At 40.2% G+C, this 144179-nt stretch overlaps 1 protein-coding gene across 1 annotated transcript; it reads right to left on the bottom strand.

Moving 5' to 3' along the window:
- Positions 1–27741: 27741 nt before the first annotated feature.
- Positions 27742–121082, bottom strand: Dkk2 (dickkopf Wnt signaling pathway inhibitor 2). Its single transcript, XM_004866231.4, has 4 exons — positions 120312–121082; positions 33859–34009; positions 32241–32396; positions 27742–30082 (listed from the first exon to the last, which is right to left on the bottom strand). The coding sequence occupies exons 1-4, from the start codon at positions 120531–120533 to the stop codon at positions 29832–29834; spliced, it is 780 nt and encodes a 259-aa protein (XP_004866288.1). The 5' UTR covers positions 120534–121082; the 3' UTR covers positions 27742–29831.
- Positions 121083–144179: the final 23097 nt, after the last annotated feature.

Here is a 144179-nt window from a genome sequence, read left to right as displayed (position 1 = left end):
TGAGCCTGATGCGGGGATAGGCACATAAAATAGTATCAGCCGCACTTCATGTAGCCTTTTACATAGAGTTCGGATGCAAGATTGTAACTAGATTATTAATGTATTTTAGAACAGAAAATGCAATGATGTTCAAGCTGTTAAACCTAATTTCTGTTTCAGATGCTTATGCCAGATTGGCTTTGTTTTGTGACTGCTTGGGATAGTGACACTTTTTTCGAATATAAAGGCTTGTGATTTCTCCTTTCATCCCAACTTTTAAAGTCTGACTTTATGGTTCCCATTTTATACACATTAATATGTTTAAAGTATTGTGGTCTTTATCTTTCCACCTCTTGTTATCAGTTTATGGTATTGAGCTTTGTCCCAAGGCGGCATTTGACTTCCTGGGAAAAGGTGCTTTCAGGAACATTGACCTTCATCACTCTTTCCAGCTACTTCAATCTTAAATTTCCTTTTGATTGGTATCAGTTGTTCTCTTCCCACAGGCAAATTCTTTCCATCGCACTGAGCATCAAACACCAGTTAATAAACAATTTGAAAGATAAGGAATTATGACTTTTAAGATTTATCATCAAGTTTAAAATTTTTAAAGTATTTTGACCCTGAATATTTAAAAAATTTTTCCCAACATCCAAGGAAATTGAGAGCCTAAAAGTGACTGTTAGGGTTTTACCTCCCTCTGACCGGCTGACTTGAGTTATGCATCCTCTTTCCCGAACTTCTCACACTGTGAGAGCCAGAAGCAAAGCTCCTGGACAGTAAGGAACAAGCAGGAAGGGAAAGGAGGGGATAAAATGAGAGGATGCGGCTCAGGAAGAAGAGCCTCCGCTAGGTGAGATGCTGGGGGAGCTGGATGAGAATTTGGCCTCCCACACTTCCTTGGGAACCAGCGACAAAGGAGCTCTTTGGAGCATCAGTCAGTATCTTCCTAGGACAGTGTATTGTATGGAGTGACAATTCTAGAAAATCTGTATTTCACCCAGCACTTACCTATTACAGATTTCTCAGATGCAACCTCAGTGTAACCGAAGCTCTACTTGCTGACTTCCAGGACAGAGATGAATATTTTAAAGCTTCCAGAGACTGGCTCTGTACAACTTTGAAGAGGGAATGGTAGAAAGTATGTCGATGTGATTATTTTTGCCCTTGTTTTGCTAAGCCCCTTCGCCATCTCGGCTAGATTTCCTTGTGGTTTGGAAGCTGAGGATATTGAGAGTTGTTGGAAACCACTTGCAAATGAGGTGTTCTATTTTCTAATCTAAAAGATTACAACACTGAGAAGGTATCGTGTTTGCAGAGAGAGAGTTAGAGAACATCAAAGATTTCCCCAGTGACCTATAGCAAGAGGCTAGGGGAAAGGTTTGAGGGAGAGCAAATAGTGAGCTCATTTAGAAGTTGGGAAAAGGCTCCACTAGGAAGGTGGTCATGTAAGATTCTATGCTTCTGCGTTTCCTCATCATTGGCGACACAGGTACCTGAGCAATTGACTCACTCTTGTGATATCTTCCACTAGACAGTTAATTTAGGTCAAAGTCTACAGAAAATAAAAAACTCCTAACTCACTTATTTACACTTTCTAACCAAATATGAAATTTGAAGTCCAGTCTAAACATTTTTTACTTTATTTCTTAGCAGCAAGCTCTATTTCTACAACCATTATAATTAGGACTAGATGGTACTCCTCTCTACACTATGAAGTTATTTGATCTTCCATTCATGCTTATTTCACCCATTCTTATAGGGTGCAAAGTACCACATCAGGATCACCTTGCTCTACTGGGCAACTGAGTGTCAAAACTTTTCACATTTTTCCAGATTCACAGGGGCAGATTAAGCTACACAAGTCTCTGGTACCTAAAGAAAGCCTTCAGTGCTCAGTGGCTGGTGCGGGTCAAATCTGTTAGGCTGGAAATGTGTTTGCCAGGATCTCTTTTCCATAGCATCCAGGTTAGAACCGCCTGAAAGAGAAATGTGAGTAAGATCTAGAAAGCAGAAATAAAGCAGTTCTCTTTGTATTTGGGTGGTCAAGGTCAGTCTCAGGGAGGGACTTCTGGTTCACTCTATCTTCACTGCTGTCCACTGTGTTTAGATCGCCTCCACTTGGGGTCTTGCTGCCGGCAGTGGTTTCAGGCGGCCATCAGGTGCTTGCTTGTGAACCTGAGTTTGTCAACGTAGAGAGAAGAGCGGTCCACAGCCCCTACTGTGTGGACTCACTTTAGCTGCGGGTATACTTGGCTTTCACCTCTACACCTTCATTTCTCAGTTCCTCTCACAATCAACTAAAATACTATACTACAATAATTTTTCCATAACATCCATTGCCTCCCTACTTCCCCAACTGAACTTTAACTAATAAAATGGGAATTTTTCCATAGTGATTTTTTTTAAACTGACCCGAACTATCATAATGCATTTTTTATTCTCTCTTCCCCTTCTTCAGTTTCAGATAAGTCTTTGGGAGAATCCCTACACATTTTCCAACAGTTAAATCCACAAGACTAAAACAAACAGACCAAACATATAGACTTTCCTGAAGTCCATAGCTAGTATGATTAAAGTTTTTATGCACAAAGGTTTAAAGAGCTTTTTCATTCTTTGAGCCATATAATGGATTAGTTGACTAGTAGAAGTCAATTATTGAGGGAAAGAATAGTGAACAACACAGATCATTAGTCTCATTAAACAAAACATAAGGATAGCTGGGCATAAAATGCAGTATCGGTAGTGTTATGCTGGGGAGGTAGAGGCAGAACACTATTTCAGATCAGCAGAGAGGATGATAAAAGCGTTTCGCAAAGAAAGAGGGAACTACCCCGACATTTGAAAGATTAGTCAATATTAGCAAGATAAAGTAAAAAAACCGAAGAAATACACATTTTGCAGGGAGGGAAAGTAGAATTTGAAATAACCCAAGAGGAAAGGGAAATGGCCAGCTCCTTGGAGGAACTGAATGTGTTTTATGTGCTGAGAACACAGTGTGAGGGTGAGCAGTAACAAAACAGGAAACTCGAGGGGCAAGCAGGCACTTCCAGAGGGGATCTGAAGAGTTCTTCGTTCTTGAAAGTTAGTCAAAGAAACTATGTGATCATATTTTGTTGTAGAAATATCACTGTCTGCAATAAGAAAAATGACTTAGAATAAAGGACAGATAACCTGGGGAGAGAATAAAGACCAAGTAGTCAACAGCAAGAGATCAAGAATGATCTTGGGGCCATGGCCTTGGCTGACAGACTCAGGATGTCAGGATTTTATGACCCAGTGAGTGGAGAGGAAGGTAGAAATGAAGGATGCCTTCCAGAACCTTTGTTCGCACACACAGACAGGTGCTGGTGTAATAAGAAACCGAGGACAGCGACAGCTAGTGTCACTAAGAGAAGAAAGGAGATGAGCACTGCTTTTGAGGTTAGGTTGGAAGTGTTTGTGAGATGTCCAAGTGACGCTGTCTTCAGACACACAGTACAGTACACAAACGGGGATCCTAATAAGGAGATACGGACTTTGATTTACAGTGAATTCATGCTCTTTTGGTGCTCATATCATCCATTTTTCCGATTTCTGTTAATATAGTATATGTTTATTTCTCTTTGAAAACTCCATCTGTGTTGTGCAAATTAATATCTAATTCACAGGCTCTGAAGGTGAACAAGTGGTCCACATCTGCAAATCAGAGCCATAAAAACTGGTTCTGGAATACCTGAAGGACTCAACTGACCCTGTGAAAGTCAGCCCAGAGCTTGTAGGAGGAGAAGCTTTTCATTTTCCACTCAGCTGCCAAGGCAGGGGGTTACACGTGCCTGAAGCTGCAGGTAACCATCTTGCTAGATAAGCAACAAGGCTATCTACAGAGAAAGGGGCAGGGTGGAGACAGAATTCTGAGAGACAGAGAGAGAGAGGGAGAGGGAGAAGGAGATGGAGAGAGAGAAAGAGAGAGTTATTAAGTGGCCTCTCCTCCTCTGCCTTCTCCTTCCAGGTTAATAGCCACTCTTTCATTCCCATTGCTGGAGGCAGAATCACTAAGGCCCATTTCATCTCATTCCCTCACATGGCACCTTTGATACTCCAGTAAATTCTCTTGGTTCAGCCTTCAAAATATAGCAATTTAATCATGCAAAGAAAATACTCTCCTAATCCTTGGCCTCCCTGCATACCTTTTGCAAGCGCATTTGCTACTTTTCCCCTAAACTAATAGAATTACACCTTACCCTTCGATGGCTCTGTGACTTATTTTAACCACCACCATAAGGCAGTGATGACTGTCCCAGTTCTGTGACTTCAAAATGCATATTTGCCTGTTGTGAATTACACGGTGCGAGAGATTATTGGCTAATTAGTTCACTTTTCTATCTCCAGTCTTTAGAATAGCTCTTGGCTCAGAGTAAGTGCTCAGTTAAAATATTGTTGCATGAATGAGTAATACACTCGGCCCCTTGACATACTTATGCTTTGATTATTCAGTTGGATGAGCCAGTAAATACACTTTTCTTAAAAAAAATCACTTGTTTTAATTTGAATTTCTCCTACTAGCCTCCAACAGGTTCTTGATGAAGCAAAAAGTTATCATCAAGTGGATGGACTCTAAAGCCAGATGATAGGCTACAGTGTCTCTGGGGAAAGTCTGCAGAACGGGAGGGGAGTGGACACGGGTCTTTGAAACACATCCTATTTCCAGGTGGAAAGGTCTCATGGCAGGAGCCTGGGTTGGAGGTATCCCGGAAGTCATGGAGAAAGGATAACCCAAGACAGAGGGCCTGAAGAGACATGTTAGATTTTTCCAAAAGGTCAAATAAGATACCAGTTGGAGGGACTGATTAAGTTACCATCTTGCCTCTGCTTTCCTGACCTGTGATGTTTTCTTCTGTGGAAATTGCCTGGGGACTCTTACCCTTCTTTATATGTTAGAATTAACTTTGTAATTTGTTTTCTAATTGCTTTTCTGTATGAGAATTGAACCCCTCTAAGGAACCCCTGCACTTTGCACCAGTCTATTTTAAATATTCTGTTTGGACTGGAACACTAGTGAAATGATACAATTATAGAGACTGGAATCACTTCACCATAACCTAGCTTGTATTTCTTTTCAAATATCTTTGTAGCTTAATCCACGAACAAGAATCATTCACCCTAGCCACTTACAGTGACTTTGGGGAACAATTTCTTCCTTAAGTAATTTTAGAAACCATGGGGACCACATAAGGACTCAATAGATGAATAGTATGAATTAAAAGAAAGAGGAAAACCAGTGGGGGAAAATCACTTTATAATGGAAAGTGTGAGCTTTTTAAAGATGAGCAGCTGGGATTCCCATATCAGGCAATCAGAGCTAAGCCCCAGTGTATTAATGCACTAATGCATTCTAAAGATTTTTGAGAAGTGTGTTAGTGTGGGGTGTGCTTGCTTGCTCTCTCTTTCTGTCTGGGAGCCTTCGGGTGCATAATTTCTAATAAAGACAACCGAGACTCGCTCTTCCCCACACCCAGGGGAGAAATTCTGCTGAATAGAACTTTTCAGCTTATTCCTCACATCTCCTGGAGAACTGTGACATGAAGGCTGCACATGAAATCATTTTATCTTTCTGAGTGATAAATGTTATGTTACTCTACGACCCCCCATGATGATGTTAGGCCTCGAGAAGGACTCCTTCAAAACTTGCATCCGCCACAGCTCAAGGTCAGAATGAGAAGGCATCCCAGCCACCACTTCTCCAGAGGTGACCAGCAGAGTCCCTTCCACTCATTCAGAGATGAAGCCTGTCAGTAGGAAGGAAAAACTGCATCCCCATGGTCCATTTCCACCCTCAGTCTTTTTGACAGAACAAAGACTGCCATTTGGGCCAGAGTTGAGGTTCTTTAGCTATGTGCTGGGAACTTGAGTTCTCTGGGAATCCCGCCAAGACCACCAGACACATTGAACTCACAGCTTCTTACCATCACTTCATCAGAATGAGTTCCTGTCCCTGTGGTCAGCACTGGACTCTGACCAATGGGAGTCAAGTGAAAGGTTACTCACTTAAAATCACTGTGCTTTGCTGCTTTCCCTCCAGCCCCTTCTCATTGTCTTGGTAATTAAATTGTGTTTATCACTCTTTAATACAACTTTATATATCACTGCATACTGGATGCTAAGTTACTGGTTGACAAATGTCTGCTTATCTCTGACAGCGGTAATAGTTAATTGGAAGGTCTCAGAACCTTCTCTAAGAGAGTGTAATTTGTATGAAACTTTGCAAATGAGAATTAAAGCATTACTTTAAAATCTAGTTCTCATGTTGCATATATGTAAAGAAAGATTTCTGACTCTTCCTTTGAGTTTTGCTTTTCTAAAAAATAAAAATTAAATGGCAATGGTGGCCTTATTAGAGCAGAGCCAAAAGGAAATAATTACACAGGATAGGAAAGTAGAATCAAGTTCAGTGACACTTTGAATTCAATGGAGACCCCCATATCTGCATGAGTAATGAAATCTCAAAATATTTTTGCAGCAGATGTTATCAAATAATTCTTTGGTATCCCATGAACTACTCCCCTTCATTGTAATACTACAATCTTTCCCACACAAGGAGCATGGGAAATGGTCATCTTTCATAGGCATGGGTTTTGACAGCAATCTTTATTAGTATAGTCAGCAAATATTTATTGAGAATCTGTTTTAAGCAGCAAATAAGTATGAGAAACAAATTATGTTTTTCTCTGTTCACTGAATATTTTTCCCCCATAGTGTTATTGAGCTCCCCCTGTAATGCATCCTGCTAATGAAAGACTGAAGGGCATAGTAGGGCATGTCAGAAGGCTTACAGATTCCCTGGGCTGAAAAAGTTCAAATACTCAGGTGTTAACAGTTCCAACTATAGCAGTTGCCCAAAATACTTAATCTAATGCATAGCAACAAAAATTGATTAAACTTTCAAAATAAGACATGCATATATTTTTGCTTAGCAGATATAATTTGCTTTTGTTGGTGTGTTTGATTTATTTTATAGGTCAAGAAGTATGTTTGGAATTTCCAGACACAACAGCCCTTCTCCTCTAAACCTTGACATTCTTTTTTTGAAGTACAAATATTACCTCCACATTATCATTAAATGCAGAGGGAATTGTCTTTGCCCTAACGGAAATAGTTCCTCAACAGAGGCCACACCCACCTAAGAACCTCTGCGAAGGTATTGGAGAGTGCTTAGTCAGGGCTGCACAAGCCTGCCCGTGCTCCCCTGGCCAAGACCTGGTTGTCCTCCCGAGTGCTTCTTGGCCTGGGGACAGGGTCCTGGTGTCTTCTAGCTGGGGCATCCGCTTCTGTTCCGAGTTGCACCTTCAGCTCACAGATTGACCCAGAAGTCAGTTTCTCTGCAGTGTCATGGACCTGCTTAGCCGTGTCCAGGGAAGAGGTTAGTACATGTTTGAGGTTTCCTGCAAGCTCTCGCCTGGAAGGTGTTGTATGTTCTTTGACAGAGGAAGGTCCCCACATGATGTCCTTGCTTCCAGCATATGCTCAAAGGTCAAAAAACAGGGAGGACGACTCGAGCAATACTACTTTGGTGGAGGGTGTTGTCAGGGCTTGAAGAAATGGTGCACGGATAAGTAAGTGGCAGGGTGTTTTCCTAGCATAAAGCACAGGGTTTGCATCGTGTCATTCTGACAAGTGGAATTTAAAGACTATTTCCAGCAAGGTGTGACATACACTGGAAATGTTTGATGTGAGAACATGGGGAAGAGATTGGGGACCTGGAAATATGGACTTGATTTGAACCTTTGGATGGAAATCCTCTTTTCTGGGTTGTTTCCATGACTTGTAATATTACAGTGATGACATTTGCATTCTCCGGCCCAGGATTAGCTGGAGGGGAGAGGAGGGCTCGGTTCAGTTGCTTTAGTGAACACATAAACTATGACGTCTCCTGAAAGATAACTCTAATTAAAGGATAACAAGCCTGGAGTCCATTTGCCTCTCAGCATGGGCAGCACAATCACACCCCATTGTGACATTTGCCTGACTGTGAAGAGGAAATTTGTCTTTGTCTTCATCTGCACCCTGATTTGGGGTTGAAAGAAGTCGTAACTTTTAGATGGTGATGTCAGATCCATTCCCACAACAGAGATTAGACAATACCACAGACACAGGTTTAGGGCTTCATGGTAGAAATCTCCTGTTTTCAGACATTTATCTCTAACAGTGGGCTACTGGCAGGGAGAGAAAGCCACCAGTTGCACATGAAAGATAAGATAATGAATAGTACACAGACACAGAAACCGGTTATTTCTGTTGAACTTACTTTCAATGTCTCTGACCTGCCAATTTATGTAATATTGGTCATTATACATTGAGCTCATATACAATAAATGGCATCACAGCTCATTCGTGTAAGAGGATTATCAAAATGTTCATCACAGTTAAAATAAAAGTATGATTAAGTATCTTATCTTTCCAGCAGGGTAATTTCTGTATCGAGGAGTAAAGAAACTGTTTTTAAATCCATATTTAATAGCTAAAGAAATGGAAGCAAACATATTGTTACTTTACCTTCTTTATCTATTAAAAAAATTTTTAACTAAAACTCCAAACCGTTAGATTTAGAATTATTGCATTACAACACAATTTTTCAGCTTGCTAAAATTTACAGATTTTCCTACAGCATCATGACAATGCTCTTAGCAATTTCAGACTAAATTGCTTTAAGAAATCATTGTCTCTATCTCAGCATTTATGGTACTTTAGTGCTTTATTGTTATTTGTTTAAATCCTAAATTGCATCTTTCTTCAAAAAGGGATTTAAGGGATTCCTAGGTAAGCACACAATGTAGTAAGATGAAACAAACGTATAAAAATGCAGCAAAGAGGAAGCGAAGGTGGGCTCAGGCTGAGTGTGCTGTGGCTGGCTGCCACTCTTGGAAAGTTGACTCCACTTTTGAGAGATGAATCTTGTTTGGATCTCATCTTTCCAAATCCAAAACAAAGGGGAAAGTAGTGCCACTTATAAGACTGCAATTTCTCTACTGCACTGGGCTTCAAATGTGGCCTGAGAATACATGCAGGCCCGTAGGTCCTCTAGAGGGTGGTAAAGTGGACATCATTTCCATGATAAACTGAAACCATTCTCGCCTTTTATCCTCAGGCCCTCCTGGTGGCATGGTGCCACTTCCAAGGGGAGGCCCAGCATGCAGCAGTGCTGTCGCGTTTTCTGTTTTGATCCCTCAGATGATCAGCGCTGATAGATGCAGCACACACAAGCAACAGCATGGAGAAGGTCATCAACTCTTTCTGAAAATATGAAGGAGACTGAGCACTGGTTTTCAAAAGTATGAACAATTTTTTTACTTTCTCAAGATTAAAACCTGAAGCATTTCTTCCACGTAAGTTTCATATTAGTTATTCTACTTGATCGTGCAAAAAATGAATGATTTCTGGGATATTTATGACAAAATATAATCATCTGGAGAGAAGTAGATTTTATTGGTCTCTGATTTTGAGGTTTCTGGTCAAAGACCCTTTGGGGTTAATGAAAACTATGGAGCTTTGCTTCAACATAATGAGCACACACCATCTTGCAAAGAATTTCATAATGTTTTTGAACAGTATAGAGTTTGTTTGTTGCCACCACAGTTCTAGGAATTCTTGCATCAGCACAAAGAAAGTAACAAAGACATCCTAGTTTCTCTTTATGGACTTGTTTAAACAGCTTTAAAACACAATATTAAAAGTTTAAAGCACCAGGTAATGTCAGGCAATAAGACAGCAAGAGTCAGTAGTGGGGCCTTCTCCTCTCTCTCCTCGTGTCCCTATTTCTCTCCACCACAGCATTAGTTAAGGTGAAGTATTGGTCATTTCACAGTGATTCATTCAACAGCAAAAAGAAATGAGTATTTCTGGTAAGGTTGGTATATAGAAGGCTTCACAGGTTCAGTTTTCTTTACTGGATCCTGAAAAGAATCATCACAATTGCATAGCATAAATTCCTTTCCTTGGAATAGTTGAGTGATCTTAAAATAAAAATGCAAAAGTTCCATAGATTTTAAAAATTCAGCTCCATTCAGTTTAGGTGAGCTTGTGTAAGACAGCGAGACTCTCATGAGGACTGTTAGGTTCCAGCTACAGCTTCTGAATTCATGAGATGTGTTTACTGAATGTCTGCTGGAATGCAGACCTGGGCGCTGCAGGTGCTACTTTAAATAGTGTGGCATTTGGCTGAGACCCAACTCATTTTTAAAATATAATCAATAAGTGAAAATAGTCAGTACATGCACAGATGCCCCTTGACTTACAATGGGATTATGTACAGATAAAACCATCATAAGTTGAAATTATATAGTCACAAAAGCATTTAAGACACCTAACCACTGACCACTTAGCTCGGCAACATGCTACTCTGTAGGAAGTGTAGGATTTTACCCTTGTGAAGGTGCCATTGAGCGGAAGCTGTGGCTGTCCACCATTCCCCAGCATAAAGAGGGTATCATACAAATAGCACTAGCTTGAGAAAGGATCAAAATTTAAAGTGTGATTTCTGCCGATTGCACATTGCCCTCACACCTTGGTGAACGACAAATATTTTAAGTTGAACCATGATTAAGTGGAGGGCCACCTGTGTATGAGAGACTGTAATGTGATCCAGCAAAGTGATTAAGATAAAGGACTGCAAATTCAGAAACTTAGATGAGTGCAAGCAGTTACTGGCTGTATGACTTCTGCAAGTTTTTAAATTGGGTTCATTGAAAGAGCCTAAAGACAGTAAGGACCTAATGGGTAGAACGACCGTGAGAATTATACTGAGTAAAAGTAATTCCTATAGAATGCCGGGGGGAAAGTGTCACAGAACAAACACTCAGTAAACGTTACTACAGCAAAAGGCCGTGGAGTTTGATGCAGTGAAAACTGCAATATGAATTTGGAGAAGGCAAAGCTCAGGGGTCAGGAGGGTCTGAGGGAGAGTTTGTCGGGGAGGCAGGTCTTCCCCTATGGGGCTACTAAGTGGAGTTGGGAGTTACAAAGTTCTTGGTGCACCATAAATTTAAAATCTAATGGAAGAGAAAGGATCAGCCACAATATGTATAAGCACAAGTGTCAGAAACATGGAAAGAATGCTTGAGTCTCCAGAGATGTACATAGAAGTGCTAAAACACAGGCAAGTGAGAAGGATAAAGAGTAGGTGTGAGTTATTAAAATGACTGGAGTGAAGCTAAGAATATTGCACTACTTATGGGGCCAGATTGTTCCATTCATCCTGCACAAATTAAATTTCACTTTCCTCATAGGAATCTTTTGAGGATAATGGTTCCAAAAGGAGGATTTGCCTTTTTTTTTTTCCTGCAGAAAACACACCTTATGCATGTAGAAAATACACACCAAAAATGAAGTACCAAAACTTTATGTTCATGTGCTTTTAAAGACAGCTCTTTGTTTCTCCACTGGATGAACTAAAAAATATAAGATTATGGAAGGAATGAAGGAAAAGGCTTGCAAGTACACGCTAATGGAAACATTTCTACAGAAATTTTCAAGGATATTCTAAAGCAATGGCTTTGCAATTCTTTGCTGATTTTTTAATGGTTATGATGATATATCCTGGCTTTGTTAGTGCACTTTTTCTGATTAACAGCCCCCATTACTCTAATTAAAATAACACCATCTGGTTTTCATGCTGAACGATCACTCATATAACCCTTAACTCTGGGGCTGAAGCAGCATTCACAATCTGGACCTTACCGAGGTCACATGCTATTAGTTCACTTGCTGCTACAATTAATAGGTTTGCTGTTGGATAAGACTGGGAGATACTGGTGCTAGGCAGAAAAATACTCAGAAACAAATAGGTGGATAATTCAGCAAAAAGAAACACCAGGACAAGATACCAGAGTTGTATGTATAAGTACTAGATTCTCCTCTCAAAATGGGGAGGCATCCAGGCTATCGGAGATCTTCTGAAGAGGTAGGACTGGGTGATCTTCTATGAAGTAAGGGAGAAAGCTGAAAAATTCAGGTGGGAATCTGTATATGGAAATTATATCAAGGGATGTATCAGGCCTAAAGACTGAAGCAGGGATGTGTCCCATGGAACGAACTTGATGAGAAAAGAACAAAGCTGGCCAGAGTGGAGCAAGAGAAAGCAAAAGAAACAATAAAAGGCAGTCAAGATGATGAATCAGATCATGCTGGACTTAGAGGCTATCTTAAGAGTAATAAGAAACTTGGGAGTATTTGCATTCTAAGGAGTGGTACAACAAGTTTTTTAGTGTTCAAAAAGAAAAATGCTCTCTCAGTTTTTTAAAAGAAGGCAATGAATACTCAGAAAGAGCATAAATTTGGGCCCAGAATTTTCATACAGCTTAAGGTATTTTGTTTTGTATTGTACTGTTTTGGTTTACTTTGTTTTTCAGAAGAATCTAGAAACTTATATTTTATGTAATAAATATTCTATTTTCTAAATGTTGGTAAACAATTCACATTTTTCTAAAATTGGTGTACAAGCTAGCACTCTGTAGGCAAAATTAAACATGTTTGGAAGGCAGGAGGCCTGGTTTTGGTGATTTCACATCCTTATGATATTACATTTTGACTTTCATAGATTTCAAAGATAAGGAAAAGCAGAACAAGAAGCCAGGTCTTGCTACAGAAGGAGGGTCTCAGAACAGTTGTTTCCAGGTTCTTATTACCCTGAAGAATTGAGCAAAACACTCAGAAGGAGGAGCAAGAGCAAGATTTATTAAAAGCAAAAGTACACACTACAGGGCCGGAACAACCCAGTGAGAAAGGCTCACAGCCCCTGTAGGGGCTGTCACTGGGTTTCGTAAGGTCCTGAGATTGTGGGGGGCCTATAGTTGGGGACCCACAGGAGTTATGGTCCAACAGGCACCAGACTCAGGCCACTTGGGTGGGGGGGTGCTTTCGACCATACAAGGATTTTAGAGAAAGTGTCATGGCATCCAAAGCCCACAGTGGAAGGGAAACAAAACTACAGTGGAAATGAGGTTGGATGCAGGCCGGGGCTGTTGGAAGAGAGGAATACCTTTATCTTTGGAGGACAGGATGACCGTCTTGACACAGTTGTCCTTGCTGTTTGTCTCCTCAATCCTTGCCCAGTGGCTTCCTATTGTTCACTTGTTTTTGCTGTACCTCTTACCTCAATGTCTTGGGCCCTGGCAGCAAACAGGTGCCAGAGGGACAGGGTAACTGGAGAGAGTCTAGTGAAGGGTCTGTTATTTTTATAATGATGTCAGCAGGGTGAGGAAAGCCCTGGAAGGATGTTGAATTACCCCAGGCCAGGACTGGCAGCAGTTGCCATTGCTGCATCTGACAGAACCATTGCTGAAACCAAGAGAGCCCCAGGAAAAGCTGCTCATCCCACTCTGCAGCCTGGAGCAAAGCCTCTTCAAACCCCAGAGTTTTAAGAAAACAACATCTGACCTGACAGCCCCACCTCCCTGCAAGGGGCCCAACATAATGAAGGGTCGGCAGCAGCAAAGCTCTGCTTGTGGTACATCACTGTCCCCCAGAGGCTGATAAACTCTGGATCATGGGTCCCCAGTCCTCGAGCCAAGGCCTGGGACCAGAGTGGGGCCTGTTAAGAACTGGGTCACACAGCAGAAGGTGAGAAAAATACCTCATTAGTGATGGCAAAGAGAGGTTTGCCAGTCACCCGGGGCAGGATGGTGTGGCTCTGTGACTGCCTCAAGTGCTTTGCTTTCCTGGCCTTCCTGGCCGACTGCTCGGTGCCTGCTCTGTGATGGCTGCGCTGAGCTCCCCTGTTTCCTCAGGGACAATCTCGTGGTCTCAGACGAGTCCTTGTGGTGTCGCCCGTGGGCCATGCTTTTCTCGAGTGCGGCACTGAGGGGTCCATTTGTGCCCTGACCCATAGTGTCCCCTGAGCCCAGGACACCTTGACTTCCGCTGCTCACTGAGCTGCCCCACCAGGACCCTGCTCTGGAGAGGAGTTTGTTGCAGGTCAGCAGCTTGTGGGTCTCAGGGCAGTGCATTTTCCAAGTGGGAATAACACGAGAAATGAGCCTTCTCCCATGGGAGGAGGGGCAGGAGCTGCTGGTTTAGCTGTCAGCGGGGGATGAGAACAGCGAGGAAGTAGAGTCTTGGGGATGAGTCAGTGCTCACATTGGGGGACTCCCCTGTGTCTAAATGGTCTGGTTAACAGTTGACATTAGGTTGATGCGGTCACAGCAGACTGCAGCAGAAACAGGAGTGTTTGATACAAAACTATTTCTTTCAAATGCATCTCCTGCAGCTTGGTTCCTACAGCAGGTTCTGAAAGAGCATGAGATTTGGAGAACAGAGTGTCCTGAACACACAGGTCTTCTGAAGATGAAAAGAAGCCTGGAAGGGGAATCGGTGAGGCTTCTCACTGACAGGAACAGAGGCCTCCACAGGCCTTGGTCAACCGCGTGCATTTTTCTTTGTGAGCTGTTCACTCAGGTTTGCCTTGGGTGTTCTGCGGGCCAGAGAAAGTGCGTTCTATGAAGGAAATGCCCTTTTCAGGAATGCCGCATAGGCCCAGTGGCTTTCCTGCTCCTAACGCCAGCACGTGCATGTTTTAGCATCCACGTGCCACGGGTGAAGTCTTCTGTTCCGTTTCTCACCTCAGGCGGGGCACTGGGAGAGATGCAGATGGGACGTCTGGCCAGGGAAGAAGCTTGCAGGGAGGCAAAGGCGGCTGCCTTCCATCTGTGGGAGGAGGTTCCAGCCGAGCCCTGGGCCTCAGCATCCCAGGCTGCTGCAGCTGCCCCGCTGGGTCTCCCGACACTTCCGGGGCAACACTCTTTACCAGCGCTGGGCGCCCTGCCTCGCCCTGAACGTCTGTGCCCGTTCTTCCTAGAGGAGCTTCTTGCAGGCTTCCTTCCACCCTCGAGGACCCTGTTCTCAGTCTGCAGCCTTCTCCTCCTACTCCGACTCACTGCCCTGCTGCTTTCTTGTGCTTGAGCACTTGCCAATTGTTTGGAAAGACTTGGAGTTTAAATCAGGGACCTAAAATTCTAGACTGCATAAGCACTGGTAGTTTTCTTTTTCTTAGCTTCCTTTTTTCCTAAATTTCTGCACAGAAGAAACTTTGCAGAAGATACAGCCTTTTCCATTTATTTATTTATTTATTTATTTATATCAGAAGAGAGAATTTTTTTTTTTCTTAGTACCGGGTATTGAACTCAGGACTTTGTGCTTTTGAGGCAGGCGCCAGAACCACTGAGTGAAACCCTGGCCCTCCATTTATTTTTTTTAAGTCAAATTGTTGGATGCAGGTATAAGGAAGGACTTCCTTGCACAGTTTGTTTTAATAACGCAGTGGGTTATCTCTGTCTGGTACATTTGCAGAAAAAAAGGCAGTTGGCTGCATGGCAATCACACTGATTCTACATCTCCTACATTTCCCTCTGAGAAGCACGGCACTGTGTAACTAAGTGTAGCAGTCACACTATTTTCCTCATTAAAGTTGAGCTGCAACTTCATGAAGCCCAACCAATTGATGCCACTTTTCTGTGACGAAGACTTTTCAGGCTTGATGCCCAGTTTGGTTCCTGTGTTCCTCTGGTCATGGAACACCTTCATGACACCTTCATGAATACTCCTTCTGTGTCCCCTGTGCATGCTTCTTCAGGACACTGTGGCACTGGGCACACATGCAGTCGTGCTGTGGCTTGACCATCTTGGAGACAACCTCAGTATCATTTTAAATTGGCGCATGGCTCGGTAAGGTCAGTTTTCCAATTCATGAGTCATGGTGAGGATGGTGTGAAGTGCAGGAGGTGGCACACCTGCAAAAAAAAAAGTGGCTATCTTCATGCTGCTAATTTAAAAAGATTTGAATCCTCGATAGACTGCACTTTATTGCAGGGTAAGTCTGAGTACTGGAGGGACAGCAGGCTCTCAAATGAGTATGTAATTCAGTCGGGCAATTTTCACTAAAATTTACTTTCTCATCCCACTGGTAAGTTGTCCAAATATTCTCAACAGGACAAGAAAGAAATGATGTTTCCTTCAAAACTGAAGATGGTGAAGGTGCCAGGCTGCAACATAGGCACCCTGTGGAGCGTCCTCTGCATCAAGGTGAGACCAATACACAACAAAGTCTCATTTGGCAGGAACAGAGCTCATATGTGTCAATGTTCATTGTGGCTTTCTGTTCCTTTTGCATAATTAAAGCCTTCTCTGGCTTTGCAGAATTCTTAGTTCCCATAAGGTTGAGTGGTAACTTCAGTCAGGTTTGGATGCTGAGCCTTGACCTGATCTGGATGTGGAAGCATCGCTGTAGGGTGCTTTGGAAGAGGAGTTTCGGCCTTCTTCAGAGCTTCAGAATGTTCAGCCTTTGCTGTGGTCATTCCAGTTGTGGTGAGTCCAGGTTTAAAGGTCAGCTTGTGACCTTGGGTGATGCTGGATGCTGAGCAGACTCCTGACCTGGAGTTGGAACTCTCATCTCATGGGGCACTGGAGTTTGAGTGACAGCCTCCTTGCATGGTTCTGGAGGCTGGGATAAAGTCTCTTGGTTCTGGAAGCTGGGATAGTCTCCTACACAGCTGGAGAAGGTCTAACTTCTGCAGCAGATTGTGGAGTTTTGGTAAGCTCTGGGTTCATAGGTCGAACTGTGACCGAATCAGGTTTGGATGCTGAGCCTGAACCTGGTCTAGATGTGCAAGTGTCACCTCAGGGTGTTTTGCAGGGGCAGCTGCAGACTTCTTCAGGGTTGTAGAAAGTTCACCCTCTGCAGTGGGTTCTGCAGTGATGGTGACTTTAAGTCCAAAGGATGAAACGTGATGCTGGGAAATGCTGATTGCTGAGCTTGACCATGACCTGCTGTCATCTTGTAATGGGCTGTAGGAAGACTGGCAGTCTCACTGGGTGGCTCATGTGGGAGCCGAGATGGGGCTTTGGCCTGGGCTGGATAAAGGAGGCTCTGGAGAAGAAGCATCTGGCAGCAGCACTGGAGATGGTTTCCTCACCTCAGGAAGTTCTGTAGGCTGAGGCGGGGTGGCCTGCTGAGCTGGAGAAGGTTCCATCTTATCAGGTGGCTCTGAAGGTGGGCTGTAGCCTCCTAGAAACTGCACATGGTTTTGTATCCTCAGATGGCTCTGAAAGCTCAGCTGAAAATGTCATGCTTTTTTGTCAACTTAACAGAAACAGCATTCGTGGAGAATCCTGAAACCCGAGTTGAGAGCTGTTACTGGGCTGTGAAAAGGGAGTCTGGCAGAGGAGTCTGGGGACAGAGCTGAGCTCTCCTGCTGGCTTCGAGGAGGTTCCTCCAGAAGCTCTGCAGCCTGACTTGGGACCCTGCTATCAAATGGAGAAGGACGGGGTTTGGTTGCTGCTGAGTTGGAACCTCTTGCTTGCCTGTGAAAGGTTCAAACTGCTCAGGAAACTCTGAGGACCAAGCTAGGGCCTCCTGTTTGGTTGAAATTTCTTTTTCAACGTTGTCAGTCAGCTCTGGAGACAACAGTGTCACTGTCCAAAGCTGGGGGCTGAACTTGATCATTGCCTAGAGAAAAAACTGTTACCTCTTGAAGTTGTGGAGACAGAGCAGGCTGCTCTAGCTGGGTTGGAGAAGGTTCTATCTCCTCGGCATACTCTGCACGTTGAACTGGGGCTTCCAGCTGGCTTCCAGAAAGTTCATGCTCCCCAAAAGACACAAGTCTACTCACTGGGAGGAGCTTCATTCTCCACAGGAAGTCCTGGAGGCTGGGATGGGGCCTCCTACAGGGTGGGAGAAGTTTCCAGAGATAGATGAGATGCCTGCTCCCGCTGGCTGAGAGAAGCTTCAGCCTCTACAAGAGGAGCTAGAGTTTGAGCTGGGCTTCTTGTTGCCTTGAGGAAGTTTCCACCTCTTCACAGAGCTCTGGAATCTGAGCTGGCACTTCTTGTTGAGAAGACTCAACAAGGACTCTCTGAGGTGCTCCACTGGGACCTGCTGCTGGCTTGGAGTAAGTGGATCCTCCTTGCCTGCCCCTGCAGTTATGGCAACATCCCTATCCATGGGTTTTACTGTGATACATGGCAAGGGCAAATGACATGCAAGAACTTCACTCCTGCTTGGAGATGGAGCCTTTACCTCCTGATGCACCAGCAGTTGATCTACACTCTCTTCAGTAGCAAGTTCCTGCTGACCTTGGCCTCCTGCTGGGTAGAAGAACGTTCCACTTCCTCAGGGCACTGTAAGAGTTGACCTGTGGCTTTTTGCTGAGGTGAAGAGGACAGGACCTCGGGAGTCTCTGGATTTTAAGTTTCGGCCTCCAGCTGGAATTGAGAAGTATTAATATATATGCACCAAGCCCTAGTGCACCCAAATATATAAAACAAATACTGATGGACATGAAACATCATATAAGCACTAATACAATGGCAGTGGAGGGCCTTAATACCCCACTCTCACAAATAGATAGATCAACTGGGCAAAAAATAAACAACAAAATACTAGAACTCAATCAAACTCTTGAACAAATGAACTTAACAGATGTTTACAGAGTATTCCACCCCACAAAATCAGAATACACATTCTTTTCAGCTGTACATGGGTTGTTCTCTAAAATAGACCACATACTCACTCATAGAACATGTTTAAGTCAGTGCAAAAGAATTGAAGTTATCCCCTGTATATTGTCAGACCATAGTGCAATGAAATTGAAGATCAATAGCAAAAAAAACTGCAAGAATTTCATAAACACATGGAAATTGAACAACACACTTCTGAATAACCAATGGGTCACAGAGGAAATTAAAGAAGAAATCAGACACTTCCTACAACTAAATGACAATGCCAACACAACATATCAGAATCTATGGGACACAATGAAAGCAACTTTACAAAGGAAATTCATAGCAGTGAATATTCACATTAGGAAAACAGAGCAAGCTCAATTGCACAACCTGATGCTGAAGCACAAGCTTCTAGAAAAAGAAGAGCAGAACTAACCCAAATCCCACAGAAAGGAGGAAATTATAAAGATCAGGGCAGAAATAAATGTAGTGGAGACTAAGAGAATGATAAAAAAAATAAATGAAGCCAATACTTGGTTCTTTGAAAGAATAAACAAAATTAACAAACCCTTAGCCAAGCTTATTTAAAAAAAAGGAAAGAAAAGGCCCAAATCCATGCAATCAGGAATGAAAAGAGTGAAATTACAATGGACCCCACAGAAATCCAGAGGATCATCAATACTGACTTCGAGAACCTATATGCCAATAAGATGGAAAACTCAAAAGAAATGGACAGAATCCTAGATATGTGTGAATTACTAAAGTTGAACCAAGTGGACAAAAATTCTAAACAACTCAACAATCAATGGAATTGAAAATGTAATTAAAAACTTATCAACTAAGAAAAGCCTGGGTCCTGATGGCTTCACTGCTGAATTCTACAAGACATTTAGAGAGGAACTACTGCCACTACTGTTTAACTCTTCAGTGAAATTGAAAGGGAAGCAATGCTTCCAAATTCATTGCTGGAAGCAAACATCACCTTGATCCCCAAAGCAGAGAAAGACCCAACCAAAAAGGAGAATTATAGGCCAATCTCACTAATAAACATAGATGCAAAAATCCTTAATAAGATACTGGCAAATAGAATGCAGAAGATCATCAAGAAGATCATACACCCTGATCAAGTGGGATTCATCCCAAGGATTCAGGGATGGTTCAATATTCACAAATCAATAAATGTAATACACTATATCAATAGAGTCAAGGACAAAAACCATATGATTATCTCAATAGATGCAGAAAAAGTATTTGACAAAATGCAATACACATTTATCATAAAAAACCCTAAAAAAAGTTGGAATAGATGGTCTCTACCTCAAACTGATAAAAGCTATCTATGAAAAACCAATAGCCAATATCATACTAAATGGTCAAAAACTGAAATCCTTCATGCTAAAATCAGGAACAATACAAGGATGTCCACTATCATGACTCCTGTTCCATATAGTTTTGGAAACATTAGCCACAGCAATTATAAAAGAGAAATAAATAAAAGGAATAAAGATAGGAAATGAAGAAGCAAAATTGTCATTATCTGCAGATGACATGATACTCTGTATAGAAGACCCCAAGAACTCCACCAAAAGTCTTCTAGACTTAATAACCAAATTCAGTAAAGTAGCTGGATACAAGGTCAACACACAAAGATCAATAGCTTTTCTGTGTATGAACAACAGACTCACTGAGAGAGAAATAGGGCAAATAATTCCTTTCACAATAGCATCCAAAAAACTGAAATACCTAGGAATCAACCTAACAAAAGAAATCAAAGACCTCTTCTCTGAAAACTATAGCACTCTGAAAAGAGAGATTGAAGAGGATATCAGAAAATGGAAAGACATCCCCTCCTCCTGGATAGGAAAGATCAACATAGTGAAAATGGCCATACTTCCAAAACTGCTATATACATTCAATGCAATCCCAATTGAAATTCTAGCAGCATACTTAACGGACCTAGAGAAAACAATCCAACGATTCATTTGGAACAAGAAGAGACCTAGAATAACAAAAGCAATTCTAGGCAACAGAGACCTGGCAGGAGTTATCACAACCCCCAACTTGAAACTATACTACAAAGCTACTGTGATAAAAACAGCATGGTACTGGCAAAGAAACAGACCTGAGGACCAGTGAAGCAGATTAGAAGATGGAGAAACAACTCCAGACACACTCAGCCACCTCATCTTTGGCAAAGGAGCCAAACACCCTCACTGGAAGAAAGATAACCTCTTTAATAAATGGTGTTGGAACAGTTTGTAATAACCAAAACTTGGAAGCAGCCCAAACACCCATCAACTGGAGACTGGATAAAGAAAACATGTTTTTTTAAAAATAAAATGGAGTACTACTCAGTCATAATAAACGAGAAATTAGAGACATTCATAGCTAAATGGATGCACATTGAGGTGATACTATCAAGTGAAAAAAACAAGGCACACGTGTAAATACTGAATAGTTTCTCTAGTGTGAGAAACTGAAAGTTTACATAAGGACTAAAAGCTATAATAGATAATGTGAAATAGGAAGAAAAGGGGCAAAAGGGAAAGGGAAGTGGGAGGGTAGGGGAAAGGAAAGAAAAGAATGGAATTAATATGAGAAAATGAAAAAATGGAAACGAAATCTTTGTAAATAGGGAGGGATGGAAAGAGGGCAGGGGAAAGGGAGGGCAGGGGAAAGAAGAAAAAACAAGAACCAAGAGAGATTATGTAAAGGAGCAAATTTTCAATAGTGAATATCATTATATCATATACCTAAAATGTACCAATAAAAAATACAGATGAAAAAAATGGTGCTGGAAAAATTGGGTTTCAACTTGCCAAAGATTAAAACTAGACATATTTCTCACCATGCACTAAACTAGAATGGCTGCTATCATGAAATCAACCAATAACAAATGCTGGCGGGGCTGTGGGGAAAGAGGAACCCTGCTCCACTGCTGGTGGGAGCATAGACTGATGCAACCACTGTGGAAACCAGTATGGAGGTATCTCAAAGAACTAGGACTGGAAGTCCCATTTGAGCCTGTTATTCCACTGCTGGGGATCTTCCCCAAAGAATTAAAAGAATCATACCACAGTGATATATGTGCACCCATGTTCATAGCAGCACAACTTGCGATAGCTAAAACTAGGAAACAATCCAATTTCCCATCATCTGGAGACTGGATAAAGAAAATGTGGGGTTTTTTTAAATAAAATGGAGTATTATGTAGCCATAAAGAATGAGAAACTAGAGCCATTTATAGCTAAATGGATGCACATTGAGGCCATCCTCTTAAGTGAAATAAATAGGACACACATGTGTAAATACTGAATAGTTTCTCTAGTGTGAGAAACTGAAAGTGTAAATAAGGACTAAATGTATAATAGGTAATGTGAAATAGGAAGAAAAGGGGCAAAGGGGAAGGGGAAGTGGGAGGGGTAGGGGAAAGGAAAGAAGGGAATGGAAATAATATGAGAAAAAGAAAAAATGGAAACAAAGTCTTTGTTGATAGGCAGGGGTGGAGGGGTTGAAGGGAGGGTAGGGGAAGGGGGAAAAATAAGAACCAAGATGGAGTATGTAATGGTGCAAATTTCCAATGATGAATATCATTATATTGTATACCCTAAATGTACCAATATAATTAATAAAAAGCACAAAGAAGGGGCCAGGGATGTAGCTCAGTGGTTCTGCCCTCTGCCTCACAAGCACAAGGTCCCAAGTTCAATCCCTAGTACAAAAAAAAAAAAAGAAAGGAATTATTGACACTCACTTGGTGGCACTCGGAGGTAATGTAAAATGTACCAATGGAAGACCACAGTGCTGCTCTTGTGTCTGCGGCCCATGGGAGAATGCTCAGCGACAGCTCCTTTATCTGACTGGTGATGAGATGAGGATGAAGGTGGCCGTAAGAGGAGCTGCAGCATCACAGAACGCTAGACCAGCACACGAGGTTGCCTGGACAGTCCTTGGGCCGCTGGGTTTTCCGTGGAGCCCTATTCCAGTAGCCAGTGTTCACCCAATGCCCTTTCTAAGCGTTCCCTTTATTTGTCTTACTTCAAGGCTGCTAAACATGGTTTGTTTGTTTCTTTGTTTTTGTTTTTGTTTCTGCAGAACTGGGAGTTGAAAACAGGGTCTTCACACTGAGCTCTAACCATGGCCCTTTTTAAATTTTATTTTGAGACAAAGTCTCAATAAAATGCTAAGTTGTCCAGACTGGGCTGGAACTTGGGATCCTCCTGGTTCAGCCTCCCAGAGTGCTTGAGTTATAGCTGTGTGCCACCACACCCAGCTCCAAAATATGTTTTTCTAAGAGGAAAGTACCCATTTCCTGCATCACAAACATTTTCTTGAGTAGCCTTTGCTTGTCCCTTTCTCCCATGCTATCCAGTTCAGCCTATCCTACTTCCCTTTCATAACCTTAAAACAGTGTTCTGAGCAATGCCATATTTGTTAAAGAAATAAATCCTAACTGCTGTAACCCATCTTACCCTCTTTAAGAAACATTTTGCACAGCATCCTCATAGTTCTCCCCAGGTAACACTGACTTCTCTTCCTCCAGTCCACAGTGCATTGGGGAGCTTGCTCCCAGGAGAGAGTTAAGTGTCCCTTGAAACATGTGAAAAGGAGTTTCTCTGTGTTTTCCTCTTGGATGTTGTAAAAGGCAGCATCACTATATTTGGCTCTTAGAAAGCTGTAAGATGTGGATGTATGATAAACAGCTCACTGTGTACTACGAGATTCCCATAGACATTCCATGGTCTTGCTGTTTTCTAAAGCAGCACTAAGTGAGGCATACAACTGGGCATGGAATCAGTGACCATTGGAACAGAGGAGAAAGCACAGCTAGAAGGAATGACAGACAAGGTAGAAAAAGGAATGGAAGACAAAAATGATTTCGGTTTCAAGGTCTGTCTGTAAAGCTCAAGTAGGACTTGGAATACCCTCCCCGTGTGAGCTGACCTGATGTTCTCCATCTGTTCCAAGGCCCTGGAGGCTGGCTGGCCGTTAAACATGGAATGATGACTGGTGGAGCAGGTGCAGTGAGGTGGGAAGGTGTGGAGCAAATAAAACACGTTTGTGGCATCTATGAGCAACGTTGACCCCCAGAAAATTTTAAAAGGTTGTGCGCTGTGGTATCCATGACATATGCGTGAGAGGCGTGAGAGTAAGTGTATTTCTCGAGAAAGTACTTCAATTACTTGCATATTGTTATGCCTTTAGAATTCCCAGGCCCTACACTGCACAATTACTTAATACTCAAAGAGAACTATGACTTGTTTTGACAAATTGGCCTTTAATGCAATCCATTGGCCCAGTGTCAATGGGCGTATTGCCTGAGCTACAGCCTTTGCTAAAGTAGTTCTCTCAGCCTACTGCTGTGAGTCAGCGTTTCTCTTCCGGTAACTTTTCCTTGACACCACTTGACATCTGTATCAAATTGGAGCTTCTTATTAGCACCTTTGAGGATTTCCAGCATTCCGCTCGATGCATCCCTTACTTTTTCTCTCACTTGCGGCTCTGCTCGGGCTCTGTGTGATGCTTGTTCTCTGTGCAAATCATCCTTTCCCCTTCTCATCCCTTTGTTTCCCTGCAATTACTTCCCTTAGTGCGTCCAACAAACTCCTTCCAGCTCTGCAATCCCTCCTTCATAGGATGCATTTTAAGATTGCTACATAGCTGGTGAAAGACTTACAAAGGGAGATTTTCTAAAGAATTATCAATACTCTGCTGAGAATAATTCCTTCTTTATATGCTGAACACAAAGGCACTGTACAGAAGAATGGTATTTTTTAGCTTTTCTTATCAGCAATTCATCTTTCTGTGCTTCTCTTCATCATGCCAGGCTGAGACTCCTTACTCGTTTCACAGCCTTGATCCACTCCAACAACACCCTCAGTGGGTTCTTCCTCGGAGCGCTCTAAACCCAGCCACTGGGCCTGACCCTGACCACCCCCAGTCCCTTCCTGGGCGTCCTGCTGCCTGTGCGCTGTGGCAGCCCCAGCCCGGATGACCCTTAGGAAACACGTTGGCTGTGCCACTCTTTGCTCGGCAGCTCTCCCAGCTCCACACCTCTTTCCAAGTCAAACTTGGGGAAGAACAGTAGTGCTCTCTCTGCGCAGCATGACCCACTCTCCCCAGCCCATACCAGTCCTGTCCCATCTCCCAGCTTCTTATCATGTTTGCCTTTGATCAGAATATAACCATGGAAGCCCCCCCCAAATGTGACACTGGGGAAGGGCATGATGTATATGCTCATGAAGGTGCTCAAAGCATGTGATGCGCCGGTAGGAGGCTGCCAAAGTGAACCCCATTGATCGATATGACCAATACGTGGAAATTTAAAAAGATGTTTACATCTTCTCCTGCCTGTCACTCTGTCAAGATCTCTTCACTACAAACTTGTCAGTGGACTCAGATTTTCCCTTCTCTAAGTGGCCTTCCCTGTCCACTGAATGTAAAGTAGCATAAGTCCTCACCCTGCTTCACTTCTCTTCATAATTCATTCCTGTTCCTATGCTATTGACATATGTACTGCTTACATTCAGATTTCATCTCAGCTATGGTTTTTTGGCAAAACTAAGCTTTTCCTGTGTGCCTAGCACTTTGCCTAAGATACCTGCTCCAAGATTTAGAGGTTGACTTGTTTTCTAAGTGTGGTAGCTCCTTTGGCTTAATCTTTGTTGTCCTATAAACTCATTTGACCTTGTTCAAAGGGAGCTTTATCAGAGGTCTTTGTCAAACTAATAAATCCTCTGGGGTCCTGCTGGACCTTTACTTGTTGTGCTGAGAGCCACAGCTGCTGACAGAGTTCTAGCTGGACCAGGGATCATGCATCCCCCTGGCGACTACCATAAAGGAGGGACATGCTAGCCACTAATTTGAAAACTTTGAACTTCGATGTTTTAAATTTTATTCTAAAGATGAAGATAATAGTTGCAGACTTTAATTCCTTTGGACTTCAACTTATTTTGATTTTAGCATGAAAAAAGTGTTAATTTGTACAGCTCAGTTCTCTCCCTAGGGAAATTTGAGTGGGAAGGAAATATGTTCAAATGTGGGAAGTCTCTGAATTTTGGGATTTTATATTTGAAATATACATTATATTTTTCGGATATTTAACATGTCATTTAATTTCACCACACAATTTGGTAGACCAGGTTAGATAATATGACAGACCTAATTAAGATGGCAAAAGGGATGAGGATCCACAGGCCTGGGTATTGATGGTGTTGCAGTTGATTTCATTCATGTGCTTTGTTTATCCATTTTGCAAGCTCTAGGGAATAATCTAAATTTTGCTCCACTGGTACCAGAACACCCATAAAGAAGGAGTGATTGGCATTATGGGAATGACCTTTAGCAGGATCACCTATGTTAGCTTTCCCTTTCTGTAATGAAACACCTGACACAAGCTACTCAAGAAGAGAGGGTTTTCTTGGCTAGCAGTTCTGGAGGCTGAGAGACAAGATGGTGTAAGTAGACTCTGCAGTAAGGGCCCCTCTGCATGCATCACTCATAGCATGGATGACAATGATGGGAGTGTGAGCAGGAGCAAGCAAGGGATCACACCTCAAGCCAGGGGCAGAGAGAGAAGCTGGGGTCCCCCATCCCTTCCGGAAAATGCTCTTAAGGTTCCATGGGCTTCCAATGAGGCCCAGCTCATAAGGATCCACCCCTTTTTCAAGTACTGTCACCCAGGGGACCATGTTCCCTACACGTGAACCTTTGATGTGACATGAGCCATATTTAAACCTCTGTGCTGCTCCAACAGACAGGAGATCAGATCTTGGTTCAAACTTGTATCTTCCCCATAAACATGAGGCTGTACACAATGAATGAAAATGCAAAGATCTAGAAAATGATGTGTGGGGGTATCCTTTTAAATCCTCAATGTGCAGTGGGATAATAGTCTGGTCTCACTGTATCCCTCCCTCACTCCTTTTATGTGATATGAATTGTCCAGTTCTGGAGAATTTTGAGTGAGAAATGTATAGTTCAGTCTACTCCCCCATTTATTTGGTGCTAACTTCCAGAAGGCAGCTTGCTGTTCTGTTCTGCCCATCCATCCTGAAAATTTTATGGGGCTACTTGCATAGAGTGGAGCTGGCATGGGTCTGGCATCCTGCATAAAGGGGTACAGAATCTATTTCTGGTGTTTAGTGTCTGGTTTTGCCCTTTTCCACAGATACAGTGGCACCTCTGTTCACGAACTTAATTCATTCCACCATTCTGGGGAAGATGTTTGCATTCACACTGGGAAGATGGCCATGGTCAGTAGTATCCATCACCTCATGTGGAATTTGAGAATGGAAGCAAAATTTTGCCAAATGCTTCTGTTTTCAAATCAAATTGTTCATGAACAGAAGCATTCATGAACTGAGGTATTAGTGTACATGGCATATTCTCCAATACTAACTTTATTTGTGATAGGTTCATCCGTCATCTTTTTTTTTCCTAAGAAAACTTAACTGGCCTGAATTTGAATGAAAAAAAAAAGAAATATAATTGAAAGTTTCTTCTGAAGTGCTAAGGTCATGAGGTATTTTGTTTTTTGGCTAACAAGGGAAGTCAGGACTATTTGTCCTTCTCAAAATATGTTCCTGAGTGCAATATAAAAGAAAAATATTACCCATATAACTGTGATAGTCTAAAAATACACTAAATCCATTCATGGTATCACAGAATATTTATTTTCTATATTTCCAGCCTTAACAAGTCTGACACAATGTCGGCTTTCCCAGCTATCCTGGGTGTCACAATTGGTCAGCACTATCGTCAAACACTAAGATCTCTAGGGTCAGAAGGCAGGAAGAAGAGCTGTTTCCTAGGAAGTAGTTTTGAGTTCCTCAGATCCTTAACTCAGCCAATCACCACCCACAGATAAAGACACTTTGTTGCTTCTTGGTGCCACTTGGGAATGAACCAGTACCCTAACCATCTCCACTCTGCAAAAATTCAACCTCAGGGGAAGATCCTGGAATGTGCTGCCTGTTTTCAAGTGTTTTGAAGAAGTTTAAGTAGCGCTCTTATTCCAAGAAGCTCCAGTAAGCAAAGGAAGAATAAATAAGTGGAAATCACAAGGTGGAATATTTTTATTTCATTAAAAGATAGCTTTCCAATGATTACCACTGTCTTTCCATGAAATGAGCTGCCTCAGTAATAGCAAACCACTTTGGATCACCTCACAGTAAGAGGTCATTTGAAGGATTCATATTCAGGCTGCAAAATCAGCCCAAATCCTGTTGATCTTGGAGAATTTATGACTCGATGAGCATTTTTCCCCATAAGCAAAACACAAGGAAATTTGAATTCAATTTTTGGAAGAAGAAAAATTTAATATATTTTATCTTATTATACATTTCCCCTAAATTACAAAGTCAACAGCTGCAAATATATTCTGCTACAAAGCTTTCTGTAAGAAATATCTCTATAAGAAAATACATCTCATTAACATTTCCTCTAAATAAATTACTTCAAATAATAATTTTTGAAAGCATAAAGTAAACATAAGGGAAATGATACAGGAACCAGAGTGTAAATGTAGCGGCTATATAAGAAATGACTGGCGAAAATGTTCCCGTTTCCTTTCACCAAGCTTATACAGCCCAATGGCATCAACTTGGGCTCTTGGGTCAAGTAGCATATAATTTTTGTTTTTGCAGACATGTGTGGAAATCTTCATCATCCTAGGAAATATGTTCAGGAAGCTGAAATTCTCCATACAGGCTCTGATTCAATTTCTATCTGGAGAACTTGAATTTGAGGCTGCAGATGGAGTATAACTGTAATAAGATTCAGGAGTGACTTTCTGTTCATAAAAGTTTAAAGTAACGACCATAAAATAAACTTTTTGTTCTCATATGCTCTAGACGTAGGATTTAGAAGCGAGTTAAATAAAAAGGCAATAAAATGTTTTCAAAAGAATTTAGAGCCTGTGTTTTCTATGGATTACTGACATATAGATTTTACAAGTTATTATACTTTTTAACCTCAGTGCCTGCAGAAAGCAAAAACTATGTATTTGGCAATGAAATAGCTATAGCAGAGAGAGCTCGGTGCAGACACCTCGCATGGTACCGGGGTCAGTTAGAAGCTTCAGGACCATGACTCTCACTGTGCTACCTACCCCGGGGGTCTGCTTCATGAGACCACCTCATATTAAGATTACTTTAGGACTTAAAAATATAAAATAAATATTTTGAGTATTGAAAAGGTAAGAGACCTTAAACTGAACTCATCTGGATGTAAATATTGAAACAGAAAATCCCACGGAGGACTGCCTTCAGGTTGTGCTGTCTCTGGTTTCAAAGGTGTGTCACACATAGACCCGTGTGTCACACATGTGACCCATGTGTGGCCAAACTCTGGACAACTGACAAAGTTCCCCCATGTCCTTGGCTGTACTTAGGGACAGGACCATTACCAGCTTCACCCCATCCTACCGTAGAGTGTGTAAAAAATAAACATATTTACATCCAATCCTATTAAAATGTAGTGTATGTCAAAGCTTTAAAAAACAATGGTATCTCCATTAACTTTGTTTCCCCCATATTGTAGACATCTTTACAATTTTTTTGCAGTCTGCCAAGATTCTGCTCTGTGCATATATTGCACTGGTCACAATTAATGGGTACAGTTTGGGAAACAAATGTATTCAGGGTAGGAATCTCAGTATATCCAAGAGAAATGGATGTCATTCCTTCAGAATATGGAATCCATTTTTATCTTATATTGGTTTTATTAATTATAGGTGAAATTAATTTTTCAAAAAAAGGTAAATAAACAGTTTGAGGGGAAATCAGTTTGTTATTTTTCTAAAGTTCTTGACTCTGTTTTTTTCTTATCTATTAAGGCCTTTAATTGAGCAGATAAAGTTGAGTTCTAAATTAAGAAGTGATTGTATGTTGCAAATTAACTCTGCTCTGTTTTCATTTCCTGTTTATCTGCTCTGTTCATGCTTTAGAGCTTATTGTGGGTCAGGGAGTAATTTGTTAAACTGTTAACTGAATAGATCCATGGCTTTTAGGTTAATTTTATAGGCAATCACCAACCTGAAGGAAACCTCTCCTCCAGCACAACCTAAACTCTTGGAAAGCCACATGGCACTCATCAGTAATTTCCATGGTGTGCTTTTTTTTTTTTTAATAATAGCGTTTTCACAAATGTGTACATTATTTACATAAACCAGTTGCATAATGGAAACACTGGTTGCTCTGCATTTGCCATCCACCCTAATCCATTCAGTCCTCCTCCATGTTCCCTTCCTTCTCTGCTCTATATGCTCAGCACATTCACATTTTAGCCATTCTTCTGCATTCCAAACCTTGTTTTCCACCATGCCACAATGCATTAAATACACAAATTCACAGTCTGCTGGTGATGCTTTCCCTCGACAGTGGTCAGACCTTCTGACACACATGCAGTCTGGCTTTGGAAGAGTAGGTGGCATCTTTCCACACCTTGCAAGACAGGCCCTTGGCACAGTCACACCGCTGGAAAATTTCTAGCCCATGAGAGCCCTTCTTGCGCTGTTTTGTGCAGACCTCTCCCTGGTGCAGCACTGGTTTGCAGATTTTCGTCCAGAAGTGACGAGCACAACAAAACCCTTCAATGCAGTCTGAGGATCTCAGGCAGGGATCTCCTTCGTGCCCTGGGGAACCACAGGATCAAAAGAGGCCACCATAAATTTCTACTTAGCGATGGAAGGCACATATAACACCTTTGCCTATACCATCTTCCATAGAGTTACCATTTGTAATGAAATGTCTTGGATTCCTACCGATTGGCTGTCCCTTTTAGTCAGGTAAATCCACCATCTGTTTACATTATTTGCAATCTGAATATCGAGCTGAATGAAGAGCCAGGCCTGTGCTCTTTCCTTTACTTCCTCATGACCTACTTTTAGATGGTGCCCTGATCATTCATTTTTACATAGTGAGTAAAAAAGTATAAATGTTGATTTGAAACCAGTTAACTTTATGCCTCCTTTGTGGATCTAAACAAATCTCTGATTCAAGAACAAGGCTGAAATCTCCAGGATTTCTAAGACCATATATCAGGGGGAGTCCAGTCAAGAAAACAGAACCTAGGTATTCAACACAGGTTATTTCATGCAAAGAACTGACCACACTGGTAGTGAGTGGTGAAAAGCTATGATAAGTCAGTTTCATATTTAGCTTGTGTCAGCATCCCGGGGTTGGATACAGCGGCAAGAAGGGACTCTTACCAGGTCCACTCGACAGGAGCTGAAGCTTCAAGGAAACCCAGTCCTGCCCAAACACTACCTAGAATATGTTGGCTAAGCCCAGCCAGGGGCATCTGACAAAGAGCTCAGGAAATTCAGTCTAACAGAAGCCGTGAGACAGAGCACAGTAAAGGAAGGGCAGTCAACCCATCCGGGGGTGAACAGGCTCAGGGGCAACAGGCGGAAAAAGAAATCTGGGTACTTTATCCAGAAAGAATACTAAGTCAGCAAACAGCCCCCACATATCGTGGCTGAACTGATGAGTAAGTAACCTGACAGCACAGGGCTTGGCGAACTTTTCTATTGATTGTCACTTTGTTAGCGTTTTGAGCCACAGACAAACACCTAACTGAATGCGTGATTCTGGGCTCCCAAAGAAACTCACATCAAAAACAGGCCGAGGCCTAAGTGTGTTTACCCCTGATCCAAGGGTTACCCATCATCCCAGATGTGGTCCTACTGTGTGACCTGGACATGCTCACATCCAACGGAAGATGTCTATTTCCCAATAGAAAATGGTACACGTAATTAGCAATGATCAATAAAGTTTGAAAATCACTACAAAAATAAGGTCTGTTGGAATAAAGATATTCACATAATAATAAATCAATTTGGTAGAACATAAACAGGAAGTATGGAAATGAACTCTGGAACTCATGGACTGTAAAAAATAAGATCACTTATGGAGAATTATTTATTGAAATCTTCAGTATTGAAATAATGTTTAAAAAATAAACCAGATTTTCTCGTTGCTGAACTTCTCAGAGCCTTCTGTTTATTCCCATTTATTGTCAAATTCCAAGAATAGAGAGATGCATTATTACAAAACTCTTTGAACACGAGGTGCTTTTATTCATAGGACATCTTCAAAGAGAAGAATTCTACAAAATACACTTGGGAAAAAGCCTCCTTAAAAATTAAGGTGTTTCATATTTTTGAATTTTTACTAAGTTTCAAAAATTTTATGCTTTGCAAGTTTACTATTAATGATTAGGTTTCTGAAATACTTCAGCATAGGGAAAGGGGTTGTATGGCCATACATAATCCCATGATAAATCAATTATCTTGGTAGATTAGTTTTTGAATAACACATCATCTAGTTGTTGAGTATAATAAAATTTCTGAATCTGTAAAGGTGAGGAAAGGAATCAAAAGCTTAGTGATTTGATCATGTGCCAGCAAAGATTTTCTCCTTTACTTTTCAGAGTACTATATTCTTTGATAGGTACAAATTATAGTACAAATAGTACTATATTCTTTGATAGGTACATTCAGATATGTTTGTGTAGCTATGTTCTCCTACATTTCACAGCAAAAGAAATGCCTGTTGAGAAGAGGACATGGTTCATTAACATGCTATAATCCTCAGAGTATGTATTTTATAACAATGTAAAATCTAGCATCCTCAATATTAAGAATCAATAAACTCATTTAAATCTTGTCATTAGAGAACTTTCCTTATAATTTTTTCTACACCAATGGAATTAATTAGTAGTATCTGCATTTTTCTTTTCCATTTTTATAAAATGAGAAAAATTAAACACAGAAAGACAGGCAGCCCTACCTTTTATATGGGACATCTTGGTGTGTGGTCTTCCTAGAGTCTGCCATCCCAAGTCATGGTTTGAGTAATGACCGTGGTTTCGATCTCTATGCCGAGTGCCATCCAGAGCTGGGATGTGTGGGGTTAGGATGCTTTCAGTGACTGGGATGCAGATGCCTGGAGACAGTGATGTAAACTGTTAGACTAGTTAGATCAATTCCATAAGCTGTGGTCCTTATTCTGATATGATCTGACAACCCAATTATCTGTGTATTATCTGCCTACTGTCTCTCTACTCCTTCATTTATTGATTTGGGGAGACAGAGTACTGCATACTTTAGGTTTGAGGCCAAGCTTCCTTAATCTGAATTTTTTCTCTTTTATGACCAAGTGACCTTGGTCAAAAATATGAATAAAAACAAAATTAATTTCTAAGAGTCATTGTGAGTATATATGTGACAATTCAGCTGCCTTGTCAACTTGATTGATTTTAGAGCCACCTAGGGGATTAGTGAGCCACACTCCTGGGCATGTCTGGCTGGGCCATCGAGGTGTGACCTTGGTTACCATACCTGGTCCCTGGCCCCTTCCTCTCTGGCACTGCTCCCCTGCTCTGCTTCCCAGCCCCATAAACTAAGCATATTTACTCCACATTTACTTCTGCTTTAGAGTCAGCTGATCATGGACTGAATCCCCTGAAACCATGAACCAAATTAAACCTCTCCTCTTCTAATTGTGGTTGCCAGGTATTTGGTCCCAGCAATGAGAAAGCTGACTAAATTAATATGTGACATTCTTAGAATAGTGACATAGTAAAGAAATTAATATTCATCATTGTGTTTTAAGATCTGACAGGACATTTATCATAAGGATTAGGGATTTTGCCTTTTAACAATACAACCTTGGTCTCCACTGCAGTCTTTCAACATGATGTGAGCGCTTCTTCCTCCACTTCCTGCTGAAGGTGCTCACAGTAGGTCTATGGCCCAAGACTGGAGCAGGAGTGCCTATATGAGCCTGGTAATGTGAGTGGGCAGCCTGAGCAGAGTTTCTAATAATTCTGCAGTTCATGATTTCCTCATGGTTTGTCTGTGATTCTTCATATTATTACTAATGCTGAATTGTGTGCCTGTAGATCCACTGAGGTAAAGCCGGGATGGGAACAGAATCCTGTATCTTTATTTGGAAGAACCAATCACTGCATCACTGTGTGAAGGTGCCACAGGGCATCCTGAAAACAGGAACTGAAGTATAAACTGGTATAAAACTGGAAGAAGAACTCAAAAATGCACCACTAAATCACAGCAGGTTCCTTTCTTTGGTTCTCTTTCATGTATTTGCTTATGTGTCCAGCAGAGTAGAACACCTAGCTATTTTATGCAATATTTGAATTTTGCAATATCCTAGATCAGTGTACAGCATTTAATACCTAAAGTGGAAAGAGCCCAGCAAGACTAAGATTTGCAAGTTAACCCAGGTAATCTTATATGACCTAAATCATAACCCACCCCTCCCCATCCTGAAAGATGCTTTCTAGCTTGGGAGCCTAGGTAAGGATCAATCAGACCAACCCACAAGACACCTGTCACTCCAACATGAAAAAGAAAGAGGCCTGGGAACATGTCAGGAGGCCTTGTACCATTATTGCAGCGGGTTCCCGGGCAACACATGCCATCTCTATGGCAACGCTTCTTTTTCCTTCGACACACCATGCAGGCTGACGGTCCCTGGTGGGGACTGTGGCAGTATCTCCCAACCTCACATTCCTTATCGCTGCTGCAAGGGTAGGCCTGGCATGGGGGGAATAACACAAAAAGCAGAGGTGAGATCCTGGTACAGTTACGACACATGGTGGTACCAAATCATGAGAGAAACTGAGCCCCAGCATGCCATTCCTGGAAGGCCATATGCCACTGTAATAATGTTCTGAATACAGACCCTCCATAGTGACACTTCATTCACAGAGGAATTCGTAAGTACTGATTGTTCATGGTGACAAAGATGAAGGTGATGCTATTCATATAATTTCATTGACCCAACTTTGGAATTAAGATTCAACTTTGTCTTAATGAGTAGAACCCTTGAGAGTGACTTTGGGCTCAGTGACAGTTATAATTGTTGTACTGCCACTTGTAAGGGTACAGATGAAATAAGTCATCCCAGCTGCTCCATTTCTCATGTGCTAATGGAGGATGGGGGGATGGCTAGGTGAAAAACCAAAGAGCTTCTTACGTGCTGCTCCATTATGGAGCGGGTATTGTAAGAGCAGCTGTACACAGTTCCTGGTGGTCAAAAGCAAGGAGGCAAACACTTCCAGAATATTTTCAGACAATGTACTGTTTGGCATGAATAAAAGAAGGCAGGGCATCTCCATTCCTGGTGCTTCCAGTGAGTAGCCAGAGATGCGGGACTGCTGTTGCCCCAGCACATAGGGAGCAGAAACACTTTCTTCACACACACAAGAGCCCCCTCGTCCACACCTTAGTTCACACAGAAAAGCTTGTTCGTGCTTAGAAGGCTACTTCAGCAGTGTCAGATGTTATCTCAGAAACAAAAATGTATGCTCTGGTCATGTTCTGCTTGCTTCTTGGAAGTCTTTGGAATATTTAAAAGGTCCCTGTTTTCAGATGATTTAGATGTCTCATTCCTCATCAAAGGTACTCAGACTTTGATGCAGGGAGACTCTTTTGTAAGCCTTTGTTGTTGTTGATTGTTTTTCTGATCTTTAGAGCAATGCATTATTTTAATTTGAAAAACACAAAATATATTTTTGAAAGCTATGTATTTGTTTTCAACAAGCATAAATGATATGACTATGAAACTATGAATGAAATTACTGTGACTCTCAAATAACTGGTGTAACTTGGTGGCTTCACTTGAAATTAGGTTTGCTGTTCTCACTCTGCTGGCTTCGTTTATTCCTTTCCCCTCTCATTCTCTTCCTCTCACTCTGGCTATTTCTTCCAACATCTTTTCTCCCCCTGCCATCACATCCGTCTGTGTGCACATTCTGAGCCCCACCTGTTTTCCATTTATGTCTGATCATCTTCAGTTAGAAAGAAGAAATAAAGATGAAGCTGATGTGTGAGACCGAGGGAAACAATACATTTCAGCATCATTACCATGTCTTCTTTACCCTTAAGGGAATCACGTGGGAAAACCACTAACTTCAAATTCAAAGTGATCTTAAAGGCTTGCACAGTGGCAATGTTTAATGCATACAGTATAATTATTATAATTGGAGCCAGATAAAGCTATAAAATGAATGTATATATTATTGTGTCACTCTGCAGTTCTATCAGGAGGCTTCAGATGATCTGGATGAAGTTGAATTCAGAGCAGTAGGCCATTTTTCAAGAGCCCACAACTGATGAAAGCAAAACAAATGTCACTTCCCGCCTTACCACATTCTTTTCCCCAAGCTCTTTACCCCACTTCTATTTAAGCCCATTAATTTTAACTGAAATGCAATTCACATGTTTCTGATTCATTTACATTTATTTCATCTAACTGTGTTGCAAGACATTTGATGTCTTACAAGTTTCTTTCCTTCCTCAGAAATAGGACATGTTCCTTCAACGGAAATAAACACATGCCACCTAAAACATCATGTGCTTATTTACAACTCGAGCAACAAATCTTCAGATGACTCTGAATATAGAATAATTACTTGATTCCCTTCCTTAAAAGCTGTCTTAATGGTAGAGTGCAAACTGCTTTCTAAAACTAACAACTTATTTATGAAGAAAATGGTCAAAGGGCCATCATCTTTTTTCCCATTTTCAGCTGATGGGAAATGGAAAATATTGAAATGGCAAATAATCGATGCACGGGATATTAAAAATGAGGCACAGTCATCCTATATTTGAATGAGATCACAAAAACTTCTTTCAATTTTTAAGAGGCCAACTCATTTTGTCTAAGACAAAAACTATATAGAAGGTATGCAGTTGTATTATGCTTCAATGTATTTTGTGATTAGTTTGAGGTAGAAATAACACAGGCAAAGAAAATATTTAGGATTTTTCTTTAATAGAAAAGGTTATGAGTATTGCGAACTTGTACTCAGAATGGAATCTGAGAATATAAATCCTAGGAGAAATTCTGTGGAAATTTTAAAAATAAAGTTCAATAATTTAAATGCAAAGTGTATTACACAGCTTCTAGTATGTTATGAAATCTCTAGCCCCAACAACTTTTGTATGTCAATAATATGAAGAAGGAATGAATAAATTGGTTGAAACAAGTTTTGGAGAAGTAAGTGATATTTGGAGCATGCCTTGCTTAATGAGATCAGTATCCCCAGAACAAATCTACTCAGCCATAAGGTTTCTCTTGAAATAAGCATTAGCAAGAAAATAGAGTGTGCGCAAAACACAGATCTAACCCATTCTTCACAGTTCCCATGTTTCCAGCACTAACGAATTATTTTTCAGTGAAGAGTTTCCAACAAGGCATTTTCAGCTCAAATGTGATGGCTCTGCAGCTTGCCACCTTTTCCCCTTACATTAACTGCTTTAAAGTATCTGGGAATGGGAAGAGAGAGGGAGCGGGGAGGGAGGGGGGAGAGGGAAAGTGCACCAGGGAGGCAAGTACTTAGCTGACAGCAATGATGGGCGTCCTGGGAAGGAAGACTGTAGCAATGAATGGATTGCCAGTGGGAACTATGTACGTTCGTAAAATTTCCATTCAGAGATTTTTCACATGGAAAATATTTATGTCCCATTTACTTTGGCTTCCAAAGGCTGTTACTTGGTCCCATTTGATGATGGTTTTGTGGCAAACAAAAAAGTGAGTTCAAGTACATTAGCCTGTTTCCACTTAAAATCAGTACTTCTCTTACCTGGATTTCGAGGTGAGTAAACAGGCTGTGTTTTTTGTCTTGGTATGGGAATTATTAGTAGTGACTTTTAATGACTGTTCATTTACTTAGACTTTATGTGAGCAGAATAGATAACTTCTCCACCCCTTTATTTTTTTGTCTGATGACCAGTAAGAGTTTGTGTCAAAGACTTAAAAGAAAGTGAAAGAATTAAGGTGAGACATTGGTACGCTTGTCTCCACAACTGGATCCCAAATTCAGTTTTATGAACATGCAGGGAAACTTAGCTTCTTCCTGAATCACTCACTGTCCAGCCTCAGTCTTAATTAGAAGAAAAATTAATTTGAGGCCCCTAATAATGGCAGATGATTGGCCGCAAATTGAGAATGTATGAAAGCTATCCACAGTCACACCAATAAACAAAAATGTTTGTCCAACCCCACTTCAATACTAAAAACAGAGTGGTTTCCACAAATCATAATGCTAGTTACTGTTACACCCAGGACCTAAAAAAAGCCTATCAGAAATTAGCACTTCTTTGTAGTATGAAGGATTTCTTTTAATCCATTTCCTCTGTGTTAGTTTGGAATCATCATTAAGTACCTCGTGGAATTAAGTACCATGTGCTCAGTGGCAGAGAACTTGGGGATTCTGAACCCAGCCCCGGCTTTGGGGCCTCACTGAGAAGGGTGAAGACCAAAAGCACAAAGGCAAAAGGACAGAGGGGTGACCTGTGGGCTGCATTTAGAGATATAAAAAATAAAGTTGGCCACATCTCTTTCTAATACCAACAGCATGTCCCACTGCAGCTGCTGGGAAGACAGAATACTGGCGGGATACACCAAAGCTGTAAACATCTTCTCATACCATTTCTTCACTTCAATATTTCACTGATTTGATGCAGTCCAAATCAGAGATATAAGCACAAGCCCATATTGTGCAAATAAAAACAATTAAACAATCTTTCAATGAGCAAGGTAAAAGGAAATGTACTTGCTCCATTTTTTTAAAACTAAATGAGCCTTTCTTTCCCTAATTATTCTCAAAACTGCAGGGAGAAAGGGCCTGTTTATTCAAGGCTTACATTCTGGATTGAGCTTTTTCTTATTTTTCAGTAACTACTCGTCTTTTAGAATTTGCAGACACAACGATGAAGTAATCAGATCCCTAAGAAGAATGAAGTGGGGAAAAGCAGTTCAGGTATCTCAGCAGCACTGATCATTGAGCCTCAACTGAAGCCTTCGTTTATTTAGCTCCCAAGATTTCAAAATAGTGGTATTGTTCCTGTTTAGCACTGAGGAGGAAGAGAGCAGCATTGCAGGGTTCATGTGGGACGGCCACCCATCTGGATGCTTGCAAGACTGTCCTAGTTTTGGTGTTGTTGCTGTTGTTAGTCAGGATCATCCCTTGTCCCCGCAAGCACTGTTTGTAACCATCTCGGAAGTTTGCTGGAGCCAGGAAACCGTCATCAGCTGGGCAGGCAGAAGAAAGCCTGCAGGGGACGACACAGCTGTGGGAGTGAAAAACATTTGAGTGGAGAGAGGGAGGTGACAAGGAAGGGATGGATGGGAACATATCTGGGGGCTTCGTGAGACAACAGAAGGCGGGCACGCGCATGTAAGAAGCCAGGTCAGAATGGCTTGCCCTGAATCCTTAGGGAAGAGATTAATTTTTGCGATGACAATATCCGACACGATAGATTTGTACTTCCATGAATGCACAAGGGACACGCCCTTTGAGGATGTCACATTAAAATCAAACCCTAAAAATGACAGCTGCAGCAGAGGCAGGGACCTAGAATGCAGGCTGGCTTGCGTTCACAAAGGGCACATCCGCATCTTTTTCTTTGTCTACAGCTGGCCCTGTGCGTTCACAGGTGATTAAGGCAACTGCGTGATATTTGTTTACCAGTCAAGAAACACTGACTCGGCTTGTAATTGAGCACCAACTATGAACAAGAAGTTCAGCGATCTTCAAATCTTTTGCTCATTACCCTGAAGATACTTTTGAAAAACACATTTATCCTCCCACACACTTGACATCTAACATTTTCCAGCATATGCTTAAACTCTTTTATTAATATGATACATAATGTTTAATATTTTAGAAGAGCAAGTTTGTAGTAATTCAATAGGAATCACTAAAATAGCTGTACCTACTTTATTGATCAAAACATACTGATCCTAAAATTAATTCCAACACATTTATCCATAAGCATTTGCCTTCAAAAATTAGTGTGGAAAATACTCAGCCACATTTTAAAATATAAATATCCACTGTTTTAGGTGTTTTGTATCCAGAATTTCCAAGCTTCTCTTAAGGATAAGAGAAGAAAGAAAGTTTAAGATAAATTATTAAGAATAACTTTGTGAAAATAAAATTTCTAGATTATTTTTGCTTGTCATCCAAAAACGTTTTTATTCCAGTGATTAATGCAGAATATTAAAACTTGGGATGTGCCCTTTTCTCTACCCATAACATGGCAAAAGAATTATTATACACCCAGGCATACTCTGGGACAATTTTAAGCTGAGAGTCTGGACATCGATTCCGTTACATAGCTCACACTGTGCACCCTGTGGAAAGCTGAGAGTACATTTTACACATACTCATTTTAGAAATAAGATTGTTAGAAAACTGATTTTTGATACAAAGTTTCAAAGCCAGGAGAATATCTACTAACACTCCCAGGATTATTGATTAGGAATGACGGATTTTTTCTGGGGATCCATTAGCTTTCCTAATGTATTCAGAACACCTCACTGAAATCCTGAGAAGCAATAATTCCATGAAATAAAGGCATGGTCTTTCCTAACTTCAGTTGTCCACCCTGTCCTCTGTATGTCATTAGACAGAAAGGAGATTCCAGGGAATTCTCTGCTTTGAATACAGACCACATTCACAACTGTGACGCACACATTACTGCTATTGATCATGGAGTGAATGGGGAAAGCTAAACTTTTCCATATGATCGCAGAACCTAGAGAAATCCACAGGATGTGGTTTACCTGGCCCTTGACTTTTTTTCTTTACCCATTGTCCTGTAATTAAAAATATTGATGGAAAAAAAATATTGATGACACACTTCTGCCCCATGGTGAAAAAAAGCAGCTTTTCAGGATTTACAGCAATGGCCAGAGACCCTAGTCATCCACATATAATTAAGAAATCTTTCACATTGCTGTTACTGACTGAGTGTAATGGTTCTAACCTAAAGAAATGAAGAAAAAGCACAATTTTAAGTGCTTTTCCAAATTTGGACTCAATTGTCTATAATATAAACAATTTTAATTGTAGTCTTACAAATTTAGCTGACCTCATGAGCTTCAGAAATTTAACATGGTAAGACAAATTTTAGAGTTGTCCTGCACTTTGTATTATGCCTCCAAAATCAGTTTTCTTTGTGACCCTTAGCTCATGTAGTGAGTCTCTTGTTCCTCCTTGATAAAATAGACATGTAACTGCTAACTTCAAGAACCTCCTTTCTTACCTTATCATAAAAATATTCATGGAATCTCGGTGAAAACTACTTACAGACTCCGAGAGATTCTATTTCCCTAAGACTGAATGGGGTCGAGGAATCTGTGTTCTGATACGTTCTGTGCTGGTGATCATAAGATAAAGTGAGACAGGGAAAGAATTGTTGCAAAGCTCGGTGATGCCCTGTGTGCGTCATAGCAATGATGCTGGTCCATGGAGGATGTGGACTCCGTGCCTTCTCCACATAGTCAAGGGTTGCTCCCTGACAGCATCAGTCTAAGAGAGAGACTCAGTAGCAACAACGACTTCCGGGAAGTCTCACTGCACTCCTAGTACTTAGCCACCATTTCCATAGCTGTGTGATAAAGTAAAACAGCACATAACAAACACACCAGTGCACTTGGGAAGAACACACCATGGACTCCGAGCTGTCATCACACCCATTACAGCTGGACTGTTTCCTATCCTCATGTGGTATACACCTGTGTCTTATTGGCAAGCCATATCTTTGTAGCTTTCTTTGTATTTTATATTCTGCAGGATTTTACAAAACCAGTACTTTTTGTCCCCATATCAAATATGATAAATAGATGGTGTATGTTTTCATTATTTTCTATTTTTGTATAGCATCAATTTTCCTTTGTCCAATGAAAATTACATTTAAAATTCAAAAGGTGATATCTGGGTAGCTATGAAAACTTATACTGTGAAATGACTGCTTCAAAAAGACCTTTATAATTACAGAATAGGTCAAAGTGAGTTAAGTATTTCTTGTCCAAAAGCTAAACACACGTGAGCTTCAAATGGTATAGGAATTTAAGTGAGCAATACTTTGCTTATATCATTGATTTTAAAATGAGGATATTAAATCCCTATGTGTATATGTGTGCAAATAAAGTTATCTCAAATTATTTCAGGAAATGCACCAAAGAAATATCTAAGTTTACTCATAGGAGGGTGGACAAGTTTATTTAGAACAGAAAAAGAGAAAGATTTAGTTTACATGTAAATCTCTTTAAATATGTTATAATGTACACTAGATGTATGATTACCAACTAAAATTAGTATCATTTTCCAAAGAACCAATGTAAGATTCAAAATGAAATTTCTTACTTCTTGTCAGTTTAAGGTTATATATTAAGAAAACTTGGAATTAAGGTGTGTTAAGTACATGTACCAATGCCCCCATGATGAATCTAATTTTTATGGACTGCAAACATGAGCTGTACTAATAAAAAATAGGAAGGAAAAGAAAATTCAGAATAAGTGAGGTTTTCTGGAGCCAGGACTTCATACAAAGAGGTATCAAGTTTCCTGGTCAAAAATTTTCATAAATGTCACCTTATTAAGCAGAATAATACTATGAAACATTAAATTATGCACACACACATATATACACACACACAATGCATCTTTCTGACAATTACTTAACTGAGCTAATTTTATTTTATCTTGGCCAATTTCACTTAATATAGAACATTCAAACTGTCACACTTCTCTAATCTCATTTAATTCTCTTTCATTTCCTCTAGGAATTAGGCCAGACTAATAATTGAGTGGCCTCTGGGCACCTTCTATTCTGATTTTGAGGAAACAGCTGATGAGAGCAGATAAAATTTGAAAATTGCTCTTGTACGGTCAAAAAGGTAGGGAAAATACAACAGCAAAATATAATTCTCTATATTCATCCTGCAGTAAAAGGACTTTAAATTTTTTGTTTAGGAGATACATTGAGCCATAAGTAAATATTGTTTGAAAACCATGACATGCCCATTTGAGTGTAGAGGCTGTAAACCAATAGGCTGGCCACAGCAGGGATTTGTAGCTCAGATGTGCTGGTATGGAGATGCAATGACTAGAAAAAATGTTGGCCCCAAAAGATTACTGAGAGGGCTGGAGAAAGAGGTTTACTTCATAGGAACCATCATCCAGACTGAATGCTCTTGGATTCCAAAGGTAGGGCAATAAGGTGGTCCACAGTTCTGTCAGAGAGCTCTGCCTAGGTAACCTGTCAATCCCAGCCTCTGCCATTTAGATGAAGATAAACAGTCATGCTGTGAAGAGCATTGGACTAGAGTCATTAGATCTCCATTTGAACCTTGGAAGGGTTTAGAGCAAGTTACATCTACAACTTGACTGCCAGGTGTGGAAGAAGCCACTTGTTTGTAGTAACAGAAAGGGAAGGAAGTTGGCTCATAGGAACAACAATTTTACCATCTTTGTTCTTTTCTATTTTTGAGCCTTTTTGAGTTGAGAAGGCAGATCTCACATGGCAGTCGGTGCTGGGAGCAGTCCAATACCTTCATATTGTCAGTCCAGTCATTTCTGGGTTCCAAACTATGAGAGAGTTGGACCCAATCTCAGTCTTCAAAATAATAATACGGTTAAACCACTCAGTAGAAGTTTCTTGGCTTCCTGACAGATCAAGTTTTACAATAGCCGATGCTGCTCATTTATTTCAAACATTTTGAAAATGATTGAGTTGAAAAGCCTTGGCTTGGAGAATAATTTTATTTTCAATTTCTCACAATAACAGTAATACAACCACATGTTGATTATTACAATAAAACACTTTTCCAAAAATAATCAATATCTCAATAACACACACAAGCTTGGTTCTCAGCCTCCTAACCTCATGGAACAATTTACATTTTTATTGTGTAGGAAAAAGGCGGAAAGGTCAGTACATAGGGGCAACAAAACCTTGCCGTCTAGAGAACAACATGGTATAAAGCTATCACTCACTGAATTGTAATCAATTTCTACAAAAATATGCTATGTGAATGTTTTGCTAGAGGACTGGAAATTATGAACCAGATGATAGATGCTTTGGTTTGTGTGACCCCAGTGTTTAAATATCAGCCTCAGCAATGTGGTACATCTTGTGATGACATACTCAATGTGTTACTAATCCTGAGGAGAACATACTGAAGATGTTGGTCCCCCACACACCCGCATCCCAGAGCATCTGCTTTGGTGTGGTGACCAGCATATTCTCAATAGTGCAAGAGAGCCCAGAAGATTCATTACCAGAGTTAAAAATGAAATCATAGCTCTGGATTTAAGTTACTTTCTCTCCATCCTGTTGGTTCTTCCTGCCTGAGCAAAGAGTACAGTAGTCTCCTCTGTATTTCTGCTGCTTCTATTGTAGGTCCCTGTTCACTTCTAAGTGTGGCCACAGTGTACTGGCACTGGATTCTTTAATATCTTCCCTATGTTTGCCCTTTGAAGCCCATGTGGGGTTTTAAACCACAGATGAGACAGGGAGAGTGGGGAAGAGCAGCGGGCTGCAGGGAAGAAGTAAGGATTCTCCCAGGGACTGGACAACAGTGTCCTGCCTCCAGATAACCCAAGTGCTCTTGTGGTTCATAGGAACCGCACTCATTAGCTGAATGACTCATCTAGTTCTTAGACCACTTTCCTGGGGTCATCTGAAATCCTGTTCTTGTTTCAAAGCAATTCATCCCTCCATCAAACACTGAAGTGTCTGTCCCTCTGTTTAGAATGCTACTATAAATCTGTCCAGTTTTTGTCTGTTTGTTTTAGCCAAAGCAAGAATCTGCATTACAAATCAGATTAACAGAAAACATCTTTGTTCTTGGCATACTATTCTCCTTCTGTTTCCTACCTTCCTCTCCAGGTTTTGGGCTTTTGGGGTTTTTATTTTGTACCGGGGATTGAACTCAGGATCTTGTGCTTGTGAGGCAGGTGGCGGCATCACTGAGCTACATCCCCAGCCCCTTTCCAGCTTTTGTAGCGAACACTCCAGCTGTAGGAGGCTACTCCAATACCCCTTCCTCTACAGTCTCCTTCCTGATGCTGCAATGTCAAGCCTTTTCACTCTGCCAGGAATACCTGTACTCTGCCTGCTTTACCATCTGAGCATCCCCAGCCCACTGCACAAAGATCACGTTAGCTGACTTTTCTTTTGGGAAACATTCCAGTTGGCTCCCGACCCCACACAAGTGGGGCATCCATTCAGCACGAACCCTGCTGATGCTCCGAGCCTGCCTCTTCCAGGGCACTCAATAATGGGCCATAGATCATACCCTGCTGCATTCCTCATCTCCCTCTCTAACCTCTTTGCAGTAGGAAATCATTTTTCACCTCTGTATCTCCAGTGGCTACATAATACCTGGAATAATTTAGCATTTCACAGTCTGCTCACTCATGAAATAATGAGATTTTGCTACAAGAGTGGTTAAAAAATTTTAGCACTGAATTGCCAAAAATACTCATACAATAACCATCCGGGAAATGGTAAAAAAGAAAAACCTTAAAAATTAATCTCATTTGCATGTCAATTTTAATCAAAAGCTGCAGTAGTGCTTCCAGGTTTTGAAATTCATTTCAAATACTGTCTACACATATTCAGCTTTCATAATTATGTCCATATTGGGCTGGAGATTTAGCTCAGTGGTTCCACTGCCTGCCTCACAAGCACAAGTTCCCGAGTTCGATTCCCTGTACCAAAAAACTTCACATAATTATATCCATATTTGTTGGAATTTTCTCAGGCTCCGCTGCCACATTTAAGAGGTCACAGAAATTTGCCAAAGACATTTTTCAGCCTGAGCTTGGTCCCTATCAGCTAGTACTAGGAATATGATATGAGGCTATTAGCTGGGAAGAGGCAAACAATAAGAATTCTGCTTCCTTGGTTACATTTCCAAAGTTCCGTCTTTGGAATTGAGGCGGGGTTGTCACCATGCCTTGGATCAGGTTGAGTTCTTGTAAGGACCCTGTGTGATGCTCTGCCCAGAATAGAGCTGCCCTTGTTCTACAGGAAGAAAAAAAGACACAGCCACACCTGGGCCCAGCAGGTGTCAGACGGGATGGATTACTGTCCTCTTAGAACATCTCCTGGGTGTAAATGAGACCACTAGAACTTTCTTCACACCGACAAGTGAAGTCACTTCCACATTAACGTCAGGTGACGTGGTCTTCATCACAGAAACCACCACTAGCCAGCCTCCTGTCTGGGGGCAGATCAAAAGCACAGCAAGATGCTCATGGCCGGCTCCCCATCTGCCTCTGGAAGCACAGTGCGGCTCACCCATGCTGTTACCCAGCTCTGCCTGGGAGTTGAAGTAGGACAGCTGGGAAAATCCGGGAGCAGGCCCCGGAGATGAGGCGGCTCATCCCACGGCAGTGAGGAGTGGGCCTGTGCTTTGCACAATGGCACACTGAAAATCGCTCACAACCTGCAAATGATGCTTCCAAAACATCTTAGAATATCTTTCTATACAGAAACATTAATACATTTTGGCAGATTAGCTAGAGTCTACTCCTGCTTTCTGGGGCAAATTCCAATAAGAAATTAGAGGTTTTCAAAACACGGTTTCACAGAATGAATCAGTTAGTGGCGTAATCTGCCAGTTACTGATTATATAATAATAATTAATATTTAACAGCAACTGTACCTAGGCCTTTGTGTCTGCAAAGTAGTGAGCGGCTTGACTGTTATCAGATTAACTCTCTGCCACAGACTGCCTGCACATGTTTGGAGAGATCCGGAGCACTAACAGGTGTCTGTCCCACTCATGTCTGTGGTGAGATCCTCCCAAGGTTGGGCAGCCATGCTTGGCTGCACGGAGATGGGGAAAAAATCCATGCCCACATCCCACAGTCTGGCTGATTTACTGCTGACTCCTCAACCAATACCCAATCAAAGGCAAAAATGTGTCCCCAGTGATAGAGCAGTATGGTTTTCATTGAGGACAAGTTTAGCAGAAAAGAATACAGAAATTGTCTGGGAATTTGGGTGCATAACCTGGGTGTGGTGAGGATGAGCTTTTTACATTTCTCACTAGAGCTCAGTAACTTTACACAGAACCTTAGCCCAGCCAAGGAGCAGTAGATTCATCCGCTCACCAGCCAAGAGGACTCCTCCTGCGAACAGATGCCACAATGGCTGGAGCCGTTCTGTACACTGCACATGTTTCCCTGGGAGCCTGGAAATAACAGGCTGTTGGAAGCTACAGATATTCTGCAGATGTGCCTTTTACAGAATGATTGCACAATTTGCCTAGGCATTTTATGTGTCACTTTACAGATGAATGCACACCCATTGCTGGCCTTTATTACAAATTACAGATTTTAATTATAATCACTTTCCCTTGGGGATTTCCAAACTTAGGAAAATTCAAAATTCCCCTTTATTGGATGTCTAATGACATGAAGAAAGCATTGTAAATTTGTAGCTTTGATGGTAGTATTGCAGCTATCTTTTTAAGTTCTTTTTCTTCAAAGAGACAACTGAAATATTTAGTTGGGGATGAAACAATATGATGTCTGGGATTTATTTTAAAATGCTCCCTGGGAAGCAAGAAGGAGTTGAAGAATATGATGAATTAGATGATCCAGGAGTAAAAAGTTGTTGCTGCAGGATGTATGTGCAGGGGTTCACCCATACTATTTACTCTTGTATCTGCTTCTTAAAAATTCTTGGGCTGGGGATTTAGCTCAGTGGTTTCACTGCCTGCTGCATAAGCGCAAGGACCAGAGTTTGATCCCCGGAACCAAAAAAAAAATTCTTAAGTTTAAAAAAATTTCCACTAGAAACAAGCTGAAGAATTTCAGAAATATAGAAGGAACTTCAAAATTAATTTTCAAGGAGCAGCCAACTCCATGCAGAATTTTAAATTGCTTGGTTCCTGTGCATAGATCACAGGCAACATCCGAAGTGTGGAATCAGAATGTACTCTTCATTTCGTCTGCTGGGAGAGTCTGAAAGGAAACCTCTAACAAAATTGAATCAAGCTGAAAAGACCTCTGAGAGTCCAAGAAACTTCTGAGCTTCCACAAGCCCCTTGTCCACGACCCCTGTACAAAGGTAGCTGTGGTTAAGTGGGCTTAGAAATCAGTGCCTGTGTTGCTCCAGTCCCTAAAAATAAAATTATCCTAGAAGCCGAGGAAAACATATCTACTTCTAGCCACAGCAACCGATGGACTATCAGCCACAGCTTAATGTGGGCATCTCACTTACTTCAGACATGGTCGCTGTCCTCAAGAATCTGATACAATTGGGCAGAACCAAGACACTGCTCTCGTGGGTAGTGAATACCCAAGTGATTAGGACACATCCCAAACCATCTTTTCATGGAACTCCATTGTCTGGCTTGCACAAACGGAGCAGAAGAGAACTGCTATGATGGGCTGAATGAAAATCTTCTAGGTACCTGGAGTGTCTTGACTTTTCAAATGTATGCTTTGGTCCTGGAATAGTGGGTGTGTATGTGGTCAGGATACACAGGATTGCCCCCCTCCACACTAAGTACACTACCCACATCCCCCCGGCAGCTAGAGTGCCCCTTGGCCCACCCCAACTTCACCCTGTGACAGCTGCCTGAAAGTGCTAGAAAGTGTTTTTGTCAAATGCCACATTATTTGAAACACTTGCTAAATGTCTGCCTACATGAAAGGAGCTCTCTGTTCTTCAAGAAAAATAAAAGTAGCTAAGTATAGTTGCTCTCAGAGCTGCCTTCCCATAAACTCACATCTGCCAAGCGCCATCTGACTGGCAAAGAGCCTTCGCATTTTCCTCTGATCCAATTAGGAAAGTTGAGTTTGAGTAGGCTTTTTAAGAATTTATTGATACAAAATTCACTTCACATAAAATTAACTATTTCAGAGTGAACGGTTCAGTGGCATTTTACACACTCACACATTTACAGTTGTGCTGCCTCTGTTCAGTTCCGAAACATTTTTATCACTCCAGAATAAAAGCTTGTGCCCATGAGGCAGAAGTGGTTGATGTCAGATTCACAGATGAGAACCCACTCGGGGAGCAAAATGACACAAGATGAGGAAGTGCAGGAGCTGATCAGAACCCAGGCTTCCAGACTCCGAATTCATTAATGGACCAGAGGTTTTCAAACTTCCGCCTCCACTACAACTCCCCGGTGGCTTCGTCAGACTGCTGGAGGGCTCTGCCTCGAAAATCTCTAATTCAGTGAGTCTTCATCAGGGCCCGAGACCCTGCATTTTAACAACTTCCCACTTGGTGCTGGTGTTGCCGATCCAATGCTGCCCTTTGAGAACCACTGTGCTCACTCATTAGCCCATGCTGCATTCCCCAATTCCAGACTCTGTTAACCTGGCTTAGGGTGGTTACATATGTAAGCAAAGTCAGCTCACGGGGGCTCCTTTCTCTGCTGCATAGGTTCTGTGGCTAATTCCCATCAAAATGAAAACCCATCAGTGAGAGCAGGTTCTTCATTGACAAACCACCATGCAGATCCCCATCTCATTCCGTGCTGCAGGTCAGTGCTTCTCCTTGAGAAGCTGAGCTTCTTACTGTTCCCTGAAAGGCGTGCCTGGGGAAAGTGGTCAGTTGTGCACATCAGGAATCCCCCAAACTGGAGGCTGCCTCCTACCGTGGGATGCCTAGCATGGGGAGACACTAACTGCTGGTTGGTTGAATAAATCAGTATGGAGATCCCTCAAAACAACTACAACTGGGAATGCGAGCATTAGACACACAGACATGTACAAATAAAGACAATGATCTGGAAAATAGAAGAGAAAGAACTATGAAAGGCAAGAGGCCCTCCTTTGGTGTGAATAATTCCAAATACAGGGCTGTAACACAGGCTCTGTGGCTGGCGACACAGGCTCATCTTCTCTCAGGTCAGGCTCCAGGCCAGTGTCCTGGTCTAACTGCACCCCAAGGTCTTCCATGCATGCACCGCACTGCCCGAGGATCCCGTCCTCCCTTCCATCTCTGTAGACCTTGATGTCCACATTCCGCCTCAGAAATGCAGAACCATTTCTCCTGATAGCCCACAGAGTACACGGGACTGGATGAACCTGTAAGATCGCCAACATGCATTGCAACATCTGCCCACCAGACCTGTGCCTGTGGGCCCCTCCCGGTCACTGTGCTTGAGGTCAGGTGAGGTAGGGCTTCGTAGGGGATCAAGAGTAGAGCTGACAATGTCTTGTTTCTGAAGTGCTGGCTTCCTTTAATCTTCTTTCTTCTTTTGATGTCTGAGATTGCCTTCTTTATGCCTTGACACTGGGACTAAATGCAACACCAGGAAACCATTTACCAGTAAAGGGTGTGTGTTACAAACACCTGCAGAGCCCCTCAGCCAGGTGATTTGAATTACTTACACATTTCTAGGTTTCTGCTCTGTGGGTGGCAGTGGTGATTTTGCCTTTTTTTATACCTTGGGTAAAAAGATGATAGCTCTGGTCAAACATCAAATAAAGGCACAATCACCAAGCGGGGAAAAACCCTTTGTGTACAAAAGCAGTTGCGTGTAAATACATAAAATCTTTGTCCAAATGGTTTGTGGGTTCAGTGGTTTGAAAGAGCATTTGCAGTCAAATTTGCTGTGTCCTGGGAGATCAAATTTGGGGTCCAAGTTCCGACTGCCTGCACACGGTGCTGAACACTTGGGAAGTTCTGGTTTGTCATCTGCAGAATGAAGATCAGCTTTAAAATGTTAGGTTTTGTTTTGTTTTCTGTTTTTAACAAGCTATCACTTCCAATTGAGAAAAAATTACTGTATTTTTAAAGGCTATTTTGTATTGACCTGCTTTCTTTTGCCTTACAAAAATAGTATGGAATGGCCCCCTCTTATTGTTGCCATCTAGCAGAACATACCGGACCTCTAAGTAGAACACTGGGTAACGATGAAGTAGCATGGACACTGCTAGCCAGCATTACAAAATATTCTAATAATTACTGATTTTTATTGCGTGCTCCCTGCTTGCCATGCCCTGTGTGGAGTGGTTTACCAGCTATGATTCCTGCAGAAAAGTTCACGTAAGCCTTGTGCAAAACGTGTCTGGCATTGCACAACCTTCAAAATCCAATTGCATCCATGGAATGTCCCAAAGCTACCAGTAGATATTTATGGTTCCAAAAGATCTGTAACAGTAGGGACGGTATTATCAATGCTATTTTGTTTCTTTTTCACAGCAGCCTTCTTCCTCTCAATAAATGGGAAGTCTGCAATAGCACTTGCTCAAGCTGAAAACCTCAGAGACATTTGAATTCCACTTTTCCTCCTTGTTTCAAACCCATCTGCAGATCCAGGGAGCTCTGCCTTCAAGGTGTTCTAGAACCTGACCCATCTGCATGGCTTTCACACTACTCACTCCAAGATTTCCATCGCACCCTTCCATTCCTGCGCCTCTCTGCACCATTTGAGTCTCCACACTGGGGAGCCGCAGTGGGCCTGTTGAAATGGGCCATCTACTGGCTTGTCACCTCACTCAGTGTGAACCCCTGAGCCCTTCTATCTGCTGGGAGATGACCCTTTGCTGCATTTCTGCTGTGCCCCTGGTCTCATCTGACTCCAGGCCCACAAATCTCACTACTGTTCCTGAATACCAAGCCTCTTGGGACTGTGGGGTGAGCACCAGCTCTCTTCTGCCTGGAAGGTTCACACCCAGAGACCCCTCTTCTCCTTAGAACTCATGCTCAGAACTTTTTCTGAGGCCTCGGTGCTGTTCTGCTGTACGGTCTCTGGCATCTTTCCCCATTTTATTTTTCTCACCATGTGACTTGCCATGTGTTTTGTTTACTGTCTCCTTAAGGACCGTTAATATAAGGATTCTGAAGTTTCTTTCTGTGTATGACTGTACCTCCAACCCCTAGAACTGTGTCTGGCATCTAGCAGATGCTTCCTAAGTGAATAAATGAGCAGATAGTTTCTACAAACTGAGCAGTGCACATGGAGCATTTAAAAACCCCGTTTCTTCTCCTCCGCTCTTTCAGACCCCATACATTCTTGCTAATTTAATTATTTTCCTGTTTTCTTATACAAGCGTGAATTAGTTGTTTCTTTTTTTTTTGTATTAAATTCTTGTATTGGTACATTGTAGGTACACAACACAATTACATTTCTCATTGGGAATTGTACCTTTACATAATCCATCTTGGTTCTTATTTTTTCCCCATTCCTAGCCCTCCCTTCACACCCTCCACCCTTCCCTATTTACAAAGACTTTATTTCCATTTTTTCCATTTCTCATCATTTTTTCCTTTCCCTTCTTTCCTTTCCCCTGTGCCTCCCGCTACCCCTACCCCTTTGGACCTTTTATTGCTATTTTACATTATCGATTATTCATTCTAATCATTGGTACATTGTAGGTATACAATATAATGACATTCATCACTGGAAATTTGCACCTTTACATAGTCTCTCGTGGTTCTTGTTTTTCACCCTTGCCCAGCCCTCCCTTCAAATTAGTTGTTTCACTGAGTCCAAATAGTGAGAGTTTAGGTAGAGTTAGCATATTTCTAGTTTCTCCTATCTACTAGCAAACTTCCTCTCCCCTGCAAAGCTTCCTTATTAAAAAAAATAAATAAGCCCTAATTATGCTCATTCTCTCTTTCATTGGTAAATTTGAAATATGAGTTTGCATGTATAAATCATCCCTTTCTGGCCACTAATTTATCATAAAATTTGCCTATTGACCTGAAATCTGAGGCTACCAAGATAGAGAAGAAAGTCACCATTCAGTCCATCTTATGTTTAACCATCTCATGGCTAAACTCATGGGTTATCCTGGACTCATTCTCTATTTGCCCTACAGGAATGACCTCAATAAGTGGTCAATTCCACTCAGCTGCCAGCAGCCTTCATCCGGATCCTCACCTTTGCTCAGGTGAGTGACCAACATACATGCTCACCTTTCTAAGACAGGAATTCTCAACAGCTCTGGCCTCAGATTTTTAATTTTCTTGTGAAACCTTTACTCCTGAATTCCTTCTGCTTCTGTAGCTTTGATATCTTGTGTAAATGGCCTTCTAACCAGTAATGACTGAGATTTGTCCCTTAAGAGTCCAGACCCTTCCCGTTCTATTAATGCAAATCCCGTTCAATTGATCCAAGACCTCCTGGGCCTGAATCTGCTTCACACCCCAAGGGCCACAGGATAACCACCGCTCTCAGTGAGAGTCAGGACAACTACTCTCCTCATGACTTTCCGATGTCTTTTTAAACATTCTCCAAGAAAAGTGGAAATTTGGGAGGATTTGAGTGGCTTTAAAAGACGCCTACTAAGCTTGTAGCTAACAAAATAAAGGTGCAATTATGGAAAGAAGGAAGAGAAGCAGTGGATTATCGATGATAAAGTTAAACATACTAAGCTCTAACACTTCTTTTTCAAGCAAATATGAAAAAACATTAGGAGTTCTTAGTTCTGTTTGGTGGGAATTGGGGACTTATTATTTTAAGTATTTAGCATGAACCTTAAGAAAAAATAATTGATGTGTCTACCATTTAGCAAAACATTTGTATTAGAAAATGGTACAATTTACTTATTTTTAAAATACCATAAACATAACACACTGGATAACACGGCATAGTGAGTGTGGCATTGAGCAAAGGCTATTCAATTTAGAAGCCAGCTCCGCAATACTGGACTCAATGCACACCTTGTATTCAGTGTCTTTCATAGTGGTCATCCAGCCTGGCTCCAGGAAACAAGCCATGCCCTTGTTCTGCCCATTCCATCTTGAAAATGAATTGCTACACTGTTCTTCCCCTATAAAGTAAAAATCTAATTTCCTTCCAAATCCTATCCAGTTTGTCTGGATCTTCCTAGTACATTTATTCAGAGTAAGTCTTACATTCTTCTTAGTCCAAAGGTTTCATTTCATTTAACTCTATGATTAAATCTTATAAGTCTGCCTTTAGCTACAGGAGCTTCCTCTTAGCTTTGGTCAATTTCCTTATAGAAAAAGACTTCCTCCTACTTCAACCATTCTGATCTCAATGGCTATGAAAATAAGAATAATAAGACTTTTTAACTCTAAATGTTGGCAACTTCATTGAACTTTCCAACTTACGAGATGAAGCCTAGGAACTTTCACTACACCTGTCACTATTTATAAATTTTCATAAGTAATAACATTCTGTTCTTTTTAAAATGGCAAGTAATATTAAATCCAAAATTCTTTATTTGAATTAAAGTTATAATTTAAAAGGCATCCTGCTTCCATGTCAATATGAATTCACTGAGACTATGAAGTAAAAGTAGCCTTCTCAAAAATAAAAATAGGCTCAAATCCTTAATGTATAATGAAAGCATGTTTAATTTCATGAATAAAAACAGAAATAAGAAATTAAAAGTTATTATTGGTCAATCCCTTCTAGGAAAAGAAGTGAGTATTTTCTAGACTTCAAACACTTTACCATGAATGGCCAAGAGCTATAACTGAATGGAAAAACACAGTTGCCAATCTGCCAGGATTTAAAAACTCTAAGTCTATTTTGGGTAGTCTAAATTCCTCAAAATTTAATACTTCTTCTTCCTACCATGTGGTAGTCAATCTACTTATAAAAAAATGATCCAAAACTTAAGCACAGAGTCTTCATTTTATATTTTAGGGACAACATTCTCTTCTATCTATTTTTTTTTAATCCCTGATATATTTCTTTCTGTCTTTTGCAAGTTGCATCCAATTTCCTGCTTTAGCTTAGTTATTTCTTGGTATTCCTCCTAGGTAACCACTTTTATTTTGTGGTATTCCCATTTGTGTTTCAACTCCTTGTTCAAATTTTTTGTAGACAGCCAGCTGTTAAGCTTAAGAACACCAGATGTTACTGGAAGATTTGAGATGCTGTTACCAGAGCAACCAGCATGGAGTTTTACCCTCCCCATCACTGTGTCTGCCACTCCAACAGCAGGATTGGACCTCGCCTCACTGTGGAAATACAACAGACAGAAACACACAGCACAAATTTAAAGAAGCTAGAACACCCTTCTAGTGAAAACGCCATTCCTACCCTCTTCGTGTTCTGCTCTACACAAAAAAGAACAAAGTAACAAGTGTTCAGTAGAAAGGGGGAAGAGCCAGAGAAGCCTTTAATCATTGCCACTTGCAGGATCCATTGCACTTTGATGATTTCCAAGGTTAGGGATGAAAAGGGAAAGCTTTGAGACTTTCTAACCTTCCCGCAGGAGCTTGAAGGCTTTGAGAGACACTTTTCCTCGTCCATGTGAGGAAGTCTGTGAGCCCCAGGGTGTTTCCCACAGAAAAGGGGGGCACTTCCCAATCTCTCTAACATTTTAGAAACAATCTTGGATAAATCCTAGGAAGCATCTCTTGCAAGTTGCTAGGGAAGCCCCATTTCCACAAATACACAATGAGTATAATCATAACTACTGGCCTGTTTACTACACTGTCAAGTTATCAAAGGGGACAATACGCTTCTTAAAGCACATTGTAAAATGTTATGAGGATTCTTATTCTCACTGATTATGTAAAAAACCCTAGAATAGAAAGTAGCCTACATGACGGAAAGTTGTCTCCTCTTGCAGAGGTGGCTGATATCGCTGCTGGGGGAATTAAAATTTCACAGACCAAAGACACAGAAGCCAAGCTGTTATCCACGGGTCCCAGGACTGTGTGTCAAAGTTGGCAGTGTCATCTTATTTACTGGTTCCTTTGGCCTGACCTGATATTATCACCATTTGCTTATATTTTCCAATTAGTCTACCTCAAAATTTATTTTATTGTGGAAAATGAGAGGAAAAACTGGTGTGATTGATTCTTAATTAACAGCCAGTATGTTCTTTCATACACCACTCTACTATTTCAAATGGCTGCCTAAATTACAGTTGAAAAATGTTCATTATTAAGTGACAGAGAAAAGTAGATATTTGGCAGGTCATGGTGTACTGAAAGCATTATCAACATTAAATAGAAAGCTATGTCTGTAGGGAGCAGAATAGAAACATTTCTGGACAATGCGGATGGTTTCCCCACAGTGGACTATGATCTCACAAGTCCGTAATTAATAACACTGAGCCCTTCAATGAGGAGCCTTGGGAAATTGTTCAGCGGGGCCACTTCACAGATCTTCTCAATGGAAATGTGTTTTATTCATAAATCAACTCATAAGAACAAGACATAGTGTGCTAGATTTTAACATTAATTATCTTAAAAAATAACGACTTACTGGAAATGTAATGAACTGTTATTTCTCTTTTAATGTTAAACTTATGTCCTCCTCAAAATGTTTTATCCCTCTTCTGACCCATCTCTTCCTACCTACCCTTCTGAAGTTAAAAAGGAAAAGGTATCTTGCAGTTAAAACTTTCTGGAAACACTTTCTTCAGACAGACTCATTTGCTGGCCCCATTTGCTAGGTTAAAGCATGATCTGGAGGTGGGGAAATATAGGACCTGCAAGGTACCCCCATATCAGTGTGTCTGCGGAGTAATTTTTACTTCCTGTGAACCTATATCCAACACACAGCAACATATCACCCATGAATTCACTACAGTTGGTCTTTTCATATCTAACAATAAAAAGGAAGAATGAAATTGTGACTGATTTCCAACAATAGCCAACAAATACGGGATATGCCGTGGAAGCCTTTGGCAAAATGGCAGCTAAATGCAAATATGCCAAATGGTTTTATTTGTCATAATCAGAAATACGAAGATAGTAATGAAAGACATTTCTCAATAATAAGCTATATTAATAATAATAATATTAATAAATGATCAGGAAGATGATAACAGCATAAACTTTATATTTAAGTTACAACTTGTAAATGTCCCCAGAAAGCTCATGTGTTGAAAGCTCAGTCCCCAACTGATAACGAGACTTGGAAAGGTGTGTTTTGTCTCCGGCCCCTTTTCTCTTCTCTCTGCTTTCCAGATGCCCTCGGATGAACATCTTCATGGCACCACCCCTGAAACCTGGGAACTGGTTGACCATGGGCGGAAACCGTGAGCCAAAACAAATCTTTCCTTCTACACGTGGCTTTTCTCAGGTATTTGGAAACAGTGATAGAAAGGAGACGAGCACACCTAGGGAAGATGTAAGTGAGTGTTATTCTTCCGTGCAACCCTCTCTTCCTGCCCTCCTGTTAACACTGCTCCACTACGAACTCCTTTCTGGCTCCTCTGAAACTGCTTTCTCTTTCCTGCAGCACGTAACACACTGCACTGCAGCTGTTCTGAGTCTCCGAGGGAAACTCAGGAGTCTAACCCATCTCAGTGTGCAGCACATGGTACTGTCCCTGGTGCACAGACAGGATTGGTGAATAATTATTGATTGCATATAGGAAATCTGAATTCTAAAGACAGTTCAACCTAAGGCTTGAAAGAATAGAGCCCATATTTGTTAAGATGGTGCTGTACTGGGACTTTACAAGAGAACAAGTGTTCTTCAGAAAACGTAGCTGACCACATCAATTGAAGTAAAACAGCTGAGAATGTGTACAGAACTGTCTTCATTTCAAAACTATCTTTTGCAATTTCTATGCCCAACAATAGAAATGACTAGTGGTATGATAATTCCTATTTAAAGGCATATCAGATATGCATACTGAATGTAGATTATGTGAGAGGATCTTTGAATTGATTCTTTTACTGTCTTATCTTTGTTGAGACCTTTATTAGTAAGATACTAACTATCCCCAGCCCAACTATAAGTAGGCTAGTCACGGGCTTTTCTAGAAGGACCAATTAAAAATGCATGCAAATTTGAGACCCAGGAGGATAGAGTTCATTACACATTACTTTCAATCAGCAAGATTTGCACCTGTATTAAAAAAAGAGGTGATTTTGTCACAATGAATCTCCATGATAGTAATAATCCTGCAGAACTAAATATATGGCAAGCACTGTGAAGTAAATCCAAATTCAAGGATGTGTGCTTACCAACATTTTCAAAAGATATACTTGAGAAAATCTTAGCTAACCAAAGAGAACAAAAATTATGTATTTGAACACAGCTGCTTCTAAGTTTTGGTATCCAGTTCAACCAATTGCTCATATTCCTAATATGTTCAGTTTTCTGAGTGTTCTCTCCATCCCTTAAGTAAAACAGAACAATAAGAAACATTGTCATTATTAATAATTTAAGAGATGAAAAGGTATCAAATGCAGACATCTTTAGATCTTTTTCTTAATAGCTGATTATATCAAGAAGACAATTATTTTGGAAAACCGAAAACCTAAGTTCAGTAACTGTATTTGACTTCCAGAAATCACAATTGTCTGAAAAAGATTTTATCTGCCCATATGAGAAAATATTCCAAACATATAAAACAGTTTTCCTGGTGGATTAGGAATAAAATAACCTACATCTCCACATTGCTAAACTGCATTATATTAAGCTGTTTTTATGAGCGCCTGACAGCATCACTTGTTTATTGATTTCATTCTTCCTTTCCATTGACTCTAGAAAATTGATTTTCTATGTCATTAAGAAATAGTTGGCTTCTTGTAGTCAATGCAGGAAAATTACTTCTTTTTCTTTCATGTAAATCTTTGCATTTTCCTGGGAAGGTCCCTGGATTCTTTATGCCTGTTTTTCCTAATATTTCCTAAGAGGACACAGAGATTAAGTGAGACCTAGACTCTAAATTTGTAAGATTCTCGTAAGTAACTCCATGTCTGGAAAAGAATGATCAAGACCTTAATGGGAATTTCAAAAGCTTTTTCTTAACTTTTAATATAGGATATGTTTGGTATGGAAATGGTAAAAATCCAAAATATGAGCAAATCCATAAAAATAGCAGTGTGCAAAGTGAAGGATATTTTTTAAAGTTATGAGTGATAAAAATTCCCTTTTCTTCTCTTGGCTCCTCATTCATTTTTGTATTCATTCACCACATACATTCTATCCCTTAGGAACCCTATAATACTATTTGCTGTTCTGTCTCTGAGGTATATAGATCCAATTAAGTTTGTATACAATAAAAATCAAGTAATTTTTAAAATATGATTTCTGTATTTGCTCAACATGTCATTACCTTATAAAACAATGTACTCACTGGTGCAAAAACTGAACTGAGAGACACAAACTCAAACAAGGATAAAAGTAGTTATGCAAAGAAAGAAAATCTTGGATGCCCAGATGTACTAGTCAGCTTTCCTCTTGCTAAGACCCAAGACCTGACACAATTTAAAGGAAGAGAGATGTATTTGGCTCATGGTTTCAGAGGATTCAGTCCATGTTTAGCTGACTCTAAGGCAAAAATGTAAAGGGCATGGCAGGGAAAAAACTGCTCAGGTCATGGCAAGGGAGCCAGGTACAAGAATACACCCTACCAGATCATGCGCTGTGACCTGCCACTAACCAGGCCCCACCTCCTAACGGCACATCAGTTATGAAATCAGCAATGGATGGATGCACCCCTGTGATCCAATCACCTTCCACACACGTGAGATTTGAGGGGACATTTTTTACCTAAACCTTAACACTAGATATCCATCATAAACTTATGGTACGGACAATAGTTAATGATAATCATTCCTTCTAATTATGCAATTAGAAAATATGATTTTAATTAATTAAACTCTTTTTTCTACTGTCAGTCTAACAACAGTAGTTAAATTCTGAAAAAACAATGAAATAGGCCAAGTTACAGTTTCCCAATTTTCTTTTTTCCTACTGGTTTGTTTATTCTGTTGTGACAGTCCTACCCTAGTTGAGCAGAGTAGTTTAATTACATGGTCACTGTATATTTATTACTAATTCTAGATATTTGAATTTTTCTCTTTTCACAAGTTAATACGTGAAGAGTTTAGTTTCATATAAATACTCAATTTCTTTGAAGTCTGACATATTTTGATGAAAGAGAGCGTTTTTTATATCAGTATTAAATATACATTTTGTCTTGACACTCTTGACTTGCGTCCTTACACTTTGTCTTGCCTCCTCTTTCTCTGGAAAATGGAGAACTGGCTAAATTTCTGTGTGTTCTAAAAGAGTAATCCTAAATGCATTAAATCTCCCTGAACAAAAAAACTATTTTGACCCTGTTGAAAAGTGGGTTGTTTTGCAAAGTGTTCAGAGTTGAAGAATATTTAATTATAGTAGCCATGTAACACCATGTAAATTTTCCAAAATTGTTAATCTCATTCAAACTTCTGAAATGTTGACATTTTCACAACAAAGTGGTTCTATAATTCCACCAGGGTCAACCAACCATACAAGAAGAAATGTTGAAATGTTTTAACCATATAAAGAATTTCAAACCCTTGAGTTTGTAGCCACTGAGAGCCTGTCACCCCACTCCATTCCCCAAAATTTAAGTCATAGACTTTCTTTGTACACATAGGTTGATGGGCTTTCTCTTTCTTGTACTTCTGACATTAACAACTTAATTGCAGTCATTTGGAAGGTAGACTGTGATAATAAGCACTTATGCAATCTTATGTATTCAAAATGTTTCATAGTTTTTATCATAAAATGTTCTCACAATATCCTGCTCATCTATCATTTATTGAACAGTTGAAGCAAAGGCAAAGAAGCCGGCAATTACAGATTTAAAAGATCATGTCCTCCTTGATGGCTGCATCAACCACTTACAAAGCTATGTGATTTTGAGCAAGTTATTTCACCTATCTGTGCACCTGCAAACTCTTACCACACAGAGTTTTTCTGATAATGATGTTATGTCACATATGTAAAGCACTTAAAACAATATCTAGCACTTAAGGGCCCTAAATTTAGCTACCATTATTATTATGCTTTTCATTTGAGCAAAGCTTAAGAAAATAAATCCACAAATAACTCTCAAACCTCACCTGGTCAAAACATTAATTTTACTCTCATTGGACACCAGACTGACCCTTAAGAAGAGGTCTCTGAATTTGATTAAACATGACATCTTTATTGTAGATAACCTCTCGATACACGATACACATCCTTTGATTGTCAATGTTCACAAAGGATCACTGTGATATTAGCAGTATCTATGATGCTGTCAACATAGAAATCACAGATATATCATATCACATTACAGTTATTTCTGGACCTCAAAATATTGTTTTCATTCATTGGTCTTTCAAATCTATAGTACTTATAAACCTACAGCAAGATCTTGTCACTTAGTATGTATATAAGTACCTATCTTGCTATATCACAGATTTGGTTAATCATAATTCAAAGTTAACAGTGTTCCTTTAAGTCTGTTGTTATATGCAAACATTGTTATGAGAACCAGGTCTCCAAGAAATCGTGTATACTCGATGTGCTGAGCTTTACTAACTCTGTTCTGTCTCCCTCTCAAAGGAAAGTACATATTGGGCCGGGGATTTAGCTCAGTGGTCTGCCCTCTGCCTCACAAGTGCAAGGTCCTGAGTTCGATCGTCGGTACCAAAGAAGAAAGAAAGAAAGTATGTACCAATACACAACAAAATCACTAAAGGATGAACAACTAAAGAAGAAAAGATAAAATCAAGACAAATATCAAGAGTTTTCTAAACTTCTGTATCTTGAAATTTAAATTAAAGTTATGAGTTCAATGGCCAGCGAGGGACAGATGACTTAGAAATTTGACACTAATGAGCAATTTGATGTTTGTGATGCTGAGTTTTATGTGTCAACTTTTGTAGGGCTACCATACCCAGCTGCTTAATCAAACCCTAATCTAGTTGTGGCTGTAAGGGTAATTTTTTTTACACATAATGAACATCTCTAATCAACTGACTTTAAGTGTTGGGATTACCCTCCATAGAAGAGGTGAGCTTTATCCAACCATTTGAAAATGCTTACAGACAAATAAAAGTTTCCCAGAGAAGAAATTCGGCCTCAAAACTTTGATGATCTGAATTCCCAGCCTGTGGATTTCAGATTTTCCATTCTCCAAATCATTTCAAATCTTCTTCCTTGTACTTTCTATTTTCTTCTTCCTTTATCTATATTATAAATGTTGTTTCTATATATTTAGATACCACTTAAAAGGCAATTTTGAAAACAAAATAAAAATATGATTTTGTGTTGTTTTATTAATATCCATATAATTAATATATCATATTTCTCATAATAGTTAACTTCAGCTACTGTGTTAAAACTGTGGCAACATAAGCTTTTATGAGCCTTACAAGTTATCTCCAAAATTTTGGCAGGAATAGATTTCCCAAGAATCTCAAAGCCAAGAGCGACACAGGGCTTCCCAAAAACCAATAAATCCTGAAGTGTCCCACCAAAAGTAATATTTAATACATGAGAAGTAACTCACTTGTTTTTAATCTTTTACATAATTATCTCAATTCTTCCAAAGAATATTAATTCCTCACAGAAGTTCTTGGTTGTACTTAAAGTCCAATGAAAATACGGTGGTGCACACAGTAATTCAAGATTTAGAAATTAGTAACACAAGATTTAGAAATAATTTAGGAAAATAAAGTATTTTCATTACATGATTTCAAATAAACTTAGATTTGGATGTTTGTAATAGGTCACAATTAGTTTATACTCATAAGATGATTGAAATTATAAGATGACGAACTAGTAATTTAGCACAGTAATTTGCCACCAGTAACTAATACACTAATTCTGGTAAAAAACAAAAACAAAAAAAACCAAAAAAACCTGGTTCTGTGATGTTACATACCTTTACCCAAGGGTCATGACAAATGTTTCTCATTTTGAAATCAGACTCCAAGTTTAAAGAAAAGCATGCAATTAATTCATTGATCCTTTCATATATATATATATTTATATATATATATATATCTTTCATATATATATCTTTCACACAAGTAGGGTTTATGTTAGAATATGCTTTATGAGCCAAAATTTATGTAGCATTTACCCTAAATTTCAGTCACAGATGCTGCAACTGAATACCAACATAATCAATTTCCTGAGAGTTTTCTCATTAGTAGCCAGCCCTCCATTCTCTCTAAAATTTTAGCCATTCTAATTTCCCCAAGAATGTACTTATGTTTTTTATTTAAATCTCATCTGTTAGGAGGTAAACGAAATGTCTTGACCATTGTTTGCAAATAGTCATGTTTGAAAGAGCATATTGTAAGTCCCTGGACTGTTTCTTTTGTTAAACATTATGCATCTTAATGAAGAGCCTGGAAGGCATAATTCTCTGGAGGCCACCTCACAACTACCAGGCTTTGCAGCCCTAGGTTTCTGGTTTATAACAGAACACAAGTAGAAGAAAGGTCACAGCGAGGAACTGTCTTCAAAGAATTATCTTCATTATTACAGTCTGTGTATTATAGGAACAGTTTCTTCTTTTTAATTTTTTTTTCATTTGAAGGGAAGAACTACTTTATTGAAAACTGCACTGTTGCTACAGGCAAAAAAATTGATGGCAATGAAGTTCCTAAGTTGGTCCATTCAACCATCCATACACTCATCCAACTATTCATTCATTCAGCCAACTAACAAACATCCAGTGCTTCTCATAAGTCAGACCCAGAGTTGGGCACTGACTACACTATGGTAAGAGAAGACAAAGTAGCCTTTGGTCATAGGGAGGTTACCATTTTGTAGAGTAGATAGCTATTAATAAACTAAACACAACAAACTTAGATAAGTTCTTTGAGTATCTGTAGCACAGTTCTCTGGAAACATACGGTCAAAGAATCTAACCTAGACTAAGGTTCAGAGAAAGTTTTTCTAAAGATGTGACATTTGAGCAGAGATCTGAAGGATGCCTAAGAGATGACGAGTTGAAGAGAGAGGCAAGCTGAGGAAAAGTTTCAGAGAGTGGAAATGGTTTATGTAAAGTTCTTGAGACTGGAGACAGCATGGTGAAAGGGGGGACAAAGTGCCAGAGGGAGGAGAGAGAGTTAGGAGGGTGTGATAAATGGCTTGTTCAACCACTTCTGTGTATTTGCCTTTGTCCTGAGGGTACAGAAAGTTACAGAAAGATGTTGAGGAAGGGTGTTGAAATGACGCTAGTCTAGGCCACAGATTTGTCTTCCCCACTGAGAGTTTTGTTAAACCTGGTGCCTAGCACACAATGCCTGACATAATACAAATTGATAAATAAGTGTCAGAGGAGATAAGGAAGGAAGGAGGGCAATAAAGGAGGGAGAGGTAGAGAAAAAAGAGAAAAGAAAGGAAACCCTGAAGTGTGACACATGATTGGTGTATAAAATTTAGAGATATCTTACTGAAATAATGCTTCTATCTACTGCTTGGCTCCTCCAACTTTTTTCAAGACCTTCCCAGGTAATCCTATTTTGGTTTGTATTTGTCAAATTTCCCATTGCTGGGACCAAATCCCTGATACCCACAATTCAAAGGGAGAGAAGTTCATTTTGGCTCATGGTTTCAGATGTTTCAGTCCATGGTTGTCGGGCTCCAAAGCAAACACCTCATGGCAGAAGGGTGTGTGGAGCAAAGCTGCTTAGTTCATGGCAGGAGGGAAGAAAGGGAGGCAGCACCACCAAGGCAGGGGTCAAGGCTTAGATGTAGTATCCAAGGCCACACCTCCACGACTCGCCCAGACACACACAGAAGTGTTATTTACTAATCAAGCCAATCAAGCCAACTTAGGTGTCACATCGCTGTTGTTGCTAGTTCTACAGATGGGGTGAATGAACACAGGATATTAGTCAACATGCTTAAGGCAGTACAAACATGTCTCTCCCAGCACTCTCTCCAGCATATTAACGCATGTGTCTGTGCATACTTGTGTATATACACATACATCACACACACACACACTCACACACACATTTTTTTTCTTTCCACTGGGAAGGTTTTGTGATTAAGATTTAAATAACAGCCATAATAATGAGAACATATATGATAGCTAATCCTGATATGTCAACTTCACTGGATGCAGCAATGCTAGCTGATTAGTAGAGCATGCTCGTGGGTGTGTTGAGGTGGGTCAGGGATGGCCTTGGGACTGTCTGTGGTCTCTGCTCCCTTTCTCTCTGGCACAGTTCTGCTGTTTTGTCTCACAGCCCCCATGAACTAAGTAGCTATTTTGGGCTCTTCAGCCCTCAGGTTTCTGCCTTGAAGTCAGCTGACCATGGACTGAATCTCGTGAAACCATGAAGTAAATTAAACTTTTCTTCCTTTAAATTGTATGTGTCAGGTATTGTGCCTCAAAAGCAAGCAAGTTGACTGATACAATATGTTTTATATATTCTTAAAATTATTGCAAATATTAGCATTAGGGTTTTGGTTAAAGTTGCTTTGAAACAACAGCAGGCAGTAGAAATTTTATGTGAGCATAAAGCAGCCTGAATTGTAAAGTAATTGATTCTTCACTTTCCACAAAGCTTTCTAGGTAATTTTGGCTTAGAATATACTTCCTGAACTATGGTCATACACAGGCCTTACAGAAACTGAATAGGTGTAGACCCTTCAGGTTAGCAGGAGAGGGGATAAGATCATTGAGTAGAAACTCAGGAGAAGATAAAGGACATTTTGTCTTTTTCCTCCTTTTCCATGGTGCCCATCTGGATTTCACAGGAGCCTAACTGGTCAACTCAGAAATGCCCCCAGGGTGAAATGCAAGCATTCTCTAATAGATGTGGGCATTCGATCTAAAATCAATCCCACTTTCTGGAGTTAAACTGAGTGCTAGCTTCTTGGAGGTTAAGGCCAATTTATGCTTCTTGCTTTGTTTTGTTTCTAATTTTGGAGTTGATTACCTCAAAAAAAGCAATTTCATGATCTTTCCTCAGAACTGGAGCTGCGCTTCCCTTACTGTGGACTTTGTCAAATTTTAGGTTCCAGTTTGGAGCCCCTGTTCCCTCTTGTGTCTTATTTAGCTCAGGGCTGGACCCAAGTTCTCCCACATCTGATCCATGGCTGTTGCCCTGGGCCCCCCAACTCTCGGGACTGACACTCCCAATCTTGGGAATCTTCCTTCTCCTCATCCCTTGCTTCTCATCCGCCCAGTCCTCCACCTAGAAATTCGGTCTCATTGCAACTCCAGAATTATGCAAAATGCTTACTCTGAAAATCAGTAAGTACCTTGTGCTAAGTGTAATATTTCAAAAGCAAAGAGCAGAAGGTTAGTGTTTTAAAAAGAGAAGGGAAATGTTTTCCCCTGTGATGAGTTTTTACATCCCCTTTTCTTTATTTTTTGGTCTCTGACCATATAACTTTGAGAGTTTTTCACATTTACTTTGTTTGCTTTTTCTGTTTTGTAGAGAAAGAAGGGTGAAAAAACAATTTGGGGAGAGGGAAGGGAGTTGGGGGTGGAAAGAAGAAAGACATGGAGCCCTCAGGAGAAGAGAAATATCCCAGAGACTTTAAATTGGTCCAAAATTACCCCTCACCTTCATAATTTCAAACACCCTTTCTGCTCAAATCTGTGGGACCCTGAGCCCAGGAGCATGCAACCTGGGGAACCATGGAACTGGGTGAGAACCAAAAGAAGGTCACTCTTGGTACCTTCAGGGTTAGCGCGGGGGGAAAACCCAAACACTGCCATTATTTTCATCAGAACAAGCATTTCGAGTTGGATCAAACTTCAGGGCACTCAACCACACAGCTTGATTGGAACTACAGTTCTGTCCTTTGTGAGATAATTTATTTGACCTTTCATCCATTTATAGATTAGGCACAATCTGGCTATCTAGTCCTCAGGTTATTGTGAAGATTGAATGGATTAATGTAAAGAGCTGAGAGCCCATTCTGGCATGATATGGGAGTTACAAAGACGAACACACATTTGGGAAGTTTTCTGAATATGTGTATACCTGCAGCATGCAAGAGCAGTCCGTTGGGAAGATTAATGGGTATCTGTTTTTGCAATTCTCACTCTAAAGATTGAGTGGTACACTGTATGTAAAATTCTCTGCACAGAGCTTTCACTCAACAATAGCATCACACTATCATCTTCCCTATGATAGCATGACCCTCTTCTTTCCTCATAGCACACACATCAACTCTGTCTCTGTGAGCAGTCCCTGCTGTTAGCATAGAACTTCTCAAATGATGACCCAGCAGTTTCATGGCTTTTGCTTAGAACTCAACCTTATGGCTACTGCTGTGGTCCAGTTTATGAACTCCTCAACCAGCAAGGGGATTTTTGAAACTACATATTTAGAATATAGGACTGTGGCAAAATTGGCATTGCTGATCAATGGAAAAATCTTTAATCCAGACTGTTCTGTTCCAAAATTGTAGGTCAACACCTAAAATTCTTATGGTTGCCTTACACCTAAAGAAGGAGAATCCAGTGACCACAGCTCACATTTGACAGTGTCTCTTAAGAAATCTTGCTGTTAGACGCAATCAACCATTTCCTTGAAAAGGAACAGTGAGGTGAAATTTCCAAAATGTCAGCACAAGTATTTGGAAACAGAATAAAAGGAATCAAATAACTGCTGTTTTTTGTTTTAAACTTTTAAAATGCACCAAATTCAATTTTGTTTTGTTTTGTTTTGCTTCCCTTTGCTTTATTGAAGTAAACATTTGTTTGGGTGGCCATCTTAGAATCCATCCTAGCTCTGACATTCGTCACAGTGCGTAAATATTTTCTTGTTCTGTGTTCTCTCTGGGTAAACATATAGAGAATGTGATTTTCCTCATGTACTTTGTCATTTGCAGGGATTTGGAAATTGGATTAGTCTGAGATACACAGAATCTATGAGTCAGGATAAAATCAGACGCTAACCTAAACGATACCAAACTATTTCCTCTAGAAATGTAATTTCTTCACATTACAGGTTTATCTCTCCTAAAGGAAAACTATGTCATGGTCCTCCTTGTACTTTCTGTATTATCAAAGCAGTGTAGCCACCTGATTCTGTTTAATGTATTTCAAAACTAATTACTGAGAAGCTTATATCCACATCATGCTTGGTACTGAAAAAGGACAATCAGATTAATGGCACACTGATGAAACAGCAGAGAAATCTTCTACCCCCAAGACCATCAAATCAGAGACATGTATGCAACTACCTATAATGTAAGCCAGACCATGTGAATGCTAAGCAACTCTTTAAAGTCTTCAAAAAGTAACGCCGTAACTAAACAAAGTCACCCCACATCTACAGTATGAATGAGGCTGTTATTACTTATGTCTACTGCCTTCCATCTATTTTATAGCATTCTTTGATCCATTCCTTGCATTCCTCTTCTCTGAAAGTAATATTCTTGATATGTTTAATAAGGAGACCCCTCCTTTGTTCCTAGATGCCTTGGCTGCTGATCAACAAAAGCCATTGACAGACTTAATCCTCTCTGCTTGGCACCACATCAGTCTGGAAGCAGTTTACATGTGGAGCCCTTTGCAGTAAACACCCATTAGAAGTTCCATGCGCTCCTTCGGTCACCCATGTTTTGCAGTGGGTGGCCCCATTGGCATCCTCCTCATTTTATTTTCCATTCCTGAAAATGATCCAGATGTAGTAATCTGACCCCACTTTCTTTGCTACTCTTAATCCATTGCAATGGAGCATCCATTTATCTGTGAACTTGGTTAATAAATCCAGCTAAGTAAGGGCCTCATCAGGCTGGTAAAGCTAAAATAAAAATTTTCCTAATGCACCTTTTGGCATGCAACTTAATTGGAATGTGCTGTGATCACTTCACAGATTATTGCTTGGTGCTGTCTCACATCTCTCTTCCTCCTACCCTCTCCTACCTTCTCCCCTATCCTCCCGACCTCTATCTTTACCCAAATGAACACATCAAGTCACAGAAGTAAATATACCAGTTACTTGCCAATTACACAGCAAAATTCTTGCTTCTTCATTTATTACCTAGAGAGATCTTTACTACTCAGCTCCTTGATTAGTGCTTGGATCGACGAAGCATGCCATCATCTTTCTAAGTTTTGTAATAAGTCTTCAGGAAAAAAAAATAGCCACTAGTGTTTCTTGACAACCAATTAAGTACAAAATAAAGTACTGTTAAAACACAAGGAGGCTAAGAAAGTCCTGTCTAATTCTTGTAGGGCTCACCTTCTTATTATAAAGCCAGTCTAGGGAAATCAGTGCTTTATTCCCTTATGACTATTACAATATGCATCTGCAAAATGCTTATAGTAATATCTACTGGGTAAGACAGTTGTTTTGTTTTGGTAATGGGGACCGAACTCAGGACCTTGCGCTTGAGAGGCAGGCTAAGATAGCTGTTAATGTAAGGATTAAAATAACATTCACCAAGGTCTTAGCAGCAATTGGCTCTTTTCCTATAGGCACAGATGGACATGAACTAGCATTATTTTGTCATTGTTGTCTTACATGAATTAGCATCCATCTCCATTAGAAAACATTCATCAGTTTTCATTTTAGAATGTATAAAACTCTAAAATTCCTTTGGTAATTTTTCCATGGATGACAGGAAATTGAGAGGAGATGTGGGAAAGGGATTGTGACCACAGTCTCATTTAATACTCAAAACGACCCTCCAAGATACGTCCCGCTTTGTTGTCTAATAAACTAAAATGTATGTTAACAGAGCTTATAGAAGGAGCCGGGATTTAAAGACAAATTCATCTGATTCAAAGCTCACATTCTTCCCACTCCCTGGGTTCTAATCAGAGGACTTCGTATCATTTTTCTCTTTGAGGCAGGAAGAGTGCAGGAAGCTCCCTGTCACCTTGCACAAAGTCACAGTGCATTTGGACTTTAGCTGCCGCTGAGATTTAATAACTGTGGGGAAGAAAAGCCAGGAATTCTCCGGTGTGCCATAAATAGGCCGCTCTGTGGTAAATTACAGAGTCAGGACGAGCCCAGCAGTCCCCACATGGCTGCTGGACGGCACTGCTGACCGTGGCCAAAACCATGAGCGCTTGCACGTGTTCGCGATCCTCTGCTAAGTGTGCAGCACACGGGACCGCGCCTCCCTGCCTCACAGACCTACCTAGCTCGCTGCACTGGGGCGCAGCTGTGGCCTCTGCCTTCCCCATCCGTCACAGAAGCCAGCTGTTTGGTTGTTTGTTCAACCTTGACAATGTAACCACATAAAATTTTCATAAACAGCCAAAGAGATCCATAAGGGAGCCATGCATAACGCCAGTCACTTTATACAGTTCACTACCATGTGTCTTAAATTACTCATCCACAAACCTACACCGATAAGCCTTCTTGGTGCATGTATTATGATAACTGCAATAGCTATCTCTGTTACAGAAAACTTCTCCCCCAGTGCATGTTGGAAGGGCTCAAGAGGAAAGCTTCAGTTTTAACATGACAATTGCTGTCTAAGGAGACTAGTTAATCTTTTTCTTCATGCTTTGTTTTACTACTGATGTTATTTGAAACTCAGCACATTCTTAAGCATTACTGATTTCAACTTAGAATATATAGCTATATATTTATAATCTATCTATATTGATATGTACCTTTGGATGGTGTGTTTGTACAGAATACACAGTTACGAGCGTAAGTCTATGATTATCAAACTTTTTCAGTACCTTGGCTCATATCTCTTAAATGTAAACACCTTAACATATAAGCATGTTATATATTTACTATCATATGACGTATACTAGGTTTGCTGAAACATAAAATGAAGCCAATGGAAAACATGCAATTTGACTTTTATTCAGCATTACATTAGATGTCTCATCAACAATAATAATTCTGTAAGGATTTTGTTTGTTTGTTTTGGTTACAAGTGATACAACTTTTTGATTCTGGATGGTTTCCATATTTTTTTTTTTTTTTTTTTTTGGTACCAGGGATTGAACTCGGGTCCTTGCGCTTGCGCAGCAGGCTGTGAAACCACTGAGCTAAATCCCCGGCCCACTGGATGGTTTCCTATAATCAAATAAGATAACACATGCTAAATTATTTTTAAACTAGAATTCATAAAACATTATTAATTTATTTATCAACAAAATGACTAAGCAGGTGTATGTGTAATGAAAAATAAATATTCTGTAACATTGTTGCTATTTCCAAAAATGCTACAATAATAAGTAGGTCTTCTGTGATAGGTACAGAGGTGCATGGAGAATGCAGATTTATATATAAGGGGTGGTCCAAGTCATCTAAAGTTTATTACCTAATAATATTAAATTAGAGCTCTAGCATTTAAAAAAAAACTCACACATGGTCTCATTTTATCCTTATGACAGAAATATTAAGCAAGCATTATTATTATTATTATTATTATTATTATTATTATTATCTCACTCTCAAAGTGAGTGTGACAATTAAGCTTGATTGTGTAGATGGGATTGGCATGGGAGCTGCCAGGGGGCCATGTTTCTGGTTGTGTCTGGGGCAATCACATAGGCATAATCTTGCAGTCTATATCTGGTCTCTGCCCCTTTCTCTCTGGTGCTGTTCCCTTGCTCTGCTACCTAGCCCCCATGAGCGAAGCATCTTTTCTCTCCCACACCCTTCCACTATGATATTTCTGCCTTGGAACCAGTCACCCATGGACTGAATCCCCAGAAATCATAAGCCAAAATAAATTTCTCTGTTAAGCTTGAGTGTTGGGTATTGTGTTCCAGAGACAGGGAAGTTGACTAATTCAGTGACAAGTAGCATTAGCAGCACTTAATAAAGATAAAGACTCCTATTTTCTAACTTGCTGCCCAATTCAAAAATAAATTGGGTTAAAAAAATTTGCTCATAATTTTTCTGAAGCAGCATTAATCTATGATCCCCAACTTGCAATGGTTTGGTGACTTATTGACATAAAATGGTATAAAAATACCTCTTGGGCAATGGTGCATTCAGTAGAAAACATAGTTCAGATTTTGATCTTTTGCTCTGCTACCCATGTGTGCTTTGATGCTGGGCAACAGCAGCACTGACAGCTGTCGATCAGCTCCGAAACCACAGAGGAAACAAGGTACTGCAGTACTCAGCTGGGAGGCTCAGCAGGTTGTGTCTAAATACATTTTCGATTTTAATATTTTCAATTTATAATGAATTTATTGGAATCTAACCCAAAGGTCCAGGAGCCTGTGCAAGGGTCCTTTAAGTATTATTTAAAGGGTTATTTCCTCTTCTATTTAATTTTCAGAGGTCAGCTTACATGTGCAAAAGCAGACGGGAAGAGAGAGTAAAGCAAAATTGTGTGCTATGCATACTTGAAAGAGTGGTCTAAAGTAAAGAAAAAGCAAACATTTGACAATAAATTTATTCTGATTTTGTGTCAACACACTATGCAAATAAATATTTCTAGCTTATAATTGCAAACAAAATTTTTCTCATAAAACGTCACATTTATCTATTCTTAGTGTGAGATCTTAAAAAGGACCCACGCTAATAAAAACATCCCCCTGCTGGTTTAAAACCTCTCTCTAGTTCCTCGTCCTCCTAGGACACCAGAAGGGAAACCCAGATGCCCTGGGTTTGCTTGTGCTATTGAGTGTGTTGTATGACAGGGAGAAAACTGGGTGTGTTTATCTATTTCAAGCTCTTTTTTTCTCATTAATTAATGTGACAATTAAGAAAGTACATAACTTGGCCAGCAAAATACCAATGTGGGTGTTTTGTAAACATATGAGAAATATCAATCCATGTCTTCCATACACATATTGAGCACCAGTCCTCACAGCACAGAGATGCTGAAACCTAAATTGTGGAAAGAAAAGAGAAGGCCACAGTGAAGATAATGTACATTAGGTAAAGCTGTGGGCAGAACTATGGAGAGAGAAAGAGAGAGAGAGACAGCCAGACAGACAGGGAGAGGGAGATTTCAAGGGAGGGAGGAAAGAAGGAACGGAAAGGACATAATATTAAGACTATTTTGCAAAGCATTCATTGACAGAAACATAATTTTTCCTTTAGTGAATGGTGAGGGAGCAATTTGATATACATGGGCAAAAATCCCCAACTTGATCTATCTTATAATTTATTCACAATATTCTAAATTAATAAATGAATCACAGGCTTAAATGCAAGCACCAAATTTTTAGAATATATAGGAGAAAATTTTGGAATGTAAGGCTAGGCAAAAAGTTATCTGTCTTGATACCAAAGTGCAATCTAAAAAAAGACAAAAATGGTAAGTTTGACTTTTTCAAGAGTGAAAACTTTTGCTCTGTGAGAGACGAGAAGATTAAAAGACAGAGCAGAGCGACGCAGTGGGAGATAATGTATGCAAGCCACCTCTCTGGCAAAGGCCCAGGGCCTAGACCAATCTAGAACTCCAAATCTCAACAGTAAAGAAGCATCCAACCGAGCCTCAAAGTAGGCCAAAGACTGTGCAGGTGCCAAGTGCACTGGAAAAATGTTCCACATCCTTGGTGGTTGTGGAGATCCAGGTAAAACCCCAGGGAGACACCTGTGCGCACCTATCAGAAGGTCCAAAGTGTAGCAGTTGGAGACAACACCCATGAGGTGAGGTGTAGAGAAGCAGGGCCCCTCACGCCGCGCTGGTGGGAATGGAAGATGGAGCTGTTACGCTGCACAGAGTTCAGCAGTTCATTTAAAAACTTCACATGCAGCTATCACATATGACTAGCATTTTCATGCCGAGCCTTTATTCCAGGAGAATGAAGACTTATGTTCACAGAAAAACCTGAACACAAATGCTTGGGGCAAACTGTAAACATTATTGTACTAAAATGTGTTCCCTTCATCATTTATCTGATGGTGAGTGTAGGGCTAAGTAGCACTAAGCACGTTCACGATACAGTGCCACCACCTCCTCCCTTCCTTTCATCTCCGTCATCCCATCCAAAACCCCATGCTCAGTGAGCCCCCAGCCCGGCTCTCTAACATTCACCCGACTCTCCATCTCCAGGAGTGTCCCCATCCTGGATGGGTCATCAGAGGGACTCTTCTCACACCGTGTTGCTTAGATGTCTGCCTTCTTCCATTTAGCAGCACGTTTCCCAAGCTCATCCGTGACACAGCATTCATCAGAATTTCATTCTTTCTTAAGACTGATTCATAGTCTACCACATTTTGTGTATCTTTTGCTTGTCAAGGGACAGATGGGTTGTTTCCACTTGTGCATAGTATAAATAATGCTCCGAACATTGGTGTTTAGATATCTGTGCTACCTTTAGTCTTAATCTCCCAAACTTGGGGGGAAAACTCTCAAATGTCCTTCAACAGGCAAATGTTCAAACTGGTGCATCTATACTAAGAAATACTACTTTGCAATAAAAAGGATTGAATCATTGATCTACAGCACAGCCTATAAGCTCCAGAAAAAAGATAAGAAAAGCCAATCCAGAAAGGTTGCATATTGCATGCTGCCTTTTGTATAACATTCTAGAAATGACAGAATCGGGGCAGGAAAGACGTAGGTGTGACCCCACAAGGCAATTTGAGAGATCCTGTTGGTGATGAAAATGTTCAGTCTCTTGACTGTATCAATGTCAAAATCCTGGTTCTGATATTGTCCTATGATTTTATAAGATGTCATCACAAAGGGAAATTGGTAGAGCATACATAAGATTTCTCCATATTATTTATTATGACTGCATGTGAATTTATAATGTATAATTTATATTTATCTCAGAACAACATGTTTAACTAAAAGGAAGAAAAGGAGGGAGGGAGAGAGGGAAAGAAGGAAGGGAGGAGGACGGGAGGGAAGGGAGGGAGGTGTCCGTCTCACTAGGAAACTGCTTGGATCCCAGCCAGGCAAGCCTCCCACATTGTCCTTTAATGGTGGCCCACACATGGTATGAACACTGGGCTATTTCTAGAATGAAAAGGCTGGAAATTCATATTGACTTGAATACTTAACACAGTACAATTATAGAATGGATCGATTTTTAATTTCCTTTGACACATATTTATTTACAGAATTCCTTGGAAAGTGTTGGCAGCCACTGTATCTTCATACCAAATGGCCACCATCAGTGGCTCGGGCATTTGTCTGAGTTGAGATGGTAATGGAAACCAAGTGCCACTTTGGTTCCTCTTCCTACTGTGTAAATACTTCACCTTTTACCTAAGAGTTCTGAGGAGGGGATTTACTTTAAGTCTTGCTTTCATTGTTTGAGCCCTTGCATTGACATGGCTAATTGTTCAGCTAATTGTTGTGAACTTAAGCACAAGTTTACCAAAAAAACAGTGTTTCCTTTTAAGTTTCAGGTGTTGCCATGCAGTCCTTCATACCCACTCTCAGATTCTTTCGTAATGATCATTAGAAAGTCACAAATTTCAGTGTAGATCGGCAATCCTGGTGAGGAGCAGCAGTTTACCAGAGGGTGTATTCCTCTATCAAGTGATAGTCGGGAACATGTTCTAGATTTTCTGCTTACACACAACTGGAGTGACGTATTCACATACACAGACATCACCATCGCCACCACCATCACCTCCATCATCATCACCAAGGAGTGAACTCACGGCAGAAGAGGCAAAGGTCTCTAATTTGAAGCAGCTGTTACATCTTAAGCATGCAGAGCCCAATATAGAAAGGCCAGGCTTCTAAAGCCACCATTAGGAATCAGTCCTTGATGTAAAGGATTTTTTTATATGTTTGGAAGGGAATTATATCACATAGCTGTTAGCTCTTCCCCTATTCTCAGACTGTCATGCATAAAATGTCAACAAGAGTATATTTCACTCATATGCTAAAATTAAATCTTTTATCCCACAATTAGACATAATCATGACCACATATGACTATGATTTACCATAACTAAAATAGATGGTATGAGATTTATTGTCGGCTTATGTTTGAAATAGCAAGAGCAGATTTTTGAATTAAATAATTGCAAGCTAACTATTTGGAACATAATTACTTTTCATTTTTCCATATATCGCAGCTAAATTGGACAGACAACTGATAAAGTGCCCAGTTAGTAAACACTGAAGTAAAATCCAAGGCAGTTCTATGAAAATAAATATTTTATAAATATTCACATGTCTGTGTGTAATTAAACTCTGTGACAAGATGACCACAGTCGGTAGAGAAGAACAAACTGGATTATGAGCTCTTCCTAATGGTAATTTCTAAATTACCTTTAGGGATAACTGACAAGCACAGCCATGTGCCTGTGTGGGTTACCTCATGGGTTACCTTGTCACAACACAGGGACAAGATGAGCCAAACAAAAACACTTGTGTTTCTTTTGCTGCTCTGGAACCCATGGCCCTCCCACCTGACCCTCAGAATCCTCCTGGTGAATTCGCGTCTTGAGTACAGAGACACGAGATGCAATTTAATGAGCTCTTTAACTCTGCTGTGACACCCAAATAATGCCAACAGGATCTTATTCTCTGCAACCCTAGAGCTCCACGGACTCATATGCTACAAGGCCCAGTTCAGCTCTTTATTGGACCACTTAAACTACCCTATGTCCTTGCCATCAATCTTTTTCAAGTAACATTAGTTGCTTACAAGTCAATTCTATTGCTTGTGTCTTAACAACCCTAACCAACATGCACCCTTTTTCTTGCAGCTGAGGAAGCTGAGGTGTAGAGAAGTAAAGAAATTAGTCCAGAGTCACACACAGCACTTAGCCATACCGCCGAACGCAGGCCAGTCTGATTTTCAGCTTTGCTTTCAAACTCTGGGTCACTGCTTCTGTTTTCAGTTTCAGAAGAGTTCCAATGAAAGTGTATCTTTGTGGTCACAAAGTAATATTAGATTAGATGTAAAATATAAAGCGGATATAGTACAAAGCCTCTCTTGCTTTGTTACATTCAATCGGAATTCAGAATTCGGTACTCTAAGGGTTTCTCACACTGAAGAAGGACTACAAAACCATGACGAATTTTGCAGTGATCATGGTTCCTGTCACCCACTCTTTAGCGTTTAATTTCACACAGCTGTGCACAATTCCAGAATTAATGTGGGTCTACCTGCATTTGAAAAATATTTTTGTTTCACACCCATCTAGCAAAGGAGGACATGTGAAGTCCAGTGGAAAGAGTGTTAACATGTGTGGAAACATCATTTGAAAGATCCCATGAAGAACTACCTGGGAAACCAGAGTCAAATGCAGAGGATCAGATTACGTCTAGATGGAAACAAGAATGGGAGGAAGCACCGTGAAGTCTTCCACCCCCAGGCCAAAGGGCAGCCTCACATTTGTGACTTGGGTACAGCTGGTGCCCTTGAGCATCAGTGTTCATGCTTGTCCAGTGTCCTGTGAAGGGAAGCATGGAGTACAGGGATTAAGGGTCCCAGTAGCACGGGCATTGAGGATTGTGGCCCAAAGTGGCTAAGACTACATCTGGGTCTGTGGTGAGCTTGGCTCGGTGAGACTTCCTGGACTGACTCCACCAAATCTCTGGCTCTCTCTTGACCTGAGAAGCCACCCTGGAGGCAACTTTCCTTGGAACTGTTGTGAGTTCTGATCTTTTCTAGGCCCATTTCAAAGTAGTTACCCCTCAGGGCTGGGGATTTAGCTCAGTGGTTCTGCCGCCTGCCTTACAAGCAGAAGGACCCCAGTTTGATCCCTGGTACCCCCCCCAAAAAAGAAACAAAGTAGTTACCCCTGGGGCCACTGGGGAAGCAGAATGTGGTCTGAGACACTGGTGTGGGAGGCCAACTGTGTGCTAAAGACCACCTGCATTTCAAGAAGAGGTTTTTAAATCAATATCTAATAAAGCCAACAATTTTCCCCCATAAATTTTGTTTAAAATGCCTCGGAGAAAGGAATATTTATTGTATGGAATGCTAGAAGGACCCTGGAAATACAGTTGAGCAAACCTGGTCTTGATTTTGGCCCTTATGTTTACCAGCTGCATGACTTGAGCAGTAATTTCTCCCTGCCTCAGTTTCCTGGTCTGTAAAATGAAAGTATCTCAAACATTCCTATCTCTCAGGATTATTGGAAGAATCAAATTGGATATTCAAAAATTGTTTTTCATATGAGAGGTACCCAATAATATTAATATATCCTTTTATTCAGAAAATGTTTTTGCAAATATCCCACAAGAGGGTGTTTCACACTATAAAAATTCCTATCAGCTGTTCAGGAAGCATCATTAGAAGCCAAGTATTGCTTGGCTCATACTGCCCACTAAATGTATTCTGCAAAAAAAATTTTAAAAGTCAATTTCTTTTCTCTGTTAAAAAAAATTGTATAGTGATTTAGCTCACAAGGAATAAAATTGATTAGTCACAGTCAAATTTTTTTGGTGGTATAAGTTAGGGTCCCAGAAGGACCCTGCTAGCATATTCCAGCTGTGTACTTGAGAAGTGTGTACCAAAGGGTGATAGGTGGGAATCTGGGCAGAGTTTAGATTGGGGCAATGTAATAATGGAAGCCACATAGCAATTTAAAATTATATAGTTTAAAGAAGTAAGGCAAATTAATCTTAATGATATATTTAGTTTAAACCATCATATCCAAAATATTATTTTAACAGGAAAGGCATATAAAAACATTATTAGTAAGATGTTTTTCATTATTTTCCTAGTAAGTCTTTGAAGTCTGGTATGCATTTTGCATTTATAGCATATCTTTGTTCAAATAATAAATCTTCAAGTACAATGTAGTCCTACCCCAACAATAAAACTGGGTTTACTGAAAAAAAGACTTACACCATTTTTTGTTTTCAATTTCTAATTTTAATTTACTAATCTTAACTAAATAAAATACAGAACTCATTTCCTCAGTCACACTATTGTGATAGTTGCACTATGACGTGGTCAACAGCCACGTGTTCCGGGCAGCTGCCATATTCCGTGGCTCAGGTTTAGAGAAGCTGAAGAGATGATGGATGCAGTAGTCTGAGGTAAGCAGAGCAGGGGACCATTATCTCCTGCAAACTTGGAGGAGATAGGGGGAAAGAGTGACTATAGAAATCTGAAGATGTGACCTATATGGAGAGAGCCCCCTGCATCCACTTTTAGTCGAGAGATATTCAGTCAATGAGATAACCAAGTGCAGAAAGAACCAAAGGAGCAAGTTCCTAGAACCATGCCTTCTGGTAGCTTTCCAGAAATGTGATTTCCCAAAAAAGAAAACCCTTGTTGGTAGCATTACCTCATTTCCACGGCAAAATTCTTCCACTATGGTTAACCATTAGCTAACGACATGTCCCTGAAAGCAGGCAGAGGGGAGGTTGTACAGAATGGACTCTTTCGAAAACATCACTGCATCTCCTCCTACCATTCAATCTCCTGCTAGAATCTCCTGTTGGCCAAAGCCAACCGGAAAGGAGCCCTGGTGCACTCCCTTCAGGTTGGCCTCCCTTGGCACTGAATGGGATGGAGACAGATCGGAGATGCCACAGGAGGACATATGCAACACTAGATGATTCCTCCTAGGACACCACTGTGTCCATCATCCCCCTTCTCGAGAAGGTTCAGGGCCTCCCCTGTGCCTACCAACTAGTACCAGTTCTTGGCCCAGCCTCCAAAGAACTCTGCTTCACTGCAGTGGAGACAGAGTGATGGCTGCCACAGAACACTGGCCCATTTATTTCACTTAAGAGTATGGTCTCAATGTGCATCCACTTAGCTATAAATGTCTCTAATTTCTCATTTTTTATGGCTGAGTAGTACTCCATTTTATAAAAAAACCACATTTTCTTTATCCAGTCTCCAATTGATGGGCATTTGGGCTGTTTCCAAGTTTTAGCTATTACAAACTGCACTGCTATGAACATGGGTGCACATATATCACTGTGGTCTGATTCTTTTAATTCTTTGGGGAAGATCCCCAGCAGTGGAATAGCGGGGTCAGATGTGTAAATACCGAATAGTTTCTCTGGTGTGAGAAACTGAAAGTGTAAATAAGGACTAAATGTATAATAGGTCATGTGAAATAGGAAGAAAAGGGGCAAAGGGGAAGGAAGTGGGAGGGCTAGGGGAAAGGATAGAAGGGAATGGGATTAATATGAGAAAATGGAAAAATAGGAACAAAATTTTTGTAAATAGGGAGGGCTGGAGGGGTTGAAGGGAGGGCTGGGCAAGGGTGAAAAACAAGAACCAAGAGAGATTATGTAAAGGTGCAAATTTCCAATGATGAATGTCATTATATTGTATACCTAAAATGTACCAATGATTAGAATGAATAATCGAAAATGTAAAAAAGGTCCAAAGGGGTAGGGGCAGTGGGAGGCACAGGGGAAAGGAAAGAAGGGAAAGGAAAAAATGATGAGAAATGGAAAAAATGGAAATAAAGTCTTTGTAAATAGGGAAGGGTGGAGGGGGTGAAGGGACGGCTAGGAATGGGGAAAAAATAAGAACCAAGATGTATTATATAAAGGTACAATTCCCAATGAGAATTGTAATTGTGTTGTATACCTACAATGTACCAATAAAAGAATTTAATACAAAAAAAAAAAAAAAAAAAAAAAGAACGCTGGCCCAGTGGCTACGGGGTTTGTTCTATTTTGACTCCATTTTCCCACCCTCCAACCGACACAGGCAGCCCCCACACAAGTACGCACCCCAAAATACCACTTCTCTGTATCTGTGCTTTTCTAAATCCCACTCATCACTGGGGTCGAGGCTCAAACTTTTTAAATCTTTCAGAGCCATTCAGCCTACGATGTCGCTCAATCCTCTGACTTCCAGCCAATCTTCTGGCTGCTTTTGCCCCTTGGATCCTCTTGAGTTGTTCTCACAGCCTGCCTTGCATTGTCTATCTGGTTTCTATCCTAACAGGAGGGTTTGACAGAGAGATCCCATGCCTCTAGGAGCTGGTAAGATTCTGAATGAGTCACTTGCTGAACTTTTTTTTTTTAATTTCTAAGAGGAGCAACAGGCTAAGAATGAACAACAATATTTATAATAAATATACCAAGATTATCTGTGCTCAAGCAGCTTTGTCCTGTCATTAGCAGTTACATAGATGATGCTACTCTGCCCTAAATCCTAGAATCACCATGTTATGAGAGGCAAGATTTGAATTAGGAATAGCAGCAGTATTACAGACTTAGGTTAATTAAGTATCATCCTGTAGGCAAGTGCCAACAACCTGCTCCTGTATTTGTTTCTGCATTGATAAACAGCTTTCTTTTTTATTTATTTTGTATGTAGAACCAGGGATCGGACTCAGGACCTTGCGCTTGCCAGGCAGGCTCCGCACTGCTGAGCTACATCCCTGACCCCTACAGCTTTCTGTCTGACACACGGAATGCAGTCTTGCTCACCTAAGATCTGTGTCTTCACTGTGATCTCTAGAGTCGGGAGAGCAGTTGCTGTCCATGCCCACTGCCCTCCTCCCCACTGAAGGCTGCTTCTGGATTCAGACTGCCACTGCCAGTGTGGAGCAGCAATCCTCAACTTGTGTTCTGTAAGATGTTAACTGATCTTTGCCCAGATGGTAGTACATACATATTAAAATAAATTTGGAATATGCTGGCTAGAACAAAGAGAAGTCTCTTTCCTGCAGAACTTCTCCGAGACATTACTAAGCTGAGAAAGAGGAAGCATGAAAATGAGAATATGATGCATGTCCTTGGACACACATATCTGAATAGAGAAAGCTCTCTGCACTATATCCCACCCCCAGAATATTAGAACTGGCACTCCTGGATTATGTGAAGCTTAAGTGAGTTATTGTATAGAACGGTTCCTAGACGAAGAAGCGCTTCCAGGCTTCACACCCGATGGATGTAGCAAATGTGCTGTTCTGTGGGTGTTGGATCAGGTGTAGAGAGGCCCCTGGGCCAAGCCACTCGGAATGGAGCAAGGAACCCACGTGAGCTCTCCGTGCCCACTACTCCGGATGGTCAAACAGAAAACTACATTTCACAGGCTCAGAGTGCAATCTCTGAAGTACTTCTGGTATTCCTTTATTTTTTAAAACCTTTAAAACATATCTAATATAATCTGTAAAGATTTAGTCCCTAGTTAAAAAGTCTTCTCAAATTTATTGCTTGGATTATGGTTCTTGTGAACAATACTAAAGTTATTCGCAATCCAGTGGTCGGAAGCTGTGGGAGAAATAATTTTAATTTTCAGTGTTTCATGCAACACTGCTAATGTTATCTATCCTGCTTGGGCAGGGAGAAAACTGGCAGGAGCCGTGAGATGGGGAATTTGCGTGAGTTAATGGAAATGTTGTGGCTGACCAACAAAGGAACCTCCCAGCCCAAATCAAAACAAAGATATTAACTTGGAGGGCCGAAAGGCCTGCAGCATAACAACAACATGCATTGTAACTGAATCTAGTGGTTGAAGTAATTTGGTTTGCAGAACTCAAAGAGCACTTTGTGGTTTGTGGAAACTGCCAGCACTCTGTAGTTAGCAGCATCTGTGCTCTCCGGTTCACAGACCTCCTCCTCTGCTCAGCAGCGAGGGCCACTGAGCTCGATCGCCAGCCTGTCCATGACCTCCTGAAGACAAAGCCAAGCTTCCCGACCTCACATGCATTGCCTATGCACTGCTGGATAACTTTTTTTGTCACAGCGAAGGTTGAACCCAGTGTCTTCACCCTGAGCTATATCCCCAGCCTTTCTGCGTTTTTTATTGTGAAACAGCATCTGGCTAAGCCACTAAATTGCCCAGGCTAGGCTCAAACTTGCCACCCTCCCACCTCAGCCTCCCAGAGTGCTGGGATCACACGTGCATCACTGCGCCCAGCTCAGCTGGTCACTTCTGAAGACCAATGTGGCCACAACACGTCATAAGATTTGCCTATATCCACTTGAGATAACGTTTCAGAGCGTAAGAAGTCAGTTTAGGATTTGAACATAAGCAACCCTCTCACACCTAGAAAGAAGGTTTTCAAAGTGACCACACACACACACACACACACACACAATGAGCTTCAGAACAAGTTTGCAATTTATAGTAGTAGTAAGCAGGAATCATTTTGTGTGGGATGAGGTCACTGAGGATCAGAACTTTCTCTACCTTTCTCCATGAACAGTCCAAGAGACATTTTGCTTCTATGTTTTTACTTCATCAGTCATGTGAATATCTGCCTCAAACTCTTAATTCTGTGATATTGAGAGATTTTAAAGGCTGAAACTTTGTCCTGAAGAATTTTTCACGACAGTCCCCTTTGGAAATCTCTCATGTATAATAAAGGAGACTGTATACTGACAATGTCTATTTGTCACTGTGAGTCTCTAGAATTACAAAATCACTTAATAACTGTGTTCAGATGCAAAGCTGTCCATGCTTACCACATTTGTAGACCAGATTTTTTAAAACAGTGTGCAGTCAATCTATGAGAGAGGTCGAATCTGCAACTCAGAAGAAGAAAGTAGAAACTTGGAGATTTCTTGTCCCAAGTGTTCTGATCAGGATTCCGCTCTATTTCCAGGAAAAGTAACTGAATACTCCTTGTACACAGCAGATTGTGAGATTCGTATGCTACCAAGCAAGGTTTCATAATGAAATTCCTTTGAGCCCAGCCCAGGTAAGCTATGAAATCGCAGACTTTGCAGTTGGTGTTCTTGGAGGCCACAACTACTCTCAAACCCTAAGACATCAAAGAAGGGGTAAGGTCTGGTGATTAACCTCACACACAAAATTACAGGGCCATGGGCTGGAAACAGGTTTTCATGTTCCCTTGGTGACCTGTTTTGCTATTCTAAAATCCACCAGCATGAGGAGGAACAGCTTCGTAATAAGCTAGCTCTCTCTTTCTCTAGGAAGTTGTGACAGGAATACAACCAGTGGGTTTGTTTTTCACTTCTTTGAAAAATATCTGTCTGACAACTAGTTTAGCCCTTCTCTTTAGGCCAAGAATAACTGAAAATCTAATTTTAATCTGACTAAAAATAAATTACATATTGTATCAAGAACAAATCACTGAGATGAGAAGCTTAAAATTTTTACTGTCATATATTATCTTGTACAAATTAGCACAGAGATTATTATAGCTCAAAACAGCCCATTTATTTTCATAAAATCTGTGATATTTACAAAGCTTTACCTCATGCAAAATTGAAGTTTGCATCTCTGTCATGTCCACCATTAGTCACAGTTCTGGTTACAAAGAAGAACTATTCACACTCTACTAATGAAGCAATGTTGGAGTTCTTTCTATACCCTTAGCATGGAGCACAGGGCCTGACACATAGAAGACTCTCAGTAAATGTTTACTTGATGAACACGTGAATGAATGAATGATTGAATGAATGAATGAATGAATAATTTTTCATATCGATGTTTAATATGTTGTAGAGATTCTTTTCTGGTTTAAAAGTTTCAATTACTTTTTGATTTCTTCATCCTGTGAGTGGTTTTCAGATTTATTTACCAGCCAAGTGCTATGTGTGCTTGTGGAATACATTAATCATATTTCCTCCTGGAATGCCAATATGGAAATACAGTAAATTCCTCCCACAGTACAAAAGATCACCAGGAGGGTGGACAAGATGACCTGGGGCCATTCGCTGATAAAGAAACCTGAGTGACATATTTCCAAATTTTCTTAGAGTTCAATTCTTCCAACAACACCATCTGAAAAACTTTCTCATCATTTCATGCAAAAAAAAAAAAGGTTAACCTGGGACAGGAACATAGTAAGTCTACGAGCCAAAACTTCACTCCACAGTCTCTAAGATTTCAGGCATCTTGGTATCAATATTCACACCTACAATTAACACAGGTACATGGGATCAGCGAGTCAGAAGCTTTCTAATGGGGATACACTTGGCTTTCTCATTTTACATCTTGTTTTTCTCTTTTATGGTCCACCAAATTAATTACAATTACTAAATATACCTATTTGGTGAAAATAGATTCCATTAGAGCGTAATGTTAACCAACTATTGCTTTCTTCTAGAGGAAATAATGGAGAACACGTGCAGACTCTTAACATCAGGCTCCTGTTTCTAGAATTACAGTCTTAAAGCTGTCAGAACCGATCAAGAGCAGGGATGTGCTGGCGCTCCCTGGGCATATGAAACACCCTTTTCGTGAATATTTAAATATTTGAGGCAGGAGAAGGCTAAGTCAGTGACATGGAAAGCTTAAAATAGCCAAGCTCAAGGACATTTTCCTTTTTCTCAGGTACCAAGATATCCTGTTTTTCCACAAAATAAATGAATCATATTTCTCTAATCTATTTTAAATCCACTGAAGGTTTTTAGTCTATTTTGCTTCACTCTTAAAAACCTTTAGCCTCAACGAGGCCCCCAAACAAGTTATATTGCTTAAATTTCTTCTAGAAGAAGAGTGTGTCAGTGTGTCCACACTCCTCTCCAAATTGTTGCAACCACTTTGGTGACTCCAGGCTGTAAAAGTGTATGGGAGCCTCACTTTCCTCCCACGACTCCAGTAGACACGACCAGTTGTGAGCCCTACCAAAAGCAATCTCTGAAATGGACATGAAAAAGCAGCTTGTAATGATCTCACTCAATTCTGGATTACTACTACTACTACTAATGGTTTCAAAAATTATAATCATTTCAAATGAAAGTCTCCAGTGGATAAGACTACATAATAACAAAATGCTAATTTTAAAAATCTAAGTCAAACTTTTAATTTTTTGTCTTCTTTAACTTTGGATAATCTATAAACATAAACTTTAAGTACAAATTGAAGTATTTAAAACTGGTTAAGATTTTTAACTTTCCATATAATTATGGTAGAAATAATGATGGGTGCAAAAAAAGGAGAATGTTTGAAATCTTATCACTACAAAAATGAATAAACATGACAATGAAATATGTACTGTGAACAGAAATACAGAAAAAGGTGATAAGAGCATACATAATTGAAGGAAAGTGTGTAAAGGGGTGATAAAATAGAAGTATAAACAGCAGCAGGTCAAAATATTTAAAACAATGCCTGGTCTTATGAATAATCCAAGATAAAAATTCCACTCACACTATTGAATTTAAGGTTTGCTATAAATCTTAAGTCCTTGCTTGGTTAGTAGCAATTTTTGCTTTTAGTGTGGATTCCTTCTGCTGAAAAGCCACAGTTAATAGTTTTGAAATGATGTTAATGACTGGAAAATAAATTAGTGTTTCTGTTTAATTCATCAACAGTATAGCACTTATTTCTGTTAGAATAAAGAATGCTGTTTACAACATTTGGACAAAGCCATCATGGGTTTTCAAGTTAAACAAGATTTGTACCATCAACTTTGTAACCCTAAACCCAAACTACTCTTTGCACCTGAGACATGACTCACCCTGGTGGCTGGGACTCAGCAAGCAGAACGCCAATTTATTCCGCACACCTCAGTTCCTCACAAGCACTTGGGAACTATTCTGTGTCTTTCTGGTCGGCTATATGCTAATCTTTTCCCGTTTGACTGTTTTTCCTACTTTCTATGTGAATCAAAGGCGCCCTGCTCTGGATTCCTGAGAGGTGACCCTTTTGAAACGCAGCATACCACTCAGACTCAGGCCAGGAGACGAAGGAAGGGAACTCACTTCTCTGGGGTCTCCTCTGCCAGAGATGACCTCAGACTGCATGCATCTTCTCAAAATTCTCATGCAAGGGTTATGGTCTCCGTTTCACAGGGGAAGAAACGGAAAGTTGTATTGCCTCTGGTCCTTGGCCCCATGGCTGGGAAGATTAGATCTCACTGCCTTCAAAACTCCTGAAAATCGAGGCAAATATTCTCAATTCCACAACTACTTGAATTGTAGTAACTATAACTGGTTCTAGAGTCACACACACACACACACACACACACACACACACACACCTGTGCACACACACTTATTCTCAGCTTAGAGATATAAAGCCCCAATGAGACCAGGCTTAATAATTCTCCATCATGAGTCTACAACACAAGAAGGAACATGCTCATGCAGGCACTGCTGAGAATTGCCAACAGTATCAGGAGCTGGGAAGAGGTGAGCAAGGACTCTCCCCTGATTTCTGACTTCTCAATACATCCTTGCAAAAAATTCATTTTTATAGTTTAAAGCCAACAGTTAGTGGCCCTTTGTTACAGCAACCTCAAGAAACTGGTAGGGATTTGCTAATTCTAAATCCCTTCCCCTTCTTAAGATTTTCCTAGGCAAATAATTTAATGCATGTGATGCTATTCTTACTTTCATGACTAAATTAAGGAAATCATTGAGGCAAAGAAGTACTGATTGTTGTGGGTGTGAAATAAGATAATGTATTTAAAGCTCTTAACCCAAAATGTGGGAGAGGGTGGGGGCTCAGTGAAGTGAATGCTCTTTCTGTTTCTCCCCTGACATCCCAGACTGCACGTTTCCAAGTCCTAGAGGACAAAGACAAGGCTTAGCATCTCTCACTCCACTCAGTATTTATCTTGCACAGAGAAGACAATGTGTTGTATATACAAAAGGATGAAAAATTATGTTCTAACCTCAAAGAATGTAAAACTAATTGTTTTCCCTAAGAAAAGGCATGCACAATGCCTTCAAGGCTATTTCTGGAATAATTAGGAAACAGAAACATTTTGAATTCATAACACAAAAAAAATTGTTCTTTGCTAGGTGAACATTTTATCATTACGTTACATCCACCTGACCACTAAGTACCTCAGTACCTCAAGCCTGAAGAACTTGCTGGTTGGCAACAAGAAATACACTCACCCAATCAAAGCTAAGCAGGAAGTGAAATGTTACATTCCGTGAAAATCTTACTCTGAACTTAATTTTTTGCACTTGGTTCATAATGACTTTTCCGTCTTCCTTCAAAGAAAAGAAATCTTTGATTTCAAAACCATGTGTTAGAGAAAAAAAAATCTGTCCTGAATTACATCATTCTGGGTTAGCTGCAGGACTGCGCCTTCACAATGCCTGATTTTACGTGCACAACTATGCACACAAATTGCTCCCATCTTTTAAGTCTACATCTTAGCGTTGTTGAACTCTCAAGTCCCGCTGTGTGGCTAAGTAGTTAGTAGACCTACTAGTTGTCTGTGTTGTTGACTTGCTTTTTCCATAAGTAAAAGCTGGACCTAATTTCCAAATGAAAGACCTCTTTGCTAAAAAATTATTTTTTAAGCAGGAATGGCTTTACAGTGTTTGCCATTTGGGTTCTTTTATTTGGCTTTTATAGTCCCTTGAAAATGTGAATGGAAAATGTTTATCTGCTGGAGGGCTTCACATGCTTCTGTTTTGCTGGCTGCATATAAAGAGAGAAAGAGGGAAGGAGGCAGTGAGGGAGGGATGGAGAGAGAGAGGCAAAACACACTCGTCATTGATAAATGAGTCAACAGCTAATTCGGTGTAGCCAAAGAATAACACAACAAATTAAAATGAAACTCATCCTGATATTCAGTGTACTAAAACTGGGATTCTAGGTCTAATCCCTGTCAAAATCATTACCACCACACAGCAAGTCCTGAAATGCCATGGGTCTCTTTGAGTTCACTTAAGAAGTATGTGATCCTGGGCAAATCCCTTTTGTCATTTTCACCTGCTCTCCTGTAAAACAAGCCTAATGGCCATCTTTTAGCCATTCTTTGTGGGTTAAATTGGATAGCACACACCAAGTGCTTCGGACGGTATCAGCTGAGAAATTATATTGCATAGATGGGACAGGGCCTCATTCCTGGCACCTTTAGCAGCGCAGTGAGCACACAGGGCGGGAGAGCTCTTCACATTCCCTCCTCCTAGCCTGAGTCACTGGCACCGGCTTGCTCTAAAGCAGTGCTGGGGTTGCTTCTTTCTGAGGGAGCCACAGGAGGGTCTATTCCCCGCCTCTCCCCTAGTGTCTGGTGCTCTGCCAACAGTTGTGGTTGCCCTTGGCTTGTGGACCCCCACCTTCATCTTCAAGGGCCTTCTCACTGTGTGTGCCAGGGGCCTTGAGGGGACTCCAAGGAAACCAGCCAGGAGCGCTTCATTCTTTCAGCCCATCCCGAGATCAAATGACTGGTGAGCATGTCAGAACCTCTGCCCACAGCCTCCAGAGTGCCTTCTGGCTTCCCCCTGCCCAGGAGTAGGTTGTGCCTCTGGTACCCTAACATCGTGCTCGAGCTCCCCTTCCCTGACACCCCTGAAGGCACCCACTGTCTCCTGAGTACACCCACCCTCACTGGACCAGAGGGGCTGTAGGTTCTCAGTGGGTGGTCCCACCTGTCTGCACCTTTACTGCACCCCGGGTCAGCCAAAGCTCAGAGCCTCTGCCCTTAAGTTCTACCTCAGAGGGATTTTGATCTGGAGATGTTCAGTCCCTAGTGTGGCCACTGTGCTTTCTGTGTGGAGCACATACATCAAATGCCAGCGCCTACGGATTCCTTTCCTAGGGAGTGGGGTTACCATGGCAACAACATATTATCAGTGGGATAAAACTAACCTCACTGGTGACCGAGTCTGACCTCATCACATCACCTGGGACCTTATTAAATTACAAAATATTAGGCCTCACCTCAGACCTCCAAAATCAGAATTTATAGTCTGATAAGATCCCCAAGTAATTTATATGCACATTAAAATTTGAAAGGCACTTTTTAGAAGTTATGAAAATCTTGCATTCCAAACTGAATTACTAGATGGGCAAAAAATCATCAGGTGAGCATTCATATTCCTTATTTGTTTTATTTACTGCTGTCAGGAGAGATGGTAAAAATTAGGATTGGTGAAGCAGTATGGACCAACATCATTTATGTTCATAGTACTATGTGGAGAAGGGAAGCGGGGGGAGGGAGAGAGAGAGAGAGAGGCTGAATAGTAAAATAGAATGCAAGAGAGAGAACAATTTAAATTAAGCCCACAAGTCTATACCATATAACTGGGGAAGGAAGCTTATGCTATTGTACTTTTCAGCCTCAGCTCCAAGGTTCTTCTTGACCATGGGCATCTTACCTCATTCTTGTTCCAGTGTTTAGAGACACACATTTTCTATCCACAGAACAGCAGATCTGGTGCTCAGTGAGATCTTAGTACAAGTGATTATGCTAACATTGAATAAAACAGGACTACTGGTTACTGCTGACAGACCCATGCTAGGATTCGCAAGGGTGACTGAGAAATCTTCAGAAGTGATTTAGAATTCCCATTACGAGGTTGTAACGTGTATTCTTTCAGTCCTCATCCTAATCATCTTAATTAACTTCAGATGCAATTGCCAAAAAATCCTACTAATAAAATTTTAAAGTTTACCTCCTGACAGACTTGGTAGTTCTATAAAATTTAGAAAACGTGGCAATCAAACTAATTGCCTAGAAGTCACTCACTTGATAATAGGCAGGATATTGACTCCCAAAGATGTTTACATCCCAATTCCCGAATCCTGCAGATGTGTCACCTTCTGTGACAAAAGTGACTGCAGATGTGATTAAGTGAAAGCCTTTAGAGTGGAAAGATAAACTGCCCCGGAATGACTGAAGAGCCCAATCCAATCTCATCTTGGGAGTGGACGAAACTGGAACAGCTTTCGGAGCTATAGCCACAGGAGACCCCTAAGAAGACAGGATGGAGAGATGGATCTGAAAAGGGTTCAAATGTCCTGTGGCTGGCTTTGAAAAGGGACCCTGGCCTGGAAAACTATGAGATAATTTGTTGGGATTTAAGCCACTAAATTCATGGCAATTTATTACAGCAGCAATAGAAAACAAACAAAAAAAAACCCCAGAAAATCAAAAAAATGTGAAAAAACCAAAAAGGTCAGCATCTGTTTTGGGTGCCTTAACACAGTTCACCCTAAATGAATGGAGATATCTTGATGGTGCTCTAGCGTCATTCTGTCCTTTCTTTCCTGGGTTGGTGTTCGGTGTGCGCCATTTTCTTCATCCATTAATGGATCTCTTACATCCCATTTGCATTATTGTTCTGAACTTGCAATTAAAGATATGAAGAATATTTTTAAATATCCAAGTAGGGAGCTAAAAATGAGACTTTTTATATTATTTTGCTTTTTAGACTCTAACGGACTCATACATTCGCCATGAGAAAACTAGTATGCTCGTGCAATTATCAGAAGAGCTCCCGGAAGCATGACTGAGCTGCCCTGGTTAGAAGGTGTTCCGCCCCATCTAGTAACTTTTGTCCCTAGAGCACTGAGTTCTCAACTCAATCAACAGCAGAACCAAGCCACTGGAGAAACCTCTCAGTAAGGGCTACCGTCCCTGAAACAGCTTAAGTATGCAAAAATTAGAATTGTAATGCCACAGGAAATTTCAAATTAAGAACACCCTTTGGGATATAAATCTTTCATGACATCAGAGACTAATATCTCAGAAAATGTGGAAAATAAAAGCTGTGTGATTACAGATAGTGAAAGGGCCAGAGATTGAAGTAAATGTTGAAAATCAAAACCAAAGAGCTAGAAGGTTATGATTTGGAGGCTCACATTAAAATGACTTAAAAATTAACAGTTTTTCCTGTGCTGTTAATGATCATTATGCTTTAATACACAAGTTTGGTAATGTGAATGGAGTATTATAGCATGATTCAGGAGGAAGAATTTCAACATCTCCAGGACAAGTTCAAAGCAGTCCTTCTTCCTATACAGCTAACCAAACCCCAGAGAAGATATCCTCCCTAGCTTCAGATCCTCTTTCCATGCTAAGCAGCACCTGGGTTGGGAGAAAAAAGAAAAGAATACTTTCAGCAAAATCCTGTGGTAATCAAGAAGGTTTGTTTGGGTAGAATTCCTAAGGTCTGGTTGAAGCCTTAAGTGGCTCCAAGATCAGGCTAATGGCATCCATTTGTCAGGTGTTGAATTCTACGTGATTCATTGGATGTCTGAACTGAGAGCAGCCGGTTTTCTTGGTACTTTCCGCTCACCCCTCCCCACGCCCGCACTGCACACTTCTCAATCGAAGCAAGCGAAAGGCAAGTGAAAGGGCAGCTGAAAATCTCCAGCTGGGATCCTGCAGGAAGGAAATGTGCAACTGTTATCTGCAAATCAAGATCTTGTTCTCACGTTTTGATTGGGAAGGACATCTCTCGAGAGCTAACTAAAATGAAACCTTACCCTTCCCTGATTATAAAATGCCCCTCACTTAGAATACACACTTATCTCCTCATCATTCTTGCCATTTTCGGAAGCAGCTCGGGAGTCCTCTTTCAGGAGCTTAGTTGCACTGTCCTGGCTGCCTCCATTATCCGAATGGGTTCAGCATGTTGACCTTTCATGGTCATTTTGTCTTTGGGGAAGAGCCAGAAGCCGTGCAGTGTCAGATCTCGTGAATAAGGTGGATGAGGACACCCTGAAATGTTTTTACAAGCTGCCTTTCTGTGGGGTGGCAAAAGCATTCGCAATATTTTTGAACACAGCTCGGAAATACTCAGGAAAGTGTCCAGAATGATGCAATGAGTGTTTTTAGTGATGTTCAAAGCAAGGGGCAATCTATCTTTTATTGCAATAATTTTAAATCAAATATTTGCCATATTTTTATACCGCCCCTTGTATTTTGGAGGGGAACAGTGAAGTGAAATAGGAGGATTAACATGACAGTTACGTCAAACATTGATAAACTGAGAAAACTTCCCAAAGGAACAGTATTTTCAATGATATAAATAGAAAACATTTTTTAAAAATAAAACTTCACATTTTCAGAACTAATAGTAAAATATATGGGAACATTTACCTTCAAAGAACAATTACCACAGCAGCTTTTCTTAGATTGATTAATTTTTTTCTTTAATAAGATGATCCTAGGTTTTTTTAATGGGTGATTTGGTTGTGTTGACATTTAAATTTGTGTTTCAAATGAGGCTGTGTCATGAAACTTTTAAACCACCTCTGAGTCCAGACTCAAGCATAATGGAGGTTGTCTTTTTCCTTCACACAGTGATGAGAATTGAAAGTTTTTTGCATCATGGTTTAAGAAATATTGCAGTACGGAAACAGGTTCTGTTTACATATAAATGTCTTTTTAAATTCATAACTCTACCAGATAGGAAATGGTGGGTGAAGAGATCAAATGCTTAGGTGTGTTGGTGCCAGGAGAGGTGCTTTCTAACCCAAAGACTCCTGTCCTTGAATGACACAATCATGGCTTTGAATCCGACTCCAAACCAGGTATTCTGTTTTCATTGTCAAGTGCAGTGAATCTCAATGTGGTTGCACGATAAAGTCACTTAAAGTTTTTTTAAAAACTACTGCTGCCTGGATTTTACACCAAGAGATTTGATTTAATCAGTGACATGTGGCTGGGCATTGGGTCATTCTGCTGTGTAGCTAAGTCTGGGAAGTGGGACAAGAGTGGAGGAAGCCATGCTATGTGAGATGTCCTACACACAATGTTCTGCATACAAGAATATAATTGATGTTGCTAGAATTTGCAGTAAATGGCAGGAGGCAATTCCAGTTGTTCATTGTTGTACATGATTGCTGATTCTCTAGAAAATATCAAATATCACAATGGCAAAACTTCCCCAAATCATCTACGAATGAACCCCTCTCATCTCCTGACCCTTATTCCTTTCCTGGCAGAATTTTGTGTGATTCAACGCCAAAGCTCTCTAGTAGTTAGGTCCCCACTTACGTTTCAGTCTCTGGTAAAACAGGGTCAAGAGAAAACAATCTCTAATTACCACCATTAAAACCTGAGTGTGCGGAGCCTGGGATTTAGCTCAGTGGTTTCACTGCCTGCTGCACAAGCACAAGGACCTGAGTTCTATCCCCAGTACCAAAAAAACCCCCAAAAAAACCTGAGTGGGCTACATAGGTAAACACAAACTCTGAACCGTATTTCAAAGTTGATAAAACAAGGATTTAGAAGTCAATACTCATTCACTCCTTTATCCAAGTCATATTTACTATCCATCTACTCTGTACCTGTTATTGGGCTAGACATTGAGTGCCCAGTGGTACTCAGTAGGAATAGAAGGAATAGGAATTCCTACTCAGTAGGAACAGAAGTGAAGAATAATATTGACCAAGATTATTCCATATACCAATAGTTATGGAGAACAAATAAAAGGTGCTACTGGAACACCCAGAAGGGAATCCTGATTTGTGTTGAAAAGTTAAGAAAGACGTTGTGGAGAAAGTAATGTAGGATTATAGACAGTTGATGAGTAAGAGTTATCCAAATAGAATTTGAACTGGGAAAAACAAAAACCACCATCATAAGTAATCTTGTAATCATGGAATTGTAACTCATAATAAGGTGGGTAAAGTTCATCTTAAAGGGGAGAGATACAGTGGGATTTGCAATTTTGAAGCTCATCCCACACACAGTATGGACAGGACCACTGCTCCTCTGGAGTTTCCCACACAGGAGGACACCTTAAACACGTATCCATCCAGACCCAGCTTTCTCTGGTCTTCAAGTGATTTATTCAACATTGAATTAGGTTTACACTTGCTTCCATGTTTTTAGTGTCTATTGATCTAAAACAGTAATGTCAAGTAAAATTACATTAGTAGTAGTAATAACAAAGATTTTCTCTGATCTGCTGTTTTACTAAGCTGAAATGTTCAAGAGTGTGTAGAAAGATAAGTGAATATAGTCAAAACCGGATAATCTAACAGAATGTCTATCCATACATTGCAGTCAGGAATACATGATTATTTGCAGTGCTTTTTTACAAACTGCCAAATAACAAAGAATTTTCCGTTTGGAAATCTTATCAGCAGATTCATGATCAATAATCATGAATGTTAAGAGTTACCATAATAGAACCAAGCACATCTTCTCAACATATGTGATGCTTTCACACTTATCTGTCTTAAATGGAGAGGTTGTGGGTGAAGGAGCACTTCAAAAGTTTGGCCATCCTATCTTCTTCAGGCATAGAAAAAATTCCTTTTAATTTCAATACTAGAAAATTATAAAATGCCCTTCTTTACTAATACTCATTTGGCAATGTTTTGAGGTCTGAGGAATTCAAAAATAAAATAAGAATAGAGGAAATCAAAAGTGATATTGCAAAGGGTTGGGCTGTGATTCAAGAGTAGAAAACTTTCCTGATATCCACCAGGCCATGGGTTCAAGCCCAGCATCTGCCCTTCCCCAAAAAGTGGTGTTCAACGTGGAAGACTGAGCTCACCACTGGCCGCTCTCAGAACTGCTGAGAGTTGGCACAGCAATGTGGCCTTGGACAGAAGGGTCAGAGAATCTGAACTCTTTCTCTTTTGTATTTTTGAAATATTATTACAAAAAAAAATCTAAAAAACACACACCAAAGGGCTAAGAATCTGCAGCTGGAAGGGTAGAGAGGGAAAGATGCGTTGTTATTTTAAACATGTGTATCAATTATTGCACAAATCCGAGTAGAAGTGTGCAGCTGGAAAGGGTAGAGCAGAGGAAAAATGAAATTTTATTTCAGAATAAATTTATGAAATTGTAAGTCCACAAGGGAACTTGCAGCTGGGGGAGGGCAAAGGGACAGCAATATTTTCCAAGTAAGTCACTTTAATGAAATACACGAGCCCTCGCCTTGACACAGAGTTGGGAAGGTCATTCTTGAGTCAGTATCAAAGTGGAATTAGGCATGTTGTTACGCAAAAAGCAATTGTAGGCTTCTTGGCTAGCAGAGATTTTTCTTTAAAAGAGTACTTGCTAACTGGTTTTTCAGTCTCTGCAATTCTGTGGGAATTCTCCTGGAATTACAGAGAATAAGAACTTGGCCCCAGGTGACTGTTCCTCAATTCCTCAAATTTGTATTTCAAAAGAATTTATTTCCCTCCAGGGAAACCAAAGCATTTTGCCATCTGTGAAGTCTGCCCTCACTTTATAGCCTTAAATGAGCTCTTTTTTACTCTTAAAAAAAAACACAAAACAAAACCTGTAGCCTTTTCCCTTTTATTTACGTGATTTGATTTACTTACCAGTAAGTAGACTGCTTTACTGAAAGATAGAAGCAGTCATGATATATCCGTACCCAGTTAAATAACAGTCATGATTCCTGGTTAAAGCCCTTGTCAACTTAAAACTATAAAGGGTCCAGTGATTCCCTTATTAAAAAACTAACTATAAAAGCCATTAGGCAATAGAAATAAATAATAATTTTATTCCTGTTTTCTGAATTGAAATAACTTATTAAGTACACATTGGTGTTTTTGCAAAATGATGTATGTGTCTAAAGTTAAGCTCAATCTAATATTAAGTATCCCTCTAAGAGAGGCTGTTTGTCTGTTTTCTGTATTCTTACTGCTAGAACAGTATTTGTCTCATAGTAGGTTCTCAATAGATATTGATTAAGAGGATGAATGTGGAGTCCAAACTTAATAAATAAGAAATGTTAAGTATCACAAACTAGAACATCCAAGTAAGAAGAACAGATCAAGGTGGAATTGCATTCCTCATACTTGAATTAAGTTCTGAAACTCCCAAATGTTTCCATTTACTTTGCTTCTAATCGCTGAAAAAGAAAAAACAAGAATTTCCCTAAAATGCACCCATCCATATTTATTGCATTGGAGGTTAAAACTAAAAGAATTATAGTTACGTATTGGATTCACTTAAAAACAATATTAACCCCACTATATACTCACATGAGTAATAAAATTACAGAAAATAACTTTAAAAACCAAAGTGTATTGAGGAGCATGGCATTGTTTTACATTTTTGAAAACCTCTTTAATGTGTCATTTAATAGAAGGCAGCTGGATACCATTACCTGCTTCTGCATTCAATCTTTAATGATGTAATATTTGGGTTGAAATAGAATTAAGAAAATCAGGCCTCACAGGGATGGATAGTTTGAAAGGGCAGGAAAATGTTAATTGCTTTTTATATAATTATGAATATTCATCTTTGATAACTACATCAAAACTTGACATGAGGTATTTCTTAAAGGTTTGTCTCAATATGGAATCTGAAATCTAACAATGAACATTTTCTACGTGTGAAAATAAAATCCTTTGGTTTTCTTTGCACTATAATTTTGCAGTATCATCCACTGATCAATTATAAAATGTGGTTTCATGGAATCCTGTGGAATCATGTAGACCTTGAAAACTCAAATCCCAGCAGGACAACAAATTTTGTGAGTTGTGTACCTGGAAGCAGCAGATTCACTTTGTTCATTTCTGAGAAAATTCTTGCTGAGTTCTCCAGTCTGGATAACCACAGCCTGTCTGTCATCCTTTTAGATTAAAAAAATGGTTCTACTGAAAAGAATCAGCCAGGTCAGCTCCCTGGGCCGGTATTGCAGAACCATATATTGGTGTGCAGTAGAAGCAAAGGTGCTTTGTACATACTTCTCATGCATCACACAGGATATTAAAAGATCACAGTCAAGGGGCAACATGTAGTAGAACTAACTTTTTCTCATCATCAAGCACATTCTTAAGGACAACTGGAATGCACAGGTATGTACTTGTGTGTGTGTGTGTGTGTGTGTGTATAAAGCTATTCTGTGTAAACATTTTATTGTTGAAGAACACATCGTATAGAATGTACAGTTTGACACCACTAACTTAACTCCTGCTAAAGCATCAGTAATTTTGCCCACATAGCTCTGCAATGTCAATGTAAATGTCACACAGTGAGAAAGGCAGCTGACATCTTAGTGCTATTATGCAGGGAAAAGAGCTTTGACCTTCTGGGCTTTTTTTTCAATGTAATGATTTCTGGTTTAATAATTATAACATTTTATGCATAAATTAAAACACTGCGGGTAGCAGATAACATAGCAACATAAAAATGTTTGCAATACAATAAGTGAAAATAGAAAGTATAAAAGTGTATACAACCAATAATTATAATGTTCAAAGAAGTGTGTCTTCACTAACAGGGACCAGGAGCTAATATATAGATTGAGAACAATTATGTAACGGTACTAGTTTGGGGTAATTTTCCATATATATATGAAAATATATACTCACATGTAAGTATGTGTGAAAATACAGATTTTTAAATTTATGTATAAGTGTATGTGTGGATATATACATATATATCCATATATAAGTATGAAATGTGATGAAAATGTAAATGTTTAAATTTTTAAAAATTTATTAGTGAGACACACTGCAATTAATCTCCCTCAAAACACCCTCCCTCACTTTGAACATATTAATTCCATCTTTCCTGCCACTTTCTGAAAGAGTTCCAGAAGTCCTCCCTCATGAGTGTCTTCAGCTGCACTGCCATGGCTACATTGCTCTTCTGGATCAATTCAAATTGTTTACCTTTCATAGTCATTTTTAATTCGGGGAAGGCCAAACGTATTACAGGGTCAAGTCCCATGAATACGGTGGATGAGGTTGCACTGTAATGTTTTGCATGCCTATCTTCTTATCGGATGGCACTCAGTGGCAGCATTCACCACATTTTTGATAATACCTTATAAAAACACTTAGGAAAGAGGACCTCCAGAACTACTTCAGGAAGTGGCAAGTGTACTGAAATAAGTGTATTTGGATCAAGGAGAAGTATTTTGAGGGGGACCAATGACAATACATCCTTTACTGTAATAAATTTTTAAAATTTAAACATTCAGTGTTTATTTTGTTCGCCCCTCTTACATACTGCCTTTCCAAATAAAAATTTTAAACTTTGTCGACTGAGTGAGTCTTGGGCCCACTGCTTATCCAGCCTGCAAATCTTGCACAAGGCCTTGCCATCACTATTTGACTTACCAGAAAGCCATTCATTAAATCTTATTTCCTCTTGGGCTTCTTGATAAAGTCCTGGGCACACCCAAGAGTCTATGGATCAAACTTTGCGAATCACTGGCATAAGGCAACTTTTATCTCAAAAAATTAGAAATTTGCTCTTGAGGAGTAACGGAACCTACCTTTCTCATCTTTGTAATCGAAAGTTGGTAATGGATAAAACTTACCATTCAAACAACAAATATCATTTTAACCACACTCTCCAGGTGGAGAAAGAAAAATACACCCGAAGCTAAACTGCTGAAAGATCTCACATCCCATGAATATAATATTACTGAAGGGACACTTTAAACTTGGATTTTAAAGACAGTTTAACCTGTTTTACTACAAGTTAAGAATTATCACTCACTTTTTATGTAAGGAACCCAAGGAGCAAGTAGATTTAATAATAGCATTTGCAGTAGAACAATTCAGCAACAGGTTTTGACAACAGGATGAAAAGAAATTTCACTAGTATTTGTGTTGGTTTCACTGTCAAGAACTTAAAATTCACTATTCTCCTTGTTCATTCTAAGCCATTTCATGTATATAGAATTTCCTAGGAAGTTACAGCAAGAGGACAGACACATGCCCTGCAGAAGGGGTTATTCCAGGGAGCCATGAATGCTTTTCTAAAAGAAAGTTGTTTCCAGGCTAGGTAGAAAATATTCAGAAGAGGATATGTTCAGAGATGGTGGTGAAGCAGAGGAATATCAGACTCATATATCAGGGGACTATTCCTGAGGGTGGGAATGTGTGTGTGTGGAAAGAGATTCATCCCTGCTCAGTGCAGAAACTAAAAAGAGCTTTCACTACATTCTCTGAAGTCCAAGTTCTCTCATATTGTTTATCATGCCATTTCCAACATTTGGGCTCTGAAATTACTTTTTAAATGGTAATGTTTTTAAAAGATGTGCTCAGAGATTTTTGCTTTTGGTTTTTCATCTACAGATATCCTACCTGAATGGAAGATCCTCAAGTTGTCCAAAGAGTCTCAGCCCTTTCTTTTGCATGGCTTTTTAATTTTTTATATGTATGGAAATATATTTAGATATTTTTAGGTTGTAAAACACAACTGAGATCCTTCCATCCACCCCAGGAACTAGAAAAGTACAAATAACGTGCCTATTTAGTAGGTCTTCCTTATCCAACTCCCTTGACTCCCTCCAAATTAACTATCCTCAGTATTATTTATCTTTTTCTTGCTTGAGAATTATTTTAATTGGATGATATATACTGTCTTTTGTCACAAACCAGTCTTCTTTCATGTTCACTTCTAGCTACAATTAATGGTTTATCTTCATCCTCATAGCACTCTGTGGTATTACTCTACCATGATTCACAAAGACATTCTGTCAATGAGCATTTGGGCAGCTGCCTATGCTCATCCTACAAGAAATGCTGCTACGGCATGTCTCCTTCACGGGTTCTGGTGTGCATGCTTAAACATTATCTGGGTTATATTCTTGGGAGAATCGCCAGGTTGTAGAGTTTATGAACGTTCAGAGCTATAAGATGTTACTACACGGTTGTAGTGATTTTGCTCCCATTAGCATTCATATCTGTACCTACATGGTTAGTACTGCCAATATTCTTAATTTTTGATAATCTAATGTCATAAATTGGAAGATCAATATCTTAATTTTCATTCTCTTTGCTACTGGAGTTTCATTCAAGTCTTTATTGGCCATTGTTTTATTCACAGCTAAGTGCCATTTCATATGTTTAACCCTTTTTTTTTTTTTTTTTTGGTACCAGGGATCGAACTCGGGTCCTTGCACTTGCAAAGCAAGCAACGGAACCACTGAGCTAAATCCCTGGCCCTGTATGTTTAACTCATTTTTACTGGATTATTTATTTTCCTAGTAATTCCTCCTTGTTTTTTCTGAGATTTGTTGTGTAGTCTGAACATTAGTCTTTAGTCATGGACTTGGGTTGGTGATATGCGTGGCCTGTATCTCCCATTTAGTGGTCTGTTTCTACTTGCTTTACAATTCACTGAATAAACCAGTGTTCTTACATTTAAAACACTAATCTGTTTGGAACTAACTTTTTGAATGTGGTAAAGTAGTGTTCCAATCGCCTTTTTCCCACATGGATACCCAATTTTTCCAGAATCATTTTTAAAACCACACCTCTTTCCTCAATGATCTATGCCTCTATTGACATCTAGCTTCTTGGGTCTGTTTTGTTGATTAGCTTAATACCACAGTGTCAATTAACAAACTTTATATTTTTCATCTCTTGTATGACACAAATACTAATTTCTATAAATGGAATCACAGAGAAACTTGAAATTGAGGCAAAAGAAGACACTTTTGGTTGCCATAATAAAAGACAATTTTCTCCAAATGTCTATGCACCAGTATGATAGATTAATCACTGTATTGACAATAGGCATGAGAATTAGAGAAGTTCAATGCACATGATAGAAATGTAGATCAATGATAAATGACATCATAACAATATCCTAACGTCACTTGTATGACATAATTTCCCTCATATCTAACCAACAATTTAGGCTTGCTTTTCCAATGAGTCTAATTGGAGCAAAGTTATTTCAAAGTCTGGGTTCAGGGAGCTAAATTACTTCTTACCATAATAGCACTTCATGGAAAATCTAAGTCATTCTCCTTGTCTGCTTAACCACAAGCTGCAAGTACAACTATGATATAGAGAAATTTAAAAGACATAAAGAAAACTTAAAAAAATAAGACAGCATCAAGAAAATGACCACTAATCTGCAGATTTTGATGTTGTACAAAAGTGTTTGAGGAATCCCATTCTTGGTAACAACAGGACTTATAATATTTTCTGTTTTTATAGGATATGATTAAAAAATGCTATTTCAGTAATTTTTCCTGCCCCAGCAGTGGCAGACTTGATGACTTAATCGGTTTTTAGAATACCAGCTACTTAAAATGTTCTAAATGTAGACAGATAAAATAGATCATAGGCTATAAAATAAAGATGTTGCTCACTTTGTATGAGTCTGTTTTCTTAGGAAGGTCTGCTTTACCCTATGTGACTCTTGTTCAGCCTAATTTAAATTTGTGAGTTATTTTTCTGTAACCTGTGACATCATACCACTACAGGGGTGGCTTTTGTGAACCAAGGCTATAATTTGAAGTAGAGCTAAGGAGCTTAGCTTCGTCTTTTAGCCAATAGGTTTCCTGACTCGCTGAGTGTGTGTGTAGGGGAAAGAGAAAAGTTACAGATAGACCCAATGTTTTTGGTCGAGGATTTTAGAAGTACAGTTACCATTGATTGAGGTGGAGAAAGCCATGGTTTGGAAAAAGAAAGAGATGAGATTTGGATATGAACAGCAGCAAACACCAATGAGAAGAAATATTAAGTATGGCCTTGGATGAAAGTAGTCAATAAGGTTCAAGAGAGGTTTTACTGGAGATATAAGCATGGGAGTCTTTAGCATGTAGCAATATTTAAAGCTGGGAGATTATAAAGTCACAAAAGAGCAACTGTAAGTATCAAGAACTAAGCATCATCCTGATACCAGTCTCCATGTTTAAAAAAATGATACAATTAGATTTGTCATCATTTATTCCAAGTAAATCTGTGTTGTTTCTTAGGCATCTCTATTTTCCTAAGTACTTAATTTTATAATCTGCTTTTAAAAGTGGTCCAGAATGAATATCAAGTTCAATATTCTACAGAATAAACATTCAGTTATTGAAAATCAGAATCTCTTCAATATTACATGATTCCTCCTAGAGTGACAGCAACAGTAGGGTAAAATTACTTCAAAGAAATAAACTTCTAGTTCCCGGTAGAGCTGAATAATTGTATTTGTTCATCTAACCATATACTCAGTCAATTTTGCAGGCTGTACTTGGGTGAAGATGAGTAGGATTTAATAAATGGGCATAATTTCCCAAATTGTGTTTTTGTGAAAGACAAAGCACCAGAGATAGGCCAGGAACCCAGTCTAAAGCTCTGCACTGTGGTAAATTCTCTCCTACATCTCCTCTATTGTTCTTCCTATTTGGCCCTACTCATTACCAACAGTTGCTAGAAACAGCTGTTCGTAAGACGGAAAGGAATGGGAAAGTTCTTAAATATTGCTTTCTTTTAAAAAAAAATCCAACTTCAAAACATCTGGGCGCTGCACTGGGAAATAAGTTTGGTGAGACAGAAATGATTATGTAAAAGATCATGCAGAGGGGACAGCAACAAAATCTCTTCTCCGCTGCCAACATTTTCAAAATCTCCTTTTACTTTCATCGTAGTTTTTGTCCAGTGCTGTGAAAAGTTTAATGAATTTATTGTTTCCCTCATTCAAAGGTGAACCTTGCTTTCAACAACTGAAGATGCCTCAACATTGGCACGCAGTTGCTCAATATTTACCAAGGATTGGAAACGCCGCCCACTTCAGTACAATTTTTGGCTTTTCCTGACTGTTTGTTTGATTAATAAAGGATCATTTCCCTCCATCGGACTGGCACACCCTTTTGAGAAATACCCAAAATGAAGAGAGGTGAAGGGAGAAGCCATAAATAGCAATACACAGTACAAAAGCAGAAATCAGATCCAACATATTGGCCCACACTCGGAACAAACCATGCATCCCTGGTTGAAGCTCTGGGTAAGAAGGTTATGTTACCACCTTTGCAGGAGCTTTCCAGCTTAGGGCAGGATATTTGTTGTGCCTGGAAAATAGCATTGCCAAATCATACTTCCCTACGGAGAAGAGCATGGTGTCAGAATTTCAAGAAGGTCCAAATCAGGACACCTGTGTGCCAGATTGGCCAAGCTGCACACGCGGACTGGCCAGCGCTGCAGAAGGCCATCTGCTCCCCACATGAGATGCCAGCTTCTTTACTGGAGATAGGTTTGAAGGAAGTGATTCTTTAAAGAGAAAGCTTACAGCTCGGCTGTCACATCCTTAAACTTTCTCACATTTTAAAATAAACAATTTTAGGAAGCAGGGATTAAAGGCTTATGTCTGAGAGATGACAAGCAGGGTATATTGCAAGCTCCAGAAGAACAGCCTCAGAAATCCTCCTTCAGATCAGTGTTTGGCTTTGCACTCTGGTGACTGATGACTACAACTCTCAGAACAGTCCAGGTGTTAAGCACGTGCACATTCCAAGAAATGCTCTACGTTCCTCTTACTGGGTTCACAAATGTCAGGCCAGCAAGGGACTCTGTCTCCCCACCTGGATCTTCTAAAACATAATGAGGCATCTGATGCCACTTCTCTTTCTGATCAGTGAAGTTGTGGTCAGAGAAAACCTGGCAGACCAGCCACCCACCACTGGTCAATCGGTATCAACTGTCTGTTTTGTCTCAAAAAAATAGATACCTACAAAAGTATGAACTAAACTCACTTCTTTCAATTTTAGGGGCTGGATTTCCCACAAAGTGTCTTGAAATCCTTGTTAGTAACCTATTGTTCAATAACTATTAGTCACAATCAAGAGTTTAAAACTGTAGGTGACATTTTCCAGGAGGGGCTTGTTTTGTTTTGTCTACTATTGATGGAGATCTTCACCTGCACCCCTTTTAAATTCCTCTGCAGAGAAGAAAAGACCAAAATAAAACTCCAATTTGGGGGGGAACAACGTCATTCATTTTTGTAGAAGCAATAACCAAAATTTAAGTGGTCTCCCTACTTAATCAGAAGGCAAAATTATCTCAGATTAAAACTGGAAATACATGCTTCTCCGTGGAACTGTGTTACCACACATCCCAAGTGGTGAGTGTGTTTGTAGCATCTGTGGTCACTGTCTTAGCATCTTCCTTCCTGCCAGACTCTCCCTTAAATATCTAGTGAGTGGTCTGCAGGTGACAGAACTTCAAATCTTAATGAAGGATTTTAAAAATCCTGGGAATAAGAGGAAGAGATGACAATCATAAATATCTATGCACCAAACACTAGTGCACCCAACTATATAAAACAAATACTAACGGACATGAAAAGTCATATATGCAGTAATACAATTGTAGTGGGGGACCTCAACACCCCACTGTCACAAATAGATAGATCAACTAGACTAAAAATAAGTAATGAAATACTAGAACTCAATCGAACTCTTAAACAAATGAACTTAACAGATGTTTACAGAGTCTTCCACCCCACAAAATCAGAATACACATTCTTCTCAACTGCACATGGGTCATTCTCCAAAATAGACCACATACTCACACATAGAACATGTTTAAGTAAGTGCAAAGGAATTAAAGTGATCCCCTGTATATTATCAGACCATAGTGTGATGAAATTGGAGAGCCATAGCAAAAGAAACTCAAAAAATTTCATAAACACATGGAAATTGAACAACACACTTCTGAATAACCAATGGGTCACAGAGGAAATTAAAGAAGAAATCAGACAGTTCCTTCAATTCAATGACAATGACAATACAACATATCAGAATCTATGGGACACAATGAAAGCAGTCTTACGGGGGAAATTCATAGCAGTGAATACGCATATTAGGAAAACTGAATGAGCCCAATTAAACAACCTGATGCTGCACCTCAAGCTTCTACAAAAAGGACAACCCCAGAGCTCATACAAGGGAGGAAATTATAAAGATCAGAGGAGAAATCAATGCAATGGAGACTAAGAGAACGATACAAAAAAATCAATGAAGCCAAGAGTTGGTTCTTTGAAAGAATCAACAAAATTGACAAACCCTTAGCCAAGCTTATTTAAAAAAAAGGAAAGAAAAGGCCCAAATACATGCAATCAGGAATGAAAAGAGTGAAATTACAATGGACCCCACAGAAATCCAGAGGATTATCAATACTGACTTCGAGAACCTATATGCCAGTAAGATGGAAAACTCAAAAGAAATGGACAGAATCCTAGATATGTGTGAATTACTAAAGTTGAACGAAGTGGACAAAAATTCTAAACAACTCAACAATCAATGGAATTGAAAATGTAATTAAAAACTTATCAACTAAGAAAAGCCCAGGCCCTGATGGCTTCACTGCTGAATTCTACAAGACATTTAGAGAGGAACTGCTACCACTACTGTTTAAACTCTTCAATGAATTTGAAAGGGAAGCAATACTCCCACATTCATTCCTGGGAGTAAGCATCACCTTGATTCTCAAAGCAGAGAAAGACCCAGCAGAAAAGGAGAACTATAGGCCAATCTCACTAATGAACATAGATGCAAAAATCCTTAATAAGGTAATGCCAAACAGAATGCAGAAGATCATCAAGAAGATCATCAAGAAGGTCATACACCCTGATCAAGTGGGATTTATCCCAGGGATGCAGGGATGGTTCAATATATGCAAATCAATCAATGTAATACACTATATCAATAGAGCCAAGGACAAAAACCATATGATTATCTCCATAGACACAGAAAAAGCATTTGACAAAATCCAACATGCATTTATGATAAAAACCCTACAAAAAAATGGAATAGATGGTCTCTACCTCAAACTGATAGAAGCCATCTATGAAAAACCAACAGCCAATATCATACTAAATGGTCAAAACTGAAATCCTTTACACTAAAATCAGGAACAAGACAAGGATGTCCACTATCACCACTCTTGTTCAATATAGTTCTGGAAACATTAGCCACAGCAATTAGACAGGAGAAAGAAATAAAAGGAATAAAGATAGGTAATGAAAAAGTCAAATTGTCATTATTTGCAGATGACATGACACTCTATATAGAAGACCCCAAGAACTCCACCAAAAGTCTTCTAGACTTAATAACCAAATTCAGTCAAGTAGCTGGTTACAAGGTCAACACACAAAAATCAATAGCTTTCCTCTACACCAATGACAGACTCACTGAGAGAGAAATAGGGCAAATAATTCCTTTCACAATAGCATCCAAAAAACTGAAATACCTAGGAATTATCCTAACAAAAGAAATCAAAGAGCTCTTCTCTGAAAACTATGGCACTCTGAAAAGAGAGATTGAAGATGATATCAGAAAATGGACAGACATCCCCTGCTCCTGGGTAGGAAGGATTAATAGAGTGAAAATGGCCATACTTCCAAAACTGCTATATAGATTTAATGCAATTCCAACTGAGATCCCAGCAGCATACTTCATAGACCTTGAGAAAACTATCCAAAATTTCATTTGGAACAAGAAGAGACCCAGAATAGCAAAAGCAATTCTAGGTAACAGAGACATGGCAGGGGGTATCACAATCCCCAAGCTGCAACTAGACTACAAAGCTACTGTGATAAAAACAGCATGGTACTGGCAAAGAAACAGACTTGAGGACCAGTGGAACAGATTAGAAGATGCAACAATGCCAGACACACTCAGCCATCTCATCTTCGACAAAGGAGCCAAACACCCTCACTGGAGGAAAGATAGCCTCTTTAATGAGTGGTGCTGGAAAAATTGGGCTTCAACTTGCCAAAGATTAAAACTAGACCTGTATCTCCCACCATGCACTAAACTAAAATCAAAATGGATTAAAGATCTAAATATTAAAATAGAAACTCTGAACCAGTTGGAACAGAGGTTAGGTAGAACCCTTGAAGACATTGGTGTAGGAAAAGATTTTATGAACAAAACCTCAGTTGCCCATGAACTAGCACAAACCATCAACAAGTGGGATCTCTTCTTATTAAAAGGCTTCTGCACAGCAAGAGAAACCACCAGCAGTGTGAAGAGACGACCCACAATGTGGGAAAAAATCTTCACCTGCTCTTCCTCAGACAAAGGTCTACTATCTCGAATCTATAAAGAACTTAAAAAGATCAGACCTCCCAAATTTAAAGACCCAATCCAAAAATGGGCATCTGAAATGAACAGACATTTCTCACACAAAGAAGTAGAAATAGCAAATAAATACATGAAAAAATGTTCAAAATCACTGGTCATTCGAGAGATGCAAATGAAAACAATGCTGAGATTCCACTTCACTCCAGAAAGAATAGCTGCTATCATGAAATCAACAAATAACAAATGCTGGTGGGGCTGTGGGGAAAGAGGAACCCTGCTCCACTGGTGGTGGGAGTGTAGACTGGTGCAACCACTGTGGAAATCAGTATGGAGATACCTCAAAGAACTAGGACTGGACTTCCCATTTGACCCCACTATTCCCCTGCTGGGGATCTTCCCCGTAGAACTAAAAGAATCATACCACAGTGATATATGTGTACCCATGTTCATAGCAGCACAGTTTGTGATAGCTAAAACTTGGAAACAGCCCAAATGCCCATCAACTGGAGACTGGATAAAGAAAATGTGTTTTTTTTATAAAATGGAGTACTACTCAGCCATAAAAAATGAGAAATTAGAGACATTTATAGCTAAGTGGTTGCACATTGAGGCAATACTCTTAAGTGAAATAAATAGGACACACATGCATAAATACCAAATAGTTTCTCTGGTGTGAGAAACTGAAAGTGTCAATAAGGACTAATATGTAAAATAGGTAATGTGAAATAGGAAGAAAAGGGGCCAAGGGGAAGGAAGTGGGAGGGCTAGGGGAAAGGATAGAAGGGAATGGGATTAATATGAGAAAATGGAAAAATAGGAACAAAATCTTTGTAAATAGGGAGGAATGAAGGGGTTGAAGGGAGGGCTGGGCAAGGGTGAAAAATAAGAGCCAAGAGAGACTATGTAAAGGTGCAAATTTCCAATGAGGAATGTCATTATATTGAATACCTAAAATGTACCAATGATTAGAATGAATAATCGATAATGCAAAATAGGAAGAAAAGGTCCAAAGGGGTAGGGGTATTGGGAGGGGCAGGGGAACGGAAAGAAGGGAAAGGAAAAATGATGAGAAATGGAAAAAATGGAAATAAAGTCTTTGTAAATAGGGAAGGGTGGAGGGGGTGAACGGAGGGCTAGGAATGGGGAAAAAATAAGAACCAAGATGCATCATGTAAAGGTACAAGATCCCAATGAGAAATGTAATTGTGTTGTATACCTACAGTGTACCAATAAAAGAATTTAATAAAAAAAAAAATCCTGGCAAAATGTAGGTCCTCAACAAATGCCAGCTGCTCCTGTCTTCTAGAACTAAGATGCTCCAGCCTGCTAATGGTGGGTGTAAGAGATGGGAGAGGGACAGTGAAACCACGTTTAATTTCAGACTGCATTATTCATGGATGAACAATGATTTGACTTCTACTTAGTTGACATCACGTATTGCCGAGTCACCAGGGCCTGTCAGTTCTCTTCCTTCTCTTTTCCTGCATCCTAACTGCAGAACATCACTCCTTTAAATCCTTGCATTAAATTCCACAGCAGTAATTACTATTGGCACTTTGCTAAGAGTGCAATTCTTAAATCTGGTAGCACAGACTTGAGATCAATCATTTGTTCTTTGCTTTGGGCCCTCTCCTTTGGTTCCCTAAGATATTTTTTAAAGGCCTTAAAAATCCCAAACACTTTGATCCCATCATTAAATCTTCCTCCCCACTTAGTCTCTGACTGGCCCACAAGTGGACTTTTGTAAACAACAGACTATTGGTGTGGCTGAGCTCCATGACTCTTTATTTATGTACGCTACGACCTAGTGTTATATTTTTAGGCCTTATTTTGTAAGCTCCTGACCATACAGTTCCTCTCTTGTGTTGAAAGCTTGTGTTTTCTAACAAGAAAATTCCTAGTACACACTCCAATCCAATTTGTAATCAATCACTGGGTGGCTGTGGCATTGGACCTCGGCATTGGTCGCTTGAGCTTGTTAATAACCCAACAGAGACCAAAATTCAGTCACAAAGCTTTACAGCTGCTGTGGCCAGGACCCCCTTGGAAATGTAATTTCAAGAGGATTTTTCTTGTTAAAAAGCCATTTCCTTCTGAAGAGTGCTGGGAAGATAGCAGCAGGCAAATAGGCAAGCAAGGAAATGTACAAGGACTTCCAAAGAGCATTCTGGAAGCATTGTATAAATTTGAACAATTGCAAAAACATTTTTACTGAGTTAAGAAGTTTAGCCTTTTCTCTGAAATTTTAATAGAATATGTTTGCATTTAAAAAATATCTTTTGACAGACATATTTTTTTGTCTCAGCGAACGCATGTTAACTAAGGAGTCGCACATGGAGTAACGTGTGTCACCATATTGGACTCCAGGGAATTGCACTGGGCATGATTTGTTCCTGCCTCTTCTTTCAAGAAAAGAGTAGGGGTGGGGTGGGGAGCCGACTGCCAGCCTACTCTCATTAACTGCTCCTGAAACTCCCGATTCTCTCCAAATAGGAACCATCTCGTATAAATTCTAACCAGGCCTTTCCAATGGAGAAGATCTGATTACAAGAAAACACTAGAAATTTTACTTTTTAATTTTAAGACTTAAAAGTCCTACTGAGGATTTCTACCTTAAAGTAATTCACATTACTTAAACACTAAAGTAATTCACATTACTTAAAGCTCTACTGATAAATACTAGTTTTTTGTTTTGTTTTGGTTTTGGTGCCAGGGATCAAACTTGGGTCCTTGCACTCGCGCAGCAGGCAGCAAAACCACTGAGCTAAATCCCTGGCCTGATAAATACTGTTTTGACTCATGCATTTTGCAACTGTAATTGTTTTCAGAAACAGTATCATGGTTTTTCTAATATCCTCATCTTCTGTGGGGTATTTGATTTATGAAAACAACAAAGTCATTCAGAGCGAACCATTTTGAATGTGGTACCTTAATCAGTGTGCATAACATTGCTTATGGTCATAAGTTATGGCCTAAAAGAAATAAACATGTAAATTATTTCTGAAGTTAGTTTTCTAAAAAGGTCTACCTGAAATACCTGAAAATATCAACAGAATGGTTTTCTGTCTTGCTTAATATGGAAAAATAATATTTGAATTACTTGCTTTAAAAAAATCTATGACAATGTTTTAAGCTCCTATTTTAATAAAACTTCCTTCTCTGCTACATTTCAGCACACATTCTGTTCCTACTTCTCCACGTCCCCTCCATCCATCCAAGCTGAGATCACTGTGGACTTTTGCTCTCTATCTTTGTCATTTCTTCCCATACTTCTCATTCCTTGTAAGCCTGTCTCTTCCCACTAGTGGTTCACACTAATGTTTGTAAATTACAAAATGAGAATCAGACTTCCTCAGGGAGCAGGGAGTTATTTACAAAGGAAAAAAATCAAACGTTAATTCTTTCTAAAATATTGGGACAATAAAAGGCAGACCTTACTTCTTGACATTATCGTCATACTGTCCAACACAATCAGAAGATCTTTTCACAGCTGCTTATGGAGACCGTCTTACCTTCCTAGGTCATCCTGATGGTCCATCAAGCATTTGGAGGGAAATTTGTGAAAAATGACTAAAATAAAATATCTTGATTACAATTTCTGATCATGAAGAAGGAGTTTTGCATGGAGATTGATATTAATGTATAATTAACTTGTGTTATTAATTAACAACAGGATACAGGATGTTTTTAATCTTAACATAGCAAAACCTAGCTAGATAACAAAGAGATGCAATGCAAGTAAGTGTTCATCCTCAGAAATCTTCATAAAAACAAATACTCATGTTGTCCAGCTGCAACACTGTTGAAAGTAAACCGAACAATTTCTGAAAGGCTCTTTCAACCTTTAGATCTCAACTGGATTCCTCAGGCACACTATGTTTGTCTAATTGCTACATATCCCAAGGACCCTGCATAGCGTGCAACTAATAAGTGTTTGTTGGCCATGATTATAGTTTCTAATGCACCCCGGAAATAAGCAGGTAGCAAGTTGATTGCCTAACCTGAAGAGTTTTAATCATATCTGAATTCTGAAATATAGGGATAAAAGATCTCTAGTGGATTTTTCTGGTCGCTGGCTCCAGAGAGGCAGCATGGCACAGTGATTTACACAGTTTCAAGTAAGATTTCTTGGCTTGAAACTTTAGATCGGACTGTCATGTATTGTGTGGATATGCAACTCAAAGTAGAGAGAGAAACAAGATAGCAAGGCAGTGTGTGGCACGGGGAGAAGTTTAGATGTTGTGCTCTAAAAATGGATATATTGAAGAACAGACTGTTCATATTTTTACCTCAGAAACTTCACTATAGAACTAATGTGAAGTGAGGCATGGCGGTGCAGGCCTGTAATCTCAACACTCAGGAGGATGAGGCAGGAAGATTACAAGTTTGAGCACTCTCTGAGCAACTTAGCAATTTAGTGATACCCTTTCTTGTAGTTCAGTATGAATGTCCAATATCTCACAGACACACACACACACACACACACACACACACACACACAAATCATGAAAAGACATGGAGAAAACCTAAGTGCATCTTGCTAGAGCAACACACTGTATGATTCCAACTATGTGTTATTCTAGAAAAGGCAAACTGAAAAGCTCAATATTCCCCTGCAGCTAGGGTGGAGAAAGGGGGAGTCGACAAAGCTGCCCTGTGTGACACTACAATGGTGGTGCAGGTCCTGCCGCATTTGTTGAAACTGACACCACTCATACCCCAGGGTGAATGCTCATGCAATTTAGGGATGTCAGCTAATAGCAATGTACCAATATCAGTTCACCAATGGCAACAAATGCATCCACTAATGCAAGTTTAAATAGTAGGCGACCTTGGGGAGAGGGTAGGTAATGAGTTATGGGAACTGGGTACTTTCAGCTCAGTATCTCTCAAAGCCTAAAACTGCTCCAAAAGTAAAGTCCATTAATGTTTTTTAAAACCAAGCTTGTTCTCTGAACACAATTTTTACCCTGATATCTTCATATGTCCACCCCTATATTTAGCCATATGAGATACCTTTGTATGTAACCAAATAATCAGCTAGTACTTTGTTTGATAGGAAATTCCTGCTTGGCAATATTGTAATGTATTTTCAACAGCTTTTTAAAAATGCTCATTTTTCTGCCTGATAAGTTCTTAACAAAATCTACTTCCTATTCTCCAGTATATGTGGTTTCATGCTAATACAATTTAGCTTTAGGTTTGGCTATTTCTCTGAACTTTACCTATTGTGAATGAACCGGGTAATGTAAAAATGTGTCCAAAACTTTAATTTCAGAACTTGAACATTACAAGGATTTCTACTACAGAGTCCTCTCCTGGACCTTTCCAAGATGTTTTAAAAATATAAAAAAGTAAAAGGAGCATCCCAGGTATGATTGAAAGAAAATATTCCCAGCTCTTTTTGAATGTCCTAGGTAGAATTTTCTAACAGCCGGCAACCCAGGTATGTGTGGCCCACAGGAATAAAAAAGAACTAAGTGTCGATCAGAAATGTGAAAATGTTATTATGATACTGAAATTTTTAAAGAAAAATAACACAAAGAGGCCAGAAAAAGGAAAACACAAAAATATTGTTCTTCTTTCAAAATCTCTGCCTCTTTTATTGCTAAGTAAATCTATCAAGAAGGAAGCTGTAATTGCAGAACCATAAGTTATTCTTGAGTTGATTCTATCTGAGGTATAACTGCACCTCATAAATTCAGAGTGAAAAGGTTTTAAATTATGTTTTGGGAAGCAACTTTTCATGAAGTTCATGCAAAGAAGCAATGCTTTATGGTTTTCAAGAGAGAGAAAATGATCCTTCCATTAAGAGAACCATTGTACAATGATAAAACTCTGGCTTAAAGGTGTTAAACCATTTGTTCAATCTCCAGCACATTAAAAACAGGCTAACCAGGTCTGTGGAGTCTATGTCCAGAGGCCTCTCAACGTCATCTGCTGCCCTTGCAAGAGATTATAACCGTCTTCAGCATCAAATTCATAGAAATAAAATCTGGCGGCCCATTCGACATAAACCCAGAGGACAGGACAGCAAGGCGGGTTAGCAGATTCAGACTAAACCTGCTTCGCTTCAGAATATCAGTGCTTACGGTTCTTGTTCACATGCTGCCAGCAGTAGAGAGAGGGGGGAAGAGATTAAGCAAGACCCAGGTGAAGAGATCTTCCACATCTGGCCCAGCAGCCGGCAAGGAGCTGCCGAGGGGAAAGTGGCAGAGTCTGAGGAGAAGGAGGCTTCTCCCCATGAGGGCCTGCTTGCGTCCAGCTTCCCTCCTCAGAGCTGACACTGAGTGACCTCCAAGAGCGGATTCCTTGACCCCTGCAGGATAAAGGTGGTGCCCAATGGGTCGGTGGTATTCAAACTGCAGGTTTTGATCAAGGAACTCAAGGAGTCACAGCCAGTGTTTTAAAAAGGAGATGAAGCGGAAGAGAATAGATGAGAACAGAGAAGGAAAGAACTACGATGTTTATATGTCATACTGCTTTACCTATCTCAAGAGTGTTTATTTTTGAAACATTTGTCAGGACTGTGGTGAGGATGGATAACCCTAAATCACAATGTAAAATCTAGTTCTTTCTCTGGCAGAAAGCTTTCAAAGCCATTGGCCTCTAGCCTAGTGATGCTTGGACCAACGTCAAGCACTCTGTGTTCTCAGCAGCCACCACTGTTTGCTTCCCTTCCTTGGCGTCTACTCCCATCCCAGCACGGACCCTCACTAATCATCTAAGCAAAGCATCAGGACTGAGAAAGTGCACGGTGAACACAGTCAAAGCTACTTCCCTTCATTAATTTTCTTTAAAACCCACTGACACTGTTGTCGTCGTGATGTTGTAATCTTTGATAATATTTATGAACATGCACACATTTACAGCTGAAGAAAGAGCTCCACATATAATTTATCTCCCATCAGCCTTTTGATCAACTCAAGGCAATTTAATTTAATTCTTGCATGGAGCTTTGTAGGTATAGATTTCACAGAAAGCATTGCTTTTGATTATAGGGATCCAGGTTCCCGAGTCACAGGAAACCTTGTAGTCCATTGAGCCGATCCTGAAATGTCTCACAGCCGCACTCCGTCCAGAGCCCAGAGTAAAATGAGCAGGTTCAGCAACTCTTTCCCAGTGCACCCACCACCCCGTGCAACCATGACCTGTTTTAGCCTGTGTATAATCTCTTAAAATGTTTAGATGGTAAGAGTTTCTCTTGGTCCTTTCCATAAAGCTTTCCATCTTGAATAATAATGAATAAACACTTCAGAAGAACTCTCTTACTTCTTAAACATTCAATAATTTTCAAAGAATTATTGAGGATGAAATCAATGTCAATGCTTTTTGCACACTGAAAATTAACCAATGATCATTTTTGAAAGACCTCTGCTTACTGTGATTACTATTCCTGTTCTGTGTTCTCTGTCTGATTTCACCAATAACTTATTTGTGTGTTTGCTTGTTTCCTACAAGACAACACTGACTTACTGTCCTTCTTCGTGTCAGCATGAGCAATGTGTGACACGGTTCTGTGTCTTTATTTTGTCTCATTCTGTTGTACAACGCTCAGCCTGAGTGTAATTGAGTTCATTTGTTCCCTTGCTGTGCATCGTATGCGTGAGCTCAGGCTCCCCTGCCTGCCTTGCTAGGAAAGATTAAGCTGCGCAAATTCCTATTGTGGCAGTAGCAATAATGCTATCCATACAGTAAATGTGCTTTCCCCTTCAAAAGTTTTCACAAATGTTATCTTTTGTGATATTCAGTGAAGTGCTGTTCTGACGATATTATTATTAGGATCATATTTTGCAGATTTAAAAAAAAAATCAGGACTAGAAACATTCAGTGACTTTTCAGAGACATTAAGCTGGCCAGCAGTGAGCCGAACCTACAGCCTGTCAGGAAAGTGTGGTGCAGTAACGCTGCCACAGATGGTTGACCTCTGAGACAGAAGTAAGGAAGGAAAGGCCAGGAGAAAGCAAATACCATTTCCTCATATACGACGAGAGTCTGAGGGGTTTGGGACAGAAAAACCATTGAGGATTCACCACATGCGTCTCTCCGATTCCAGGAGATGGTGAGGGGACCTGTTGGCATGAGAAATGAAGACAAAATAGGATTTGATCTCTACTGGAGACAACCCTGTGGTGTGATGAGAAAGAGATCTGTGTAGGGTGTGCTTTGCCTGACAATGCTAAGGTCTTGTGGGGGGGCACAATTAGAGGCATGGATGGAAACAGCGCTCGGCTATGCTGCATGCTTTGTGTCCATGAAATACTAACAGGAAACAGCCACTCAGAGTAGCAGTTGGCAGCAGGAGATGGTTTGGATTTTGTTGCAGCTTTTAATGAAGCTGGATTATGTGCACATCAGTAGAAAATATCGGAGGAAAGAGTAAAACAAACGTCCACATTCAGGCGCAAACACTGGATTCCTTAGGTTTCACTGCCGCTTTCTCCATCTACCACTATGTGAACTGCACAAATTGCTCGACCTCGGAGTACTGCAGGAAAAGCAATGCTTTCATCATTTATCAAATACTTCATCATTTATAAAAGTGAGAATGATATTAAGATTAGCTTCAAACAGCTGCATAGAGGATCAAAAGAGTTAAGGCAAATGAAGAGTTTAGAGAGGTACCTGCGACGGGGTGAAGCAATCAATCAACGGCACCTCCTACTATAATTTAATATTCACCATGGCACTGACCCCAATTTAAAGAAATAATACATCTGAACATCATTCAAGTCTTCCTGTCCTCAGAAGAAAGAACATGCACTTTACCCCACTCCACATGAGAAAGTATAATATCAAAAGCTAATATCTCTTAGGATTGATGCTTTGATTTATTTTGCAGATTAATGTTCTTATTCACTCGTTGATATTTAAATTTGTTTTAGAAAGAGTAGGGCCAGTTAAATGTATGCTCACAAAATAGTTAAATTTAAATTCTTCTGTATACAAATTATAGTACATTCATGAACCACCAATCAGATACTGTAAAATATTTACAAGGTTGTCCAATGGACAACCTTTAATTCACTATATGAGAGCGCTTGTAATATTTTTTTTAAAATTTTACTACTTTGTGTTTTTGCTGATCTGATTTCTGCATTTATACTTTGGAATACACTGATAAATCCAAGCTGGTTTTAAGATTGCACAAATATTGCCTGTTGTACAAGCTCAATGGTTGTGCAGTATTAGAATAGCAACTCTGTCTCTAGCCCTACATAAACTGATTACTTGAGTTAAACTACAATTTAGATACTGAGTTGAAGTCTGCAGTCTGAAAAGCTTCTCAGATTCAATTCGTCTTCACAGCAAAATGAGTTAATGGGTCACAGGCTGCAGAAGGACCTCTCATTAGTTACTGGAGTGACTCGTGGCCATTCTGTCATTGATTTAAACCCAAAGTGGGCAGGGACCCAAACTTGTCACCATGAGATACTCATTCACTATTTAAAATATTTGGATGGTGACTTTTCTTCCTGTGGACAGATGTTCCTGTCAAAAAAGAAAAAAATACACTCCCAAATTTTTTGTCAGTTGACCTTGTTGTTTGAGATAATGGCTTATATTTGTCCTAACAAAACTAACAATTAGAGAAAAATGTAATGTTCTTCTCTAGTTCCTGGCAAAGGTGGACAGAGGAGGAAGACAAAAATCAACTCCTCTTATCTTAAAATTTTCATTATGAATGCCGTATGTACTCTTTCTGTGTAATACTAAAGCAATACTACGGAATACAAAAATCAATCTAATTATTATTAATCTTGTGTTTCAGAGTTTTAAACAATGACTCAGTGATAGACTCAGACACAAATATCACATAAATCACTTAAATCCTTTCAATGGTCAGATAAATAACCAGAAGCAGGTTGGTCTCATTTTATGGATGAACACAGCTACCAGAAGTATAACAGAGCAGCTTTAATGGGTGGTCAGGGAGTCACAGGCAGAAAAAAGATTATGATACGTTTTGATACAGCCATAGAGACTGACTGTAAAATGCTAAGTGTATTACATTAAAATTTTCTGTCAAAACTTCACAAATAATTTTAATCTATACTGAAAAGGGTTATGTACAGAAAAGGAGAGTATGTGCCAATAGGCTCCTAGAACAGAATACCCATCTATGAAATGTATTGCCTTGCCTTTAAAACTCAACATTTGAAATGCTCTGCAAAGAAGGAGACGGGCACAATTTGCATCGGAGGGAAAAGTGGAGAGGACCATGGTAGGGTGAAGTCACAGCTGGGGCTAATTTAGGTCACCTTGTCCTCTTGCTGTCTCCTGTCTAACAGGAAGATAAAATGACGGATGCTTGTACTTAGATTATCATTAAAATACTTTTCTTGCTATTCATGAAATAACCTTCCACATGAATCAGCTATCAATCCCTATGATTTATAATGAAAGAAAAGGAACCTTTGTGAAGATTGCTTTAAATCTTTAAAATATTTTGGAAATTTAATCTTAAAAGGGATTTGCTTTTACTGTCAGTTGATGTCCAGATAGGATTAGCAATTATTTACTCTTAAATTTGGGAAAGTTGGGGTGGAGTTAAAAACAAGTCACCATTAATTTCAGAAAGTGAAGATATCACCTACAAAAATCAGAGAATACACTTCATTTCAGTGAGCACTTTCATTAACATTCATGCATGCACACAGATAAAGTGTTCTCATAAAGAAAATTCAGTGTATAAGCACTAGCAATCTCTAACCAATTCCCTCAAGTTTCATGTCAATGTATTTCAAGAATTCTTCTTATAACATAGCATCATTTAAACCATGTACTGTCCTCTAACTGTCCAATTTATATGAAAAAATCATAGAATCTGAATTTACACTGAACTAGTCTCAGCTTCTCCTTAATCCCACGTGCCAAGAAGTTTATCTACATATAAAATACAATTATTTGTCCCTGTTCTACTCATGACTTAAAATAATTTCAAAATGCTACAGTTCTGCATTCAAATTAAATTTATCATCTAATCTCAATAAGACAAAGCAAGGAGTAAAGAATAAGAGAAGCTACAACAAACACAAATTCAGAAGGTTTTTCATTAGTTCACAAAGATTGCGAATTGTAAAGGTAGAATAATTTGAGTTGCTTGGGTATCTTTAAAAATGTGTTTTGAAGGTAACCCATAAAATTTTATACCTCAAAGGTAATGTTAAACAGCAGCATATTTAATCAAAATATACTCATCCACATGACATTGATGATTTTGTTTAAAATTGCTTTTGATTTTGCACATTTGAAGTACTCTCCTGGGGAACTGAAATAGTGACATATACAAGTATTAATAGATGTAGCAGTCTCGAAACTGAATTCACCCTATATACGTATACATACATGCACTCTCTTTTAACACCCACTAGCAATCACCACAAGTTGTTGGTCAAATTAAAACTTAATGTGACTAAATCACAAAACTCATTTTTGCTAATTCTGTACAAACGACCTGAATACCATCCCACTCAGCATTCTGTGTCAGCATCCCTCCTGACCAAAACTGGATCTTTGAAAGTGAACCTAAAAGTGAGAACTGTAATACCTCTAGAAAACAGAGCTTTTTCTTTTTAGACCCTCTAGATCTTAAAATTTAAGGGCACATTTTTAGTAGTAATTTACAAACTGCCCACCTTCCCTACGGAACAAGTAGAGGCCCCATATATAAAAATGTTTCTTCTCATACGAAATCAAGCTACAGTGAATGAAGAAAATTTGGGGCCCATTTAGTCTCATTTTCACTTTTGTAGGCCATTATTAATTAAATTTCTTCGATAATTTTTCTGCAATGACAGTACAATTTTTATTTTAATTCTCTATCCTGAAAAATTAAAATCCACAATGGTTAAATTTTCAGTTAAGACAAAGAAGATCAAAGAGTGAGTTTCTAATCTGCCTACTTGAAAGGCAGATTTGAACATCAGTTATGGCTAAAGTGGTGAAGGAAATCGAACTGACTAGGCCTCAGGATGACACTAGGGAATTAGCTAGTTTGACTATTGACACTTTGTTCCAAAGCTCTCCGGCCTTATCTTGCTATTACAATGAGCAAAAAACGAGTGTGACTTTCCAAATCTAAAGAGTGCCTTATAAAACCAGATCGCATCTTCCCTCTTGAGTTGTCTTTCCAATTTCCACCCTGTTTTTGAAGACAACAATACTAAGAATTTGGGTGAGCACCTAACTAGCGGAATAAAGAAGATAGAAGACTCCGAAATATTCAAAGAATTCCCCTTTCTGGTTCAAAGACAGAATCTAGTTTTTCTTCATAATGGTACACACATTAGATGATCCACCCGACAACTGAAAACAGAATGCACAAATCATAACCTTCCCACCCACCAGCTGCCCTCTGGCTGTTAGACCTAATGTTTTACTTATTGTTGACTCCTACACATAATAATTTTCTCCCAATCCTAAAGTCAAGTTTTAAGGATCGGTTATCACAGATAAGCAGACATAATGAAATCTATTTCATAAAACTGCAAAGATATGAAGGGCATATCAGAAATTCAACTCACTGATTAAATAAATCCTCAGATTTGAAGAGATGTAAATAGAGTAGCAAACTCCTAAAGAAGGATAATTAAGTAGGAATTAGGAGGCACGGTAAAATGCATGTACACACTTTACAACTAGTATACACGTGTATTATCAGAATGTAAAGGACAAGCTGGTATCTGGGATGTGCCCTTCAGCCCACTCTGGAAAGCCATGTCTTGTGATTGTTCCTACACAACTGGTCATTCGACAGGGGGACATCAGGTATTGGGACCCAAAGCGGGCAGAAACAAAAAGTGACTTACAGAAACACCCAGAATATATGTGGATCAGAATTGAAAGCAACCCAACAGGTTGTTGGGTCTCTCTGTCCTCGGAGGAACTACATGCTTAGCACTTGTGAACAGGTAATATGGATTTGGACATCAGTAGCCTTCTGATTCGGATTAAGGGTAGACGTTCTTTCTCACCTTCCCCCCACCCAAGGGACGTCTAAGAGAGTGTTAGTCTCGCCTCTTTAAAAGTCTAGACAGGGGCCAGGGATTTAGCTCAGTGGTTTCGCCGCCTGTTGCACAAGCGCAAGGACCCGAGTTCGATCCTCGGTACAAAAAAAAAATCGAGATGTCCCGAGTTCGAAGGGAAGGTGGAAGTGTCCCGTAAGTGCGGAGGCCTGTGAGCGTGAGCGGACTCACAAGGGTCGTTTATGTACATACACGTGCACGTATATGTACTTTACTCTCTTAAAAGTGTGATGATTGCAGACTTTGTAATCCTTTGAGAGAAGAGCTGAGATGTTGGACGTTTCAAAGCCCTGGGAAGCAAAGCGATCCAAACCGTCCCCGTGAGAGGGCAGCAGGGGGCCAGGCTGGGCCTGCATCTCCCGCGTCCGTGCGGCACCGGCGGGGCTGTCAGCCTGCGCTCTGCCCGGCCGTGGCGCGGGAGGCTGCACGCGCCTCTGGGGAGCCCCGGCAACCAGCAGGCAAGGCCCCCGCGGGGTGACCTTTCGGTGCCCGGCGGAGCGAAGCCAGCTTTCGGTTTGGGCTCCCGTAAAGGGAGCGGGGTGGAGCTGTCGCGGTCCCCGGTCCCGCAGAGCCCCCTCCCGGCGGAGCCCGGAGGGAGATGCGCGGGGAGCCCCGGCTCCATCGATGGCGCCAGGACGCTGTCGCTGTCACCTCGCCCTGTCGCCTCCTCGCTGATGATTTACGGGACAATTCCGGAGGGAGGAAAAAGGGCGCGGGCACTGGGGCTCTTTTCCTAGGGCGACCTTCTTGGAAGGGAGAAAGATGTTGGGACCAGCGGAGGATCGGGAAGGGGCGAATCCCCCGAGGGCCACATGCAGGGAGTTGGGACCTGCGTGCCGCTGTCCAGGCCGACAGCCCCTCCAAGGCCACAGCCGAGCCGACTGCGCGTCTGCTTCGTGACCCCCGACTTCCGCGCAGAAGGGGAAGCGCGCGGTTAAGCAGCGCGCGAAGCACCTAGGACAGTGCCTGGCGCCTGAGAGTCGCCGCGCGCTCTCCACCTCCGACCCCTCGGCCGCCTTCCCCCGCCACAGCCCGCCGCAGAGGTGAGGCGGAGCCCAGCCAGGACCCCTCCAGGCCTGCGGGGAGCGCGCCACACCCGGGTCCCGCGCGCTCAGGGGTGCACGGGCGAACGGGCGCAGGAGCGCTGGTGCCCACCTCCCCCGGGGGCTGCGGGGCGCTCGAGAGTTTTCCTACCTGCCCCGGGGTTTTGCCCTTCTTACTGCTGCCGAAAGCCAGTCCTTGGTAAGCGCCGGCAGATCGGTTGGCGGCCTGACCAGGCGTCTCTCCGCCCACAGAGGACTTGATGGAGTTGAGTTTGGCCCGCGAGCCGCCGAGCTGCGAGCTCTCCACCATCAGCACCGCGGCCAGGAGCAGGAGGCAGCGGGCCGGGTCCCTGCCCCGCATCCGCGCGGCCATCTCCCGGCGGGCGGGCGGGCGGAGAGGGCTCCGGGGAGGCGCGGAGCCCGGAGGGGTGCAGCGCGCGCGGGGCTCGCAGACGCCGTGCCCCGACCCCGCCTGCTCCGGGGACCCAGGACCCTGCGAACCACGCGGTCTCAGCCTGTGGCCGGGAGCGAGCGGTCCCTGGAGGCGGTCACAGCCCGGACCCCGTCCCCGCCAAGGAGGAGGCAGGGGCGGAGGCAGAGGCGCACCCGAGTGCAGCGCACCTCGGCGGCCGCGGCGGCCCGGGTCAGTCCTCCCCTGGACCCGTGCTCTCCTCCGGCCTCGGTGGCTGTTCTCTCCTCTTTCCCCGCACTTTGAGTCTCTAACTTGGTGGGACAGGACGCACGTCCTTCTTTTCCGGGTTAGCAGGGGCTCTCCCCGGAGATCCCGTCACCTCCAGACCGGGCAGGATCCGAGGCCAGCGCGGTCGCAGTCGCCCCTGCGCCGTCCAGCGTTCACCCGGGACCACGGCCACTGCCCGCGACCAGAGATGCCCGCGCCCACTGCGCTCCACGGGGCTGGCGCGCTCTGGCTGCTCCCCCGCCCTCTTGGCTTTTTATAGTTTTCCACAGTGGGTTTTCCTCCGCCCCCAATCCAAGAGTGACAAAGAGTGAAAACGCTGCGCTACCCCCTGCTCTCGCCCGCCTTCTCCTGTCGCTTCCCCTCCCCACCCTCCCGACCTCCTCCACCCCACAACTGGAGCAAACGTGGGCTTCCCAATGCCTGCCGCAGCTCCAGGGAGCAGATGGGCTTTGGAAACAGGCGGAGGGCACAGTTGGGCATGATGACCTGACCCCTCTCTGCAGCCCTACCGGCCACTCCGGCCACCCCCGACCGGGGGAAATAGAAGCCAGGCACCTGTGCGAGCCCCGGTGCGACTGTGGCCTTCACCTCCCAGCCGTGGGCGGCTGGGCCCATAGGTGTCCGAGGTGCCCAGCGGACCCCGAGGGAGATGGGGGAGCAGCGCGGGGGGGAAAGATGGGCACATTCTCGCTCCCCGGAGCACCGGGTCTTTGTAGTCTCCTCTTCTGCGTCCCCAGCTCTGCCACGCGCGAAGTGTACGCCTGTGTCTGCCAGACTGGGAAGGAGGAACCGGCTGCCCCGCCCTGGGTACCTCGGAGGTTTGGAGCGCACTGCTCCTCTGGACTCCTCTCCGCGCCAGACAGCTGCCCTCTGCAGGAGGAAACCCCGGGCAGGCCTGAGTGGGTTAGGAGGTGAGCGCGCAGGGCCCTTCCAGGTCCTGCCGTCCTGGGCGCCCTTCCGGCTGGCCCTGGGAACTCCAAAGGAAGCCGTTCCTGATCCCTGCGGTCCCTTCGCGTCCTCCGAGGCGCGGAGCGGCGCGCAGCGCTTGGGGCCGCTGGTGGCACCGACGCCTCGCAGACGCCCGCGGGGGCGCAGCGCAGCTGTGCGGCCCTTCCAGAGCGAGGCAGGGGGTTGTTCAGGAGGTGTTGCCTTTCTGCTTCGCAGGCACAGGAAATCCAGGCACCGACCCACCACCCGGCGTTACACAGTGACAGCTTGCGGCGAGGAGCTGGCTCCAGCCCTGGAGCCTTTTCCCATCCCGGTCACAGCCGCATGCCCAGGAGCGCGAAAGGACAAGGTGAGGGACTCCCTTACTTCCCACCAACACCACCAAGATCTGCAGAGCGGACTTAGAGTTCGTCCCTGCCTTATGCCCGGGCCTCAGCCCTGACCCGGAAGATGGCCCTGCCCAGAAGTCTCCCTTCCGAAAGCTGTGGCCTTTTCTAATACACCGCCAAGCGGGGATTCAAAAGCCAGGAGCCCTCGGTGAGCTTTCTTATCTTTGGATTTCCTCAGGGTAGGGATCGGCACATTTTAATGGTTGTTTTCACTTTTTAAATGTCCGGGAATACCAAACCAGAATGACTGTTGAGCACATTCTGCTAAGTGAAACAAAACAATACTTCATGGTCCCCTTTGGCTGAGATACCTCAAATACTAAAATTCAAAGAATCAGAGCTTCGAATTGTGGCTACCAAGAGCTCTATCAACAGGTATAAAGTTTTATTTCAGCAAGACAAATGGGCTCTAGATGTCTGCTGCATGATGTAGTATCTATAATAAGCAATAATGTATCTATAATAAACAATAATATTTTAAAATTGTTAATGGGGTAGATCATATGTACACACACACACACACACACACACACACACACATGTATATGCCCAGAAATGAATTCATAAGTTTGTAAGGATCAGCAAGACATTTCAAGCACTAATGGAAGGCAAGGACATGGATCCATATTCTACATTTAAGTACTTGTGATTTAGCACTTAGAAGGGTTTTCTCTTTCACCTTAGTTCTGATTAGCCAACCAGGAAATGGATCAGAATTGGAGAAAATTGAGTTAGGAACCTATTGGCTCAGATAGTTCTGAGAATTTTTCAGAGCAAAAGAAAATGTGGATTATAGCTAAAGATGCAGACAGCAAATCTCACTGTGTTCACTGGAAACGGGCACTCTGACTACATGGAAGGAAAAACTGGAACGAACAAAAAGTTTGAAGCCGATTTGTGTTTCCCGCTTGCTTTCCTCCTCTCCCCAGACAGCACAACATGCCCCAAACGCAAGACTGACTTCTCATATAGCACCATTGTCTCACACACAGCAGCCCTCAGCTCCGAAAGCAGGGGTGCACCAACACAATCAAATCAGCTCACATGGGAATGTACCTGCACAAGTCTCCCACAGAACACAAAATCACATATGGAATCCGACACTGAAATGCGCACAACTGTTCTTTAGACTGAAAGGAAGCAAGAACTCAACTTCATTCGCAGCCCGAGTGCTTTCTGTAAAAGCGTCCGACCGACAGGCAAGACACACATAGCCCACTTAGACAAGTGCACAACTAGCTGCAAATAAACATCCTAGCACTCATATGCCTCTTCCTTGAGAGTTTTCCTAAGTATGAAGACACAAGCTTTATGTTTTAGTTGGCAAAATAGTTTCATGTCATTTGCAATAACATAATTAGAGAGTAAACACATAAAAACAAGACTGTACGGAAGTAAGCTCAAGGCCTTTTGTGCAAAAGAAGATGCCTTGAGAGTCATGGCTTCCGGCTGTATATTCTCTCTTCTCTGTTTCAGAAACCATGGAATCCTTTCAGTGCATGGAAAAAGCTATAACTTAGTCAGTGGTTGTTCCGGAAATCAGGTTTCCTGCTGAACACTGAACCCCAAAGGTAGGTTAAATGTGCAGGTCACCATTCTGTTCTCCTGTGCTGTGCCTTGCTGGGTTTCCTCCTGTTTCCTCTTGTCATCTCTCCCTGCATTCGTATATTCTGCAGTTGTTCAAGCTTTCACTGCACATCTGTGAAGTGTGGGGCCTGAAGAGCCCAGAGGAGAGTGGACGGGGCCTTGGTGCCCATGAGCTCACAGTCCTGTCCAGGCAGTGGCTCGCTGGCCTTGGCATCTCGTCCCTCACATGAGTTGCTATCCTGACGGGTCGCCTGTTGTCACCCACAGCTAACTTTGGCCAGTCTCAGAGCTTGGTCTCTGCTAGGACATCTGCAGCTTCTGAGCTGGCTTGAATTCATGTGATAAAGGAGATATAGATTAGATAAATAAGAAAGATTAAAGGCTGGGGGTGGCGGTGCAGGTCTTTAATCACAGTGTTCTGGAAAGCCGGAGCTGGAGGATTACAATCAATCCCCGTCTGGGCACTTTATAAGGCCCTGTCTCAAAGTTTAAAAAAATAAATAAAAGGATAAAAATGGCCTGAGTCTGTAGTTCAGTGCAAAGGCTATTGGTTCAATACCTAGGACTGCAAAACAATACAAAAAATTTAAATAAATTTTAAAATTTAAAGATATCCCTGAGACTTTCCTTTCCTCAAAATTTACACGTACATTTTAATATTGTGCATAGAGATGATACTTCTTCTCTGTATAAGGTTGAACCCAAATGAATGACCCTGGTGACAGTCCCATTAGGTCAGTAAGAACAATTTACGGAGGGAGATTACATTTGGATCAGTCCAGTGCACACACAGACTGGACAGGAAAGACCTTCAGGCTGTGGGTGGATGTTTATGATTGCTAAGGATCTGGAAGAGAAACCGAACTACCCAGCCCTATATTCTGATAGTGCTCAGCCTCTGGGTCTTATCACATAGAAGTGTTATGCTTCTCATCCTACCTGAAGAATAATATCTAATGTTGCTGCCTATCACATTTTAAATAATTTGTAATAGATGTAATAGCACTGGTATCTTGAAAACCTTTTGAGTTTCTTGAATGGGAATAAACTCCATACCGAATATGAAAAGCTACATCTCATATTTGAGTTTTTGCCTTAGTTCCCGTGGTTAACCATATCCACCCCTGGTCTCAGGGCCAACAGGACCAGCTCCTGAGAAGACTTCATCATTTGCACTGAGTCGCTAGTTGTGCTTGACCCAACCCGCATAAGTGAAAAGGCCTGGGGATTCCTCGTCTATCAGAAGCATAACCCTTGCTCAGACAATGGCTTTGTTTTTCTACCTTGACAAATCAGTTGTCATTTCAGCATTTTACCTGACATCCAAATGAAAGAGAATTACTGGACAGATATTTCCTCTAGAGCCTGAACACAGCCAGTAAAAAGTGGAAATAACATAATCTGAAACTGAGTTGGCTACACTGCATGGCTACAGATTTTTGTGCATACAAGTGACAGTACATGGGGTCGGAATTAGAAACAATCTCCAAATATTCAGTGCCAATGCTTTCCCTTATGACACACGATTTCTGTTGGTTCTTCACATTGTATGTCCTTCTTGGTGACCCATTTCTTCTCACTGTTGAGTTCCTGCAGGCTATTTCAAGATTTGTCTTTGGAAACTGAAACAACGAACCAAACAACACCTGAATGTGTCAGGGGGATGTGTTTAATTCTTGAGTTAAGTTAAGTTCCAAAAAGAACTCATCTTGATGAGCAACAAAACAAATGACTTTTACGTAATCTGGACTCAAGTTTTCTAGACTCTGCTCCTGAGAGCTCCCAGGGCTCTGGAGAGATCACGCAGGAAGGCTAAGAGCTGTCTTCTTTTTGATAAGAATACACAGTAGAAGAATCCAGCAACATTCAATATTAAATTCCTATCTTTGTCATTCCTTTTATTGGGGGGAGGACTGTGTTTGTTGGCTTGTTGGTTTTAATCAACTGTTAATTGCCCCGATTTGGAACCCACACTGATTCAGGTAAAATGCTCTGACTGCTCAACCTGCCTGCAGCAGGATGGGTTGATTTCCACTGTTATTACCACAGATATTGCCAAAACAAACATTACTCAAATGGGGAAACTATGCACAGTCTGGAGATTTATTTAGTCAGAAATGATTTGGTCATTTGAAGTAGGGAATATTACACAGAAGTGGAGGGCAGGGCAGTAAATCCAGTCATGGCACAATGTGTTTGTTACCAACCAGCTACCCGAGCCTCTGACTAGTGAATGTGGACGAACCTAACTACACGCATACCACATGTAAAGTAAACTGTGGCACAGATGGAAAAAACTATCTTCAAAAAATAAAAGAACAGGTTCCCAAGTGGTGACTCAATATCTGTGTTAGAAGTAGAACTGAGCTTAGTAATGGAAAATGTGTTGTTTCTTTTTGGAAGATAATTTTATAGTCGATATTTCTTTTTGATACCTTAAGAATAAGAGTTATGGGCTGGGGGTTTAGCTCAGTGGTTCTGGTGCCTGCCTCACAAGCGCAAGGTCCTGAGTTCGATCCCTGGTACCAAAAAAAAAAAAAAAGAATAAAAGCTACAATATCTAAGCTCAAAAATGATTTGAGATATGAGATAAATCAAGATATTAAGCTTCAATTAGCTTAATAGATTTTGTAAGAAACTACTTTGGAATATACAGCAATAATAAAAATAGTCATATTTGAATGCTCACTACTGTATTGCCAGGCTAGTGAATACATGCGTTACCTCTTATTTGTATGACATAGTCCATACCTTTAGCACAATGACTGTAGAGTCCAATATTAAATCAGTACTGACTGAAGAATAGCTTGGAGCAACTTGGGTCCCCATTCGTAGCAATATGGCAATGGTATAAAACCATAAGGAAGGAGGAATCCATCAGAAGATACTGGAGTGCCTCTCATTCTTCTGACAAGGCCCAGCACTGAGTCCTCTGGAGGAAGTAAGAAATGTCCCTGGTAATGGGCTTCAAATATCGTCAACATGTGAGTTAGTAAGCATAGGCATGGCAGCTTTGCCTTGTGTAGTAAGCCCTTAGCACTCAGTGTTGATACAGCAGAGAATGCAAAAGGGCCCTGCGCTCTGAAGGTGGTGTATTTGACTTTCAGAGCAGCATTCACAGAGCTCTGCCACCGCCTTGGGGGCATAAACTACCAATTCTATTTCCTCACCATTCTGGGTGTTAAAAGTCCAAGAGCAAGGCCAGCGGGTCTGTTCTTTCCGAGGAGGACTCTCCTTGGCTTGTAAATTGCTCCTTCATTCCGTGGCATCACATGGTCAACCCATGGTCTTTGTGCATTTTTCTTCTGCTTAGACGGACACCACTGGTGCTGGATTGGACCTAATTTTGAGATCTCATTTTAACTTAGTTACCTCTTTTAAAGACCTTATTCCATGTGGTTACCTTCTGAAATATTGGAGGCTAGGGCTTCAACATACATTTTGGGGCAGAAGACACCATTTAGCCCATAAAAATGGTTTTATAGAGGCAATACATACTAAAACATTTTGGGGGAAAATAACATTTCTGTACAAAAGGCATACAGCAGTCTACCAGAGTTCCTCGATTTAATGAAGGAGCTCTGTTATATATCTACTTAAATATGTCATTTAAATCTTTCCTGTTACCATTTGACCTCTGGGTCTGTGACAATGATGTTAACTTCCTCACCCTCCCTTTGTATGTGACTTATGGCTAAATTTTGAGCTCAGCTAACAGACTCTGAAAGTGATTGCTAAGATTCCAGTGGGGTCTTGACAAACAAAACAAATAATGCAAGCTAATTGCAGGAAGATAAGGTCATTTCTACATTTTGAAAAAGTACCTAGTTAATGAAAGATGGAAACAATAAAACACAGGAGTACATCATACAAAATGGAATTATTGTAGATCAAAGGAGAAGGAAGCAGCAATCAAAAGCTGAATGATCTAGCAATCAGCAAGTTGTTCTGTTACTAACTTAATTTGTCCATTTATTTAATTTGATTTGTTCACTTTACCCCATAAATTAATAGTCACTTGGAATCAAGTACCTTTAATTAATTCAAGGCAATGCTAAATATGGAAAAGCAGGGGGAATATCTAATTTCACTAAAATTACTCATGAAGTAATTTTTAATATATGTATACTTGACCACTTAGTCCTTTATTTAAATTATTAAGAAATCTGAGTAGAAATAAGCTCAAATTTAATTTAGAGTCTTCTGTTTGTGAAATCTATAAAAGGCATTTTGGATATTACTGTTGAGAATATATGGGCATATTTGTATATGCCAAAGGTGAAATAATACCTCCTGAAACATCACAACAGTTTACATGTTACAGCTAAAATTATTGGCCTAGTTCTCCAACAATATTTAAATTATACCAATAATATTTTTAATTAATAAGAAAATAAAATTCTTAAATTTTTGGCAAATTTGACTTTTATATTTGAAGATGTATAGATATAGCATGTAACAGAATTATTCAGTTTGAACACTCTTCTTGTTTTATAATCTTGAATATATTTTCCCCTCCATTCCACACTGGAGCTAGCTAGCATGGGGTGCAGGACCAGAGATATGTAAACTGAGACTCTTTCTAATGTCAAAGAGCAGTATATTTTTAGAATGTCCTGAGTACTATTTTCAAATTCACCAAATCACCTGATTTTCTTCTATATATTAACATAATTTTAGTTCATCTGTTTAAAACTCCCCCAATTGCAAGGTCCAACCAAAAGTTGTTTGTTACTGTCCAACATTCTTCATCCTCTTTAGGCAAGTGTACACACAGCTTGAGATTGCTAATTACAAGTGAATTTATACAGTGTCTGGCACCTACTTGTAAAGCACTTCCTGAATACACCATGACTATCAGGTTTTCTGTTTCAGCGCATAGTTAATGTTTAATGCCTCTAAGGATACCATTCTAAGTAATGACGGTAAGTAAAAGCATATCTATCATGTAAACATGAGGAGTGGAAACTTCAGTGCATCCTGGGACTATTCTCTAACAAAAGGCCCTGTTACCTGTCAGTAACGGGTTAAACAAAATCAGCGATCTTACACAGTACTGTTAGTCTGAAATATTATGAGAGGTTCACGTTCATGCAGCAGGGGGCTCTAATGAACATTTTTGCATGGTAGGAAACATGAAGACCTGGAAGCAATTTTCTGGAACAAAAGGTGTTTAAAGGTCATTCCACAGATATTAGAAAACTGATAAATAAATTCACCTATTCCTCCCATGAGATGGTTAAAACATCTCTCACCTAACAGATTGCCCACATTTTTAAAATTCAGAAAGTTTTAAAATTATACACAAGGGACTAGCTTCTTCCACCAGGGCCTATGAGGAGGTCACTCATGCTGCATCGTAAAATCCATTCCGACTACCCAGAAACAAAGGGGTATGGTGCTGTCAGTGGATCAGCGAAGTGGAGAATACCCTGGATATCAGCAATACCTGCTTAGTCACAGTGCTACCTTATCCCCTGACTTTCCCTGTCTCCTGAAAAAGAAATGCAGCAAAATTCAAAGGCCTCACTGCTTATCCTGCTGTAGCTCCTGCAACTATCTACCACCCGAACAACCGCATCACTTTTTCCTGGTTCTTTCAAAACCTACTTCAACAAGTTGTTTCTGTCCTCATGCACCCTGATTTTACCTGCTTGGGATGAACCATCAAGTGAAGCTACCCTACCATAAGGGGAATGGATGTTATATAAAAATTCTGTAGATAAGAATTTGGAGGTGGAATCTGGGAATACATGATGGTGTGTAGCATTTTTAGCTTCTGTAGTGCTACACAACCCAGAAAAAAAAAGACATGAGGGTAACAAAACCAAATTGAGGAGGAGAAGGAGGAAGAGAAATAACAACAACAGCACACCTATAGTAAAATTCAGGAAGAAGGGAGGGAATGAGATCACCAGTTTCAAGGCCCACATTGTATGAGTTTCTGTGAAAGAAGGAGTTTGAGGGAAAGCAATGGGACTCTAAGAGCAAGAGAATTCTCAAATCACCAGCAGGTCCACACTGGAATTCAGAAAGCCAAGAGAGGAAAGGAGCAAACACCTGGAGGAAATGGCTCCTGTAGGCTCTAGATCAAGAAACCAAGTCCCTGAATACAGAGAAACTTCTGGGAATAGAACACAAGGAGCAGGTCAGGGACAATAGGGAAAAATCTAAATAAAAAGTGAGCACTGAAAGAAAGTAGATCTCCAAAATATGAGACCATTTTTACTTCATGAAAATAATAGGAGAGGAAATTCCAAGAGCAATCAAAAAGGATTACGACCCAATTTATAAATTTAATAAGAGAAAAATAGAATTAAGAACTAGAAGAATATCCCTAGAGGCAAGCCTAAAAGCAATGTCTAGAAAATACATGAAGCAGTAACTTGTGTGCAAAACATTCTGAAAGAAATTGAGAAAAACATAGAGATATAATTAAACATCATAAACCAACATTAGAAAAGCTCTAATGCTATGTTTCAAGAAAGATTTGAACATGGATATAATAAAAATAATTTCAAAAATAAAGATAGCCTGAAAGAACAAAACAGCAGCATATACTGCTTTAAGAGAAATATAAGATGAAAAGGAAGAAAATTAGAAAAATTAGAAAGGAATAAGGAAAGAGATAAAATGATTTTAAGAAAAATAATGAATATAAAGATGGAAAAAGAAGATCCAACATGCTTATAATAGTTTTCCCAAATAAGAAACCCAAGAAATGGAACAAAACAAATACTGAAAAAAAAAAATTAAGAAATTTTTGTAAAAGCAAACAAGCAAAAAGTTGAAACCACATGTCATAAACTCATGCAAGAGAAAATCAATCCAGATAAACAATCTCCCCACAAAATTCTTTGGCAAATAGACAAATGTTTTTGTCAATTTCAAGGAACATTTCAACAGCTAAGTTTTATATCGGAAGAAAAGCATGTAACATGTTTAAAATATTAAAAGAAAGAAAATGTTAACTCTTCTTCATCTGCAAAGTTTCAGACAAAATGAATGTAAGAAGTGAATGTAAAAAGCCAGAGGATTTTGCTACATAAGACCTTCCTTAGAAAGTTACCTGGGAAAAAGATTCAGGCAACTACAGTGGCCGAGAAGACACTGAAATAAGTACTGGTATCAGATGTGCTGTCATCCGTGGGACAGTAACAAGGTATGTGTGTAAGAGAGAACAGACCAATCTTGTAAGTATCTATGTGAGGAAATTTTAAATAGCTTGCTAGTAAAGTGAATCCATTAATCCCTTTAAACAAACCACCACAACTAAATAGGATTTACTCAGAAATGAAAGTTTTGAAAACTCATCAATAGGCTTCATCAGTGAAATAGAACAAAGGAAAAAACATATTAAAATCATTTTCTTTGAGGCAGAAAGAGTATTTGATAACATTCAACAACACCAATCATATTAAAATGACTCAATAAAAATAGAACTTTATATATAAAATTACAAAAGTTATAATTTCATCACTTGATGATGTTTAAGTGTGAAAATCAGAAAAAGACAAATGTGCCTACAATCTTCACTGCATTAAGTGCTGTGTCAGATGTAACATTCAATTAAGCAAAAAAAAAAATAGATTACAGCTAAAACAAATAGGAAAGATAAATAAATTGTAGATGACATAAGTACATACCAAGAAAACACAAAAGTAGAATTTACTAAAGAAGGAGTTTTAGAAATTAAACAATATTTAATAGGCTTCATAGAAAAAAGTTTTAAAGTTACAATAGAAGAGAAGACCTCATATCAATTGACAAAACCTAATAATATAACAAACTTAACTCAAGGTATATAAAGTGAATATAAAAATAACTGTAATATTTCAGAAATATTAAAAATGTATAAATAAGCAAGTGGAAACATATACAGTGTTCTTGGAGTGGAAGACTTAACATTATAAAGATGTCCATTATTTCCGAGTTAATTTAATCAATTTAATAGCATCTCAACAAAAATACATGGCTTCTTTTCCCTTGAAACTAGAAAACTATCTTTAAAATTTATTGAATTGAATAAGACTCTTTTGGGAGAGTGAAAACAATCCTTAAGAAATTCTAAATGATAAGAGTACTGGCTGGAGGAATAGAGACAGACCAACCAGAAATGAAAGCCCCTAGGAAGGAGGTTAGTTTGTTATCGGCACATGAGCACCTGTGTAGACTGTGTTAGTCAGCCTCCCATTTCCATAACAAATAAAAGATGTAACCAGCTTATACAAGGAAAGGCTTATTTAGCTCACAGTTTTACAAGTTCCACTCCATGATCCAGTGGACCCTTAACTCTGTTTCTCTGCTTTGAGTGGATGCAAGGGCACTGAGTGTGGGTGCACTGAACCACTTGTACCACAAGCCAAGAGGTGACAAGAGGAAGGGCTGGACCCTACAGTGCTCTTCCCAGCAGCCCCCAGGGTAGCAGGCCGGCCCACAGGGCCCCAAGACCTAATGGGCCACCTCCCAGGGTCCCACCCTGGGGACCGTGCTTTTAACATGTGGACCTTCGGGGTACATTCAGGGTCCCCACTTTAGCACAGAGCAACATCACTCTTAAGTATAAGTTTTATACTTAAACCTTAGAAGTGTAGTTTCAAATGGTCATTTACTGTATGCTGGAAGCAAAGCTAAAAGATAAATAACAAATAGGAAAACATGTGCATTTTACATTGGAAACAAGTGGTAAATACCCATAATATATGAGTAAAGGGCTTCTAAAAAAGCTCCTTCTGAAAAGGAAAGATCCAACAATTTATAGAAAAAAATAGTTTGGATATATGAAGAGCGAGTTTAGTGAAAAAAATTTAAATGTTTAAAAATATGTGGCACATAATAAGAGAAATGAAATAGAAAAATGAAATAGAAAATCGTGTCCTACCCATTAGACTACAAATATCCAAACTCTGGACAGAATCTCTGTAGTAAGGCGATGTGAACAAGCAACTTCAGACACGCCCAGTGGGAAGACCCAGGGAGGCCCCCACATGGAGCAGAACTGATTAACAAAACACCTGCATTGGCTCTTTGACTTGGTGGGTTGTACCTACCACTCTCAACAATCTGTTCCAAGGATATGCTAGGAAAAGTAATCAGAAAAGACAGACACACAGCATCTATTGTAACACCATTTGTAGTATCAAAAGATTGTAAACAATGCAAATACGTATCAACTGGACCTTGATTGAACTAACTCAGGACATATTTATAATACACAGGGGAGGGCTGGGGATTTAGCTCAGTGGCACCACGCCTGGCTTGCAAGCACAAGGACCCGAGTTCGGTCCCTGGTACCAAAAAAAAAAAAGTATAAAAAAAAGTATAATACACAGGGGAACACTACATAGCTGTAAAAGCAATGAGCAATCTTTATATATCCCTATGACAATCTTTGCAAAAACAAAGATAAAAACTCATGAAACAAAAAAGTAGAAAATGTATATTATATGCTATTACTTATCAAGAAAAAAATAAGTTAAAACATATTTATTAAGCTGTACCACTACCTATACATGTGTTTGCTTTGATTCTTAAAAATAAAGACAGGGGCCAGGGATTTAGCTCAGTGGCACCACGCCTGCCTTGCAAGAGCAGGGTCCTGAGTTCGATCTCCGGTACCCAAAAATAAATAATAAAAAAAATTAAAGGAGACTATAAACAGGTTGAAGGGGATCATGGATATAAACTAGGCTTATTTCACAGAGTTGGCTGTGTAGTCATACAAATATTTTACATAACAATGAAATAACTCTTATTATTGAAATATTTTCAACAATCATTTTATAAATAAAGTTATATTGTTATCCCAAGACTTCTGTGTCTTCTATGCGATAATAACATTTGTTTGGTGGAGTTCCAGAGTTCTTAGTAATGGAAGAGAGATATAATATTTATGAAGCTAAATAAAAACGAGCCTGTATACTGGAATTTAAAACTTCAATATCATGCTCAACTTTCTACTAAAAGATACAGTGCTCCTTTTAGAAAAGGTAGCTCTGGCTGTGTGATATAAGAAATACACAAAGTTAGCTTATCATTCTGAAAAGTTAGGTAGCAAGGAAACTACTGTGAAAGTCTACAGAGACCATCACCCAGGGATTTAGGAGCCAACTTAAAGAGTTTACACTGAGAAATTGAGTAACAGTAGGTTGCTCACTACAATCCATTGACCCATAAAATATATTTAGACCCACCATTCATAATAACATTAAAAATCAGTGGTCACCTCTGGAGGTTGGAAAGTGACCAGTATATTATATTGAAAACTGATAAAGAGATGAAAATAAGCATTTATAGTGCCTTTTCTGTTCTTATCATATCTCAGAATAACCAAATAAATTGTTCAGTTTTCTCCACATAGAGGTTAACCTATGAAAATAAAGGATAGAATAAGAATGTTGTCAACTTGCAGTCCCTGAGGATTTAAGGGATGTGGGTCATCATCATCAGCATCTGATAACATTACAGAAAGAGACACACCGACCCCTAGGTGCTGCCTCCTTTGGGTCCACATCACTCCCTATCGAGTTATCTTGCCGTGAGGTTGCACCTGCACTGGAACAAGCCTCCAGAATGAAGTAACTGCACCCAGAGATGAGGCACCTGAGGAACCTGAAGGAATCTCACCACTCACCCCGGGGATGAAGCCAGGCAAATCCTGACCATGTGAATCTTCACAAAACAAAAGACCCTGCTTTTATGAGCAGCAGCAGAAAACTGTATGAAGAAGGAAACTTGTAAATTAAAGCACAATTAGATGCATTAAATGATTGTGATTTTAAATGGATCAGATTAAAGCAAACACATTGAAAACAACTGACACGATGGGATATTTGATAAATTTAGGAGCTGTTGCTAATTTTAAGGTGTGACAATGGTTGTAAGTGGGTTTTTTAGGTGTTTTATATTTTAAAGATATATACTAGAATACAAGGATGATGAAATGGTATTATGCTTGGGATTTTTTTTCCAGAATAAACTGGAGGAGGGGTTCATGAGTCGGAGCAAAAGTGATCAGATCAGCCACAAGTTGGTGATGGGAGAAGCTGAGCTATGAATTCATCTCCAACTCTTCATCAGGCAGGTGTTTCAGTTGGCTCAGCTCACAAGGTGGTGCATTCTGCAGAGCAGAATGGGTAATCACAAGGTGGGTCCAGAAGCTAGAGACTGTCTCTGAGAGATATGTTTTACAATTGAATTGAATTTTTGGGAGAAAATTTGCCCGTAAGGAGACTTTTACTGAATTGGATGTTCAGATGATCCCTATCTCAGAGAACCCCTTTGTCTAGCAGTTGCCTCTCTCCTGCCTGCACTTCCTGTGGCCGCTGGTGGTCACACTCCTATAACACATCTGCTCCTCTGAGCACAGTTGATGAATCGGGTGTCCCATCTGATCCAATCCAGAAAGGCCTGTGAGTTCTGTCTTCCTTGAGCACCCCTCTGTGTTGCCCTGTGATCTGGACAAAAGATACAAACTAAGACTGCATAGGCAGGACTTTCTGTCTGTGAACAGGAAGGAGAGAAACTCATTCTTTGGTAAGGCAGAATGATACAGAAGAGCAGAAAGAGATGGAGATGGATGCTAGAGAGGGGGGCTTAGTAGATAATATTAAAAAAGATAGATAAATAGATGGATCTACTAATAGGCGGGCATATGAGCAAGAGCAAAAATACATAGAAAGCACAACAGTGATACATAAATAATGATCAAACACAACCATTTCCATGTTGCATATGTAACAAAGAAAAGCACAGCACATAAAAATCTAGTCTGTGTCTGTGTGTGTGCATACAAGTCAAATTTCTGAATGAAAATCAAACCTTTGATGCTGGTTTCACCACAGGCAGAGAGGGAGGAGTGAAGGAATTGGGGTTAGCTAAAAAATGTTTTAGCTTTTTATTTAATATTATTTAAAATATTGGCAGCTCACATCTACTTCCATTTATTCATATAAATGTTATACAGTTATATTCGCATATCATTTGGGTAAGTACAAAATTAGTAAAAGAAAATCTAAAACTCTATCAATTAAAAAAATTCTATCAATTCTCAATTTACTGCTAAGAGGAACAAGTAATGGCATAAGGTCCATTTCGCAGTGCAGTATTTTATTTCCACTCCAAGTCTTCCTGTCTTGTGCTTCATTTAGGCTAACATGAAATGAATCGCTGTCTTTAAGCTTTCACATTCCCTGGGAGAAAAAAGCCACAAACGGTGTCATTTTGTGACGAGAGGGGCCTAGGGATGATTTTTCAGGACGGAGAATCCAAACTATGGCGCGCAAGAAGGACACTGATTTTCTGGCTTTGCAATTTTTTGAAAAAAAAAAAAACAAACCTTAGCTCCATCCACATAGTTTGATACTTTTGTTTAGAAATAAATGATTATGCATTCAGTCTTAATCACGTGTGGACAAGCACACATAGCAAAACTGATCTCAGATCAAAACATCTAGTAAGTTATGTCACAATGAAGGGCCAGACCTCTTCTCTTAGGGAAGCTTCTCAGGAATACCTGGGCCTCACTGCCCCGAGGGTCATGGCCAGCCCCAAACTGAGCTCTGCCCTGTCACTCCTCGAGCACCATTGCCAACAAATTCCACGGAAGGAAGGCAGGCAGGCGCGCACATTTTCCTTCTTGGACACTAGAGGGAGATTGTTTGCAGTTGTCCACTTTCGGGCATATTTCACAGCAAGGCTGAGTCCTGTCTGCCTGTGTCCCTCCCGTCTGTGGGCACAGTGACAGAGGACAGCTCTGCGTGCCTGTGAGTCCTGAGAAGATGGCGCATTGAGGACTCTTCCACTCTATATGGGAGAAGCATCAATTTACAAAACACTTCACATTTAGTTATAAAAAAGCTCCAAATTGAGGAAATTTAACACAGATCTTTTTACAAAGTTTAGCAAAAATAGATCCAATCGTAGTTTGTTAATCATATTTGTAAAGCAAGCAGCATTTTTTTTGCTTTAAAAAGAAGCAATAGCTACCGTTTTGGAACCTTGGAAGATCCCACCCACTTGAAATAAAATCTTTCGGTATAAAATACGTAATGCTCATCTCCGGCTCTCCGCGGTCACTTTGCCTCTGGCCTCCTTGCGGAGGGGCCCTTCTCAGCGCACCAAGCTCCTTGCCACGTCAGCACAGCCTCCCGGGGCGCTTGGCACCGGCTGGACCCATCTATCTCTGAGGCTCGCTCCCCCACTGGTGTTAAACTTTTGCAAGATGTCATCTTCCCAATCAAGACCGCCTGGTTTAAATCACACCATCCCCGCCCTGAAGCCCCTCTTTTCTCTGCTAACTTCCTCTATACTTCCCCTACGGTGTCTGTAAGTTTGCACTGCTCTACATATTTCACTCATTCATCATCTTGGCTATGATATATGTTCTCTGCTGGCACTTCCATGAAGGTGAGGTTTCATCAGTTTTTATTTTTATTAGTACGAGTTTACAATGTGTAATGATCCCTTCCGTGTGGGGAGTTGGTGCATCTTCATTGTTTTTCCATCCCTTTTCCCTCCATTCATCTCTTGGTTGCCTTTCCATTTGGGAAAGATCTCTCTCTCTACTTCCTATTACCTAGCTTTTATTTTGCTCTTTATTTATATTTTGGGCCTTAATCTATTTCACATATGTCTGTACCCTAAATAACTAGATCAGTGTCTGTCATGTAGAGGACACTTAGCATTAACAAAGTTAAAGCCTCTTAGATTCAACTCAACTCAATAAAATATTACTGCTCCATACTTTTATTTCAAAGTATTTTTATGATCTCAACATCTGTTATTTTGAAATAGGTTTTTAATAAGAAATACATAAAAATAATAGCATTATCCTTCTCTGACACAGAGAAGGATAACATTCTACATTCTACAAATGCTGATGGATAGCCACATATTTAGTCTTCCTTGTGGTTTGGCAATTGATGTCCTTCCATTTTTCTCAAATTCCGTGAATAAGAAATCTTTTTGTCACTTTTAAAGTTTGTTTGTCCTTTCCTATATCATTATAATTCATCTATATTTTTAGGAATGACTATAAGTAAAGTTGTGAAATTAGATCAAGTAAATTCTTGTGCCAAAAATTATCTAATATCCTGCCTCCCTTAGACACTGTCTCTCAGAAAAATATTCTGTCACCAGCCTGCAATCAACTAATCCCTGCAAGAGCATCAGCTCTGGGTGATGTAAGGGAGGACTACTCTAGCAGGGTATTTGTGTATAAATAAAATTAGAAAATGGTAAGACCCCTAAGGCCCCCTCCCAAAAATGTGCAAAGCTGTTAGATTGTGGGAGGCAGTATTTGAGAATATGCACCTTGAACCATACCAGACAAGAAGTCTCGGCACCTAAGGCTATCGGTGGATAAACAACCTTTGAACTGGATCCCCTTTGAAAGGTAATGCTCAGTGCATGAGAATGAGTAGGTGAAGAACCACGGCTGACAACAAAACTGTCAGAGCTGGCATGGGCACTGGTAATGTGAATGAATGCAGAAGGGGATGAAATGTTGGCTAGACAGAGGGAATATCTTTTTTTAATGCCTCCCAGACCCATCTGACCTTCAGCAAGAGCATCTTGGTTTTCCTTTGTTCCTACTTCATGCCCTGATCTTACTTTTTGTGTTTGCGAAAGTGAACTAAACATCTGGACTTGGGAACTTGGAGCATTCTTTCCCTGGCCACAAAACTTGATTCTTAGGAGCAGATTCTTGATTCTCAGATGTTTGCTGGGAGCAAAGTCAAGATGTACTAACTGGAAGAATGAAAGGTAGAAGACAGCCTGAGAAAGGAGGTTCTAGAAGGAAACCAAAGTCAAGTGGGAAAGAGTACTAATGATTTCAGCTGCTCCTGAAGTCTGATGGGAGAGATTCTTATTATGAAAACCAATTACTTTCCTTCTTTTCTTAAGCCATTTCAAGTTGGGGTTTGGTCATAATTTAAAAGTTCTAATAGATATAAGTAAACTGAGTTTGGAGTGAATAAAAGCACAATATTGAAGAATTATAAACTAGAAACAAATAGAAAAAATTATTACTGAAGCTCTTGAACAAACAAGTACATTTTCCTTTTATTCAACTTGATTACATGCTAATGTTCAGGTTTGATTGGGAGCAAAAAGACATTAGAGAATTTACTAGCTCACACCTGATAGCATGTGAAAGAAAAGGACATGATTTCCAAGTGAATGTACACATTAAGATTAAAAAATTCACTTTAAGACTTACGGGTTTGTTATTTATATTGTTTAATCTGGTAATTTTATGTAAAATTGAACTATAAGGAAATTATTTTCTATTCTTTGTTTATAGATAACTCTTTTGGGATTATTAGGGTATAATCAATAAAAATGTGCTTAGTCTTGTATCAAATATTTCAAATGGGCATCTGGAGAAATTCTGTGAGAAGAGCACCCCACGCACTCTCCCACGCATGCAAGGGTGAAGCAGAGACATAGCCCAGGTTGTCGCCCAGGGTCCAGAGCAGGTCCCTGAGTCCAGGACCCCTTCTTTGCTTCTCGTAGACCTCTGGTCTCCTGCTCCCACCTGCTTCATCCTGCTGCTTCTCTCTGAGATCCACCTTTCTCTGGTTCTCTGCTCTCTATAACTTTGACCTTCTACTGAATTCACCTTTTATGGTTTGTATCTACAATGTCCCCCAAAGCCTGCTGCACTCCTAGGCGGGCCATGAAGATGTGAGTGCATTGTGGAGTCCATGATACTCATATTGGATTTGTCCACTGATGAGCCTACAGCTAAATGTGAGTTGGGAGGTGAGCCTGGTGGAGGCGGTGGTCACTGGGGGTGTGGCCTGGAAGGGTCTATCTCCCTCCTCCTCCCTTGATATCTCTCTCTCTCTCTCTCTCTCTCTCTCTCTGCTTTTCACTGCCCTGCCATGAGCAGCTCTCCTCCACCATGCTGCTCTGCCTTGGAGCCAGCTGATTATGGACTGAAACCTCCATAAACTCTGAGCTAGAATAAACCTCTCCCCTTTAAGTTGTGGGTGTTGGGTACAGTGTCCCAGTGCTGAAAAAAGTAACCAAGACACCTTTTTTAGAGCCAACTCTGATCACAACTCTTTCTGATCTTGGACTCTGTTATTCTCAGCCTGATTATTAAAGAAATGCAGTCATCTAAAATCCAAATTCCTGGTGAAGAGAATCTGTTTGGATCACAGGTTCGAGGCATGTTCACCTGATACACATGAGCTACTATTACCCTCTAGGTTTAAAAACAGGTGTGAACAAGAAAGCAGGGAGTAATTATTTTCTACTACAGAAAGTAGTGTAAAAACTCTTCTGATTACCACAGAAATGTTTACAGATTATTTCTCATAGGAGAAACAGAATAAAATCACAAGAGATAATGTTAAGAAACAAATTATGATGAGTTATTCATTCAATTTTTAAAAGTACTAGTGAATCAATGTTCCACACAAACGACTTTGGTTTGTATTAAAGAATAAACTATAATATAAATATCACAAAAGAGTTGTGAACATGTTAGAAGTTATTCTGTTCAGTATGTCCTACAAAGTATAAAATTAACAGTATTATTTCTATAGCATTCATAAGTGTGTGGTATATGTATATACTGCAGGATTAAGTAAAACTTGTAGAAACAAACCAGACATTACATTCACTCTGATAATTGTTTAGAGATGTTGGTTTTACTGGACAGTTCAGAGGGAAAAAGAAATGGAAAAACATCAACAACTAATCCATAAGATCAATCAAGAAATTCAAAATTGTTTCTGATGTTACAATGGATATAATTTTTGAAGACATCATAAAATAATTTAAAACATACTCCTATTGCTATAGATAATATTAATCTAAACAAAGAAATAATAAGCATACAAAATTGAATGTGGCTGACTTCATTTTAGGAAATCTTTATGACCTAATGTACAAAGCAATTTTGAAGGAAAGTAAAGCAAAAAATTCAAGCTCTCCAGGATCTGATATTTCTTCTGAAGTAAGACATATTGAAATAATCTCTACTCAAAAGAGTACTGATGAAACCATCAACTAAACAATACTAGTTCAGAAGATAAAAGAAGTAAATGATGTATTAGAGTTAGCAAGAAGAACAATAGTTTTTATGATATGCGTTAGAACTCTTTAGAGTTTCTGCACTGCTTGGCCTTTCATATTTGTAAAGCTGATTATGACACTGTTCCATGAATAAGCCAATTTATTGGTTCAATTTGAACATAAAAATATCTTTCTATTGTTCAATGATATTTTTGAGGTTAAAAATAGATTAATCAAAAAAAAACTTCAAGTTTTGCATTCCTTGACATAGGCAGTGTGTTCTTTGGCTGGTTTAATCTTTTTTGGGATACAAACATCAAGGTTTTCAGAGCCCACACTGAGAGATTGGAAATAATTTACCCTATCAGAAAATTAATCAGAATATTAAGAAACCTCAGAAACTCTTATCAACTCATCTCTCCACACTATGAGGTGACTGTTGAAATAATCACTGTGAGACACAACCCCAGATTTGTTTACATTATAACAATCCAGTTTCTGAGGAAGGGTACATATTGTTCCCTGTGAGTCACATATCATTTGTAGGACTAGAAAAATATTAGGAGTCATTCTCACTCAAATTAATTAATCAGTACAAAATCACAACAAAACAACATAGAAAAATCAGAATTTTATAACAGAGGTCATTTCAACAAGACAATGAAATAATAGCATTTCAAATTACTGAGCAATAAATTCAGCTTTTGGAGAGCCAAGAAATACTTCCAGGAAGAGATGGTATGTGAATCCAGGGTGTAGGAACAAATCCGTATTAGTGAATGGGAGGAAGCCTGCTCTGGCCAAGGAATTACAAAGACACTGGGTGGCAAATGTGCACTGAAGGAGGTGAAGAAATAGCCAGTAGTCCTGAAAGGGTGGAGCATAGACTCTCCAGGGGACAAAGACAGGATGCCGTCAAAGCAGCAATTCCAGGAAAACAGTTTTCAGTCATGTGGAAGAAACCCTTGACTCCTTTCACATTGCAGACATGTCTGATGTGCACCTCTAAGAGCATTATCTTCTGCGCCTGGACAACTCCAAGAATGTCATCTGTTCCCATGCAAATGAACTCTTCATCAAACCCTAAAAAAGAAAAATTGCTGTTCAGATCACATGCGGACATGTCCAGTTCTCCTACTGACCCCGCGGCTTCCCGAGGGCCGTGCTAAAGAAACATGAACAGCAGCTTCGTGCGTATTTATAGGATGCCGGCATTTGTCATAAAAGATTAGCACCAAAACATATAGACCACTATATAAAAGGGTCATGATTGACAGAAAACCAAGATGCACTGACAAGTTAGGGTTTAATGAGTTTTCCTGACTTATTTGACTGCAAAAAAAAAACCCCAAACCTTGGCTTTCAAGTAAAGACAACTCTGCTACTAGCTAGGTGTATGAACTCAAGCGAGTAATTTAAATCTCATCTTTAAAATGACACCTGATGTTAAGATTCCTTTAAATTCTGCAATATTATGATTTTATAAAGCAATGTAAAAATAAAAGATCATAACATCTAAACAACAAAGACCTACTATGAGATCATTTTTTCTTTAAATGTGTCTTTAAAATGTTTATCTCTCTTGTTTGTTATTCAGGAAAAAATTAGTTCCATGTAGTGAAAATGATTTCTGCCTTTTTACCCTAGTTGTGCATAGGAAGTACTTTTACTGTTATTATTAATATGTGGTCATACTGATAATTTTAGTGTGAAATATATTCCTGTCTCTCTCTCTCTCTCTCTCTCTCTCTCTCTCTCTCTCTCTATATATATATATATATATATATACACCTGGCTTATGAATATAGGAAAATCTTAATGTTAACATTATACTGTAGTAATATTTAAAAGTTTTTTAAACATACAAGTTGAAAATTTTTAAATGAGGTAAATAGAATTGGCTTATTAATTTATACATGCTGATCTTCACCACACTCCCCTATATTAAGATTATTAAACATAAAACATAGCATCTAATATTCCCTAGAACATCCTTTCTGTACTTACTGAACTTATTTATCAGACATACAACAGGGAGGATATAAATCTTTTATGTATCAGACTAGATCCTTAGGGGCAATTAAATCTAGGAAATTTATTTAACAACTTAGGTAGAAGCCGCTCTATAGTTGGACAGAACGTGTCATTACAGGAAAAGTAAATAACTTCTACATACTCAACAGGAAAACATTAATCAGAACAGGCAGAACAGGCAGGCAACTTTTCACCAAGAGCTTAAAACTGCGTGAATCAGAAGTAATTCATTGCAAAGTCTTGAGACGTAAAAACTTCACGACAACATTTAAAAGCAGGGAATGTGAACTTACTACAAGGACAATTTTTCAAAAGTATGGCATAGCTGGGAAGTGATGGCTTGTGAAAACAGAAATGTAGCCATGTCTTTAAACAGTGTTAACTGCAAGTAACAGCAAAGACCAAAGAATTCAACAGTTTAGTTTGATGAATAATCGCCACACAATTCAAACAGCCATTCAGTACAAAGATGATTACCACACAATCTTTACCCTCAAGCAACCCATAGTCACAGAAGGGAGGCGGATCTGAAGAGGAAGAAGGCATAGTGGAGGGCGACAAAGTGAAAGATCACCACTGTGTGCAGATGACAAACCCAGCCTGGAAGAGGCATAACGAGGAGTAATTACACCTGGAGAGATTTGGGGAGAGAAGGAGTAGATGAACAGCTCCACCCCAACCCGAGGTTTCCTTTCTCCTACTTCTCTGGATTCCTGGAAAGACAATGCCTGTTTGGAAAATAATGACAGATCATCACAGCAGGGTTTGATTTTATTACTTGGCAAGAAATAAAGGATGAGGACAAGGGGCCAGAAATCATGGTAATTAGAGAAGGTTCAAAATCTAAACAATTCTAATAACCAAAGAGAAAAGCTTTTAAATTAATTATAGATTGAATTTAGAGTAATCATGAAGCATTATTTTCCTCCGTATCTTCCAAAATGGTCCAAATCTGCCAAATACCATCCACAAATGATCCTGCACATTTGTTTCTAGTAAAGAGTGAAAATTGTTTATTCTAGCTGTCCCACCGGCATACATGGTCAGGAGCATGGCCTGTATGCCTTGAAATATTCAAACTTCATTTTCAGAATTGTTTCTCAGAGACCTTCCACATGCTGTCCTACTGTGTGTGTAACATAGCTTCTGGCAGTTAAAAACCTAAAAAGGAAACTGTTTAAAGGTTTCTCAACCTGAGAAGCTTATAGCTCCACAAAGTGATCACAAATTACAGTAGATGGTTAAATTTAAAATTTTTATTAGAGTGAAAGACACACTGCCATGAGTCCCTCTCAAAATACTCTCCATGGCTCAAACACTCCCCATTGTT

The sequence above is a fragment of the Heterocephalus glaber genome, unplaced genomic scaffold, assembly GCF_053883595.1.
Source record: "Heterocephalus glaber isolate CG9 unplaced genomic scaffold, H.glaber_assembly_v1.0 deba00001688, whole genome shotgun sequence".
In the NCBI taxonomy this organism is placed as follows: domain Eukaryota; kingdom Metazoa; phylum Chordata; class Mammalia; order Rodentia; family Bathyergidae; genus Heterocephalus; species Heterocephalus glaber.
This window is presented reverse-complemented; position numbering and strand designations above follow the sequence as displayed.

Coding starts and splice junctions, on each gene's coding strand:
- Dkk2 (XM_004866231.4), bottom strand. CDS start 120,533: ATGGCCGCGCGGATGCGGGGCAGGGACCCGGCCCGCTGCCTCCTGCTC. Junction 32,397..33,858: donor GGGAACCCGCTGCAATAATG/GTACAAGGCCTC, acceptor CACTGTCTCCAG/GCATCTGCATCCCAGTCACT. Junction 30,083..32,240: donor CAAGATGTCCCATATAAAAG/GTAGGGCTGCCT, acceptor GTGGTTCCCCAG/GGCACGAAGGAGATCCCTGC.